Source organism: Rhineura floridana, chromosome 3, assembly GCF_030035675.1.
Source record: "Rhineura floridana isolate rRhiFlo1 chromosome 3, rRhiFlo1.hap2, whole genome shotgun sequence".
Classification (NCBI taxonomy): domain Eukaryota; kingdom Metazoa; phylum Chordata; class Lepidosauria; order Squamata; family Rhineuridae; genus Rhineura; species Rhineura floridana.
Window position 1 is genome coordinate 217,383,395 of NC_084482.1, and position 136,548 is coordinate 217,519,942.

At 43.8% G+C, this 136,548-nt stretch overlaps 1 protein-coding gene and 1 pseudogene across 2 annotated transcripts; one reads left to right on the forward strand and one right to left on the reverse strand.

Annotated features, from left to right (window-relative positions):
* Positions 1 to 47,061: 47,061 nt before the first annotated feature.
* Positions 47,062 to 121,482, reverse strand: LOC133381560 (alpha-2-macroglobulin-like). 2 transcript variants are annotated; one of them, XM_061620812.1, is made up of 36 exons: positions 121,303 to 121,482; positions 117,069 to 117,252; positions 113,711 to 113,876; positions 112,774 to 112,826; positions 109,722 to 109,742; positions 105,137 to 105,305; positions 104,421 to 104,505; positions 102,546 to 102,693; positions 101,477 to 101,591; positions 99,776 to 99,885; positions 99,305 to 99,466; positions 96,870 to 97,121; positions 95,311 to 95,374; positions 93,292 to 93,434; positions 92,871 to 93,020; positions 90,998 to 91,171; positions 89,681 to 89,750; positions 88,013 to 88,169; positions 82,281 to 82,563; positions 81,091 to 81,217; positions 80,649 to 80,764; positions 78,194 to 78,245; positions 74,297 to 74,383; positions 72,210 to 72,386; positions 71,486 to 71,570; positions 70,513 to 70,669; positions 64,860 to 64,934; positions 59,994 to 60,159; positions 59,608 to 59,840; positions 57,926 to 58,144; positions 55,040 to 55,167; positions 51,211 to 51,301; positions 49,705 to 49,773; positions 48,207 to 48,309; positions 47,879 to 47,920; positions 47,062 to 47,475 (listed from the first exon to the last, which is right to left on the reverse strand). In XM_061620812.1, exons 1-36 carry the CDS (start codon positions 121,392 to 121,394, stop codon positions 47,462 to 47,464), a joined length of 4,539 nt encoding a protein of 1,512 aa, XP_061476796.1. In that variant the 5' UTR covers positions 121,395 to 121,482; the 3' UTR covers positions 47,062 to 47,461. The 2 variants fall into 2 exon arrangements, with proteins under 2 accessions (XP_061476796.1, XP_061476795.1); XM_061620811.1 differs by having other exon boundaries at positions 89,645 to 89,750.
* LOC133382507 (5S ribosomal RNA) lies at positions 52,237 to 52,355 on the forward strand (annotated as a pseudogene).
* Positions 121,483 to 136,548: the final 15,066 nt, after the last annotated feature.

The window sequence follows — 136,548 nt, forward strand, 5'->3', positions numbered from 1 at the left end:
CAGAGGGGAGGCTTGTTTTGTATCAGCACATGTCTACTCAGAAGTACTTCTCACTGAGTTCACTGGGGCTTACTCCCAATAAATTGGTGATAGGATTGCAGTAATCCTATCCCCTTATTTGAGAGTAAGCCCCATTAAACTCAATGAGACTTATTGTTGAGTAGACAGCATATAGGTTTGCACTGTAACTCTTCTATTTGGCCAACAGTCACAGCATCTTCTTTGAAGGCGCACTTCATGTTGCAATCACATTTGAAATATACAATGCACAATATGTACTACTGAAGATTTGCTGCTTTCCATAAGAGATGGTCAGGATTTTCTCCCTTTTCCTTTCTCTTCATTACAATGTCTTAGGTTGGGTTTCTGATTTCTCTTCTATTAGGTCTTTAAATCCCAACTTTTCCAGCGGTTCTTTGGACATAAGTTGCCTCTCCATTCTGCATTCTAAATATTCTTTTGATTCCTGTCTGCACAAAGCATTCTCAAACCTATTTTCCTTCAGACACTTCATGAATTTTTCTTTGAATGCTGTACATTCACCGAAATGATCCAAAGGGAAAGAGCCTTTGTCTGGTGGCCTCGGCTTGAAGCTTTTAGTCCCGAAGTTCATAGCCGTAGACATGGCGAAGATCCTCTCCCCTGGCAGCCGCTGTGCCTCTTAGCAAACCATGCATGTTACTCTACTAGAGTGCAATTCATGGGTGTTTCACTGGAGAATGGAGATTGGTGTGGTTTCTTCTCACTGTGATATAAACCATCATGTTTATAAAGGCTTCTTCTAGTCCTGAAGTTAGTTCCACACTCCATGCATTTAAATGGTTTCTCCCCTGTGTGGCTTGCTTGATGCTGATAAAGGTGTCCTTATACCCAATTGGTCTTTTGAAGGGTACAAGTTGTGTCATGCTTCCTTGTTTAAATCTAAAATTAATTACCAGCTACTACAGTTACTGGAGGGAAGGAAGCTATTGAAATGAAAGCAAAAATATACATTTTAGAAGATATCTGGATATTGAAAATGGAAATGGACTGCCTTCAAGTCAATTTTGACTTATGGTGACCCTACAAATATGATTTACATGGTAAGTGGTATTCAGAGGTGGTTTACCATTGCCTTCCTCTAAGGCTGAGAGGCAGTGACTGGCCCAAGGTCACCCAGTGAGCTTCATGGCTGTGTGGGGATTCGAATCCTGGTCTCCCGGGTTGTAGTCCAACACCTTAACCACTACAGCACACTGGCTCTCGCATCTGGATATTAAACAAGTCCAATAAATTCCAACTATTTTTATATAATTATTTATTGTACAAAACCTCGAAGAGTTTACAAAAAAAAATTAAAATTATCAATTAAAAAAGTTAAAAGAAAGTTTAACAATAGTAGGTCTGCTACCATGATAGACCCGCTAACCTTTTAATCTGTTCTGAGCATGCTCAGAGCTATTTCCTTGAAAGCCACACATAGAGACAGGTGAGAATTCAGCTGAAGTCAGATTTAGCACTGGATTTTCCAACAGTTCACACATTATTTTTGTGGAGCAATCATGTTTGCTCTGAACTTCAGCTGATTTCCTGTGACACTGGATTTTTATTTAAATAATAAATTGGATATAACAATATTGTTCTTGTATTGATTTTACTCACAGCACAGTACAATATTAACTTATGCAGGTTTCTCTCTCTCTCTCTCTCTCTCTCTCTCCCTCTCTCCCCCCTCCACTCAAATAATCCAAGCTCAAAACAGGGAAGGAGGAAGGAAGCCAATTCGGGGGGGGGAATCACCAACCTGCCTAGAAGTAAAGAATTTTAAGGGTTAATACTAGAGCTTGAATGGCAAGCCTACAAAATCTGCTTAACATGGGTGAGGCTCTTTAGGCCTGCCTTTTAATCTGTTGTATTAACCCTTTAAGTGTCCTTCCATCTTGTCCTTTCCCTAACTCACTCATCTTATTTGCGATCTCTCTCTCTCCCCCCCTCCCTCCCTCCCTCCCTCCCTCTCACTCTGTCTGTCTCTCTCACACACACTTAAATCAAACCGGATAAAAGCAGAAGAAAGCAGAAACAAAGAACTATGGAATGGAACAGCATTCCCATTCGATGGAATCCAAGAGGATCAAAACCAACAAACAGACCCCATCCCTAGCCAAGCTTCCACACACTCATAGAACATTCTTTGTAGCCAGCCAACTTTTGCTACCTGAGGCAGTGTGGTGTAATGGTTAGAGTGCTGGATTATGAACTGGCTGAGAGACCAGGGTTTGAATCCCCACTCAGCCATGAAGCTCACTGGGTGACCTTGGGCCAGCCACTGTCTCTCAGCCCAACCTACCTCACAAGATTCTTGTTTGGATAAAATGAAGAGGGGAGAACCATATACACCACGTACACTTGTCCTCCTATATATTTAATAAATAATAAATAAATAAATACCACTATTCCCCTCACAGATCTATAGTTCCAGAGTTCCCTGGGAGAGAGGGATTGATTGTTAAACCACCCTGGAAATAGTAGTTCTGTCTCCTAACAACTTTCAGCCCCCTTAACAAACTACAATTCCCAGGATTCTCTGATGGAATGAATGAATGCTAAAGTGATATAAGAGTGCTTTAAATGAATGCTGGAGATGTGGCCAAAGTCTTTAAGGTGCTACTGTTTTTGTTTCATTCAAATTGCATTGTGGTCTACTTCACAGGGTTGGTGTTGTTAGCAAAGACACTTGAATAACACAGATGGAATCCAGAGAGAAAAGTCCAGATAACACTTTATTGAACGAAATGCACAAAAATGTGTATAATTTGAGGAGAAAGGAGTAGAGACGTTTTGTTTCTGTACTTCAGGCCTTGTACACAGCAAGGTGATATTCAACCAAACAGAGAAAAACCTTCCTCAGAGCAATACAGTCAGAGCATGTGCTACCTAAGTGAAGATCACTCCATTCTGCCTGGTTGCTAAGCAACACATCCACCTTGAGTGTTTCTGGGTGGATAATGGAGGGAAATTGAATTGGGAGATGATCGAGGATACTGGGTACGATATTAATTAGTATACACATACTATCTCATCAGGAGTGCCGTTCCATACAATTAGGCCTTCAGTGAGGTGGCACCATTTTGTACTCCATGAACAAACTCCATAGACACAGATACTTTAAATACTTCCCTGCTGATGTGCCTTCTCTTTATTTTTTAGACTGTGCCTCGTTCCAGGTGCACTGAAAGCTGTCGCCCTGGATACGCCAAGGAGATTCAGGAAGAACAGCCGGTTTGCTGCTATGCTTGTGCTCCGTGTGCGGAAGGAACCATCTCCACTCAGGGAGGTGGGTGACTCTAAGGGAGAAGTCATTACCTTAAGACAGTGGTTCTCAAACTTTTGTGTTTCGCGGCAGACTGTGAAACATATAAATATTTTCTGGCACACTTTGTGTACAAAATTAAAAATATATTAATATATTTTAAACTATGAATACAAATAAACTATAGAGAACTATTACTTACCCTATACAAATGGGTTTCTTCTCATTTTTAAAATATACTTTCATAATATTTGAGGCACACCTAGCCACCTCTTAGGGTGCACCAGTGTGCTGGGCGCACCGTTTGAGAATCACTGCCTTAAGAACAGCCTGGCTGCTGGGTCAGGCCAAAGGACCCATCTAGTCCAGCATTCTGTTCTCATGGTGGCCAACCAGATGGCTATGAGAAGTAAGTAAACAAGACCTCAGCAGAATGGGTGGAATATTTTATTTATTTTATTATTTCTTCTTTGATTTATATCCCGCCCTTCCTCCCAGTAGGAGCCCAGGGTGGCATACAAAAGCACTAAAACACTTTAAAACACCATAAAAACAGACTTTAAAAAATAATTGAAATGTGGTGGAGGAGAGCTTTGCGCATACCACGGAGTGCAAAAAAGACATATAATTGGGTGTTAGTGGTTAGAGTGTTGGACTACAACCTGGGAGACCATGGTTTGAATCCCCACATGGCCATGAAGCTCACTGGATGATCTTGGGCCAGTCACTGCCTCTCAGCCTCAGAGGGAGGCAATGGTAACCCCCCTCTGAATACCGCTTACCATGAAAACCCTATTCAGAGAGCCAGTGTGGCTTAGTGGTTAGAGTATTGGACTAGGACCTGGGAGACCAGGGTTCGAATCTCCACACATCCCTGAAGCTCACTAGGTGAGCTGGCGCCAGTCACTGCCTCTCAGCCTCAGAGGGAGGCAATGGTAAACCCCCTCTGAATACCGCTTACCATGAAAACCCTATTCATAGGGTCGCCATAAGTCAGAATTGACTTGAAGGCAGTACATTTACATTTTAGAACAAATTAAACCAGAACTATCACTAGAAGCTACAATGATGAAAATGAGGTTATCATACTTTGGACACATACTAAAAAGACATGATTCACTAGAAAAACAGAAGGGAGTAGAAAAAGAGGAAGACCAAAAAAGATATGGATTGATTCCATAAAGGAAGCCACAGACCTGAACTTACAAGATCTGAACAGGGTGGTTCATGACAGACGCTATTGGAGGTTGCTGATTCATGAATAAATGAATGAACTGCCTTCAAGTCGATCCCGACTTATGGCGACCCTATGTATAGGGTTTTCATGGTAAGTAGTATTCAGAGGGGGGTTTCCATTGCCTTCCTCTGAGGCTGAGAGGCAGTGACTTGCCCAAGGTCACCCAGGGAGCTTCATGACTGTGTGGGGATTCAAACCCTGGTCTCCCAGGTCTAGTCCAGCACCTTAACCACTTCGACTTGAAGGCACATAACAACAAATCTGTATGTTTATAGTTGAAGGCTCTCTTCCAGATTTCCCCATCATCTGAAATTAGGGGGTGGTGATGGGACAGAGGCTGTTTTTGGTCAGGGCACCCCTGCCAACAGAGTTTTATGTCTGCCCTATGCACAGTCATTCAAGTATGTAAAGGGAATCTGGTTTTAAGGATGGCTTTATCCACTCGACTGAATGTTGATGCCGCTGTTCTGCATTTTGTTTTAATTCTGGTTTTGATACTGACATTTTATTGTTCCAGACTCTGTATTGCCCTGGTAAAATGTAAATGTACTGCCTTCAATTCGATTCCGACTTATGGCGACCCTAAGAATAGGGTTTTCATGAGGCTTAGAGGCAGTGACTGGCCCAAGGTCACCCAGTGAGCTTCATGGCTGTGTGGGGATTTGAACCCTGGTCTCCCAGGCTGTAGTCCAACACCTTAACCACTACGCCACACTGGCTCTCTCAGAGGCAGGCTTAAAAAAAGAAAAAGTTTTTTTTAAAAAAGCAAATCAATAAAATATTCATTCAGATATTTTTCTCTGAAGATTTTAAAGACAGTTTTGAACTTTATTGGCTTCTGTGTTTTTAACGTTTATCATCTAAATCTGAAACAAATGGCCTTGGGGAAGCAATCTTTGGGCTACAACAGCAGTGGGGAACCTCAGGCCTCTCTAGGTGGCTCTCAGGCCACACCCCTCACTGGTCCTGGTGGACATCCTCTTTGAGTGGTTTTGTGTGGCTGGGATGCGCCACTGAACTCTGATAACTCTTGCTTGTCTGGACGGAGGATTGAGAGGCAGACCCATCGCTGCAGAGGGGTAGGTGACCTCCCAAATTTTTCTGCTCCCCCAATTTTTTTTTTACAAAAATATAAATAATTAAATTTATTACAGAACACCCCCCTTTTTTGTTTCCTCCCTAAACTGGCCATGGCAGGCCTGCAGAGAGGGGTGTGTGAGTGTGTGTAGAAACTATCCTACTGTCCAAAGATAAAAAATGCAATTGTTCCTCCCACTTCTTCCTCCCACAGTACTGGCATGGGGTGATGGAAGGCTGCCCAGATGGGAATTTTCCCCACCCCTGGGCACAAAGGGGAGAACAGAAAGGGAGCTCAACATGCATTACCCACGATGCACCCTTTCCCTAGTTTGAACTATGGCTTCCATGCTCTGCTTCATACAAGATTGGGCCAGGCCTGTCTTTTTTTAGTATTAAATTTGTTTACAAATACAACCAATATTTTTGCAAATCTGTTTACAGATAGAACCAGTACAAATTAAATATGTATCATTTGGATGAATGGATGTCTTTTTAAGACAAGGTCTTCAATTCTGCATTTCTTTCCTGGACATTTTTTTTTCTTAATAATGTTATTTGTTATTTAGTTTGATTTCTGTAAATTGTGTTGCTTTCATTGATGTATTTTTATACTTGTGTTTATTTTTCTTTGTAAGCCGCCTTGAGGGCCTTTGGCCGAAAGATGGGGTATAAATAAATTTATAATAATAATAATAATTTAAGATGATACATTAACAAATCAGAAAAAAAGGCTAAGAAGAAAACATGCTGGAAAATATATATTAAAAAATACAAAAACTGAACAGGAGAGAAGAAGTAATAGATGATTATCGAAGTGTTCCTAATTATATTTGCAGTTTCACATTCTCATCTATTTTGTTACACCAATAAAATAATTATCCATTTGCGTCCCTCTCTCACTCTGACTATCCAGATCCAGGCCTGCCTTCAAGTCGATTATGACTTATCGCGACCCTATGAATAGGCTTTTCATGGTAAGCGGCATTCAGAGGTGGTTTTACCATTGCCTTCCTCTGAGGCTGAGAAGCAGTGACTGGCCCAAGGTCACATATTACTAGATGTCAAGTAAATCTGATTCAGTCTGGCTGGAGTGAGATACCACCTACAAAGAAGTTTATAAAGTACACTGATTATTTGTCATTGGACAGTTTTCCAAAGTCATTTCCAAATGGCAGGCATGTCTTTAAAGACATGTGCCTGTCTTCATTGTACATAGACAATCCTCTGTAATGTGCTGTGATCCTGTGGCAGATGTTAGGATAAATGCAACAGCGGATTTTGAGAATAATCAGTCCCACTCCTTCTCTCAGACATACTAGTTAATCAAATAACTAAACAGAGGCAATTTTCTTAGGTAAAAAGAACAAAAGAATATTTACTCACAACCTTCATGTTTCAGAAAACACAGGCTCTAGCTTAGACAGAAATAATCTATAGTCTCAGTCCATTTTCAGTCATTGGTGAGGATGCCCCTGGAAGGAGCATCTGCCTGCTCCCATTGCTAGAGGTTAATCTTAATAATGGTGGATATGCAGGAATCTACTAACCCCTTTTACAAAGGGAAGAGAAGCTAGGTAACCCCACCCTTTAGGAAGTTACATCATGGTAAACAGGTACATAGATATATTCCCCAAATATTAGTTAGAAAGGGGGCGACATGCAAGCTTGCTTATTCCAACAATGAGCAGGGGTTCCTTCATGGAAAGGCTGATGTGTAAATGTGACAAAGTTCAGGGTACAAATTTTGAAATGCACTTGTCATGCCTAAGACTGTGTTCGATTTAGACCTCTCCATGCAAATGAAGACCTCTACCAGTGAACCTTTCCCCCTCTCCATCCCTACTATACATTCTTATTTCCTGATGTCTCCCATATTCCCATATTTTCCAGAATGCATTAGCACACAGATAGATATTGATGTAACATTGTTGTTAGTGATATTAAAGCCACTCTCCTCCTTTCCAGATGCAGAACATTGCACCAAATGTCCGGATGATCAGCACCCAAACAAGGACCAAGATCATTGTGTCCCCAAAGTTATAACATTCCTCTCCTATGAAGAATATTTGGGGATCCTCCTGGCTTCCATTGCCCTGCTTTTGTCCTTAACTGCAGGCTTCACGTTAGGAATCTTCATTAAATTCCTAGAAACTCCAATAGTCAAAGCCAACAACCGGGACCTCTCCTACATCCTCCTCATCTCCCTCCTGCTCTCCTTTTTGTCCTCCTTTCTCTTCATTGGCCAACCAGGGAAAGTGACTTGCCTTCTCCGACAAATGGCCTTCAGCGTCATTTTCTCAGTTGCTGTCTCTTCTGTGTTGGCAAAAACCATCACTGTGGTGCTGGCCTTCCTGGCCACAAAGCCAGGGAACAAGGTGAAGAGATGGCTGAGGAAGAGTCTGGCCAACTCCATTGTCATTTCCTGTTCCAGTGTCCAAGTTGTCATCTGCATCATCTGGCTGGGGATCTCTCCTCCATTCCCAGACTCCGACATGCACTCCCAGTCTGGACAGATCATCCTCCAGTGCAACGAAGGGTCTATTGCCATGTTTTACTGTGCCCTTGGCTATTATTTTTATTTTTATTTATTTTTATTTATTAAATTTATATACCGCCCGACTAGCAATAGCTCTCTACATGGGCTTCCTTGCTGCGTTCTGCTTCATGGTGGCTTTTCTAGCCAGGAAGCTGCCTGGGACCTTCAATGAAGCCAAGCTGATCACCTTCAGCATGCTGGTCTTCTGCAGTGTTTGGGTCTCCTTTGTGCCCACCTACCTGAGCACGAAGGGGAAATACATGGTAGCCGTGCAGGTCTTCTCCATCTTGGCCTCCAGTGCTGGGCTTCTGGGCTGCATCTTCCTCCCCAAATGCTATATGATTGTACTCAGGCCTGAACTAAATACAAAGGAGAATCTAAAGGCAAAAACTAAAAATGTCATCTGACTTTTAAAATATTATTTAAAATGTTGCAAATTATGTCAGTCAGAACAGTAATAATACCCTCCAACTTATCTTGGAAAAGTAGCTCCTTAGATGCTGCTACTTACCAGATCTCTCTTCCCATCACATAAATTATAGTGTTAACAACATGCTTGCGCAATGTATTCAACTACATGTTCCCCCAACTGTTTCACCTCTTGTCTTATTAAAGGTTGATGAGGAAGTATGATCAGTGGGATCCAAGGCAGGCTTGTAGCTGGGAGGGATGGGGGCACCGCCCCCTCTAGACCTGTGCTTCGTCACCACCCCCAGATTTGGGTAAAAAAATTGTCTTCTTTTTCATTTGTAATATGTCAGAAAATGATAACCTTCATTTAAAGAACGATAGCTTGTTTTAAGAACAGCAGCAATTTAAGAGGAGGGCCCTCTGAAAAATTCAGTGAATATGGCAGGGTGAATGCACAAGCAAAAGCCTCAACTAGAAGAGCCCCCAAAGTCTGCTCATGGATTTTTCATGACCACAATCACCCTTTAATTGCTTAAGTGATCTTTGGGATAAAAACAGCCTTGAAACATGACATATGGAAAAACATGACCCTTGAGGAGTTAAATATTAGAACTTTGTATTATGGGCTACAGTTGGAGTCCACCTCTTGGACTTTCCTTTGCTCTGCTTTTCATTTTCATTTGTGTTCTCTACCCAGCCAACAATAAAGAAGGATATTTGTAAGAAGCAAGAGTTTGTTTATTCTGCAGTTATTATAATGAATAGTGCAGGACTGGGTGCTTATTGCTAAAGGGTGAAATAAAGTGATCTGAAAAAATGGTTACCTTTCACTCTTTTAAAGCACTCACTATCTTCACAATCATAGCGGCTATTTTTTTCCTTCTGATTGCTTGATGGCAAAGGATGAAAACATCCCCAAAGGAATAGAAATATTGCTGTGTACACTAGTTAGCTCGCTAGCTGTAGCTCAGACTTAATTTCTGATTTTCCCAATATGTGCAACTCAGCATGAGGCCTTTTCAGGGTTTGTGGACAGAAAAATCAATCCATTAACCAGTAAAAAAAAAATCCGATTGCTTTCCACAATTAGTTTCAAATTGCCTAGTTAGACCTTTATATAGCCAGTTAAAAAGCTTTCCCTTGATTGTTCAACAGAAAGGAAAATCTACATGTCAGGAACAATGTTGTTTTAACGTTTTGTTTTAATGTATTTTAAGGTCTTTTTATGATGTTTTAAAATGTTTTTAGTGTTTCTGTTTGCCACCCTGGGCTCCTGCTGGGAGGAAGGGCGGGATATAAAACAAATAATAAACAAACGAACAAACAGACAAACAAGAGGGACTCTCAAGGAGAATTTGGCAGACACACCCTAAAGTACTTATTTTCTCTCTGCCCTTCCTTAAACTTGTATGGACAAGTTTGCTTTTTGGGTGGAATTGAAAACTGAGATACCTAATGTAGAATCAAAGCCAAGCTCAGAAGCTCACTGCCATTACCAAAGTAGTTCAGTTCATGAACAATCAGAACACAGGGACAGACCACAGGTGAAAGGAATGTGGCTATAGGCAAAGGCAAGCTTTTAAGTCTGGTATTCCTGAGAATCTCTTTAAAAAGGGTGAGACAGTTCAACCGATTAAACTTCATTCATGTGAGTTAACACATTCTCTGGATGGAGGAGGAATCTGGGAGGTTATTGCCTTTCCCTTCCCCTGGCCTGGCCCTTACATTCTCTCCACCAGTACTGGGGAGATGGGCTGGTGCTATGTGCCTCTCCTCCTCCAATGCTGCACCTAGAAATGTGGCTACCCCACCTAACAAGGAAGGCTGGCTATAAGGCTGGTCCAGGGTATGATCAACACATCCTTGCAGGACAGCGGTCCTGGCTTTTTGAAAGAGGTAGTGATTTGACAACTCCTGAGAAGCACCCACTCTGAACCCATTAGTTTGTGGCTACTACTTCCTGGTTGCAAGGGGGTGATGGAGAGGGCTACCGCGGGACAGTTGCAAGCACTCTTGGATTAAACAATTATGTCAACTCAAAATTTCTAGTTGGGGTCAAGCATTGTTCCGAAGGACATTTTTAATTTTGGGACTTAATCATGATTTATCTCAGTGAACCAAAGTTTGAAAGTCTAAAGGATGCAATGAATCCTGGGAAAATAGCCCTTCTGTTAAGTCACAAGCTGTTTGTAACTGTCAGGAGTTGACAAGGTGACAACATCCTGACTCTCACAGGAAGAAGCCTAACGATCCTGAGTTTCCATATCATTAGAGGAAAGACATTTCTAACAAACAATGGGGCCATCTGGACAAGGGTCATGGTAGGGAGGGACTTCCTCAGCTTCGACAAGGAGACCCTCACCTGGACAGTGGCCAATGAGGTGGCCCAAGCTGTCAAGAGCCGTTGGGAGAAGGATGTTTTATTGATCCCACATTTTAAGCATTTAGTGGAGGTGGCCTTCGTGGAATGGCTGCATAAATACCTACACTAGGGGAAGGAGGCTTTACTGCGAAAAGGTGAGAGGAAAGATGGCTTGTGGTACAGCAGTTCTTTCATATTCTCACCCCCCATTGGTTCCAGGCTGAACTACCAATCTTCAGCTGGGGGGCAAGGCAGGGACATATGTAAGAAGGACATCAGAACAGCCATGCTGCTGGATCAGGCCAGTGGCGCATCTAGTTCAGAATCCTGTTCTATCAGTGGTCAACCAGACATCCTCACGGGAAGCCCACAAGCAGGATCTGAGCGCAAGAGCAACCCTCTCCCAATTAGTATTTCACAGCAACTGGTATTCAGATACTGCCTCTGCCCACAGAGGTAGAACATAGCAGGGAGGACCTTTGGCAACCCATGCAAAGGGTGGTGGAGCTTTGCCGACCCAGACTGGGGGCACTTTGGTGTCCCATAGGGGGAGCTTTGCTGACCTGTGGGAGGCATGGTGGAGCTTTGACAGCACATGGGATGGTGCTTTGGCATCCTGTGGGGGAAGCACAGGGTGAACTTTAAGGAGTAAAAGGGAGGGGCTTAGCAAGATCTATGGAGAAAGGGAGAGACTTAGCAATTGCAGGAGGTGAAAGAGCAATGTCTAAGGGGTTACCATGGTGGGATTTGGGGTTGGTGAGGGGTGAAGGGAGTTTGGTGGTGGTAAGCAGGGCTGGCCATTGAAGTAAGCAGGGGCAGCAACCCCTAGTGACACTTCATAAAAGATAAGATGTGGAAGCAACTGAAGGAGGGTCTGTCTAGGAGGTCAAAGATTACATTGGGGTTAGTTTAGATAGAAAAAGGTATAAGACATGAGGGGTTTGAAGGGGCTGGCAGTTCCTCTTGTGGAGGGTTCCATGAAGATTGAACAATGTGAATCCTCGACGATATACACCTAAAGACTTGGGTTCTTGATGGGACCTGGGAAAACTAGATTGAGATTGAGACTAGAGGAGGGAGTGGATTGCAAGACAAAAGTGAGAATGCTAAACAACCAGAGGTAATGGATGATGCAGGTTTCCTACCACAGGATGGATAGCATAGTTTTATGGAGCAAAGGTGACAGCCATGAGCCAATATGGACAGTAGTGCAAAACAGGGTGCAAGTTGTGTTCCAGGATCCTTCAGGGATGCAAACGACTGGTGATTAAGTAAGATATATTTGCCCCAAGGAAAGAGCATTGGTTTTGTTGCTAGACATCTGTTGTAAAAATTTAAAATAATATTTTAAATCAGATGCCATCTTAGTGTTTTATCATTACATGCTCCTTTGTATGTCTGGCCTGAGTTTAATAATGTAGCACTTGGGCAAGAAGATGCAGCACAGAAGCCCAGCGCTAGAGGCCACGATAGGCACAAAGCCTAAATATGCCATCAGGTTTTGGTACAAGGACTGGCTGCTCTATGACCCACAATTCCAGCATGACTTGTATCACTTTTGTACCTCTCACATTCTTTAACTGATCCTGGATTTCTTCCCCCCTACTCTGCTTTCACACACACTATTAATATTCATTAGAACTGTATTTTATTGTTCATGTGAAGAGACAAGTGTTAAAATAGTAGCTTGAAGAAGCAACATTCCCATCACAAGTATGCTGGTTTTATTGCTACTGTGCTCGACATCAATTGCACATATTATTTCATGAATCAGATGCTGTCTTTAGTTTTTGTTGTTAGATGTTCCTTTGTATTCAGATCAGGCCTGAATACAATAATGTAGCACTTGGGAACAAAGATGCAGCCCAAAAGCCCAGCACTGGAGGCCAAGATGGAGAAGACCTGCACGGCTACCATGTATTTCCCCTTCATGCTCAGGTAGGTGGGCACAAAGGAGACCCAAACACTGCAGAAGACCAGCATGCTGAAGGTGATCAGCTTGGCTTCATTGAAGGCCCCAGGCAGCTTCCTGGCTAGGAAAGCCACAGTGAAGCAGATGGCAGCCAGGAAGCCCATGTAGCCCAGGGTGCCATAAAACATGTCAACAGACCCTACATTGCATTGTAGGATGATCTCTCTAGGCTGAGAGTGCATGTCAGAGTCAGGGAATGGGGGAGAGATCCCCAACCAGAGAGTGGAAATGACAACTTGGACACTGGAACAGGAAATGACAATGGAGTTGGCCAAACTCTTCCCCAGCCATCTCCTCACCCTGTTCCCTGGCTTTGTGGCCAGGAAGGCCAGCACCACAGTGATGGTTTTAGCCAACACAGAAGAGACAGCAACTGAGAAGATGACACTGAAGGACATTTGTCAGAGAAGGCAGGTCACTTTCCTTGGCTGGCCAATGAACAGGAAGGAAGACAAAAAGGAGAGCAGGAGGGAGACGAGGAGGATGTAGGAGAGGTCCCGGTTGTTGGCTTTGACAATTGGAGTTTCTAGGTATTTAATGAAGATTCCTAACACAATGCCTGTGGTGAGGGACAAGAAGAGGGCAAAGGAAACAAGGATGATCCCCAAAGATTCTTCATAAGCCAGAAATGTGATAATCCTGGGGACACATTGATTTTGTTCCTTGTTTGGGTGCTGATCATCCGGACATTTGGTGCAATGTTCTGCATCTGAGAATGAGGAGGGCGGCTTCAGTATCACTTACAACAATCTTACATGAATAACTATCTGTGTCCCAATACATTTGGGGAAATAATGGGCATAGGGGTAGATATTAGGAAACAAGAACGTATAGTAGGGATGGAGAGAGGCAAAGGTCCATTCGTAGAGGCCATGATTTGATTGCAGAGGCCAAAATACAACACAGTCTTAGACATGCTTAAGCCCCTTTCAAACTTTGCACCCATGACTTTGCACCATAAGGTTTTCCTGCCAAGGAAGCCTTACACGTCTGCCACAAAATCACATCATGTTATAGGGGATTCAGTATATATAATGAAGACAGGCACGTGTCTTTAAAGACACTGCTGCCCCCTTTCAGTTATGAAGTGAAGCATGGAAGTCATAAATTAATGTTAAACTAAGAATACTTTGTTGGCAGTACTCTTTAAAATCTTAACAAAAATGTCTGAATCAATGTTTTATTTAAAATAGTTTGTTTTTTTAAGCCTTCTCAGTAAACGCACAAACTGGGATCATAAAACATCAGTCACAAATCATAATGAAAACAAAATGCAGAACACCTACATCAACATTCACCAGAGCAGGTAAAACCATCATTAATAACAGGTTCACTTTATGTGCTTGAATGGTTTTGCAAATAACAGGGCAGAGAATGACATCAGAGCTGCCTGCAGGTGAACATCGCTTGGGAGGGCATTGCATTAGCAGCGTAGCCAAAAACAGTCACCATCCCACCATCACTCACCTAATCTCAGATGGCAGGAGGGATCTGGAAAAGAGTCTTCAGTTATGAACATATAGGTAGGCTTAAATATTTCCTCCTTTCCCCAACAGTTGTTGAGCATATGTCCTGCTTGCAACATTCCTATAGGCATCAGGATGGGTACTGTGAGAACAGGATGTTGGACTAGATGGGCCTTTGCCTTCTTGAGAGTAAAGCAACAATGCACACTACAAATGACCTGAATCAAAGGGGGGCACTAGACAGGACGTCAAACTAGCCTTCCCTCTGCTGATTCCTCCTCTAAAGTGTTTTTTATTTTTGCAGGATTTAGTCCCCTCCTGCCCTCTCTTCCTGTCATTGTTCTCAATTAGTAATGGCTTCCTGAGAGCCAGTGTGGCGTAGTGGTTAGAGTGTTGGACTATGACCTGGGAGACCAGGGTTCGAATCCCCACACAGCCATGAAGCTCACTGGGTGACCTTGGGCCACTCACTGCCTCTCAGCCTCAGAGGAAGGCAATGGTAAGAACATAAGAAGAGCCTGCTGGATCAGGCCAGTGGCCCATCTAGTCCAGCATCCTGTTCTCACAGTGGCCAACCAGGTGGCTGAGGGAAGCCCACAAGCAGGACCTAAGTGCAAGAACACTCTCCCCTCCTGAGGCTTCCGGCAACTGGTTTTCAGAAACATACTGCCTCTGATTAGGGTGGTAAAACCACCTCCGAATACTGTTTACCATGAAACCCCTATTCATAGGGTCGCCATAAGTCGGGATCGACTTGAAGGCAGTCCATATCCATTTCAATGGCTTCCTGAGTGGCAGCTGAATAGCTGCTTCAGCATGTATGACTTTACTACTTTGTGATAATAAACCTTAAGTTTAATTGTTCTTTCAATTACCAGGCTTAACAGACCAGTTATTTCTGCACTCCACTCACCCAGCAGGGCTCTTCCTTTCCTCTGACCTCACCCACCTTCCTGAGTGGAGATGGTCCCTTCCGCACACGGAGCACAAGCATTGCAGCAAACTGGCTCCCCTTCCTTAGCCATCTTGATGTCTCTGGGGCGACAGCTTTCAGTACACCTTGAACGAGGCAAGGTCTAAAAACAAAGAGAAGGAGCATCACAGGGAAAGTATTATGAGAATATATTCAGTGGACTTCATTTATGGAGTTTGGAAAAGACCCTACAAGATCCCTAAGTCCCAGTGACCCCACACCTTTAGCGTGGTGGCACCTACCCTGTGGAATTCCCTCCCTTTGAATATTAGGCAGGCGCCATCTCTGCTATCTTTTCGGCGCCTTTTGAAGACTTTCCTCTTTCAACAAGCCTTTTAGGTTGAGACCTATCCCAGTCTGCATCTCTGTTAGAATTGCTTAATACGTTTTCTAATAATGTTTTTAATCCTTTTAAAAAGTTTTTTTTAAATGTTTTTAACACTTTTTTTTAAAATGTATTTTAAGATCTGTTTTTATGATGTTTTAAAGTGTTTTTAGCGCTTTGTTTGCCGCCCTGGGCTCCTGCTGGGAGGAAGAGTGGGATACAAATTAAATAATAAACAAACAAACAAACAAACAAGTAAATAAATAAATAAATAAAGTGACCTCAGGCTTTGTTTCAGAGCAGCACATCTGATGTGGAACGGCATGGCAAGGACACCTCTTTGGTGTGTTTGCATCCTTGCTTCATTCCTATCCCACCTTTCTAGACATAAGGATGTACTCTGCCTTGAATTCTTATGTCTAGAAAGGTGGGATAGGAAGCAAGGAAGCAAACACACCAAAGAGGTGTCCTTGCCATGCCGTTCCACATCAGATGTGCTGCTCTGAAACAAAGCCTGAGGTCACTTTATTTATTTAAAATAAAGCTAAAAGGTACCAGGTAAAAGAGCAAAATCAACTGATTTTCTTTTTTTTTTCAATTAATTTTTATTCTAATTTTCAAAACCAAAATAATACGAAAAGGAAACAACACAAATCAATAACTAATACAATACAAAAAAAATACATATATATAAAAATATTGACTTCCGATTTGTCATAGTTCAGCTATAAATCTATAATATATAACAAACCTATCTCTTAATAGATTATAAAATCGCCTTCCTCCAGCGGTTATCTTAGTTGGTTTCAAATCTCATTAACATCATATCATTTTAATCTTCCACAAAAAGTCAAAGAGAAGTTTCCAATCCTTGAGATATATATCAATCAATTTTTTTTCTAAATAAACATGCCAATTAATCCAGCTCATCAAATCTACTAAATCCAGTAATTTCAAAAAACTATAATTCAACTATAAATCTATAATAGGTAACAGACCTATCTCTTAATAGATTATAAAATCACCTTCCTCCAACAGTTATCTTAGTTGGTTTCAAATCTCATTAACATCATATCATTTTAATCTTCCACAAAAAGTCAAAGAGGTTTCCAATCCTTGAGATATATGTCAATCAAATTTTTTTTCTAAATAAACATGCCAATTAATCCAACTCATCAAATCTACTAAGTCCAGTGATTTTAAATCGCTCTTCTGTCATTATCCATATTGGGTCCATCTTCCATCTTCCATCTTTACGCACCCAAAAATCTTGCTGTCATAGTCATATAATAAAAGTCTGATAGGAATTTCCTCCATCATAGATATTTTCTTGCCATCAAATCCAAACGTATCACTGAAGCATTGTTGCAAAGCCGCATCTCTGTTCCTCTTTTCCACGTGATACGCTAGTACATCTCTTGAAGGTTTTTCCATTGCCACAAGACAGGGATTAATTCTGTTAACTTTCTCCATTTCAAGTTCCATCAGATCCTTCCAGTCCAAGAATTTTTTTGAACCGATAATATCTTTATCTCCAATCTCTTCAATTCCTTCAGGGACAGCGCTGAATTCCAAACTGTAATATTTGTCTCCAGGATCCATCACAGCCAGGAAATCCAAATCTTTTTTCATGTCCATAATTAAGCCAATCTCCATAGTTTGAACCTTGCCTTTAATTTCTCTTTCATCTTTTTTTTGTTTTCCAGATCTATCTTTATTCTCCTTTCTCATAGAATCCTGAGTTTCTTTCAGCTCCTGTCTCATTTCATAAAATTCAATTCTCCACGCTTGTCTATTATTTCTCAGTTCTTGTTTTATTGAGTTAATCCCATTCATTATTTTCTGAAACATGTCTAGAGATAAAGTCCCTTCTTGTACATCCATAGTCTTCTTAATTGTCATTCTTAAAGCCAAAGGAACAAAACTCCTTCAATTTTCAATGTCCCAAACAAAGAGCAGCTTATTTCTTTAACCAGTTAGAAAGGAGTTAATTTTTCCAACAAACTAACGTCACACGCTAGACAGCCCTTATCTCTTATCTGCCTGAAAGTGTAAGAACAGCTTTAGTTCACAGCGTCGAAATAGCTAGTAGCAGAGAGAATGAGCAGATTCGTCAAACAAAAAAAGTAGATCAAAGAAAAATAGTCCCTACCATAGATCAAAAAGATTTCTTATCTCCTCCAATCAGAAATCTCTCGCCCGTTGTAATCTTTAGAATGCCATTTTCCATGTCAGCTTTTTGCAATAAAAAAAAGATAAGCTATTTATATTTTCTTCCCCCCTAGCTCCGCGAACAAAAAGAGGAAAGTCTTACCTCACCTAGGTTATCTCAATTGCTGTTACTTTGACAAATCTCTTTAGCTATATAGATAAGGAAATGATGAATGTAGACAGGAGGATGTTTGCCTGTTAATCCGTATAAAAAAAAAAAACGGGTCACTTATCCAGCTGAGCTAGCATAAAAATCCTCGCTCTGTCTGAGCTGCTGGAAGACAGACGATTCTGACGAATTCCAGACTCCAACAGTCAAAACCAAGCTATGTGGGAAATCTCACGTTTCTTCTTTAACCGGAAGAAATTATTCCCAGTCAGAAAAGAGCCTTCTGACTGAATTTAACCTGGATAAGTTTCATCCAAGACGGGAGCCCGTCTCAGAGGCTGCACAGGCGTAGGGATCTTCCTGGGAAGCCCAAAATCAACTGATTTTCAATCCTCAGACGACAGTAATAAGAAATAGCTCCAATAAAACAGCAACCATAAAACACACGTAGCAACAATGAGAGATGTCGCCTGAAGGCTCTAAAGAATGGCCCGTTTTTTTTTTTACTGAGTGCAGGTTTACAAGCTGCAAAACAGGGATGGGGACACTTCCAAATGTTGGACTCTGTGGAGAAGCCATTTTGTTTCTGAGGTAAAGGTTTATTTTTAAAGTGTATAATCGGGTTTACACATCATTGAAAATAAAAGGTTCACTCCTGGTAAGCATTTGTGCCTTTCTGCTGGGAGTTGTGCAGATGCAGCAGGGGGAGAGGGCCAGCAGGTGGCCTGAGTGACACTTTAGCTGCTGTTTACCTTGCATGAAGAGCTTTTGTCTTTATATACAGACAAAATAGATTAAAAATACTGGTAAACTTTCATTCGTCAGTTGGTGGACATTCTGTCTCGTTGTACTGGATTATAGTTATAGGCCAATGAAAGGGGAGAATTCCACCCAATTTGAATTGATTGGCTAATGGGGCCTCTTATAGAGAATAAAAAGCCGGGCTTTGGCCAAGGAGAGAGACAGAGCCTCCCTTTGTAGGTCTAGTGACTCAGCTATTACAAATTTAGTTGGGGGATGCCCTTTGGGGCAAGAATCTGTGGGGCTTGGTGGTGGAGATTTTGTGGTGGTTTGTGAAAGACACCACACTTTATGAAAGGCTGCAAGTGAAGGGTGACAATACTGTTGCCTCAACAGGGCCTTTCCTTGGCCTTGCAATGCCAGTAAACCTGAGGAGAAGGAGACAGGCAGAGTAAAGAGAGGCTGTTGGGCAGTTGAAGAAACCAGGAAGAGCTGGAAGCTGGATTCAGGAAGTGGACACTTAGGGGTTTACAAAGTGGCTTTGATAGGCTTGGGACAAGCCAAAGATTAAAATCACTGGTTAGAGCTGTGAAGATGTTTTTAGGAGAAGCTTGAGACTCGAGAGGCAGCCTTCAGGAAAGTACTACAGCCAAGAGCTAGCAGAATTGTTAAGAACCTGAGGGAAAAGGTTACTGGACCATGGTGAAGACTATAACCAACATCTTTGGAGAAGTCAGAGACACTCCAGAGGGAAGAGCTTGTGGAGCTTACTGAAGACTGCTAGTATAAGCACCTAAGTCGTAATTACTGGGGAGAAGTGGTATAGGCCAAGGGGTTCTCAAACTGTGGTCTGTGGACCACCAGCATTCCACAACCTTCATTCAGGTGGTCTTCAGCATGTCTGTACAAATACAATTTAAAATTACACAGCACCTAGCACAGCAGATTACAATCGCTTCCTCAGGCAGAAAAATTATTTAGTGGTCCACCAGGACCCTGAGCAATTTTCAAGTGGTCTGTGGGGAAAACAGGTTTGGGGACCACAGGTATAGAAAAAAATGTATTTAGGTTTGAAGAGGTGGAGGTACTGAAACTTGCATGAACCGTACACTGTATCTGTGATATCAATCAAAATTATAGTAACCAAATAGTGTAAAACATTCTTATTTGAAGCAAGTAAAAAAGTGCTAACTTCATATAGTACATTAAATTACCATCCAAACACACATCACCATCTCTTTACATGACTGACTGTTTTAAATTAAACAACATGATGTACTTTGTTTTTACTTTAATATTTGGATCTCTGTGCTGTTTTCTCCTATGCTTATCCACAACTTCGCGTTTGTAAACTGAGGTAGAAAATGGATGATGTTGAGATGCCTGGGGGGGGGCAGCAGTGATGAAGGGTTAGGAAACAGAAGGAATAGGGTCACAGCTATGGAGGAAACAAATGGGCAAGTCTCCCCTCCATAATAAATAACTAAATGGAGAAGGGATTCTCCACAGCCTCCAGCTCCCTGCAGCCAAGATGGCCAAGAGTCAGGAATTGTGGGAGTTGGAACCTAAGAACATCCCAAGAGCTGCAGGTTCCCCACCTGCTGCAAAAGAAGGGAGGAGATGAGCTTCTTTTGGGAGGCTATTCCGTACTTCAGACACCTCCGTGGAAAGGGCCTTCTCACCCCCATCTTGCTACGGTATTACTGGGCATCACGGACATGAGACTCAGGAAGGCCTGATGCCAAAGCTAAGAACATAAGAGCTCTGCTGGATCAGGCCAAAGGCCCATCTAGTCCAGCGTCCTGTTCTCACAGTGGCCAAACATGCAGCAAGGAGATGGGGAGCCTCACCCTGCGAGGGCCCCACTTATGGTGAGAGTTCGAGGGGGCCCAACACCTGAAACTGGCCCAGATCAGAAAATCGTCAGAACATAACAGATGTCACAGCAAGGGAACGATTATTTATCATTTCTTGGTTTATTAAATTAATGTCCCACTCTAACTCCCAGAAGGAGCCCAGATTGGCGAACTCAAACACATCTCAAAAACAAAAGACTTTAAACAATGCAAAAGATTTTCCTCTACCTTGTTGAACTGCAAGGGCCACACAATGACTTCCGGCTGAATGGCAAGCTGTGCATCGGCGGATACCCATCCCTCGAAGCTCCCGACTTTCACTCTGCCTCGAGATTTATTGGGAAACAGGACCCAGTTCACAATGTCAAAGATGGCTGGCAGCTCCCCATTCTCATCAAAATCCAGTTCACCCATGCATGAATTAGAAAGCTGGATCTCTTTTAAGAGACGGTGAAACTAGAATGATAGAGAAAGCACCAGCATTTAGAAAATCTGATGTTGAGGTTGCATGTGAGGACTTCTGGCTTGTGTGCAAACATCATAAGAGTTCTGTCCTCTTATACTCCCTAACTCAGCACCCCTCTTTACCTGGCCTTTGGGACTCTGCCTAAGCCACACCCCCTCACTAGGCCACACCCCTCCTCATGTGCTTGTGCATGCTCTTGAAGTATGATAATGTTTGCCTGGATGCAGTATGAAGAGATGTGAGCACATAAATCACAAGTGATATAGCCTCCTGTGCAAAGTTCAGCATCACACCTGTTGCTCCACCTGCTTCTGCCTCTAAACCGCATAGAGCTCTTTATATTCAATCGGTATATAAATTTTATTAAATCAAAGTAAATAGCCCTGCCCACTATGCAGACCGTGGAAGTTTAGCCATGAGGGAAAGTGGCCCTTGGTCTGGAAACAAGTTCCCTACCCTGGATTCCCATCTTCAATTATCCAATTGCATTAAGGCAGGGCTGCCTGTGTGGCATAGTGGTTAGAGTGTTGGACTACGACCTGGGAGACCAGGGTTCAAATCCCCACACAGCCATGATGCTCACTGGGTGACCTTGGGGCAGTCACTGCCTCTCAGCCTCAGAGGAGGACAATGGTAAAACCCCCTCTGAATACCTCTTATCATGAAAACCCTATTCATAGGGTCGCCATAAGGTGGAATCGACTTGAAGGCAGTGCATTTACATTTACCTGCAAATAGTCTGCATTGGGAGCCACTACAGGATAAGCCAACAGTGTCATACTAGAATTATCCCATGACTGGGCTGGAAGTGATGTGGTTTTGGTGTGTTGCAACTGTCACCACATAAGCTTCCTTGGACAAATGAGGGTGGTGCTTGGGGTGGAAGGGGTGCACCACAGCAGACCAGAGTTGTGTGTTCAGCAGAAGCTGAGCTGAGAGGAAAAAAGCATCAGAAAGAACCACTGAGAGCTCCCCTGCCCCAAGAAATGTATGTATAGATGTACTCTACCTACATTGAGGGGTTGGGGTGGAGGAGCCTGGGGAATAAGGCCCAGCAGAAACAGAGAGTGATGGAGGCCAATGTCACCTGTGACAGCTGGATCTCTGTGGGTTATGATGGATCAACCACTGGACCTCAAATCTCATTAAGTACTAGTTCCCCTCTATTCAGCACTGCATAGGCCTCATCTTGAGTAGTGTGTCCAATTCTGGACACCACTAAGAAGGATGCAGTCAAACTGGAACAAGCTCAGAGGAGGGCAATGAGGATGATCAGGAGACTGGAAACAAAGTCCTATGAGGAGAGAATGAAAGAACTGGGCATGTTTAGCCTGGAGAAGAGAAGACTGAGGGGAGATATGATAGCACTCTTCAAGCACTTGAAAAGTTGCCCCACAGAGGAGGGCCAGGATCTCTTCTCAATCATCCCAGAGTGCAGGACACGGAATAATGGGCTCAAGTTGCAGGAAGCCAGATTTCAACTGGACATCAGGAAAAACTGTTGGAGCAGTATGACAATGGAACCATTGACCTAGAGAGGTAGTGGGATCTCTAACACTTGAGGCCTTCAAGAGGCAGCTGAACAGCCACCTGTTGGGTATGCTTTAAGTTGGATTCCTGTGTTGATCACGGTGTTGGACTGGATGGCCTTATAGGCCCCTTCTGACTCTATTGTTCTATGTTTTTACATCACCACAGTAGCTTCTGGAGGAACATAGGAAGCTGCCTTGTATATCTATTTCTGTATTTTCTACATTCACGGGAAGCAGCTCTTCAGTGTTTTAGGCAGGGAGTGTATCTGAGCTGCACTGGGCGATGCCAGGAATTGAGTTTGCGGCCTTCTTAGTGCAAGGCAGATGCTCTACCATTGAGCTATGGCCTTTCTCAGCAAAAACATTGACACCACCAGGAGCCTCGCAAATTAGATTGACCTCAGAAATGGGCAAAAAAATGTACCTCTACTTTATTTGAGTCTGGATCCAGGATAAGGGTTAGGATATTTTGTATACATTCTTTCACAGCTAGGGATGGGCGAATCTATCGAGTTTGGTTTCTTTCCCTTTATCATTGCTCTGATCTTAAGTTCAGGTCTCCACATTTAAATTCATCCGCATTTTAGCGCTCATTTCTCCTTACATACCAATTTGTGCAAGCAATTTTGACTAACGCACATTTTTGCAAAGGAATTTTGTTTAATAGAAGGTATTTTATATGTGATATTTGGTGATGTATAAATTTATATGCACACTTTACCTAAGTATATGCATTTAATTATTTTTTTTTTGTCCACTTTACTTGGCTGGAGAAGTGCAGACAAGTGCAAATTTCGAAGGATGGCTGTGGTTTGGTTGGCATATTTTGGAAAGGGCACATTCCGTATGTTCGCCTTTAAGTGTGAACTGAATCAAATTTCAAAGCATTGTGCAAGAAGGAGGTAAAACACCAAAGGTGCAAACTTCAAAAAGAACCCCAGAGATGGGCAACAGATTGACAAGGAAGATGAAATACCTGCCATGGCTGTAGCCTTTGACGTCCCAACCCCTCTCCTCCACCCCACGCCAGGGTCCGCTTGGGCTTGGATGAATATGCAGCGCTTAAGGCCTGAGCCACAGCTTGGACACCGAAGTAAGTGCTGTACCTGTCTTGAGACAGGGCCCTCTCCAGCTCCACCTGGGGCAGCTGCTCCAGGTCCTCCTTCTCCGTGCATCTTGTCCAACCTCTCACGGGCAGCACAGCCTTCGAACATGAACAACTGTAGACTTCCGGGAAGGGTGACTTAGCCTGTGCCTGCTTTTGAGACGGGCTCCTGCCTCAAAAGAAGCTTATTCAGATATATCAGTCAGTTTTTTCTTTTTTTTTTGACTGATTAAACTTCTCCCGGGTAGGGAGAAACGAAGAGATTAACCTCAAAGCCTATTTTTGTTGGGACGACCAGATCTCATTAATTTATGGGACGAGGTCCAGCCGACGAAGGTGGGACGGATTTTTAACAGCAAGCTCTATCTGATAAAGCGAACGTTCACCTTATCTTCTAAGAGAGAACGCACTAACAGGCAAGCACCCTTCTTTCTATATTTTTCTTTTACTTGACTTAAATTGTTGCTGTTTAAAAGAGATTTGCCAGATTGATCAGTTTTTGACATCTCACTGGGGAGCCATAACTTCTCTCTGCTACGCACTAATTAATAGCTTATCTCTGTTTTTGTTGCAAAAAGCTGTCCTGGATTTGCATTCTAAAGATATACACAGAAGAGGGATTTCTATTCCAGATTTTTATTTTGAAAAATATTATACTGTTTTGAGACTACTCTCTTTTTGGTCTATTTTATTTTGACGAATCTGTTTCTTGACGATTGCCATTAATTGTTTCGACCCTGGGAACTGCATTTTGTTTACTTAACTATTGGAGAGATAAGGCTGTCTGCTCTGTTTATACTGTGATGTCACCAAGTTTGGAGTATTAACCCAATTGTTGCTGAAATAAGAAGTGGTTTTCCTATATTTTTCTTTTAAAATGGCAATTAAGAAAGTGGCTGAAAATCTGGAAATAACTATGTTTCAGAAAATAATGGATGAGATTGAGATAATGAAAATTGAATTGAGTAAAATGAAGCAGGAGATTAAAGATATAAGGGTCCCTGTGAGAGAGGTGACCCTGGAAGGGGTCCCTGTGAGAGAGGAGACCCCGGAGATTGGAACAGGGGTCCCTGTGAGAGAGGCGACCCTGGAGACTGGAATAGGGGTCCCTGTGAGAGAGGAGATCCCGGAGATTGGAACCAACGTGGAACAGGAACAAGATTTGGAGTCTATGGACTTTAGAAATAAAATCTATTGTTTGGAACTCAATGTTATCTCTGAAGAAATGAATGAAGATTCTAGAGATAAAGTTATCAATGGCATGGATAATCTTCTGGACTGGAATGATGTGATGGAGCCCAATATAGAGAAAATCTATGGAATTATCTGCAGCCATGTGACAATGGAAAAACTTTTAAGAGATGACCCAGTGTATTTTGAAAAAAAGAACAGAGATATGATTTTACAGCAGTATTTCAGCAACCTATTCAGAATGGATGGCAAGAAAATATTTGGGATAGAGGTAATCCCCATCAGACTCTTACTATATGACTATGGCTTTGACAGCAAGATTATTATGGAATACTGATAATGGAAGATTGGATATTGAAATTACTGGACTTAACAAGATTACTGAAGATGGAAGATGGAAAATGGAACTAATAGAGATAATAGAACAATGGCTACTGAAATTATTGAACCTAACAGATTCTGATGTGATGGATTAATTGAAATGTTTATTTTGACTATGGTTATGACAATAAGATTATCATAATTAGTAATGAGATGGATTAATCGATATGCTTATCTGGAAAAAAAAATTGATAGATATATTTCTTAAAGAATTGAAACCTCTCTTTGACTTTTTGTGGAAAGAATAAAGTAATGTTTATGAGATTTGATGATTAAGTAAGATAACTACTGGAGGAAAGTGATTTTATAATATGACTTAAGAGACAGGATTGTTATATATTATAGACTTATAACTGATTTGATCTTTGACAAATGGGAAGTCAATATTTTACTCTTTATTTTTTATTTTTGTTTTTTTTTTTTCTTTTTTTCTTTTTGTTTAACTATTTTTGATTTTGTTTTTTGTCTTTGAATGTTTTATGATTTTGTCTTGTATGTTTTATGAAAATCTGAATAAAAATTATTGGAAAAAAAAAAAAAAAAAAAAAGAACATGAACAACTGTATACTGTCTCCCAAAAATGTAAAGAAGCAAGCGAATATGGATCATAATAGTCGTGTTTTGTCCGCTTTGTGGTCTTTGTTACAAAGGACAAAGAGCCATGAATGGGCTGGAAATACCTAATGTGCAAAAACAAGATTAAGTTGATGTCCTGAAAATCTGTGGTGATCCAGACTTTTGCTCCGCTTTGTGTCTTTCCAAGAAGGCTTTGCACCATGAAGATCGCACCAAAATTGTTTTCAGAGTCTGCATAGAAAACAAATACAGTGACTTGCCTCCACATGGCAGGCGGTTCACTCAGTAACCACCTATGTTCTAGCGTGTCATGTAGCACTCTTTCGGAGAAGGCAACACAAATTCCATGGCTAATGATCAGAGGTGCGAAGGCATTCAAAAACCTCCCTCCGTGGTCATTGTCTGGAGCAAAGAGGCCGATCCACGTCCACCCAAAATACAAGAGCAACTTGACAATCCCCAGGTACTGGGTTTCTTCCTTCGGGACCATCCGGTGGACAAAAGGGAACTGGGTTTTATCACTAAGGACGTGAGATGCAAAGGCAAAGCTGACCTAGAAAGAAAAGGAATGATGTTTTGGGTTTCAGGAAAACGTAAGAAGAGCTGGATCTGGCCAAAGGCCCATCTAGGCCAGCAGCCCTGGCATCTCCAGGTGGGTTTTGGAGAGGTTGCTTTCTGAAACCCTGGAGAGCCACTGCCAGACAGTGTAGACAGTATTGAGCTAGATGTACCAATGATCTGACTCGGTATAAGGCAACTTCCTATGTCACTGACGTCCGTTTCCTTGGGAAACACCTTCCCCCCTCCCCGTGTTTTGACCCTGGATTGTTTCTAGACCTTGCCTTTCATGTTGCCCCGTGGACCTCTCCCAGATTTTGTTTCTGCCACTAACACTAGACAATAGTGAGTTAGAAGGACCATTGACCTGACTTGGGATAAGGGAGTTTCCTCCGTTTCTTTCTCCTAGTGCCAATCAATCATTTTTATCACAGTCCCAAGACCAGCCAACATATAATAATACAAACAAAGATTAAAAACAATTATATCATTTACTCAAGAACATTTCACTTTAAATAAATTATATCTTTGGTTTCTTAAACAGTTGGAGACTAAAACATATTATATTACAAACAGGATCGTTCATATGGCTTTGTAGCTGCACCTCTAGAAGCCAGTAAAAAAATAAAATAAAATGAAATAAAATAAATAGTTAAACATTTATGAGTTTTGGGACTATGTTAAAATGTGTCTGCATTAGAACTACTACGAGTTAAAAATTAATACAAAAATTAAAATTGTTAATATAAAATCCTAATCAGTATACTTATTCAGAGGGATTTTTTTGCATTTCTTTCCTATAATTTAAGGCAGCCAAACTGTACTTGGCAACTATTAATGTCATCTCCGCAGAGGTGTCACCAAGTAAATAATCCAACCAGAAGGATTCTGATCTGTGTATGAAGGGAGCTAAAAGGGGAGAAATTAGTTGGAGTCTCAATGGACGATAAAATAGACATCTCAATAAAACATGTGCATTCGTTTCAATTTCTCCTTCCCCGCACGGACACAATCGTTCCTCATACGGGATTTTATTAAATCGTCCTTCTAAAAGAGCTGATGGGAGAACATTGAGTCTGATCCAGGTAAAGGCCTTCCGATATTTGGGAATAATTAAGTCTGATATATATGACATAGGCGTCAGAAAACGTAGATTGCATCTTTGGTTTTTTATTAGCATTTGTTGATGTTGAACATCGATATCTTTTAATCTCTGTCTAATGTTAAGCCGTGCAGCCTCTAAACCCATTTCGTAGATTGCTTGAATAGAGTATCCTATATTTAGAACTTTATTTTGAATCCCATTTGCCCAGATGGATGTATTGTTGTCAATCAATATATGGGAGGTTAGACCTTCCGGTTCAAATATAAGGTTTAGCCAGGTGTTGATCCTATAGTGCCATACTCTAGATTCAATGGATTGCACCCCCAGCTCCAGTCGCAATACACAATTTGGGACACAAGAAGGAACGGCCATAATAGATCTTAAAAATAAGTTTTGGACTATTTCAAGCTCATTTAAATTTTCAGTAATGCTCACTTGGGACCCAAAAGTCAGTTGAGGAATTATTTTGATGTTAAAAATTTTCAATGCTGGGGGGAGGGATTGACCACCTTTTGAGTAAAAAAAGGTTGTCAGAGCTTTCGTTGTTCTTCTTACATTTAGCGCCGCCAATTTAATGTGCATTCTATGACTTCCTGATGTTTGGAAAATTATTCCCAAGTATTTAAAGGAGTTCACCTGTTCGATTTCTTGGCCATCTATATACCAACGATGTTTAGTTCTTTTTTTGGTGAAGGCCATTACTTTTGATTTTTGGTAATTAATTGTCAATAGTTGAGAGGAACAATAGGAAGCTGTTTGCGAGAGTAAACGTTTTAATCCTATTGGTGTCCTTGATAATAGTGCTATATCGTCTGCATACAGAAGGGCATTTCTCGGGATACCTGCTAGAATCGGTGAGTGAAGAGGGATAGAAGCTAATGTTGAAACAAGATCATTAATATATATATTAAACAATAAGGGGGCCAATATGCAGCCTTGTTTAACACCTTTATATGTTATTATAGGTTTTGTTAAATAACCCTTATTTTTGCATCTTACTTGGAAAGAAGTTTTGTTATAAAGACCTTGTATCAAAATTAGTAAACGCTTATCTATTCCTAAGTTGGTTAATTTTATCCACAGTCTAGATCTATCTATCGTATCGAAGGCATTTTTTAAATCTATAAATGCAGTGTATAAGGCACCACTGTTGTTACCTGCATATTTAGAGACTAAGTGATGCAGTATCAATGCCTCACCAATTACTGAACGTTGCAGTCGGAATCCTGCCTGTTCAGGAATTAAAATATCTTTTTGGTCCAACCACACAGTTAGCTTAGAATGGAGATGAGCTGCATAAAGTTTACTTATATTGTTTAGTAAACTTATTGGTCTATAGTTTGCCGGATTAGATTGTGGTCCTTTCTTATAAATTGGAATGACAATTGCCCCTCCCCAATCCTCAGGTATCCTCATTGTAGAGTCGATATAGGTAAAAAGGGTCGATAAAATAGGGGCCCACCATTTTGCATTTGTTTTAAAGACTTCAGATGGTATATTATTGGGGCCTGGGGCTTTATTTGATTTTGATCGAGAAATAAGTTCGAGTATTTCCTCGTTAGTTACTGGAGGCCAAGGAGGAACTTCGTTTAACCTGTATTGATTTACGAGTGCCATATCAGGATTGGATTGATAGATTTTTAGAAAATAATTCTCCCAGATGTTTGCTGGTATCAAGCAATTCGGTTGGACATATGGCTTAGGCCAATGGTGAGCAATTAATCACCAAAATATATTTGAATTTTTCAGTTTGGCTGCATGTAAGAGACGTTGCCAGATTTGGGAATTTTCTAGCCCTTTTTTCTTCCTTATTAATCTTTTATATTTTTTCTTAGTTTCACAGTACAATTGTAGATGCTCTAGAGATCTACTTGTCTTGTACGTTTGATAAATGACAATTAATTCTTTTCTTGTATCTTTACATTCATTATCAAACCAAGATTTAGATTTGTAGTTAAAAACTCTTAGATTTGTTTTTAAATTGTTTTGGATGGTCACATGGAGAGCATCCATCAATTTTTTAAGAGCTTGAAAAGGATCTATTTGATCATTAAGGGATAGAAATTGGGCTTTAGCAGACTGTATTTCTGAGGTGTTCAAGGTGGCTGTAATAGCCTCTTCTATTTTAGGCTTCCACCTAATCTTGGCCCGTCAGATATCTACTTCTTCATCTGGAAACGTTTGTTGGTTTAAATGTATCTGGTCATCTATACAATTAAATACCAAAGATAGGGGTGAATGATTGCTTTCTGGGCGGTTCATAATTTTGCAATTTTTAACCAACTGGAATAATTCTTCCGATACAAAGATTAAGTCAATCGATGACAAGCCTCTAACCGAAAAATATGTAAGTTCTCCCTCTAGATCCCCGCTTGTACGTCCATTTAGCAGGAGAAGGACAGTTTAATTTAATTGTTAAATTCATTAAACAAAGACCCACATAATTTATTCCTTTGTCCTTTGATTGTCTCATAGGAATGTTTTGGCTATTTGCTAATGTTGGGGTCAGTTGCTGATACTTTGAATAAAGGGCAGGGTCAGATTGGCCCATCCTAGCATTAAAATCTCCTGCTAAAATCAACATTTCAGGGTAAGTTGTTGTTAAATTTGTTAAATAAGATTCCAGTAAGGCAATATGTTTTCTGGCTGTCTTTTGATCTCTACATGGTGGAAGGTAAACATTTACCAGGATTAGAAAAAAACTTGCCAATTTTAGAATAACTATGGAGGCCAGTTCTTGTATCTTGCTCCATTCAATAATTTGAGCTTTCAGCGAAGTTGAAATTAAGATACAGGTCCCTCCGTTTGGGCGACCACCTCTTTTACTCGTAGTGGCTGTCGTAAAATTGGTTGTATATCCTGCTAAATTAATTTCTTCCACAGTCTATGTTTCTTGAAGTAGGATAATATCGTGTAGGGTCAGAAAATCTTTTATATATGGATCGTTTGCCTTACTGTTCCAACCTGCAATATTCCAAGAGACTATCTTCAGCTTATCTATAGGAGGGTTACTCCTCAGTCAGATAGCAGGTCGTAGGGGGCCGTTATTAATCAGATTTGTCTCCGGAATTAGACCTGTGTTTATAGGCAGTTCCTGTTGTTGTAATACGTTATTGGCATCATTTGAATTGCTCTTGGAAGGAAAAAGGTTTGCTGAAGGAAGGGAGACCTTTGAAGTCATATGATGCTTAATCCTTGTGTTCTGATTCAACATCTGATCATTGTTTTTCTCAGGGGAATCTAATCTATATTGGGGGTTTCGGTCATCTGATGCATTTAATAGAGGTTCTTGTTTTTCACGATTTCTTTTTCCTTCCAGGGTCAATATTAGCTTTTTAAGTCTGATGAGGATCTCACTTTGTGCCTTTGAATCCAATTCGCTATACGAGTCTAAGAGAAGCAGTTCTTCTGGCAAAAAATATTTATCTTTTATAGAGTTGTTGTTTGTTGTCGAATGTGCAGTAGATAATCTTTGACGTCGAATATCAGTTTTTTCCAAGATATCTTTCTGACCCTCCTGGGTCAAATTTTCAGTTGTTTTTAGATCTGGTTTATTGTGATTCTTTATACGCGGAAGAGCATGTAAATTAGGATTTGACATTGTCAAAAGATTTTGCGGTGGAATTTGATTTTCAAAAAATCTTGTAATCCATATTTCATACTCTGAAAAGCTTGATCTTTTCTCATAAATGGTCTTTGCTGTGCTAGGATCTTGAAAAGTTATTATGGCTCTTGCATTTACATAGTTATAAAATAAATATTCAATAGAAGTAACTTCATTAAGGCTGAGCATCCCTGGAAATATTCCTTCAGTTAGTTTCCAAAAATGCTGTCTTCTGAAACCCTGGAGAGCCACTGCCAGACAGTGTAGACAGTATTGAGCTAGATGTACCAATGATCTGACTCAGTATAAGGCAACTTCCTATGTCACTGACGTCCGTTTCCTTGGGAAACACCTCCCCCCCTCCCCATGTTTTGACCCTGGATTGTTTCTAGACCTTGCCTTTCATGTTGCCCTGTGAACCTCTCCCAGATTTTGTTTCTGCCACTAACACTAGACAATAGTGAGTTAGAAGGACCATTGATCTGACTTGGGATAAGGGAGTTTCCTCCGTTTCTTTCTCCTAGTGCAAGTCAAAGCAGAGGTGGGTGGCTGGAGAATGGACAGGAAGGGGCAGTGGCCTTTTTCAATTGACCATTGTCTTTCTCTAGCCTCACTTTTTGGGTGCCCCCTTTTTGACTTTCCTGGAAGGCAGGTCTGGGGAACCTCCATCCCTGCAGATAGTGCTGAACTACAACTCCTATCGACTCCAGAAAGCATGGCCAGTGGCCAGGGATGATCGTTATCATTCAGCAACGTCTGGCAGCCCAAAGGTTCCCCAGACCTGCTGAAGAGACTGCAAAAAGGGGGCTTGTAAGCAACTGGACTCCTCTCCCAATTCCTACCTGTGGAATCTTGTAGATGCCCGACATGGTTGACATCTGGTTGGAGATTTCAGGATCAGTTGTGTCAACGAGAACCAACAGGTTATTCCATCTTCCACAACTGTAGTTTGGAATGTTGTTTTCTCCACCAGCCAGCAGGTCTAGCATGGCATCAGAAGTCATTCTGCTACCAAAATAGGTCTTGTAGATGTTGTATCCCAAGGTGATGTTGGGTAAGAGCTTGGGATCCCCATTGACCTCCCAGATGGCAAACAAGAAAGACAGGATTTTCCAGTTGTCCTTTGATACCCAACTGCAAATAAATTATATATAACAAAACAGTGGTCTCAGGCTGCCGTTCTCCATTCAATGAAAACCACAAGTCACATTCTTCCCCTGATAAGAACATAAGAAAAGCCCTGAAGCTGGATCAGGGTAAAAGCCCATCTAGTCCAGCCTCCTGTTCTCACAGTGGCCAACCAGATGTCTCAATGGGAAGACCGCAAGCAGGACCTGAGTGCAACAGCAAATCTCCCTGTGTGTGATTCTGAGCAATTGGCACTCAGAGGAATACTGACTCTGAGAATGCAGGCAGAACATAGTCTGTCATAGCTTTTGGTAGCCTTTCCCCCTATGAATTGGTCTAATCCTCTTTGAAGGTCATCCAAGTTGCTGCCAGCATTGCCTCTAGTGGGAGCAAATTCCATAGTTTAAAGAGAAACCTACAAAATATTCCAGGGCAGCATAACTCTCACAAGAGCTGATCCCTAAATAATGGTCTCTGTGTTTGTATGGTGGGTCTTATTGCAAAGCGAATATCAGTTTGCCCCATTAGAGCAAATAAGGCTGTCGTTCTGTCTGTGGTCTTCGCTGTGTGAAAAATTAAATATATATATATCTCTGTGGATGCATACAGTAAATGCCCATGTGCTGAGACTGAGAATTCATCCTTTAAATAGGAAGGAGAATCCCCTTCAGTAAACAATCACTTGCAGGCTGACTAGTTTTGGACAGTCCCATTTTTACTGAAATGGGCAAAGGGAGCTGATTTCTAGCAAGTTATAGTTAGAGGAAGGCCATGGGAAACCCCCTCTGAATACAGCTTACCATGAACGCCCTATTGATAGACTCACCATAAGTCAGGATTGACTTGAAGGCAGTCCATTGCCATTTTGCATACCATTCTAGCTCAGCAGGGGTGGTGCCAGGCATGACTGGGCCCTTGGGCACCAGCCTGCCCGGGCCTATGGCACTCACCCGCACGCTACCTACCAGTTAGTCGAATGCCTCCTGTGATCACTTACCTCTTAATCCTGGTAAATGGGGGCTGGGAAAAGACATACAGATCATATAGGGTAGTGATTGGAGCAATGAGCCCGCCAATGAGGTGGTCTCCTGGCCTGTAATAATTCAGTGGATCTGTTTGCCCCAGCATATCCACTGGGCATTTTGCTTTCAGCATCCCACAAGCTCCATAGGGCATGATCAGCAGAAGTAGCAGCACCAATATCATTCTGGCTCCTTTGTGCCAGCAGTGACTGCAGCAGCACAACTGGAGTCCAGCAGCAGCTTCAGAAGCAAAGGCGGCAGCAGGAATCCTCACAGTGATGTGGCCCCTGCCTGCCCCAAATCTCTCAGGCCTGGCTCTCAGTGGCACTGGGGGTATTAATGTCCCAGTTCTTCTGTCAGGCTTGTTACAGAAAGTTGCCTCATGCTGTTTTCAGTTCTGATGTTTATGCGAGTGGTCTCAAAGGCTGTCTTTGGAGAAATCCCTGAAACAGAGAAATAAATCACCATGATTTTGATAATTATATAGGAAAAAGTTCACCTCCTCTGCTACTTCCTGGCTTGGGGGGCAGGCACAGAGATGGAGGAAAACATGTTTGCAAGAACTCACCAATGCGGCTGTCAGTCTGGGCACTGCTAGGCCTGAGTCACCATCAACTTCAGCAAAGTTCAGCTAACCAAGTGGAAAATGACAGGTGTAATGAATTGTGCTTGGTGTGGAGAAAGCAGATAGCGAAAAGTTCTTCTCTGTCTCTCCTACTACTAGAACTTGTGGATATCCTATGAAGCTGGATGTTGGAAGATTCAGGACAGACAAGAGAAAGTACTTCTTCATGCAGTTCATAGTTAAACTATGGAATTTGCTCCCAGGAGGCTGATATGACATGTGCTCTTGGGAACCTGAGTGTGTGAACTTGTCATCCCCATGTCCCATGAAACACATCTCCTTGAGAGGAGGGGGATCTTTTGCTAGGGATATGAACAAGTGCTTTGCCCTGAAATGTGCCTAAATGGTGTATCTATATTTTCCCCAAGAAATACAGGTCCAAACCAAAATAAAGCAAAGCTTTCTTTTATTGAGAGAAAGAGTAGAATAGCATTGCAGAATTACTTGGGTGCGTGGCAGCATTCACTAATATCCTAACCCATTCACAACTTTAAACTAAAGAAATCAAAGGACCCTATTACTATAAGAAGTAGGAATGATTACCTCTCCTAGGCCCTGAGTGGGCAACTGAATACAGCTGAAGCTATGTGAAAGAGCTCTGATCCAAAACCAGGAATGAATAGGGTTGCCAGGTCTCCGGTTTTCTGCCAGAGTCTCCAGCAAAAGGGGGCCGTCTCCAGCCTCCGGCCATAGTTCCTTTAAAAAGGCTGATCTCCGGCTTTTGAGCGTGCCGCTCAGCCACGCATGCGTGATTGACACACGCATGCGTGAAGGCTGTGGCTGGCCGCCTTCCCGCCCCACCCTTTGTAATTGAGGGAGGGACTGCAGAGAGAGAGGAGGAGGAGTTGAGTTACCGCCGCGGCCCCCCTGTGCAGCAGAGCCTGGACGCTCCCGCCAGCCACAGAAGTGAGGGTGGTGAGTGGAGGCCGTAGCCGCGTGGCGCCGATCGGTGGGAGCGGCCGGACTCGGTGGGAGTCTGCTGTATTTAGTGAGCGGCCTGCCAGCCTCAGCCAGTTCCCCTGCTCCGGAAAGGACGGCCGGCTGCTTCACTAAATATAGCAGACTCAAGCTTCACTAAATACAGCAGACTCAAGACAAATCTCTCTCTCTCCCCCCCCTCTCCCTCTGTGCGACGGCCTACAAATGACCCGGCCTCAAACTGGCTCCTTCCACCAGCGCCGCGGCCTTCTTCCCCCAACCGGATTCAGAACGACCGCACGCACAGACTCCTCAGCCCCATCGCAGCCGCTCCCGCCCATCGGCACCACGCTGCTCCTTTCCGGAGTAGGGGAACCGGCTGAAGCTGGCAGGCTGCTCACTAAATACAGCAGACTCAAGCTTCACTAAATATAGCAGACTCAAGACAAATCTCTCTCTCCCTCTCTCTCTTCCTCTGCGCGACAGCCTACAAACGACCCGGCCTCAAACCACCGGCTCCTTCCACCAGCGGCCTTCTTCCCGCAACCGGATTCGGAACGACCGCACACACAGACTCCTCAGCCCCATCGCGGCCACTCCTGCCCATCGGCGCCACGCTGCTCCTTTCCGGAGCAGGGGAACCGGCTGAGGCTGGCAGGCCGCTCACTAAATACAGGAGACTCAAGCTTCACTAAGTATAGCAGACTCAAGACAAATCTCTCTCCCTCCCCTCTCTCTCCCTCTGCACGACGGCCTACAAACGACCCGGCCTCAAACCGGTACCTTCCACCAGCAGCCTTCTTCCCGCAACCGGATTCAGAACGACCGCACGCACAGACTCCTCAGCCCCATCGCAGCCGCTCCCACCCATCGGCACCACGCTGCTCCTTTCCGGAGCAGGGGAACCGGCTGAGGCTAGCAACCGCTGCCGAGAGGGCACCCATGCGGCATGGCAGCCTCAGAGCCAGTTCCCCTGCTGTGATAAATGAAGGTAAAAATGAATTGGACATTGTACTGATTTTAACTTAATAAAGATTAACATTTTTTAAAAAATGGATGCTCATTCCCAGGTTCATAAAACATGGGTTTATGAAGTCTCAAATGACTGTTCAAACTGACCTACTGCAACATCTATTCCTGGGTTCAGAATTCTAAGTTTTAAAAAGCTACACTGTAAATTCACAATATTACTATGAAATGACAAGGTGAAGCAAGTGGTGACCAGAGAGGGTGCCTTCTTAGTTGTGACACCCTCTTTATAGATCTTCCTCTCCAGATAAGTTTGCTTGGTAGCCAATATTACATTTTCTTATTTTCCCAGGCCTTTTAATGTATAATGTTGTATTTTCTTAATATGATGATGACTGGTTCTTGTACTTTACTTTGTTTTTGTAATGCACTCATCTCCATTCTTAAAATTTGTTCAACCTTGGCAGGCAGAAATTCCATTTGGTAACAGCAAGCTTTTAAACCTTGCTGGGTTTCACAAAGCAAAAATCAAAATGGAAAGGTAGAGTCAAGTAGCTTAACCAAATTTAAGAAATGTAGATATTAGATAATGGCTCCCTGTAAGCCTTTCCCATATTAAAATTCTTCGTAATATTTTAACCAGCAGGTTCCTTGCTGTTTGCTAAAACTGCTCATTAGGCCACAGCTGCTTTGAGAAGCTTTTACATTTAAGGCCCTGTCAACTAGAAGAGTGTTCATCAGTGCACAGATAAGCCTGGCCACAGTAGGGGATGACAGTTTTTTTCATGCCCCTCGAAATCTCTTAATTCCTGTCATTTTTTCTCCCCTCCTACAAAATCTCATTCTTGCAGGGGAAAAGACTTCATGCTGTAACTTGCTTAGCAAGTTCAGTTAATATCCATGACACTAAGAGAGTATTTGGATTAAAGGACTACAGCATACAGACGTTAGCAGAATTTTCCCACAGACTTAGGCTTTTAAATACCCCTTCCATCTCAGTATCTGTCCAAATTGATTAGGCTGTGGATTGAATCGTGGTGTAGAATGAATGAATTTTTTTTGTAGTCTGTGGATCTTAATGCAAGATTCGGAGCTTACACTTCTGGATCTAATGATCTTCTGAAATGCAGATTACAAGTGAGAACACCCACCTGCCTGCTAAACAGCTAAAGGGATTATTGGAGACACCAATATGGGGAGCAGTAACATGGGTGCAGCAGTGTGCAGTCCTGGTGTTGTAACTCTGCTGCATTATTTGTTTGTAGTAACTTAATGCTACTGTAAAATTGGCACATTGATGCCTTTTGTGTAGGCATCTGCCACTCAACAATAGCAATGAGCAACCTATTAATATAGTTGTCCCCTCCCAAGGCTGGAACTGATCTGGAATGTAGTGGGGGCACTTTCTAAGGTGGAGGCCTACTGGACTATAGTGCTTTCATGGGAGTCTCTTATGGGCTAGCAGATTAAAGCATGCATGTAGCAGCAGACATGGTCTGAATTGTGCCTTTTATTTGGGATAGTTGGTGCCATAAAACAGCTCTCTCATCCCTACAAACGTTACTTTTAGATAGTGCAGGCAAGAAGGCGTTGTTATGTGCCTTCAAGTCGATTACGACTTTTGGCGACCCTATGAATCAGCAACCTCCAAGAGCATCTGTCATGAACCACCCTGTTCAGATCTTGTAAGTTCAGGTCTGTGGCTTCCTTTACGGAATCAATCCGTCTCTTGTTTGGTCTTCCTCTTTTTCTACTCCCTTCTGTTTTTCCCAGCATTGTTGTCTTTTCTAGTGAATCACGTCTTCTCATGATGTGCCCAAAGTATGATAACCTCAGTTTCATCATTGTAGCTTCTAGTGATAGTTCTGGTTTAATTTGTTTAACATGGCTGCAACCATATCTACTCAGAAGTAAGTCCTATTGAGTTCTATGGGGCTTAGTTCCTTAATAAGCATGTTTACAGTTGCTGCCTTCAGGGGCATCCATCTGTGCTCCCATCTAACATCTCTGCAACACTAAGCTCCTTTCTTCCAATAATGGCCTGGCCTGAGGGCACGTAAACCCTTCTTGCCAGAAGCAAGTAAGCTAGATTAAATGTTCCCTAAAGGTGTTGAACTGTGACCTGGGAGACCAGGGTTTGAATCCCCACACAGCCATGAAGCTCACTGGGTGACCTTGGGCCAGTCACTACCTCTCAGACTCAGAGGAAGGCAATAGTAAACCACCTCTGTCTGAATACTGCTTACCATGAAGACCCTATCTGGGATCAACTTGAAGGCAGTCCATTTCCATTTTGCATCACCCTAAGCTTGTGAGAAAGAATGACCTTGTCACTTCAGATGGACCTAGGAACACCCTATTTTAGGTAAGATTTCTATTTTAATCTCTGATCAGATAATTTTTTTTTGAATGGTATGCTCCAAGCAACTGCGGTTGATACAATGTATCATGTTTAATGATGTCACCAGGGCCTGCCCCGTGACATCACCAGGGCCCACCCCATGATGTCACCAGGGCCCACCCCGTGACATCACTAGGGCCCGCCCTGTGATGTCACCAGGGCCTGCCCCCATTTTCTCAGGTTTTTGGATGGCTCCGACCTGGCAACCCTAGGAAGGAATCTCTTGGTTTCAAGGTTTTGCACCGAGACCCAGAGTCTCTCCCCAGTTCTGTCCCTGCAGTCCTTTGATGCGTTCCTTGAGAGCGTTGAAACTCTTCAGGAGAGTCCCCCCCCTCCCGGAGCCTAGGAGAAGCTTGTGTTTTTAGTTGTCTGAGAAGAAAGGCTGGTAACTGGAGGCAGGGAGAGAGACTGGTTCTCTGCACCATGGTGTTTGGGATGCCTCCTGTAACATTGATGGGAAAACTGGATATTGGACTGCTGATGCCTTCAACCCCTCCATGTTAAGCTCAGGTTGGAATGTGTGTAAATAAATAAACCATATTTCATAAAGATACCGCAGTCTCTGCTAACCTTCTTCCTAAAGGAAACCAAACCCTGGATGAGTGCAGGGACCCCTGAGATCTCACCACTCAGAGATTGGGGAGGCTCACAACATTATTAATTAAATTTATATCCCACCCTTCTTCCCGAAGAAGCCCAGGGTGGTAATGGTAATCCTTGTGCTGACAGGATCAACCTAGAAATACCTCTCTCAGGGGTGAAAGGCCAATTGTGGCATTCTTCCTTATCTAAGTCTAACATTAATTACCAACTAGTACAGTTACAGGAGCTTGGGAAGCTATCCAAATCAAAGCTAAAGATACATTTTACAAGATATCTGGATGCATTAAAGCAGCCCAATAAATTCCAACTGTTTTATTTTATTACATCTTATTTTAACAAAATGTATGTACTGCATAACTGTAGAAAAGTTCTAAGCAGTTTACAAAAAACAATTGGAAGTATCAATAAAAACAGCTAAAAGCAAGTCGCTGAAACATTTTTAAAACAATTAAAACAGCAACAGACTAAAAAGAGATTAAAACACATCAACATCTAGGTGTTTGGCTAGGCTCACCTAAACAGAACAGTTGTAAGCAGGCCCTGAAAAGAATACAGTGAAGGCACCAGCCTGATGTCAACATAGATGTTGAGCTGTTTTAATCTCTTTAGTCAGTGGTTGTTTTAGTTGTTTTAAATATGTTTTAATTATTTGTTTTTTACTGTTTTATTGATATTTTTAATGGGCTTTTTGTGTGAACTGTTTAGAGGTCTTTACATTCAAGCTATAAATAAATTTTGTGAAATAAATAAATAAAATTAATAAGGCAGGGAGTTCCAAAGAACAGGTGATGCCACTCTACAAGAATGATTTCTTACAAGTGCAGGATGAGTATTATGTGGCACCTGTAACAGTGCCTCTTCTACAGAGTGAAGTGCTAGAGTGGGCACATTTGGGGTAAAGTGGTCCCACAAGTAAATTGGTCCCAAGCTGTTAAAGGCTTTGATATACCAATAACAACACCTGGAAATTGGCCCAGTGACAAATTGGCAACCAGTGCAGATCTCTAAGCAGTGGAAATATGTGATAAGATACATGGTTGTACACCCTGCGTTAATATCAACAACATTGTAGACAAGGGACATGGCAAAACACCTGGTGTGTGTTTGGGAAAACGAGATATAGTTGATTTTATAGCTTGTCGCTTTCTCATTATCTCTGTAAAAACACTCCTTCCTGTAAAAACACTCCTTCCTGGCTAAGTAAATGGTTATGTTGCTTAATGATTTTAGGGCCACTTAATTTCAGGAGTTTTACTTTCCTGGCTTTGTGCTTTATAATGGGATGGTAGGTGAGTATCTCATGGCTTAGTGATCTCTTCATCTTGAACAGAAGAGTCTCCTAACCACTCTCCGCATCCTTAACAAACAACATGTCCCAGGATTCTTTGGGGGAAGCCATGACTGGTAAAGTAGTATAAGCATGCTTTAAATGTATAGTGGATGGGATCTATTCTCATTCTCTGTGTAAGAATTTCGATTTTACAGAGCTCAGCTGAGGAAGATTATTAATATGAATTATCTCTATGAGGTCCAGTATCTCACAATCGAGAATAGTTTGTCCTAGCATGCTGCATGCAAATAAACGTTTTAGCTGCACAAGTCCAACAGATCTTTGAACACATAATGACTATATTTGCACCCAAAACATTTCAGTAAAATGGACTAATTCATAATAAGAAGACTTTATTTAGCTATAGGAGAGATGGGGCTGCAGGGCTCCACTGAATGGCCAGAGAAAAAATTGTGGCTGAAAACGTCACATCAGAACACATGTTGTTTTATTTATTTATTTAATTTATTAGTTGCCCATCTGGCTGGTTGTCCAGCCACTCTGGGCGACGTACACAATAAAAACATGTCAATACATTAAAACATTAAAAGTCTCAAACAATAATAATAAAACCTAACCCACCCCAAAAGCCTGCGTGAAGAGCCAGGTCTTCAAGGCCTGGCGGAAGCTCATCATAGAGGGGGCATGGCAGAGATCATTTCGGAGGGAATTCCACAGAGTGGGGGCCACAACTGAAAAAGCCCTCTCCCTAGTCCTCACCAGTCTAGCTGTTTTAACTGGTGGGATAGAGAGAAGGCCTTTTGAGGCTGATCTTGTTGTTCATCAGGTATATTAACACTTATTTAGTGGGAATGAGGCGATGAAAAAGTGACACATGCATTCACTATAACCATCAATGACTACTTTCTTCCGTGAATTTATTTGTTTATTTGATTCCATTATGAATGACTGCCATAAAATACCTTGAAGTGACCTCACAGTAAAACAAAATCAACAATAAAACAATTTTAAAATTTCCAAATTAAAAATAATTCCATATCTACAATTTCAGATCCAATACAGATACAGACTGGGAGAAAGACCGCCAGTTAAAAGGCTCGTTGAAAAAGGAAGGTTTTCAATAGAATCCCAAAGGACACTAAAGGTGGTGCCTGTCTGATATGTAACAGGAGGGAGTTCCAAAGGGTACGCCCAATTCGTATGCAATCCTGATGATGGTATCTGCATGAAGTCCTAACTTGCAGAGCGCAGTGATTGATAGAGAATATAAGGGGTGATACCATCTTTTAGGTGTCCTATTCCTAAGCTTTGATCCAAAAGCAAGACCTTGGCTTGGTAGCTAATTGGCAGCCAGTGCAATTCTTTCAGCCGTGATGTAACATATATTGGGGAAAGTGTGCATGAAAATGAATTCATGAGTGAAAATAACATACAAAAAGGTATGAAATGATCAGAAATGGCTGGCAAAAATATGTACCTTTGTCAAAAGAGCCTACAAAAATGTGTTTATTCGGAGAAATTCACACTAAAATGGTGGAGAATTTTCATGAGGATTTTTTAAAAAATTCACAATTGCTACAGAAATGCGGAGAACTGAATTTAATACTGGAAAAATGAGAAACTGAGAGAACCAAAATTGACAGATCTTTCCGTCCCTAATATTGAGCAGAAGATATTGTATTCATTTTAATGGAAAATGTCAGGACACCACACTTTTTTGGGTTCCTGTGTCAGTAATTCTTTGCCAAGTATATGTGTGATCTGCATTTTGGAATTTTTGCATGTTAATTTACAGTTATTTAGACAGCTTATTGGCATACAGTTGGTCTATAGTATTCTTATGGTGAAGTGTCTCCGGTAACCCATTAAGGGTTAATGTAAAATAGTTGAGCAAATTCAACTGAGATATGGCATGTATTGAGTGGCTGGAGGAGGAGTTTCCACAGCTGTGTTACATCTGCAGGCTCACCCTCCTACAACAACTTGGCTGATTAGATATTTAAAATACAGTAACATCCCTAGGAGATGTTATGTTGGTAAAATTGTCAATATTTTTTATAATTGATTGACAGAAGGAAATGATATGTATTATATCTTTTTCTTTATATATAAAATTATTTCACCAATTATTGTTAAAATTTCTATAGAATTAGTCTAACTTAATTTATAATTATTTTCATGCAGAACAATTGAGTTAATGAACAGCCCACGTATCAGTTCATATCTTAGAATATAATACACAAAAGTAAGTGGGTTTATGGCATTTGTTTTAACAGTTGTAGAACATTCTTTACTCGGAGACATCCATCATTAGTAGTTAACGTTCTTAATTACATTTTTTGCCCTTTGTAATGTATACTCATGAAAGCCACTGACAAAGACTAATTGTCGAAACGCGTTTGGCTATGTTATACATTTTGCATTTTATTACATATGGGCATTGATTTATGCGTATTGGCCACTGTTTACAAGTTGCCCTTTATTTCCACATTGATATTGTCTTGAGTATATCATATATTTTGTATTTCATTGTGTATGGGCACTGACTTTTTTTCTGTTGGACACTTCTATTATTATATGAAAATACTGATAGGGATTTTATATTGATTGTATACATATATATTAAATTTTTGATATCATTTTATAATTATGTATTCTATGTCTGTACCTTAACTGAGAGTGAATACTTCAGCATTTGGGTGCTTGCTTGCTCGCTTGGGTTGCTGCCTGTTGAGACAGCTGAGATCCCTGGTAAATTCTGCATGGACAGGGACCCCTGCCTGACACTGAGTCTGGAGAGAGGCTGCACTCAATCTTGCACCCTCTTGCATTAGCTCTTGGCTGGATAGGGGGCATAAAAGCTCAGCAGCCCTTGGGCAACTGGTCTGCTGCCAGCAGGGTCACACTGAAGGGGTGATACCAATGGGGAATGTCCCTTGGGCAGACCCCTAGGGAGTCTTGAGGGCTCTACCCCCTTCTATTTCCCCCCTCCAATTGAGAGGAAGTTAGTAGTAGGGAGGGTGTATGTGTGGTTCCTGTGAAGGGTGAGAGCCTGTGCAGTGAACTGTATGATAGGAAAAAGTTGCCAGATGCCTTTAAAGTGAGAGTCTGCAACTGGCAGAAGGCTGGTCCTCCCTGAGTCTGAGATGGGTGGGGGATGTGTGCCTCAATGAGAAAGACATCGGCTGGGTCTTGTGAAGTTTTTGAAATACTGTTCCCAGCTATCACAGAGGCATACTGGGGTTACTGGTTCTGGTAGGTTTTGTTGGTGGGTATTTGGGAGGAATCTTGAGGAGGAACATGGGTGATCAATTTCAGTGATCATGGGCAGAGAGATGTAGACCAATGGGGAGATGATAAGTTAGCATGGAAGATGAGGGCAAGGCTATCTATGCCTAGTTCCTTTCTCCTATTCCTCCCATTAATGGTGGGTTGTTGCTGATCTGCTGTGCCCACTGGCCTGTGCCTGCTGCTGTTTAATGTGCATGTGTTACTTATGTGCCTTCAAGTTGATTATGACTTTAATGCCAGATTGGTACACAATAAGACCACACTTGTTCATGATTTGATTGTGGATGAGTGTGCTGATCTGATATGACCTGGGTGGGTGATCTGGGAGGAGTTGTTCGAACCCAGCTTTGCACACCTGGATACTAGGTGCAACATCATCTCAGGCTGCAGGGAAGGGTGCTATGATCTGCAGAACTTCCATCTCTGTCACCAGTAAATCTCTCAACCTTGGAGCTGTCTGTGAGGGCCTGCACCTGAATGCCGATGATAATGTAGTCTCTGCACATTCAGAGAAAGATCTTCTAACTATCCTAAATGTCTTTGCAGAAGCATATGGAAAGCTTGGGCTCTCACTTAATATATAAAAAAACAAAGTGCTTCATCAACAGGTGCAAATTAGTCCCTCTGTAGCACCATCAATCCAGCTTAATGGTGTGACGCTGGAGAACATTGACCACTTCCCCTATCTTGGCAGCCAGCTCTCTGTAAAAGCTGACATCAATGCTGAAATTCAACACCATCTGAGCTCTGCAAGTGCCACATTCTCCCGAATGAAGTGTAGAGTGTTTGAGGATCGGGATATTCGCAGGGAGATCAAAATGCTTATTTACAAAGCCATTGTACTATCGACCTTACTGTATGCCTGTGAAACATGGACCATTTATAAATGCCACTCCCAACATCTTGAAAGATTCCACAAACGCTGCCTCCAGAAAATTCTGCAAATTATTTGGGAAGACAGACAGACTAATGTTAGTGTTCTGGAAGAAGCAAAGACTACCAGTGTTGAAACAATGATCCTTCAACATCAACTTTGCTGGACTGGCCATGTTGTTTGAATGCCTGATCACCATCTTCCAAAGCAGCTACTTTACTCCCAACTTAAGGATGGAAAATGGAATATCAGTGGACAGCAAGAGAGGTTTAAAGATGTTCTTAAAGCAAAACTAAAAAAATGTAACATGAACATCAAGAACTGGGAAGTCTTGGCCCATGAACGTCCCAAATAGAGGTTGGCTATTATCAAAGGTGCTGTGTACTTCGAAGAAGCACGAATACAGGGCAAAAAGGGACAAATGAGCTAAGCAGAAGGCATGTCAAACAAATCCTCATCGCAACCACCTTCCATCTGAAAACTTTTGTCCTCACTGTGGGAGGCTGTGTGGATCCAGAATTGGCCTCCACAGCCACTTACAGACCCATTGCTAAAGACCTTATCTTGGAAGACAATCTTACTCAGCCACGAGTGATCGCCAATGAATGAATGAATGACTATCCACCCTGCTGCCCAGCAGCTTGTCTGACTGAGCTGGCAGAGGCCATCTCAGCTGTGGTATTGGAGGAGCCCAATAATCTTGGGTGATTTCAATATTCATGCTGAGGTTGCCTCTAGTGTTCTGGATCGGAACTTCACAGCCTCCATGACAACCATGGGGTTGTTTCAAATTGTCATTGTTCCCACACACAGGGCAGGGCACACCCTTGATTTGGTTTTTTGCTCCAGATAGAGGAAGGGGTGGTCTTCAAATAGGGTTGTGGTAGATGTCATTCTGTTTTCATGGTCAGATCACTTCCTGGTGAAGTTTCGTCTTATAGCTCCAATCCTAAAACAGGAGAAAAAAGAGGGGGGGGGACCCCAAGATGATGAAGAAAGGAATTCTTGAAATGAAAATCCAAATAAGTTTTATTAAAAAGAAAGCCCAACGCGTTTCGGCCACTCAGTGACTTGGCCTTCGTCAGGGGATGAGCAGGTCTAAAAAGTATATCTTCAACAATTATGTCTGCATAAATGTGCATGGAGTTTCTGCACTAATTCTGTGCAACTGAATAATGACCATGGAGCAGTATAAACTGGGAAGTTCAGTTGCACAGAATTAGTTACCGAGCTAAGTTCAAGGTGCTGGTTGTGGTGTACAAAGCCCTATACAGCTTGGGACCAGAATACCTGAAAGACACACCATCTTATTCCTTATATACCCAGTCAAACACTGCGCTCTGCAGGTGAGGGCCTCCTGCAGAAACTATCTTATCAGGAGGTCAATTCCACACAACACAGGAAGTGGACCTCTAGTGTTGTGGCACCTCCCCTTTGGAATTCCCTCCCCTTAAATATTAGGCAGGAGCCATCGCTGTTGTTTTTCAGCACCTGTTGAAGACATTCCTATTTCAACAAGCCTTTTAAGTAGAGCCCTTATCCCAGTCTGCATCTGTATTGGAATTGTTTTTAGATTTTTAAAAAGATCTTTAACATTTATTTTTAAAGATTTTTAAAAGATGTTTTATAGATGTTTTTAATGTTTTTGTTTGCCGCCCTGGGCTCCTTCTGGGAGGAAAGGGTGGGATATTAATGTAATAATAGTAATTAATAATCAATAATCAATAATCAATAATATATTGTTATATAAATAGGTTAATATATACATTCTGTATTAGAGGTAATGTGGTAGGCAGAGTGAGAGGGAGTGGGTGACTGGAATGCTGATTGGTTGATAGAATGGCGGTTGGTGTGTTTAAGAGAACACAAGTGTTTTTTTTTTACAGTAGGGGAAAAACAGCAGGTAGAGGAGGTATTCAGGATGCACCTGCCACCATCTTCACCTGGAGTAAGGATGGGGGAGAAACTGGATTCAGTTCACATATAAATCCAAATCTATCAAATCCGCACATTCCAAACCAATATGAGAACTGAAACTCAGCCACCTTTCGAAATTCACTCTTATCCAAATTTTGCAGTGCTGTTCTCTGGCTAACCAATGTTTACAAAAATGTAAATATTAGGGGGAAGCGTGCACGGAAATGAATATTTTCATGAAAGCGTCATGCAAAAATGGATCCTGTTACAAGAAATTGTTTGCAAAAATGTGCACATCAGTCAAAACTGAGTACAAAAAAATGTTTATTAGGAGAAGTTCACATTCAGACGCTGAAGAATTTTCATGAGGTTTTAAAAACAGTCATAAATTGCTGCCAAAGTGTGGAGAACTGAATTTAAGATGGGGGAAATGAGAAGCTTGAGAGAGCTTGAATTGACAGATCCTTCCATCCCTAATTTGAAGTTACTTTTTTCTCTCTCTCTGTCTGTCTGTGTATATGTATACACACAAATACACACTAGGGGCTGTGCCCCTGCTCTCTTAACTTGCCAACCCCACTTACCCCCACCAACCTACATTGCCACCTCCCCCTTCCCTTTGCAAACATCAAAGTCCTGCACCCCTCCCTTTGTTTCTGCCTGCCTGTGTCTCGATCCTCCTCCTTCAGTGGCTCAGCAGGTCTCCGAAGGCTGTTGTCATGCTGTAGTTTGCAGCAGCGCCACCTGTTGGCAGCCATGCAAACTGGAGCTGCGTGATGACTTAGAATTTTATGTATATAGGGAGATATACACACACAGACACCCCACTGTTCAGCAGCAACCCACATTCTAAAAGAGATGGGTTTTAGTTAAGTCCTACTTCTGTGCTGGACTTTGCCCGGAAGAAAAGATCAGACAAAACAGCTGGAAAAGAAATGGAGATATTCTTTTTCTTTATTTTATCCAGGAGAGGAAAATAGTAGCAGATGTACAGAAGGATCTCAAAATGAGCAAATGGTGAGTTCTTAGTGTGTGATTTTTTTTCTTTTTTTGCTTTTTTTACAGACTTCCCCCACCTGTTCATTCTCTTCTTCCACCACTTCTCAGCTTGTTATTCTGGCTATTACAAGAGCAGGCTGAGTCTGGGGGGCTTATCAAGCAGTGGAATAAGCAAGCAAAGTGGAGCAGATTTGTTCTTAGATTGTGTCTGGAGAGATACTTCTCTTCGGTCTTGTGTTGTTGTCATGGCTGTTGTGTCCACCCGTGGCAGCTGGTGAAAGGAAGGTGCCAGCAGGGTCTGCCAGGGGGAGATGGGCTTCATTCTTCATGCATCCCTCTATGAAGTTTCAGCTGTGGGGGAGGAAAGAGTATAAGATTCTCCTTCAGTCAAGCATTTGCCCACAGGGGGCCCAATAGGTTTGGGGGCCCAAGGCAGGAGATCCAGATGGTAGCCCCCATCCCCACCACCTAAGCTGGAGAAGGGGCAGTTTGCTGCCCCTTTCATGCTCTTCCCCACCAAATCTGTCAGCCCAGATGAGGCACCTTATGCTGCCCTCCCCTCCATTCGGCTGATGCAGCTGTCTGTTTCAGAGGCTGTAGTGCACGGCTGCAAACCACATCCTGCTTGTGCTCCTCCCAAAGGCATTTGCTTGGAAGTGGAAGGAAGCTGCATGCCAGCCTAGAGGGACTTCTGATTTCAAACCAATTCACATTTTGGGGATCTGGAGAGAGGCCATTTCCGTTCATACTCTACCTTTGCTGCAAGGGGCTCTGTACTCTGCACGAGCGTATTCATCTGGAAATACAAAGCAACAGGGAAAAACCATCAGGCCAGACTCTGCCTCCCCCAGCTCCCTGCTTCCATGCCAACTGCCCTCAGCCCTTGTTCTGCTGTAGACTTGTTTTTTAAGGGTTGGTTTTAGAACACTTGCAAGCACTACTTTTGTATGGTGGCTTTTACATATTTTTGGAAGCTCCTTTTGCAAGTTAACTAAGAAGTGGGAGGAGATGATGATGATAATGATAATAACAAAAATAAAAACAATAAAAGCTGAGCCTTTAGTGCCAGACCCCTTTCTTACTTGGTAAGTAGTAATCGTAGACTTCCCCCCAGGAAGGCTTCAGATGCTGGACACGGATGTCCTGCTCCACCGTGAAGAAGAGGCTCTGGGTCACATTGGTCACCTGTGGACAAGCAGGAGGGGATCATCATTTGAGATGTGACTCAGCAGCAAGTATGCACCATCGTCACACACCCAGCAAACCAAGACCTCGCTAGAGAGGCGCCACCGGGCAGACAGCTTCAAGTCTTGTGGGAAATTAAGCCCAGAGTGAGAGACTGTGTAGAACTCCTCCTTCTGCAATTGCCTTTACACGAAGGCGGTGATGTTGATGCTCTGGGCCTGCGTGCACACCATGCATTCAAAGTACATGACTTCCCCCCCCAAAGAATCCTGGTGGCTATGGCTTACCCCTCACAGAACTACCGTTCCCAGCACAAACTACAGTTCCTGGGATTCTTTAATGTGCTCCTATTTCCCTCAGAGAGCTACAATTCCCAGAGTTCTCTGGGAAGAGGGACTGACTGTTCAACCACTTGGGGAACTGTAGCTCTGTGAGGGGGATAGTGGTCTCCTAACAACTCTCAGCACCCTTCACAAACTACACTTCCAGGATTCTTTCGGGGAGAGTCATGACTGCTAAAAGTGGTGTAAGACTGTGTGATATACACGGTGTGGATGTGACGCTGGACTGACAAAGGAAGACAACAAAGGGGAGAAAAACTGGAACGCTTCCCTCCTAGAGGGATGATGAGGTGAAAAATAGGGGAAAAATTGAAATGGACTGCCTTCAAGTCAATCCTGACTTATGGTGACCCTATGAATAAGGTTTTAATGGTAAACGATATTCAGAGGGGGTTTACCACTGCCTCCCTATGAGGCTGAGAGGCAGTGACTGGCCCAAGGACACCCAGTGAGCTTCATGGCTGTGTGGGGATTCGAACCCTGGTCTCCCAGGTTGTAGTCCAACACTCTACTGCTATGCCACACTGACTGGGAGGTTAAAAACAGTATTTCTCTCTTGCACACAGCAAAGGGGGCGACAGAGACGGGAGAAGTGAAGTTCTGTCCTTGAGTTGTGCAGTGCCCATTCTGCCGGGGGGGGGGAGAGAGCAGAGCAGAAAGCTTGGACCGCCATTTTGTTTTAAAATTATATGTTGTTATCGCATTTACATCTTGCCTTTCCTCCAAGGAGCTCATACATGCTTCTTCCCCTCACCACTTTATCCTCACATCAACCCTATGAGGTAGGTTAGGCTCAGAGGCAGTGATTGGCTTGGCCAGTGAGCTTCATGGCCACAGAGGTCACAGTCCAATACTTTCACCACTATACCACATTGGCAGTGAGAGGGGACCATCCAGGACAGCTCAACTCATCACTGCCACATGAAGCACACTCCTGTTGCCCAGGCTCCAGTGAAATGCAGGAAGAGGATGGGCACTCTTCTCATCATGTCTATTTGCGTTCCTAAAGGAACGATTCTCTCACCCTCACTCCTCTGCCCTCCTCTTCACTCACCTGCTCCAAATACACCACGACACGACTCATGCTCACTTCTGTCCTCTTGACCTGATTTTGACTTTCCAGCTGGAGGGGACAAAATGGAGAGACAATTATGATTACTGCTATGACAACTACAATGACGATGATGACGATGGCTACTACTATTACCGCTACTTCAGTTTCTTACCCACCCTTCACCATAAAGTCACAGGACAAGTCGCAACAATGTAAAATGCAGTACAATAGGGCCCCGCTTTCCAGTGTTCCGCTTTCCGGTGTTCCGCTGATGCAGCGGCTTTCAGTTAGGGGAAATTCCCCATTTTAAAGCCGATTTTGCTGTTTTTCGGCATTTTTGCGACATTTTCGCACGACACGACCCATTATAGTCAATGGGTTCTGCTTTATGGCGATTTCTGCTTTACAGCGGGGGCCTGGTCCCTAACCCGCCATATAAGCGGGGCCTTACTGTATTTAAAAATTATAGGCTCAAGCATAGGGTGAGTCCTGTAAGCACAGGGTTGTATTCAACATAGCACTAAGTCCCTAGTGCCAACAGTGTAAGAATTTCTCCTTGCGCAATGGAATGTCTCCCCCCGTCCTCTCCTTGCGCAACCCCTAAATCTATTCGGGGTTTTCCCCCAATACTCTGGAGCAGATTTGGGGGTGGCATGAGGCGGGGGGAGGAAAGTCTGGTTGCACTAGTAATCTTTGCACTGGTGCAATTATTTTGTTGAATGCTGCCCATATATCTCAGGCTAGGGTAAAGAACCCACAGTATGCAATTAAAACTGCAAAATTAACATGCCAGATGCACCTCTGTGGGGAGGGAGTTCCACCACTTAGGGGGTGCCGCAAAGGATGCCCTCTCTTGGACCACCAACACCCCCAAACTTCTGAGGTTGGAGGAATGAACAAGAAGGCCCGGTGTGCTGAAATTAACACCTGAGAGGGTCTGTAGGGAAGGTACTGGTCTTTCAGATCTTTGGGGCCTAACTCATTTAGGGACTTAAACATGAATGTCAAGCCACCATCCCTGAAGTCTCCAGGGGTGTGAGCCTCCCAGAGATGTCAGATTGGCTGCTTTTGGAGACAGAATGACTAGACTAGGTGGGCATTATGGTAGTGGTCCAGCAAAGTCAGTTCTTATAAAAATGTAAGAAGCACCTGCTGGATGAGGCCAGTGCCCCATGAAAACCAGCATTCCTTTCCTACAGCGGCCAACCAGGTGCCCCAATGGGAAGCCCACAAACAGGGCCTGAGTGCAAAAACATTCTTGCTTCTGGCCTTTCCTCACGCCTCCCATGGCCAAAGAAGTGGGTTCTCATTCATTCATTCATTCATTCATTCATTCATTATACTTGTATACTGCCCTATAGCCGAAGCTCTCTGGGCTGTTTACAGTAACTAAAAACAAATGCAATTTAAAATACATCTTTTAAAAAACAATTTAAAACACAATTTAAAAATTTAAAACAATATAAAATTTGGGGTGAGAACATGACACACAAACAAGGCAGTTACCTTTTTAACGGATGATTTCACTGGGATGAATCCTGAGAGCATCTTAATGCTGACGATGGCCATGTTGGAGGCTGGGCGCTTGCCGATGTAGCTAGGAGATGAAAGAGCAAAAGGATGGAATTTCTCACACTGGGACTCTTAAGCCAGCCAGTGCTTGCCATCCCTGACGGGCCACCCCGTAACCATCCAATTTGGCTTCTAATACATATTCCCAAATTCAACTTAAGACAAAATGTTCATCCACTTGGTGCTTTGGCCAAGTCACTTTCTGCCAGGGAAACTTACTTAATGGGCTTATTGGTTGGATAAAAAAGGAACATTATTTTGCTTTGTGTTGATTTTATGTCAGCTGCCTTCTCAATTTTTATAGGAAGGCAGGGCAGAAACTCAGTGTTTATTATTATGGTTAGGGATGGGTGAAAATATCAATTTTCATCTCCCAATTTCGCATTTTCCAATCTTCAGTTCTGCCAATTTTCACATCAGTAAAAGAAAAAGAAACTCATGAAGATTCACCAGCATTTTAGTGTGAATTTGTCTTTCACATTTTTATCAACTATTTCCCCTAATGTACACAGTTTTGCAAAGCAATTTCCCCTACTATAATGTACTTTTGTATGTTATTTTCAGTAATATATGAGAGCCAGTGTGGTGTAGTGGTTAAGGTGTTGGACTACGACCTGGGAGACCAGGGTTCGAATCCCCACATAGCCACGAAGCTCCCTGGGTGACCTTGGGCCAGTCACTGCCTCTCAGCCTCATGAAAACCCTATTCACAGGGTCGCCATAAGTCAGAATCGACTTGAAGGCAGTACATTTACATTTTTTATGTGTATCACATTTCAAGCTACATTATACCTTCACCCTCCATTATTTAGACATATATTTAATTGTTTCATTTAAAAAGTAACATTATTCTGCATCGCCTGCTCTCTGGTATACTACCTCTACACATGGAGGTTCCACTCCTCTGCCAGCTAAGCAGCTGCCTTGCATTCACACTTTATGCATTTATATGCACGCTTTGCCTACAGCTATGCTACCCTAAACACGCTCAACCTCATCTGATCTTGGAAGCTAAGCAGGGTCAGGCCTGGTTACTACTTGGATGGGAGACTGCCTGGGAATACTGGGTGCTGTAGTCTTAGAGAAAGGCAATGGTAAACCACCTCTGAATACCTCTTACCATGAAAACCCTATGAATATATATTTAAAAAAAGATTCATAGGGTCGCCATAAGTCATAATCGACTTGAAGGCATACAACAACAACAAAATGCACACTGTTGTATCAATTTTTGTACACATTCGTGGCTGGAGAACTACACTGTAAAATCCAAAGAAGCAGATTTTTGAAGGATAGCCATGTTTCGATACTCGCATTGTTTCAAAAAGTGTGAATCAGAGAAAGTTTGCCTTTAAATGCAAACTGGATTAAATTTCTCCCCTATCCCTAATTATGGTTAATAAGAGTACTGCCATGTTGTTTCCCTACAAAGAATAGTGCGGGAAAGAAAACTGTATGCATTGTATCAGTTATATTTCTTTCATGTTATGCCTCCACTGAGCTCATCGTGTCTTCCAACGAGCCTATACCAATCCATTTATTTCTTATCAACAAATATTTATAAACCACCCTTCATTTCCTTGGAAATCAGGATGATATGGAACTTCCGGGAAGGGTGACTTAGCCTGTGCCTGCTTTTGAGACGGGCTCCTGCCTCAAAAGAAGCTTATTCAGATATATCAGTCAGTTTTTTCTTTTTTTTTTGACTGATTAAACTTCTCCCGGGTAGGGAGAAACGAAGAGATTAACCTCAAAGCCTATTTTTGTTGGGACGACCAGATCTCATTAATTTATGGGACGAGGTCCAGCCGACGAAGGTGGGACGGATTTTCAACAGCAAGCTCTATCTGTTAAAGCGAACGTTCATCTTATCTTCTAAGAGAGAACGCACTAACAGGCAAGCACCCTTCTTTCTATATTTTTCTTTTACTTGACTTAAATTGTTGCTGTTTAAAAGAGATTTGCCAGATTGATCGGTTTTTGACATCTCACTGGGGAGCCGTAACTTCTCTCTGCTACGCACTAATTAATAGCTTATCTCTGTTTTTGTTGCAAAAAGCTGTCCTGGATTTGCATTCTAAAGATATACACAGAAGAGGGATTTCTATTCCAGATTTTTATTTTGAAAAATATTATACTGTTTTGAGACTACTTTCTTTTTGGTCTATTTTATTTTGACGAATCTGTTTCTTGACGATTGCCATTAATTGTTTCGATCCTGGGAACTGCATTTTGTTTACTTAACTATTGGAGAGATAAGGCTGTCTGCTCTGTTTATACTGTGATGTCACCAAGTTTGGAGTATTAACCCAATTGTTGCTGAAATAAGAAGTGGTTTTCCTATATTTTTCTTTTAAAATGGCAATTAAGAAAGTGGCTGAGAATCTGGAAATAACTATGTTTCAGAAAATAATGGATGAGATTGAGATAATGAAAATTGAATTGAGTAAAATGAAGCAGGAGATTAAAGATATAAGGGTCCCTGTGAGAGAGGTGACCCTGGAAGGGGTCCCTGTGAGAGAGGAGACCCCGGAGATTGGAACAGGGGTCCCTGTGAGAGAGGAGACCCTGGAGACTGGAATAGGGGTCCCTGTGAGAGAGGAGATCCCGGAGATTGGAACAAACGTGGAACAGGAACAAGATTTGGAGTCTATGGACTTTAGAAATAAAATCTATTGTTTGGAACTCAATGTTATCTCTGAAGAAATTAATGAAGATTCTAGAGATAAAGTTATCAATGGCATGGACTATCTTCTGGACTGGAATGATGTGATGGAGCCCAATATAGAGAAAATCTATGGACTTAACTGCAGCCATGTGACAATGGAAAAACTTTTAAGAGATGACCCAGTGTATTTTGAAAAAAAGAACAGAGATATGATTTTACAGCAGTATTTCAGCAACCTATTCAGAATGGATGGCAAGAAAATATTTGGGATAGAGGTAATTCCCATCAGACTCTTACTATATGACTATGGCTTTGACAGCAAGATTATTATGGAATACTGATAATGGAAGATTGGATATTGAAATTACTGGACTTAACAAGACTACTGAAGATGGAAGATGGAAAATGGAATTACTAGAGATAATAGAACAATGGCTACTGAAATTACTGAACCTAACAGATTCTGAAGTGATGGATTAATTGAAATGTTTATTTTGACTATGGTTATGACAATAAGATTATCATAATTAGTAATGAGATGGATTAATCGATATGCTTATCTGGAAAAAAAAATTGATAGATATATTTCTTAAAGAATTGAAACCTCTCTTTGACTTTTTGTGGAAAGAATAAAGTAATGTTTATGAGATTTGATGATTAAGTAAGATAACTACTGGAGGAAAGTGATTTTATAATATGACTTAAGAGACAGGATTGTTATATATTATAGACTTATAACTGATTTGATCTTTGACAAATGGGAAGTCAATATTTTACTCTTTATTTTTTATTTTTGTTTTTGTTTTTTTTTTCTTTTTGTTTAACTATTTTTGATTTTGTTTTTTGTCTTTGAATGTTTTATGATTTTGTCTTGTATGTTTTATGAAAATCTGAATAAAAATTATTGAAAAAAAAAAAAAGGAAATCAGGATGATATACAATGAGTGTGACTACACTGGTCACACCAGAATACAGTACAATAACAACTTGATTACCAAAGACTATCGAGCCAAACAACAGCCTAACCAAGAGCCTGCAGGCCTGGATGTGCAGTGGCTCCATTTTCCTACTCGGAGGGGCCTGTGAAGAGATTACCTGACATTGATAGCAACGTCAAATGTTCTTTGGGCTTTGGGTCCGGTGCAAGCCTCGGGAACCGTGTGCACTTCCAGGGCAAAAGGCGCGTCCTCTTGGTGCAGAGGCTCATTGTATTTCAAGGTGGTCTGGAAGGGAAATATCACCCCAGTATGTGAGTTTTCTCTCTCTCTCTCTGGTGGTATCATTCACAACCCAGCAGCAGCTTGGACACAGACTTGGAGGGAGAGGGGCAACTGGAAACATCCTTATATAACCCAACCACAGGCACTGCCTATATCTCCAGTGGAAACAGCCTTACACCAAGTCAAGCTATTGGTCCACCTAGCTCAACCTTATCTGCATGGACTGGCAGAGATTCTCCATGTTTAGAGACTGGGACATTCACAGCCCTACCTGGAGATGCTGGGAATTGAATCTAGACCCTGTTGCATGAAGAAAAAAACACTGGTCCCATCCAGACTGTGTTTTTATTGTGGGATATGTGCAGCAACATGTCATAGATGCATTCATCTAGGCTGGCATGCAGCTTCCTTCCACTTCCAAGCAAATGCCTTTGGGAGGAGCACAAGCAGGATGTGGTTTGCAGCCGTGCACTACAGCCTCTGAAACAGACAGCTGCATCAGCCGAATGGAGGGGAGGGCAGCATAAGGTGCCTCATCTGGGCTGACAGATTTGGTGGGGAAGAGCATGAAAGGGGCAGCAAACTGCCCCTTCTCCAGCTTATGTGGTGGGGATGGGGGCTACCATCTGGATCTCCTGCCTTGGGCCCCCAAACCTATTGGGCCCCCTGTGGGCAAATGCTTGACTGAAGGAGAATCTTATACTCTTTCCTCCCCCACAGCTGAAACTTCATAGAGGGATGCATGAAGAATGAAGCCCATCTCCCCCTGGCAGACCCTGCTGGCACCTTCCTTTCACCAGCTGCCACGGGTGGACACAACAGCCCTTAAATTCAGTTCTCCACACTTTGGCAGTAATTTATGACTGTTTTTAAAACCTCATGAAAATTCTTCAGTGTCTGAATGTGAACTTCTCCTAATAAACATTTTTTTGTACATCCCCACTTTAACTTCTCACATTCCATAGACCATGTTGCTGCCACCCCCAATTCCACCTCCCCTTTTTTCCAAATACAAGTGAGTTGTATTATGCTGCCATACCTTAAAAAAAAAGACTTTAAAAATAATAATATATAGTACAAACAAGAGGAAAATATATAAAATGCATACTTAGGGAGTTATAATAAATTCCAAAATAATACTCATCACTATCTTCACAGTTCAGATCAGTCATACAGCTTAGCCAATATTTAAATAATATAATAGTGTATAATATATAATACTGTAAAAAAGTAAACTTAGCAATCAAAAATAAATATAATATGAAAATAAAACAAAGGAAAATGAATCCATCCATTGTCACACTGTGTTGCTTCATGTGCAATGTTATCATTCTCTGAAGACTAATCACAACGAATAAATAAAAATAAAAAAGGGATCTCTTCTCACATGTGTCCATCTATTGAGATTTATTGCTAATATTTTTCACCGTACACTTTTGATGTTTAGGCTATGACTGACGTGTTCGTACAAAGCTGGCTTACAGAAGGGAAAAACGAACCATAGGAATGCCAGGAAGCGTGTGTTGTGGGAGTGGCACCACACTGCAAGGGTTTTCCCATTTTATTTATTGGTGCTGTGGTGCCATGCCACTACACTTAATTTTTTAAGCTATTTGTACATTCAGGCTGCGAGTTGCTGTGCAGAACCTTTAACCATTTACATACGCACAGAGAGAGGAACGCCAGTTTCATCAACAAAGAAGTGAACTTAATTGGGCACATTGCCAGGGCTTCCCACCAGGACTCTAGTGCAGCAAAAGCCAGGACCAAACTTTTTCTTTTTTTAAATGGGAACGTTTGATGTATGAAAAGCTGGCCCCTGTACCTATTGCTTGTTATTATGTGCCTTCAAGTCGATTACGACTTATGGCGACCCTATGAATCAGTGAACTCCAAGAGCATCTGTCATAAACCACCCTGTTCAGACCTTGTAAGGTCTGTGGCTTCCTTCATGGAATCAATCCATCTCTTGTTTGGCCTTCCTCTTTTTCTGCTCCCTTCTGTTTTCCCCAGCATTATTGCCTTTTCTAGTGAATCATGTCTTCTCATGATGTGTCCAAAGTATGATAACCTCAGTTTCATCATTTTAGCTTCTAGTGATAGTTCTGGTTTAATTTGTTATTTGCCTTTTTCGCAGTCCATGGTATCCACAAAGCTCTCCTCCAACACCACATTTCAAATAATTTGATTTTTCTCTTATCCACTATTTTCACTGTCCAACTTTCACATCCATACATAGAGATCGGGAATATCATGGTCTGAATGATCCTGACTTTAGTGTTCATTGATACATCTTTGCATTTGAGGACCTTTTCTAGTTCTCTCACAGCTACCCTCCCCACTCCTAGCCTTCTTCTGATTTCTTGACTATTGTCTCCATTTTGGTTAAGGACTGTGCCGAGGTATTGATAATCCTTGACAAGTTCAATGTCCTCATTGTCAGCTTTAAAGTTACATGAATCCTCTGTTGTCATTACTCTAGTCTTCTTGACACATTGCTAATGAAGCAGTGTGGCCACCACAAAACCGTGATGGGCTCAAGTTGCACTGCATGCGGGAACATAATCAAAAAGCACGCATTGCCATGAATGCAGAATGAAAAAGGATGTCTCACCTGCCCCTTTCCTCCCTCCCCCACTCCTCTCCTTGCCTTGCGCTCCTCCCTCTGTTTGCCCCCCCCACAGTAGGAACTGAGAGCAGCTACACATCTGTCAACAAAGCTCACCTTTTCCCTCCCAGGTGCCCATCCCGGGACACTCACCTGGATGTAGACACAGCCATCTCCTGTCGCCGCAGGGTCGTAGTCCCCTGGCACCTTGGGCAGAGCCTGGCACTGAAGCAGCAGCCGGTTGGCCCTGTTGACCTGGAACTTTCTCACAGAGTTCCCTCCGGAGCTCAGGGTCACTTCCGTGCCTGCGCTATTCTTGGAGTAGGTAGTGGCCCCGTACAGGGTGAGGGCCTGCAGGGCCACCACAGTGTCCTGCAAGAGAGACCAAGGGTAAGGGGAGATGGCCATGTGGCCTGCTTCACGAGAGGGCATTCCTCCAGTTGTAGGGCTGGCTCGTCCAAGGATAAAGAATCTAAGAAGGGAGAGCGAGACAGGCCTTGGCATTGCCTATCAAGAGTTGTCCACCTGGACAATAGATGGAATCCTCCCTGCTATAGTGAGATAAATTGTATTTCTGTTTAACCAATAGGACGGGATCCAATGCACTTGTTTTGTAAGCTCAAGGATCGACTCTTGTGCAGTGGACCCTCTCCCCCTCTCCTCCCCCTGCGCACACCACACACCCTCCCCAAATTTACTCTGGAGGGTTGGTGGGGCCCCCAAAACAGATTTAAAGTGGCACCTGAGAGGGAGGAGGGGGTAGTTCCATTGTACAATCATAAATACTTGCGCTGACAGAATGAGCTTGGTTAGTGCTCTATTGGGTGCAACCCATAGTAATTATTTTGAAATGTGCATTTATCTCTTGAAATCATTCTGAAAATCTGTGTCCCTCCCCCACTTTGGTTTTCAACAATGCATTTTTTTCTTTTTATGATTCATAAGTTAGCGGCCTTGGGGGAAGAGAGTGTCTCCTAGGGATGTGGACACCACATCATATAACCAAAATTTGCTCTTATGCTCTGGTAGCAAGCCTGAAAGTAATATCGGACAGGCGCCATCTCCGTTACCTTTTTGGCACCTACTGAAGACCTTTCTCTTTCAACAAGCCTTTTAAGTAGAGACCTTATCCCAGTCTGCGTCTGTGTTGGAATTGCTTTTAAAGATGTTTTTAAACCTTTTTTAAAAATGATTTTAAAGATGTTTTGTTTTAATATGTTCTTAATGGTTGTTTCGTTTTAATATATTTCAAAGTCTCTTCTTATGATGTGTTAAAAGTGTTTTTAGTGCTTTTGCTTGCCACCCCAGGCTCCTACTGGGAGAAAGGGGAGAATATAAATCTAATTAATTAATTATTTTTTTAAAAAGTGAAAACGTTTTAGTCAAAATTGCTTACAAATATGTGTTTATTGGGAGAAATTTGCACCAAGATGCTGGAGAAAATTCTCAAATTGCTGTAGAGATGTGGAGAATTCAATATTTGGAAAAATGAGAAATTGAGAGAAGAAAAATCGGCCCATCTTTCCATCCCTAATGAGTATGTGGGGGGGTGGGCGTGGGAGATATCAATGCTCATCACAAGTTTGTGGTGAGAATTTATAGAGTCCGCAAGGTTTGTATACTAAGCCAAGGAATTTAAACCTTAGTGACACTCCCACTGGCCCCTGACCTTTCAGATTCCCATGCCCCATCATTTCTCCATCTGTAGGTTTTGGACTTCACACCTACCCCAATAGGAGCCCTCAGTTCTAAAACTAACAGGACACTCTGGCTGTGTCCCGCCTCTCCCAGCATGCTCTGTTTCTGGGTACCAGGAAAGAAGAAAAGGACTTTACCTGAGTGGAAGCGAATCCCCCTGTGGGGTTCTGTTGCTTGCTGAGCCACTTGACGATGCGGGTGGCCGTCGCCAGATCTTTCTGAGATGGTGCCGGCCGTTTGCTCAAGTAAGCCAGGAGGACGTAGGCCGCCATCTCCACCTCTGCCGAAGGAGCACGGCGGCGCCAAGGTGTCAGCCGGTCAGTGTCTTCCTCTGGCTTTCCGGGCTGCTGCCAGTGTAGAGAATCATCCTCTTCAGAGACGGAGAGAGTTATGAGTGTTTGGCTCATATAATCCAGGCGCCACAAAAGGGGGTTGGACTAGATGGCCTTAAAGGTCCCAACTCTATTATTCTATGAACAAGGAACCAGACAGAGGGGACGAGGAGGAAGAGCTCATTTCTCACCTTCTTTCACAGCCACCTCTTCAAGCAAGTGCAGCATCTCTTGCCTCTTCTCCTCCTTCCCAGCCAGGGCAAAGGCGTAAGCCATCACGGCCCGGGTGTAAACGTGGAGGTCTTTCTTCTGAGACGCCGTCTCTAGACAGAACAGAGCGTTGCGCACCACAGAGTGCTGGGGAGAGAAGGAAGGAAGGAGAGGCTTATCCCAAGCCCCCGAGTCCATTTCCAAAGTCTTGGCAAGAGGACACAGGAGGTGGCTAGAATGGCAAGAGTCAGACCCATTGGCTGCAGGATGCAGGGCAGAGCCAAGAGGCAACATATCCTTCCTCAATGGTTGGGCGGGCAGGATGACAGAGAAAGGAAAGGGGGTTGGACTTGATAGCCTTATAGGCCCCTTCCAACTCTACTATTCTATGATTCTATGAAAGAGTGGGAAAGTGGCAGTGTGGAATTTATCCCTGGGAGAAGAAAAATGGAAATGGCCTGCCTTCAAGTCGATCCTGTTTTACCGCAACCCTACGAAGAGGGTTTTCATGGTAAGTGGTATTCAGAGGGGATTTACCATTTCCGTCCTCTGAGGCTGAGAGGCAGTGACTAGCCCAAGGTCACCCAGTCAGCTTCATGGCTGTGTGGGGATTCGAACCCTTGTCTCCCAGGTTGGAGTCTTAGGATAGGTAAAACTGACTGAGGGGGAGGAGGACGGGGAGGGGAAAGGAGGAGGGGGAAGGAGGGGATTGGAAGGAGAGGGGGGAGGGGAAGGGAGCGGTGAAAGAAGGGGGAGGGAAGGGGCAAGAGGGAGGGGAGGGCACATTTGATCATTTGCATGCTTTTTGACTTCAGTGGGATTTACTCCCATGCAATCATGGCTAGGATAGGTAACATTGACCATGAGGGAGGAGGAGAGGGAGGGGAGAGTAGAGGAAGGGGGAGGGGAGCAGAAGGAGGAGGGGGGTAGGAGGGGATAGGAAGGGGAGGGGGTAGGAGGGGGTAGGAAGGGGAGGGGAGGATTGAAGGAAGGGGGTGGGAAGGGGCAAAAGGGAGGTGATGGGAGGTAGGAGGAGGGGAGGGCAGGTTTGATCATTTGTATGCTTCTTGAGTTTACTCCCACGCAATCATGCTTGAAATTGAAATGGACTGCCTTCAAGTCGATCCCGACTTATGCGCGATCCTATGAATAGGGTTTTCATAGTAAATTATATTCAGAGTTGGTTTACCATTGCCTTCCTCTGTGGCTGAGAGGCAGAGACTGGCACAAGGTCACCCAGTGAGCTTCATGGCCGTGTGGAGATTTGAACCCTGGAAAGGGCATTTTTTTCTAGGTCTGTGTGGATCGGCAAGAGGGGCAACCATTTTGGATTTTGGGGTGATGGATGTTCATGGACACAAGTTTCTTGGCGTGGCTGGAAACAGGACTTGAGGGCAACAGGGACACTCTCCCTGTTTGTGATCCCCAGCAACTAGTATTCAGAGGCATATGGAAAATGGAAATGGACTGCCTTCAAGTCGATCCTGACTTATGGTGACCCTATGAATACGGCTTTCATGGTAAATGGTATTCAGCGGGGGTTTACCATTGCGGTCCTCTGAGGCTGGGAGGCAGTGACTGGCCCAAGGTCACCCAGTGAGCTTCATGGCTGTGTGGGGATTCGAACTCTGGTCTCCCAGGTGCTAGTCCAGCACTTTAACCACTACACCACACTGGCTCTCTGAGAGGCACATACTGCCTTCAACAGTGGAGGGAGAAGACAGCCATTGTGGCTATTTATAGCTTTATCCTCCATAAATTTGTCTAATTCTCTTTTAAAAGCATCCAAGTTGATGGCCATCACTGTCTCTTGTGGGAGGGAATTCCACAGTTTAAACTGTGTGCTGTGTGAAGAAGTACTTCCTTTTGTCTGTCCTGAATCTCCCAACATTCAGCTTCATTGGATGTCCCTGAATTCTAACGTTATGAGAGAGAAAAAACCTTTTCTCTATCCACTTTCTCCCCGCCAGGCATAATTTTATACACTTCTATCATGTCTCCTCTGACCCGCCTTTTCTCTAAACCGAAAAGCCCCAAATGCTGCAACCTTTCCTCTTATGGGAGTCGCTCCATCCCCTTGATCATTCTGGTTGCCCTTTTCTGAACCTTTTCCAACTCTTCAATATCCTTTTTGAGGTGAGGTGAACAGAACTGTACAGAGTGCACAAATGTGGCCACACTGTAGATTTATACAGCAACATTATGACATGGACAGTGTTATTTTCAGTACCTTTCCCAATGATCCCTAGCATGGAAGCTGGGTTGATATTTTAATTGAGCCCTTCAGCACAATCACGTTGTCTTTTTTGGTCAGTAGAACTGCCACTTCAGACCACATTACCGGTCATCCCAACAACAGTAACACTCCAAGGAAAGGCTGAAAAGGGCCCAGATACTCATTTTTATAATCAACATTTCTGCATTCCTCCTCAATTTCTGGAGTTCCACCACATATCTCTGAAAGCGACATGCCTATCCCCACTGTTCCCAGGAACAACCTTAACTAAATCACCAACATTCTCCATCTACTTGGAGGGCTCCGGAAGAAATTAAGCACCATGTAATTAACAACACAGAACACATGTAGGCCACTTGCTACTTCCACGGTAAACTATGGAATTCGCCCCCACAGGAGGCAGTGATGGCCACCAACTCTATTCGACCCATGTCCTTCCTGGCTCATAAAAACATCTGGAGTTGAACTGGCAAATTGGCTATGTGTGATAGTTAACTCATCACTCCAACAAGGCCATTTACCCGAATATCTGAAACAAGCAATTATAACACCTTTACTTAAAAAACCATCACTTAATGCCACTCTCTGTGATCGCTTCCGCCCTGTATCCAATCTGCCGTTCCTAAGCAAAGTCATCGAACGAGTTGTGGTGGCACAGCTACAAAGTTTCATAGACACCAATGCCCATTATGACACCTTTCAATCAGGCTTTAGACCAAATCATGGGACAGAAACAGCCTTAGTGGCGCTAGTCAATGATTTACGGCTTGAACTAGATAAAGGCAATGTGACCTTACTAGTCCTATTGGATTTATCGGCCGCATTCGATACTATTGACCACGACATCCTTTTGAATCGCCTTTCCGAGATGGGGCTACGAGGCACTGTAATACAATGGCTCTGCTCCTTCCTTGAAGGTAGATTCCAGAGAGTTGCTCTTGGGGATTTTCTTTCAGAGCCCTGGCCATTGTGATACGGTGTCCCACAGGGCTCTGTTCTCTCCCCAATGTTGTTCAATATATATGTAAAACCTTTAGGTCGCATTATTCGTAAATTTGGGATTTCTTACCATCAATATGCAGATGATATGCAACTCTGTTGCTCATTTCCACCAGACGCCAAAGGGGCTGTTCACCCTCTGAACCAATGCTTGGCAGCAGTGCAGAATTGGATGAACAGTAACAAATGAAAACTTAATCCAGATAAAACAGAGGTTCTTCTAATCGGACGAGACTCTCCTCAGGAAAATAAAAATCTTCCCACATTAGACGGGATCTTACTTCCCCTGAAGACGCAAGTCCGTAGTTTAGGCATTATTTTAGACTCAGCCCTGACCCTGGAACCTCAGGTTGCAGCAGTCTCACGAAGTGCTTTTGCACAATTAAAATTAGTTAGCCAACTCCGTCCTTTCTTGGGATTATCCGATTTACGGAAGGTAACGCAAGCCCTTGTAACATCACGACTGGATTATTGTAATTCCCTCTATGTCGGTCTTCCGGTTAGAACCCTCCGGCCGCTTAAGCTGGTGCAAAGAGCAGCGGCACGGATGCTAACAGGAGCTGGCCCTCGAGTGCACACTACACCACTCTTATATCATCTGCACTGGCTTCCTATTATGTTTCGTAATCAATTTAAGCTGTTGGTCCTAACTTTTAAAGCTTTACATAACTTGGCGCCACTTTACTTATCTAATCGCCTCCGTGAATACACATCCCATCGTCCACTGAGATCCATTGTTGAATGTACTTTGACTATTCCTTCAGTTTTTACCATCTGTCAATCGGGCACTAGGAATAGAGCTTTTTCAGTGGTGGCCCCTAGTATGTGGAATACCCTTCCACTGGAGATACGGCTTTCTAATTCCCTCTTAGATTTTCGTCGACATGTTAAAACCTTTTTATTTCACCAAGCTTTTAATATGTAAATGGTACTGTTTCATTTAATGTTAATTTTTAATTGATTTTTAATGGATATGTTAACTGATTTTATGAGTTTATTTATATTGTATGAGACTATACTGTTGTTCGCCGCTTTGAATTCAGTGAACGAAAGCGGGTTATAAATCGGCAAATAAATAAATAAATAAACTTGGAAGTCTTTAAAAGAGGATAAGGCTATCAGTGGCTACTAGCCATGATGGCTGTGCTCTGCCTCCATGGTCAAAGACAGTATGCTTCTGAATACCAGTTGCTGGAAACTGCAGGAGGGGAGAGTCCTGCTTGTGATCTACCCACAGGCGTCTGGTTGGCAACTGTGAGAACAGGGTGCTGGACTTATTCTAGATAAACAAGACTGGTTGCTTTGCTTGAGAAGGAAACTCTCCTTCCTTCCTTCCTTCCTTCCTTCCTTCCTTCCTTCCTTCCTTCCTTCGGGAAGACTTTTTCTACTTAACACAAGCATTTTTAATTAATAGCTGGAAGGGGAACTGAACCTAGGGTAAACAAATTCAAGGTGGCTCCTACATGGCTAATGCCCCCACTAGTTCCTTATTTGCTGGGCAATTTTCAGCTTCATGGGGGGGGGGTTTCTCAGCCATTATGGGGGGGCACCCTCTGCCCAACCTGAATGATTGTCCCGGACGGACTGCAGAAGGAAGAAGATGGATACTTACAGTGACAGGCAGAGGAACCTCCAGAAAAGCGATGGTGATGTACGCAGACAGAGTGATTTCATCGTCGACCCCGCCCTGTAGAAAAGCAGGTAGGTTGCTCTTCAGCTGCATGCAGGATGGGAAGGCCTTTTGCCATCTCCCTAGAGCTTCTCTTCTCTAAGCCTCACCTGATGGCATTATGCCTTTTTTTCATGGCTGTCCATAATGTTGGGTGCTCCTGTCCACTTTGGTCTCCTTCGCTGTGATTCCCATGTACATGGTCCCCCTCCTACCCCTGTTCAGTTCTGCACCACCACCCATTCACTGGAGCATCATGAGATCCTCCGGAGTAGAATTCCCTTTACTCTCTGTCTCACTCAATGCTGTGAGGCTCAGTGCCAGCCCAGCTCAGCCTACAGGCCACAGAAAGAGAATAACTGAAGAGGTTTTTTCGTTCCTTAAGGGGAAACATGCCAACAGTGGAGGCTGCTTGGCTCCATGTCAGTGGGGCAGTGGAATCCACTCCAGGTTTTCCCAGGAGCTGTCCAAGGTTCTGAAACAAACCCAGGGGGATTCCACTGCCTTGGGGCCACCAGCCTTCACTGCATGCAAATCGCCTCCCTTGTTGTTTTGAACGTATAGCAGAGATTGTGAGGCTTAAACTACAGTTCCCAGGATTCTTTAGGGGAAGCCATGTGCTTTCAATGTGTTATAAATGTATCGCACGGCTGCACAAAAGGAAAAAGAAACAGTTGAAACCAGGAGGGCTCCTGTCTTTGAGCAAAGTCCTATTAATGTTCTTAAAGAGGAACATACAAAAGCATCTTCTGAAAGTGCAGGCCCTTGCTTAAATGCTTCAGAGTTACTTGAAAACACACATGATGTGCCCACTTCCATGGAAAAAAATACTGATTTGAATGCTTCCCTTGGGTATTCTTTTCCTGAGGAACAATCTCTTGCTGGCAAACAGCCTTTGGATCAAAACAAGACTCAAAGTATAGAGCTTCTAGCTTCAGGAAGAGTCTATCCAGACATTGAATTTACTTTGAAAATTAATACAATTTGGCTTCCAAAACAGCAGCTGGTTTCTGATGCCATCTGCATGCAAATTGACAAGTTGCAAAGCCCTGATTCCAACAGGGAGTTGTTTTCTTCATTGTCACACTTTGTGTGTGCAAATTCAGACACTGATGCAGTCCTTGATAAGTTGAGTAACAAGGAACCCACAGCAATTGCTCTGCAAACAGGGTGTTCACTGGTGAAACTCTCTGACATGGTACAAATGGAAGCACAATTGTATTTGGAATGTTATATGCTGGTGCTACTGACTGTGCTTTGTTTTGCATCTGCAGCAAGAGAAATCCAAAAGAGGAAGATCCCACATGTATCAGAATTAAGCACAAAATTAGGGAAAGGGATCTCAGATTCAATTGCATTACACAGAAAAGATTTGGACACAAAAGCAGCAAAGGATCATGTAAGCAAATCCAAGTCTAAGAAATGGGAAGATGCGGGTAAGCCAATAGAGTCCAATGGTTACAGACATTGGATGAACCATGGTAAGAAACAGGGAAAGTGCATTCAGACAGTGGACAGACAAAGACATGAGGATAAGACTGACAGGGACACTAACAAAGATGCCTGCAGGACTAAATATTTTCTTTGGGCCTCACTGAAGGTACAAGTTCTTGTAGCCAAGCAGTGGAAGGACAAACCACCTGATGTGCTTTCTCCCTCCAGTCCTAGTTGTGCGCATGCATCCCAAATTCAGGACTTCAGTACCCAGGAGGTACAGTAATATGGTATTCTTCAATGGGCACAGCGTAAATGGTGCAATATGCATGTTTTGTTTTTTGTTTTTCTTTCCCAGGGTTGCAATTGTTCAGGTTTTTTTTTAAGAAATTTGCTCTGCTGGTCCAAGCAAGTGATTAAAGAAGAAAGAATATGAAGGAACAAGGGTAGTTTTAAGATTGAGGCATACAGGATGTAGGCAGGTTTTGAGATATGTAGAAAAACAGTGAACAGGTTCAAGAGTCAGTGACTATTTGTGGTAGGTAAGGAACGTCTGGGGCAAATTAATGGATTGACTTATGGGTGGGGGAGGGAAAAGAATAATTTCTGTGTTATTTTCTTAAAGCACCAGAACATGCCCACTATCCTGTTGATGATATGTGGAATCTTAGGAACACGTGCAGAGTGGAAAGCAGGTGTCCTGGAGAATACTGGCATCGAGCCCATCCCCACAAATGCTTGGATCTGTTATCAGGACCCAGAGGTGGAGATGGCCTGTCGATTTCCAGGGTTATTAAGTAATGCTTCCAGGAAAGAACAGTTGGAAAAAGATATCCTCCATCAGCTACCTGTCTCACAGAGTGCAGCTTGTGAGGAGTCACGATTAATTAAATGCACCAAAGGTCCCCAGAAGCAGCAAGTTCATTTTTGCCATGATTCTTCTGTTGACACCAAGATTTCTTGCACCTCACGATTTGGTGAAATGTCCCAAGGCAGCGACATGATACATGAAGAATTTTGCAACATTTTATGGATTTCTATAGTCACTTGGGGGGAGGGATCACCTCTGCTCTTCCAGATTTTTATGGCAAGTGCCAAGAAAAGAAGAACCACCGATGAACTGGCTCTTGTCCTGATTTCATCAAAAGGGAAGAATATCCCAGAACTATAACGCATTGGAAGAGGTTCAATGGCCTTATGGATGTGACCAAAATACATACTGTTGGTCCTCCAGACTGGATAATGCCAATCCAGGAAAAGTATTGCCATTATGGACAATATCATATTCCTTTTAAGTCAATAGGTTATGTTTCTATTATTGAGAAATATAGCACACCAGGGTCTTATAGGTTGGAAGTAGGTTTGTCATTTAAGAAAATCATAATATTGAATCCTCTTATTGAAAAGGTAAATGAATTAAGCCATTTGAGAAGCCCTCTTGTTGGATCTCATGTGATTAAATTGAACCACCCCCAGCAATTATTGATAAAACCAGGGACTGCACTTAAGGAAGTGGTAGTCTCACTTGAGAAATTAAATATTGCAAAGAAATTCCCTGTCTGTGCATCCTATTTAGAGATGAGCAATAGGGGATGGGATAATTGGGTTAAATTATGGGATGGAGTGAATGGGAAGAGAAATAAGCGGGATTTGTCAGGGTGGCTGGGAACTGGAGCTGTGTTTCTAGATGCTACCAATATTGAAATATTAGCCAACAAATTGCATTATACCACTGAAGAAATAAGTAAAATGACAGAACCTATCAACAGGGCGCTGGATAAGGCTACCAAAACTCCTAAAATTATAGCAAGCTTACTCCCAATGTGGGAACAGGGAATGGAAAAAAGATAATCATGACATGGTAAACACCATGCAGTCCTTACAACAGAATATTTCCTTGGCCATTACATGCACCCAAATGCAGAATTGGGCCCATACAGTGGCTTTGGAACTTATTCACATGACAGATAGTGGGTTCATACCCAGGGAAATTAGGTCCTTAATTCGACATCAGGTGTCCAAGGGGGAAAAACAATTGAAAGATTGGTCGAGCCTTGTCAATGCCACATATGACAGGCAAAATCATGCATTAAGATTGTTTATTGTAATGGTAGAAGCATCTGAAATTATTACTGTTTATCCTGCTATTCCATTGGGAATCACTGTAGATCAAGATTTAGTTCTTTATGCCCAGGAAGTGCACCAGTGGGCTATAATTAAACGTGCAAGATGGGTAACAATTAATGTGAAAGGATGTCAACACCATAAGAATCTAGGATTTATTTGTGAAGATGATAGTTTGGAATCCCATCACGATTGCTTTTCTCTCAAAATGATTAATGTATCTTATGGCTCTTTCATGCTAAGAAATGAATCAAGTTCATCTATTGTATATTCTGGACATGGGTGCGTGTGCCTTAGAACATTTTGTGATTATGTTGTTATTGATAAGTATTATATACAACCTATGCTAAGATATATCAACAGATGCTTTTGTGGTATTGAGGAAATAGTAGGATGTGATTTTTCATTTAAAGTCCCTGTATGGACCAGCCAGAGAATAGATCTGTTTCAACACCTCAAACCCATTGCATTAGGTTACGGCCTAGCTGATCTCCAGAAGTTACTTTCTCATCCTATGTTACAGAAACAATTAGAAGCAGTTAAACAAATGGGAGAGCAAGCTACATTCCAGATAACACATGATCGTCATGCAGTCACTAATATCGCAGCTAAGATTAAAAAGATAGGGGCACACAGATGGTGGGATTCTCTCTTTGGCTGGGGAGAAGGCGCCAAAGGAGGTTTAACCCTTATAATGCACCCCATTGTGGTGATTTTGATATTTCAAATAATTCTGGTCTTCGTCTTAATGGCCCTTGTAATATGGATCCGATCCCAAATGGCACAGATATACCAGAGGGAAGTAAGCATTAGAGCCAAGGGCAAGACTAAGAAGTCTAAGGTGTGAAAAGACATCTGAATAAGTATATACAGATGCTTTCCAACGGGGGGAGATTGTTACGAGGCAGGGCCATGGAGCCTGCTAAACTACAATTCCCACCCCACACCCCACACCTAATGGTATGGCTGGTTATGCTTTCCCACGAGGTTTTGTGTGAAGAGTAACAAGGGCAGAAATTAAGATACAAACTAAAGCTACGGCATAAATGTTCTGCATAATTGTTATCTTGTCCTTTGGTAAATTTCCCTCAACCACAGTGAATCCCATTGTTTGTTAAGAGCTTAGTTTTTCAGGGTCAGTTAGAGATACACACACACATACACAACATCACCAGACTTTCATACCCTCCTTGGCAGGAGGGGGAGAGAGGAAAAAAGTATTTTAAAACCAAGGCTTGAAGGTAGAAAGAGGAGGGAGGAGAGGAGGAAAGAAAAAAGGGGGGCTGGGGAACATCAGAGCTCCGACACACGTGTACGACGCTCTCAAGGAACGCATCAAGGACTGCAGGGACAGAACCGGGGGAGACTCTGGGTCTCGGTGCAAAACCTTGAGACCAAGAGATTCCTTCCTGGTTTTGGATGAGAGCTCTTCCACATAGCTTCAGCTGTATCCAACCACCCATTCCGGGCATAGGATAGGTAATATCTCCTACCTTTCACCTCTTATAGTAATAGGGTCCTTTGATTTCTTTAGTTTAAAGTTATGAATGGGTTAGGATATTAATGATTAATGCTGCCATGCACCCAAGTAATTCTGTAATGCTTTCCTACTCTTTCTCTAAATAAAATCAAGCTTTGCTTTATTTTGGTTTGGACCTGAATTTCTTGGGTTAAATATATACACCATTTAAGCACATTTCAGGGCAAAGCGCTTGTTTTTATCCCTAGCAAAAGATCCCCTCCTCTCAAGGAGGTGTGTTTCATGGGACATGAGGGTGGCAAATTCACACACTCAGGTTCCCAAGAGCACATGTCGTAACAGTATCCAACATGTATCCAACATGGCACTATCACAGTCCCATCAGCACAAGGATTACCACTAGTACCCCCCTTCCCCTGCGCACCCCCGTAAACCCTCTGGAGCAGATTTGAAGAAGGCATGGGGTGTGTGCAGGGGGAGGAGGAAAGTCCTGCTGCGCATGCGCTCACAATGCATTAGTTGAATACTGCATCATGTACAGGCTCTCCCCCCCCGTACCTTCAGGGCATTGTTCAGGAGGCTCCCAGTGCTAAGGAAGCAGCCATTCTCCTTCTGCCTGATAGCGAGGGAGGCCTCTGCGTCCTGGATTTGTTTTTCTTCCACAAAGATGTAGCGCTTGGCCTGGGCAAAGGACTTGAGCACAAACGCCGTCAGCCTGCAAGACAGCCCACAGCGGAGTCATTCCAATGTGTCTTAAGTATTGTCCAAACTGTACTCTGCTTTTGCCATCGCAGAGATGGGCAGGAAGCGTTTGCTGGGTACTGAACCGTCACCACGCCCCTTCCAACTAGGGGTGTTTGGAATTTCCAGTGAATACAGAAATGGGAGCAAAGATTGGTGATGTTCACTTATTTGTCCCATGTCCGGAATGGAAGTCAATCCAGTAAATATGACTGGTATTTGCTGTTGGCGCTTTCAGTCCACAAATTATATGTAATTGATCCCTTGCCCCCAATTTGCGTTGTTTCTTTTGCATTTAAATGAATGGGATGGAATAATGTATTAATGAATTACGTACATTGCAGCTGTTCCCAACCTTTGGGTCCCCAGAGATTGCTGGACTACAACTCCCAACAGCCTCGGCCAGCAAGGCCAATGGTAAGGGATGATGGGAACTTTAGCCCAGCAACCTCTGGGGATGCAAAGGTTGGGAAACGCCGGTACATTATGCATGGCATGGAATTTCGCCACAGTGGACAGCATGACAAATAGAGGAGTATTTGGCAGAAGACAAAACGGTAGCAGGACGGAAACGGCGCTGCATGTGACAAATGCACCGCTGGTGATCCTTTTCAGCCCCTTCCACTTGAGCTACTGCCCACACACATTCAAGCATAGCTCTTAGGCTCTTAGGAAGATGAGTCCTGTGGCCAGTAATATATCCTGGAACTTTTCAGGGGTTCCTGAACAATCTCACCACCCACCAACCAGGCCCTGCAGAGACATGTGTGCCTGGCTCTGTCCATCTCACCAGGTGTTTCCCGTCTCCTGGCTACGTTGCCCGAAGGTGCTGTAGGAGCCGTCAGAGTGCTTGTAGTTCAGCTGCCTCTGGTAGCCTGAAATGGAGAGAGGAGGTTATATTTCACCTGCCGGGCCAATCGTGCATCTTACCCAAGCTTCAGCAGAGGTGTCTGGTTTGGTCAAGGGCCGTAACTGGGTAATCTCCAAGTAGGACTAGGAAGGACTCTCAGAAACCCTGAGAGCCACTGTTGGTCAGTGTTGACAATTCTGAGCTCGATAGATCAACAGTCTGACTCAAGATAAGGCACTTCCCATGTTTCTCAGGGAAATGAGAGCATGCTATTTAATAAATGAAAGCTCTCACTAATATAAGCATTTATTTGCATAATTCGCCTAGCATGTGCAGCGTCGTTGTTGTGTTTGTTTTTTTACACATTACGTGGGTGGAGAACTGCATTGTAAAATTCAGAGAAGTGCACATTTGCAAGGATGGCTGCTTATTGGTTCTCGTTTCAGAAGTGCAGATTTGGTGGGTTCCCCTTAAAATGCAAACCGGAATCAAATCTCTCCAATATCCCTGCTGATTAATCTGCTCATTCAGCCCATTAAAGCTGGCCTGTATAAATAATTACAACTATTGTCAGTCAGAGGGAACCTACATTGTTAACCCACCCCACCCTCCAAGGAAAACAAGAAGATTAAGACTCCCCCCACAGGGCCTCAGAAGTTCTCACCAGCCACTAAATATCCAATGGCCCTGGATCTGATCTCATCGGTAAGCTGCCCGGTCTTATTCAGATAGTCCAAGATGTAGATATTGGGTGCAAAGAGGGCCATGTTCTGCTCCCCACAACCGTAGGGCATCTGAAGAAGTTGATGGAGGTTCTCTATAGCTGGGCCCAGGATGTCTCCTGGGATGTGGGAAAGGGAGGGGGGAGAGAGAGAGAGAGAGAGAGAGAGAGAGAGAGAGAGAGGCTTAGGGGATTGTTTTTTCCCCAAATACCAATTGCTGGAAACCGCAGGAGGGGAGAGTGCTCTTGCACTCGGGTCTTCCTGGCAGGCTTCCTATGGGCAACTGGCTGGCCACTGTGAGAACAGGATGCTGGACTCTATGGGCCATTGGCCTGATCCAGCGGGCTGTTCTTAGTTTAGAATTTGGGGAAAGGCTGTAGGCTGGGCAAGTGAAATGAGGAACCATTGTGTGGAGTGCTCCTGTTCAGGGTTCCAGCAAGCCAAGTCATGCCTTTTTCCTCCAGAACACTCTATTCCATTCTCTGTCCACCACTACTTTTACCATTTCTGCTCCCAAGATACTCAGGAAGCTTCCAGATGCCCTGTTTAATGGCCGTTATGGAAGGTAGGACAGGAAAGAGTGTGGCTTTGAGATTTTGGGACATTTTTTAAAAAAAACCTCTTTAAAAAATATTTACTTGATAGAGCTAAGCCCTAATGGACCAGCTTCCACTGACTTTAACTGGGGAGTAGGAGATATGAAAAATGGAACTAATGCAACAAACTAACGCACTAGGATTCAACAATGGCAATATATTGTGGTCACATTTCAGAGGTATCCTCTCAGTTCACAGTGTACAATACTCCCTCCCCTTCAATGTTAGACAGGCAACATCTCTGTTATCTTTTTGGCGCCTATTGAAGACCTTCCTCTTTCAAGAAGCCTTTTAAGTTGAGACCTTATCCCAGTCTGTGTCTGTGTCAATTCCTTTTTATTTATTTATTTATTTATTACATTTATATACGTCCCCATAGCCAAAGTTCTCCGGGAGGTTTCCAAAAATTAAAAACATGGAACATTAAAAACAAATATACAATTTTAAGACCATACAAAGTTTAAAACCATGAAGCACAGGTAAACAAGTTAAAAAGCGTTTTAAGATGTTTTTAAAATGTTTTTTAAAAAAACTCAAACTTTTTTCTTTTTTAAGATGTCTTCAAAGTTTTTTAAAAAGATGTTTTATAGCTTTTTTAAAAAACAGTGTTTTTAACCTTTTTTCTTTTTTAAGATGTCTTCAAAGCTTTTGAAAAATGTTTTTAAAGATGTTTTGTTTAAACGTATTTTAAACTCTGTTTTTCATAGAATAGTAGAGTTGGAAGGGGCCTATAAGGTCATCAAGTCCAACCCCCTGCTCAATGCAGGAATCCAAATCAAAGTATTCCTGACAGATGGCTGTCCAGTTGCCTCTTGAATGCCTCCAGTGTCGCAGAGCCCACTACCTCTCTAGGTAATTGGTTCCATTGCTGTATGGCTCTAACAGTTAGGATTTTTTTTCTGATGTCCAGTTGAAATCTGGCTTCCTGCAACTTGAGTTTTTATGATGTTTGATGTTTGATGAAGAGGTGGCTAGGTGTGCCGCGAATATTATGAAAGTATATTTTAAAAATGAGAAGAAACCCATTTGTATTAAAATATATTAAGACATTTTTAATTTTGTACACGAAGTGCACCAGAAATTTTTTATATGTTTTACAGTGCACCGCGAACCAAAAAAGTTTGAGAATCATTGTTTTAAAGTGTTTTTAGTGCTTTTGTTTGCTGCCCTGGGCTCCTGCTGGAAGAAAGGGTGGGATAAAAGTCTAATAATAAATAAACAAACAAATAAATAAAATATTAGCCACTCACTGTTAGGCTGCACAGGGGCTCTAATTCTGTGCTTCCTACACGTGCCTGCAAATTTGCCAGCAGTTGTATCAAAGCAACTGCTTTGGGGCCACTGAGCATGCCCAGACTTCTTCGGTCTGTTTGGGGGTTTAAAAGAGTAGCCACAGCTCTTGGCTCAGGTCTCCTCAGGGTTGCATTACTTACCCACCACGCAGAAGGAGGCCCTGGCTGAACCCTCCACAACATTTTCTGGCAGCTTTAAAGATACAGATGTCGACAACTGAGGCTTTTCTGCAGGGGAAACAGAGAGAGTTTTGATCGTGCCCATTGCCCTTCCGGATAGCCATCCCTTCCTGCTCCCCCGGGCTTTTATTCTCCTCAATTAGTCGGGGGCCTTTGTGAGCCTGTTTTTTCACCTTTGATCTTCCCTTGCCAGCTTGAGAGTTGTTGCCTACTCACCAGAGACCAGAGGAAAGGTCTGCAATACCCTTTGGCCTACAGAAGTTAGTCCAATAATCAACACCATAACTGCTCAGGCCTGAGCAAACTCTGTCCCTGCCTTAGGGGGTTACTGATTACTACCAGCCTCATGCCTGGCACTGCTCAGGAAATCTGAGAAACCAAAGAAGTCAGTGCGGTTTTGAAAGGTTTGGTCTGCCATCTTGATTCAAAATGGCACCCAGTCAGATCTAAAACCTTGATCTCCTACACGGGGGTTTCATTGCACTTGAATCTGTGCTTTGGTTCTGGCCCTTGCTTTTAGCACTTTTACCTACTTGAAAAAGGGCACTGCTGTCTTAAACTCATAGTAACTGTTGGAGGGAATAAATAAAACAGTTGTTCACATTACACTAGATGTGTGCATTTTGATGCTAACTTAGTCTCTTTAAGTATTTTTTATACTTTAGCAGAGCAACTTGCAAAATTCTGAAAGCTGAAAAAAAATGCCAGGGATTTCACAAATGAGCTGGAATGAAATTCATTTGTTTCTAGAGGGGCCGAGAATGGAACTGGAACTAATTCCTTTTTAAAATGAACTTTCCAAGCACTGTGGATTTCACAACCCAGGCGAGGCATTTGCAGAGTCCTGGTTGGCTTGGAGATGTAGATGTTCATGGACCGCTCTAGGAGGCCACCTCACATGCTCTAGAACGTAACCTTATCACTACTAAGTTCCTGTGCCAGGTGGAATCACAGCATTCTGACCTGTGACTGGGCCTGTCGTGTTGACCTGTACCTTTTCAGTGTTGGCTTCCTGTTTGTAGAATGCCCTCCCCAGTGAGATGTGCCTTTCTTTGATATTATTGACTTTTAGGAGGAATTTGAGAACAGTCCGCTTTACCCAAGCATTTTAATGGCTGAAGGGGACTATTCTTGGCAACTGGTTTTTTTAACTGAGCTGTAACTGTTTTTTAAAAATGTTTTCACAGTTTTCTGAATTTTTAAAAAACGTTTTGTAGTTTATTATTATTATTGTTAGTAGTAGTAGTAGTAGCAGCAGTAGTAGGCAATTGGACCCTTGGATGATAAGGGAGTCAAAGATGTACTAAAGAATGATAAGGAGGTTGCAGAGAAGCTAAATGAATTTTTTGCATCTGTCTTCACAGTGGAAGATATAGGGCAGATCCCTGAACCTGAGCTAACATTTGCAGGAAGGGATTCTGAGGAACTGAGACAAATAGTGGTAATGAGAGAGGAAGTTCTAGGCTTAATGGACAATATAAAAACTGACAAATCACCGGGCCCGGATGGCATCCACCCGAGAGTTCTCAAAGAACTCAAATGTGAAATTTCTGATCTGCTAACTAAAATATGTAACTTGTCCCTCGGGTCCTCCTCCATGCCCAAAGACTGGAAACTGGCAAATGTAATGGCAATCTTCTAAAAGGGATCCAGAGGGGATCCCGGAAATTACAGGCCAGTTAGCTTAACTTCTGTCCCTGGAAAACTGGTAGAAAGTATTATTAAAGCTAGATTAACTAAGCACATAGAAGAACAAGCCTTGCTGAAGCAGAGCCAGCATGGCTCTGCAAGGGTAAGTCCTGTCTCAGTAACCTATTAGAACTCTTTGAGAGTGTAAACAAGCATATAGATAGAGATGATCCAGTGGACATAGTTACTTAGACTTTCAAAAAGTGTTTGACAAGGTACCTCACCAAAGACTTCTGAGGAAGCTTAGCAGTCATGGAATAAGAGGAGAGGTCCTCTTGTGGATAAGGCATTGGTTAAGAAGCAGAAAGCAGAGAGTAGGAATAAACGGACAGTTCTCCCAATGTAGAAAGTGGAGTCCCTCAAGGATCGGTATTGGGACCTGTACTTTTCAACTAGTTCATTAACGATCTAGAATTAGGAGTGAGCAGTCAAGTGGCCACGTTTGCTGACGATACTAAATTGTTCAGGGTTGTTACAACAAAAAGGGATTGCAAAGAGCTCCAAAAAGACCTCTCCAAACTGAGTGAATGGGCGGAAAAATGGCAAATGCAATTGATAAACAAGTGTAAAATTATGCATATTGGAGCAAAAAACCTTAATTTCACATATACGCTCATGGGGTCTGAACTGGCGGTGACCGACCAGGAGAGAGACCTCGGGGTTGTAATGGACAGCACGATGAAAATGTCAACCCAGTGTGCGGCAGCTGTGAAAAAGGCAAATTCCATGCTAGCGATAATTTGGAAAGGTATTGAAAATAAAACAGCCAACATCATAATGCCATTGTATAAATCTATGGTGTGGCCGCATTTGGAATACTGTGTACAGTTCTGGTCGCCTCATCTCAAAAAGGATATTATAGAGTTGGAAAAGGTTCAGAAGAGGGCAACTAGAATGATCAAGGAGATGGATCAACTCCCTTGAGGAAAGGTTGCAGCATTTGGGGCTTTTTAGTTTAGAGAAAAGGCAGGTCAGAGGAGACATGATAGAAGTGTATAAAATTATGCATGACATAGAGAAAGTGGATAGAGAAAAGTTTTTCTCCCTCTCTCATAATACTAGAACTCGTGGACATTCAAAGAAGCTGAATATTGGTAGATTCAGGACAGACAAAAGGAAGTACTTCTTTACTCAGCGCATAGTTAAACTATGGAATTTGCTCCCACAAGATGCAGTAATGGCCACCAGCTTGGACGGCTTTAAAAGAAGATTAGACAAATTCATGGAGGACAGGGCTATCAATGGCTACTAGCCATGATGGCTGTGCTCTGCCACCCTAGTCAGAGGCAGCATGCTTCTGAAAACCGGAAGCCTCAGGAGGGGAGAGTGTTCTTGCACTCGGGTCCTGCTTGCGGGCTTCCCCCAGGCACCTGGTTGGCCACTGTGAGAACAGGATGCTGGACTAGATGGGCCACTGGCCTGATGCAGCAGGCTCTTCCTATGAAATAATAATAATAATGATAATAATAATGATAATGATGATGATGATGATATTATTATTATTATTGTTAACTATTATTATTATTATTATTATTATTATTTCTGAATGGGCCAGAATCTCCCACTGGTTTTGCTCCCAACGTGGGATGGAATTTGGGACCTCTCAAATCACAGCAAGGGCGGGGAACCTATGGCCATCCAGATGTGGTGGGACTCCACCTTCCCACATCTTTGACCATTGGCCATGCCAACTGGGGCCAATGGGATGTGCTTTAAATGAATGATGTCGATGCGAGTGAAGTTGCACAGAGAGGCTGCTGTGGAAGAAGTGGCCTTTGAGATCTGCTCTGCATGTATAGCCACAATGTGGCTCTTGAGCCCACATGCCTTTGGAGATATCATCACCAATCATTATAGATCAACAACAGTTGATGAAGTTGATCTATAATGATCAGAGATCATCTCTCCCAGACTGCAGAGCTTGGAAAAGTTACTTTTTTGAACTACAACTCCCATCAGCCCAATCCAGTGGCCATGCTGCCTGGGGCTGATGGGAGTTGTAGTTCAAAAAAGTAACTTTTCCAAGCTCTGTCCCAGAGCCACATCATCACAATACATCCAGAGCTGATCTCAAAGGCCACCTGTTCCACAGGGGCCTCTCTTATTAATAATTCAGCTTTATGCAGTTAAATGGAGTGAAAGGAAGAGGGGTCCCCAATGAGCACTTACCGGCTGCACAGAGCAGATTGCTGAAGACCACCTCCTTTGGAATCCCTTCAGGCTTTGTGATGAGGGAAGAAAAAGAGAAAAAAAGAGGGAGAGGTGAACATGAGAAACTCTGAATTTTGTTGTTATGTGCGACCCTATGAATCAGCGACCTCCAAGAGCATCTGTTATGAACCACCCTGTTCAGATCTTGTAAGTTCAGGTCTGTGGCTTCCTTTATGGAATCAATCCATCTCTTGTTTGGCCTTCCTCTTTTTCTACTCCCTGCTGTTTTTCCCAGCATTATTGTCTCTTCTAGTGAGTCATGTCTTCTCATTATGTGTCCAAAGTATGATAACCTCAGTTTCATCATTTTAGCTTCAAGTGATAGTTCTGTTTTAATTTGTTCTATGCTGAGAAGGAAATAAAAGTGTATTTGTGGGGGGTGGGATAGAAGCCCTATCTGCTCTACATATTGAAAGCAGTAGCATACCACTTTAAACAGTCATGGCTCCCCCCCAAGAATCTTGAGAACTGTAGTTTCTAAAACATGATGAGAGTTGTTGGGAGAACCCATTTTCCCCTCACAGATCTACAGTCCCCAAAGCACTTGAACAATCATTCCCTCTTCTTCCCAGGGAACTCTGGGAACTGTAGCTTTGTAAAGGGAATGGGGGGAGCTCCTCACAATTCTCTGCACCCTTGAATGACAGTTCCCAGAATACTTACTTTCAAGGAAGATACTGGAGCCTATTACAGCATGAAGTATTAGTTATTCAATTCGCATTTCAAGCCAAATCTATCAAATTCACACTTTCCAAAACAATACGAGAATCAAAACACAGCCATCCTTTGAAACTGGCGCTTCTCTGAATTTTGCGATGCAATTTGCCAACGAAACAAAAGTTTACAAAACTGCGTGTATTAGGAAAGAGTGTGCATATAAATGAATGAGTTAAATAACATGCAAAAACTGCATTACTTTAGGAGAAAATGATTGTAAAAATGTGTACATTAGTCCAAACTGCCCACAAAAATGTGTTTAGGAGAAATTTGCACTATCATAGAATCACTAAAATGTTGGAGACTTTTCATGACGATTCTTTTGCAAAATAAAAATGCAAATTGCGGCAGGAATGTGGAGAACTGAATTTAAGATTGGGAAAAAATGAGAAGCTGCGAGAACTGAAATTGACAGATCTTTCCATCCCTAGTAACGAATCTGTTTTCTTATTTTCTTCATTTTCCTCAGAGGCTGTGAAGAAACTGAGGTACAAAAGCAATGGCTTAATGAGAAAGTGAAGATGGGATTGATCACCCAGCAAGGCCGGCTCTATCGTTAGGCAGAGTGAGACAAAATCACCTCAAGCGGCCAATCTGGGAGACCATGAAAAGGCAGAAAATGGTTAGTTATTCACTTTATTACTGCAGTGTTTTTATTACCAGTTTCGGAAGCAGGTTTTGTGGATTTTCCAATTCAGGTGCCAAAATAAATTGACTGGATGTCTACGTTGCTTTTTCATGCCTACTGAAGGCCTTCCTTTTATAGCAGAGGTGTTCACCCCAGTCTGGAATTTTAGATGAATTATTTTTAGATTTTTAAAAAACTTGTAAAAACTATCTTGTTCTGGAGAGCTTTTGGTTGGGATGGACGGATCAGCCTGACACTGTTTAAAGATTTTTATCTTCTATTTTTATCTTTTAAATTATTTTATTCTCACTCTTTTATACGTGTATGCATAATGCATTTTATGTATTTTAATAGTATTTTATGCATTTTAACCTACATTTTAATTTGTGTTTTTATTGTGTATTTTGTTATATACGTGTGTGATTTTATTGTAGCTGCCCTGAGTGCCCTATTGTAGGGTAGAAGGGTGGGATAGAAATATTTTAAATAAATAAATAAATGTAATTGTTTATCACTTAGGTGTTTGCCACCCTGGAGTCCTTTGGGAGGGATGATGATGACGATGACGATGATGATGATGATGATGATTCAATAAGAATGCTGTGCACTGTGACTTGAAGTGGGAGCAGGGAGCCCTGTCCTCTGGACTCATTTACTTCAACGAAATCCAACATTAATGAATACACATACCAGTTTGATTATGCATACCCATTCAGGAATGCTCTCTGCATACTTCAAGAGCACATGGATTGGGGGATGGGGATGCTGCAAGGTCTGGCCCAGCCCTTATTGTCCCACTCCTTCTCCCCCTCCCTTTAAAGATTTATGTTAAACATGTCAAGGCTAAAAGAATCCTTTAACATGGCAAGACAGGACTTCATGCATCGAAAGGAGGTTGCCACAGCAGGTCGTCATGGTGCCAGTCCTTGATTGCATGATGGGGCTTTCCTGAAGGAGACTCACGTGGCAGGATTCAGGGATCTTTCTGGGATTGTTCTACTGAGTAAATATGTGCAGTTACAGACATGTAATCATCACTTAGCACCAAGATGAAAGCAGCCTTTGTACCTCGACTAAAAGCTGTTTGATCACAGTGTCCTTTTGTCCTTTGGTGAGTGTCTCCATGATTTCATTCCCACAGGGCTGGTTCAGGGCCTCAGCGCTTGTGGTGAAGTTCACTTCCCCTAGAACAAAAATGGCCACCTCATCATCTCATCTCATCCATCACTGTCTCTCCAAATCAGCTTACTTCAGCAGCTTACATCCAAGGGCATCTTCAAGCCCTGTCCTCTGGCATAAGTGGGCTGGGGGCGCTGAGAACCCGCAGAGGGTTGTAGGAAATACCCCAAGGAGTTACTCTGGGGGAGGCATCAGCCCTCCTTCTGTCCATATCCCCAATATATGGAGAACAAAGAGAATCTTCCTCCCACATGAGGATGGGGCAGCCTGGCTCCTCTTCTTCTCTATCCCTCCGGCCCCTTGACTCTGAGATGTTAGCATTGCTGCTTACCTAGAGATTTGGGAGTCACCATCCAGGAGACCGTCTTCCTTCCATTTGCACACACACAATGAGAGCTCTCCTCCTTCTCCACGGAGACAGCTACAAAGTCAGGGGAGGGAGCCAGAGATATATGAACCTGTCCACAGACACAAAGGCGTCACCAAGGAGGAAAAACAGTGCTGGTCTGGTGTGGAAAAGGATTCAGAGGAGGAGGAGAAGAAGTCAAGGCAAGATGTGGAACACCATCAGAGGGGCCAGGTAGGCCTACAGCAGGTGTGGGAGAAACTTTGGGCCCTCTCATCAGCTCCAGCAAGCATGGCCACAGCCAGGGATGATGGGATTTGTAGTTCAGCAACATCTGGAGGGTCAAAGGTTCCCCACACCTGACCTATAGCGTTACCGGGGCATGTGAATTCACAGTGGGGGGAGGGGAGGGTGGCAGGAAGGCAAGTGAGAGAAGGAAATAGCGCCTCTGTCACGTGGGGCTTTGCATATAGGCAGAAGGGAGAAATACTATTTTGTTTGCCTTTGAAAGAGAAACTACCTCATTCACACCTCTCAAACCAATGTGCAAACCACAACGCAGCTGTCCTTCAAAAGTTGCTCTACTCCAAATTCTGAGGTGCAGTTCTCCAACCGATGTGTACAAAATGCAGTTAGTTGTAGTGGTGCATTTGTTACCTGCCCTTCACCAGCAGGTCCCCACATGGGTTACCACAAAATTAAAATTCAGTATTTTGCAAATGCAAAACAGATCGCATTCACAGGGATAGGAGGGGCCTCAGAAACACACTTCTCAGGTGTCAAAGGCCAGGGTAAAGAGGTGCATATCATTATGGCAAAGTGTACAAAAAAATGGAGATGTCCATGAAAATAACATTTTAAAAAATGCATCGTATTCAGGGAAACAGCTTGCAAAAAGGTGTATATTAGGACTGCACACAAAAATGTGTTTATTATAAATTTACTCCAAAATGCTGATGAGGATTAAAAAATAAAAAAGCTGTTGCTTCAGAGAACCAATTTAAAACTGGAAAAATGAAAACTTTGAGAAAATAAGTGGAGAGATTCCTATTTTCCTAGATGTGTGTACCTGTTATGGTTCTATACATTCTGGGCCCAGGGGATCCAAATTCTATACCAAGGAAAGAGGGAAAGGAGATTTCAGGACCTGGGAGCCAAGGTTGGGCATTCCTCACCCTCATGCAGTGTGGCAGGTAAGAGAAGAGGGTGGCCCTCAGCGTGAATGCTTCGCCCCGCACCACGGAGTAGGGTAAGGTAATCTCGAGGAAGAAGGGCTGGAAGGCCCTCAGGGCGATCTTCGGGGCCAAGCCGATGCCCACATCCTGCGACAAGCAGAAGGCTCCCGTCTGCCATTCTGTGATGGTGTCCGGAATGGTCACAGGCAGAGTGGCCTGCGCTGGAACAATGCCAGACTTCTCAGAGCTGTACAAGAAGTCATTCCCATCTGATAAAGGGTCTCTGAAAGAGAGTAACAGCAATGAAAAGGGTAAGGAAGAATGCCACAGAAACCTTCTGCAATCAATATGCTGGGGCGTTCAATGTCTCACTTAGGGATGAGGGAGAAATTAGACTCTGTTCACACTATCGAATTCGTACTTCCCAGGAGAACACAAACACAGCCATCCTTCAAAATTTGCACTTACCCGAATGTTGAGATGCAGTACTTCAGCCAGAGTTTATAAAAATGTGCAGATTAGGGGAAAGTGTGCATAAAAATGAACATATGGGTGAAAGCAAGGTACAAGAATGCATTATATTGGGAGAAATTGCTTGCAAAAATTGGTTAAAACTGCATACATATATATATGTTTATTAGGAGAATTTCACACTAAAATGTTGAAGAATTTTCATGAAGATTTTAAACAAATCTCAAGAAAACATGGATTAAGGAGCAGGGTCTAATCAGTAGTGGCTTCTCCATTAACTCCCTGCCCAGCAAAGCTTAGTTGGATAGCTCTGCTTTAACCCTTAAAAAGCTGTTGAAAACTGTACTCCAGCAGGCAATGGTGTGGCAAGGTTGTTACTGAATTATATTATTAATAATAATGGCTTTTTGCCACTGGATATTCGGGTTTTCTTTACAATTAATTTTATAATCTTTTGCCGCGTTTTGTGTGATGTTGCAGGCACAAAAGAGGGGTCCTTTTCAGTGGTTGCCTTGTATAGATACTCCTTTCTTATGGGAAGTGCATTGAATTCCTTCCTTTTTTGCTTGTTAGCAGGCTTTATTTTTATTTCAACCTGTTTTTGGTTTAAAATGATGGTCATGATTTCAAATTGGTACTTCTCTCTGTGATAAAGATGTTTATTTGGATTGTTGAGCTGGATTAAAAGGTAAAGGTGTCCCCGCACTTATAGTGCGAGTCGTTTCCGCCTCTTAGGGTGACGTCTTGTGACGCTTACTAGGCAGCCCGTATATATGGGGTGGGATTGCCAGTTCCCTCCCTGGCCTTTCTTTACCCCCCAGCATATGCTGGGTACTCATTTTACCGACCACCGATGGATGGAAGGCTGAGTGGACCTCGACCCCTTTTACCGGAGATTCGACTTCCTTCTTCCGTTGGAATCGAACTCCAGCCGTGAGCAGAGCTTCAGCTGCGTTGCTGCCGCTTACCTCTCTGCACCACGTTTTAAGCTGCTGTTTTAATAATAACAATAATAAAGCTATTATTTATATTTTATTTTTATTTTATTTTTTTGTTTGTTTTTTTATTTTATTTTTTGTTTTTTACGATGTTGTCTATAGTCCGTCTTCAGAAAACTTTTGTTTTGAAAGGTCGCATAAATATCCTTAAATAAACAAAGTGAACTTACCCGGATGATTCTAAAGCCCCAATCAATTAATCCTAAAGTCAGTTACTACAAAAAAATTGTCTCAAAGCAACTTACAATTTTTTAAAAAAGCATACCATGCCAATTTTAAAATACAAATTGAAAATATATTAGATGATAAAAGAACCCTATTAACTAAAAGTGCTCACTCTGCAATGACATAAACAGGACACATCCTACCCCACCCAATTAAAAGATGAAAACCAAATAAGAGCAAAATGTGAATAGGAACGTCTTCACCTGGTGCCTAAAGACTGATAGCGATGGCACTGGACTAGACACATCTCTCTAGCAAGAGTATGACCACAGTCAAGGGGCTACCACAGAGAAGGCTCCGTCTTGCGTTGCCACCCATCACACCACAGATGATGAACACAGGGTCTGAGCAGGTTTGTGTGGTGAACACGATCCCTAAGGTTTTGGGGTCCTGAGCCACATAACGCTTCACAGGTCAAAACCAGCAAGCCTGGAAACAAACTGGCAGCCAACGCAGTCAGGCCAAGGCAAGTGTTATATGATCAAACTTTGTACTTCCAGTCAACAGTCTCGCCACTGAATTCTGCACCAGCTTCAGTTTCCAAACTGTCTTCAAAGGCAGCCCCGCCTATTACCCTTTGCAGTAATCACACTGTTTGTGTACGTTACAAACACATTTGCCTGAGAATACTCAGCCTGTGAATAAGCGTAAGCTATGGAATTCACTTCCACAAGATGCAGTGATGGCCACCAGCATGCATGGCTTGAAAGTGTCAGACAACTTCATGGGAGATCAAGCTATCTGTGACTACTAACCATGGTGAAGTTTTCCCTCCACTGTCAGAGATTGTAGGCCTCCAAATACCAGCTGTTGGGAATTGAAAAAACTCAGGCCCTTGTGGGCTTCCCATTGAGGCACCTGGTTGGCCGCTGTGAGAAGAGAAGGCTGGACTAGATGGTGGCCTGACCCACAGCAAAAAGAAAAAAAGGGGGGAACCCAGAATACTTGAAAAAATATGTTTATTATGACAAAAGCCCAATGTGTTTTGGCCACTCTGTGGTTTGGCCTTCGTCAGGGGCTGTAAACAAAATCATGAGAACACACCATATTATTGTAGAGGAATTTCATACAGCATATAGTGGGGAGCCACTATATTAAACGTCTGGGCAGCAGATACTGGAGGGGTGGTGGCAGGCCACGCCAAGTTAGGGGAACAAGGGATAGATACGTTATACCCATCCCTTGTTCCGGGCCTGTACACAACCAGAAGATAAGTGGGGGATGCAGGACTCCATCCAACCTTCGACTGCTGTTGTGTAATGCCAGGTCTGTAGTACAGAAGTCATCTCTCATCCACGATATGATCCTGGATGAGGTTGCAGACCTGGTATGTATTACGGAGACCTGGCCCACCCATGTAGCCGGTCATGCCCTTGACCTTGTGTTTGTCTCGGGAGGGGACGGTAGTGCTCTGAAAATGAGGGCTGTTTCCTCTAACCCCGTGTCATGGTCAGATCACTATCTGGTGAATATAGACCTCTCAATGCCACACACCCTCCTCAGGGGTCAAGGACCTATTAAGATGGTCCTCCCCAGATGCCTGATGGAATCCAAGGGATTCCTGAATGCTCTGGGGGATTTGGAGCTGACAGAAGGACACTCGGTTGAAACCCTGGTGATGGAGTGGAATAGGGAGATCACCAGGGCGGTAGACCGTGTGGCTCCGAAATGTCCTCTCCCCCTGAATAGAACTCAGACGGCACCCTGGTATACACCTCGGTTGCGGGGTCTGAGACAGGAGGTGAGACGACTAGAGCGCCGGTGGCAGAAATCTCGCACTGAAGACAATCGAACACGGTTTAGAGCAGCAATAGCTGCCTACCAGGTGGCCACAAAGGCGGCGAAGAGGGACTTCTTTGCTGCCTCTATTGCGTCAGCAGAGTGCTGTCCCAGGAAGTTGTTCCAAGTGGTCCGAAGCCTGGTCAGTCCAGTTGCTCAGGAACCCATGGAACACTCTAAAGCCTCCTGTGACATATTTGCTAAACACTTTGCCGATAAAATCGAGCGCCTGAAGTGCACAATTCCGCACGCCGTGGATACAGGAAGTGGGCCAGAGTCGGCCAGTTGCATTCCGGTCCGGTGGGATCAGTTTCAGCCTCTTCTCACTGAGGAAGTGGACAAGGTGTTCTCTACTGTGAAGCCAACCACTTGTCTGCTCGATCCTTGCCCCTCGTGGCTCATTGTGAGCTGCAAGGGGAGACTGGGCGAAGGGATCAAGGCAGTGGTAAATGCATCCTTGGAAGAGGGTGCAATGCCATCTGCCCTCAAGGAGGCAGTGATAAAGCCCATCTTGAAAAAGTCCTCCTTGGATCCCCAAGAGTTGAATAACTTTTGCCCAGTCTCTAACTTACCATTCTTGGGCAAGGTGATAGAGCGAGTGGTGGCCAAACAACTACAGACACATTTGGATGAAACAGATTATTTAGATCCATTCCAATCGGGCTTCAGGACTGGACATGGAACTGAAACAGTCTTGGTCGCCCTGGTGGATGATATGAGGAGGGCGTTGGATAGGGGAGAATATACCTTCCTCATCCTCCTGGATCTCTCAGCGGCTTTTGATACCGTTGACCACGGTATCTTGTTAAATCGCCTAGAGGGATTGGGAATAGGGGGCACTGTTTTACGGTGGTTCCATTCCTATCTCTCAGGCAGGTTCCAACGGGTAGCATAGGGGGATGAGGTTTCAGACCCTTGGCCTCTTACTTGCAGAGTGCCATAGGGTTCTATCCTTTCCCCCATGCTATTTAACATCTATGTGAAGCCGCTGGGAGCTATCATCAGGAGTTTGGGGCTGCAGTGTCACCAATGTGCGGATGATACTCAGCTCTATCTCTCATTTAAGTCCTCACCAGAGTTGGCTGTGAAGACCATGTCCAAGTGCCTGGAGTCTGTCAGTGGATGGATGGGCGAGAACAGGCTGAAGCTAAATCCCGACAAGACCGAGGTGTTGCTCGTGGGTGACAAGAGAAGGTTGGGAGACATCGACTTGGTATTCAATGGGGTGAGATTACCCCTGAAGGACCAGGTCCGCAGCCTTGGGGTCATTCTTGACTCCCAGCTGTCCATGGAGGCTCAGGTCTCGGCAGTGAGCCGGGCAGCTTGGTATCAATTACAAAATACAAAGGCTGCAACCCTACCTTCCTGTACATCTGCTCCCACAAGTGATACATGCCCTGGTCTCCTCTCGCTTAGACTATTGTAACGCGCTCTATGTGGGGTTACCCTTGAAAACGGTCTGGAAACTGCAGCTGGTACAGAATGCGGCAGCACGCTTGATTAAGCGTAGCTGTCATCAGGAATATATTACTCCGGTGTTGATAGACCTACACTGGCTACCAGTGGTTTACCGGGCCCAATTCAAGGTGTTGGTATTGACCTTTAAAACCCTATATGGTTTCGGCCTGGTTTATCTAAAGGACCGCCTCCAGTATCACCAATTAAGCCGCCTCACAGGATCAGCCACGCAGGATCTCCTCTCGGTCCCACCGGCCAAAACAGCTCAGCTGGTGAGGACCAGAGAGAGGGCCTTCTCGGTAGTGGCTCCCACCCTCTGGAATTCTCTCCCCTTTGATCTCCGACATGCCTCCTCCCTGATGAGTTTTCGCAGAGCTTTAAAGACCTGGCTATTCAGGCAGGCCTATAAGAACTTAGGGGTGGATTAGTTTTTACTGTATTAATTGATGTTTTTGATGTTAGCTAATTGATGAATGTATTAAATTGTGTATTGTATTTTTATGATGTTGTTGTAAGTCACCTAGAGAGTCTGTTAACTCGGACAGATAGGCGACTAACAAATAAAAATTTATTATTATTATTATTATTATATAAAACCATAATGTATCTGTGGAAAAATAATAATATTTACTCACATAAATGGGTCTAAAATATTTTAGACCTATTTAGACGGCCACGCTTTTCCTGTCTGATCCACAGCAGACAGAATGACTACAAGCCACAGGGCCTTGACTTCTTTCCGCAGGTCTTTGCCACAGAATTTGTGCCTGCCTCTCTCCAAGGCTTAAAGCCAACACTTACATCAGTTTAACCGCAATCCACAGCCACGTCTCGGGGAAGATACTCCTGACAGGCGGTGTTGCTTGAGCAGCAGCAGGGGCTATGTCACCAATTCTGTCACTCAACTCAGAAGCACCAGCATATGTTGTCAAGCGTGCCATGCCAACTGCTGGGGGTCCTGGGATGCCAGCACGTGGGAGGAGAAATATTATAAAGAACATTATTTCTTTATATTAAAATGTGTCCCACACCTTTCAAGCAAAAATGGCTAGAGTGTTGTGCTTGAACGCCATTCTCATTTCTAAACTGTGCAATGGCTAGCGCTTGTGCACAGGCTTATTTGTCACTGGACAGCTGCTGCTGAACAGCTTCCGTTCAGGGGTGTAGTTGTCCAGGGTCTCAGGGGGGCTTAGACCCCTTACCTTTTTGGAAGCAAGGGTCCCAGCAGAGTCCCTATGTCTCCAGAAACCTATGAGCCAATCAGCATGAAAGGGGTGTGTGTTAACCACTAACAAGAGTCTTCTCACTTGCTTCCTTCTCCTTTCCTGCTGACTGGAGCCAATCAGAGTGAAAGGAGGTGAGTCAGCCACTGAGAAGACTCTTTGCAATAGCTAACCCTCTCCTCTTTCATGCTTGTTGGCTCCTAGGGATGTCTCTTGTGGGAGAAGGCATTGATAAGGGTTTCATTCTCAACCCAGCAGCAAAAAAGAGGCAGGGGCATGGCTGGGATTCTCATGAAGGGAGCCTGCACTCCTGAATTTGACAGTGCACTACTACTTCTGCTGAAAAGTGCCATGAGGCATTCTTGGTGTTTGATCACTGTCACACGTGCTGCTCATAATTCAATTTCACAGTTAGATGAGCGTGCATGTGTGAAATCATCAGCACTATGCTACTTGCTTTCTGCTTAGTGACCTCCCCTCCGAAAGTGCTACACCCAGAGGCCAAATGTGGCCCTCCAGGCCTTTCTATATGGCCCTCAGGACTTTTCCCAGGCCACTCCCCTTCTCCCTAGGCCACACCCCTCACTAGCCCTGCTTGGGAACTCCTCACCCATACAGTCGATCTTCTTTCATGATTAATCTGGATCTCATCCCAAAGGAGTGACCTAAAGGGGCAGCTCCCCTTTGGTGTCATTCCCCTTGGGATCACCCCTGTTGGGGTTGGTTGAATGCCTTGTGGGATCACAGTGCTATTGCTTTCCCTTGGTGATTGTTCATTTATTGCTGCAAGGGTTCAGAATGAAGGTAAAGGCCAGTGGGATTGCTATGAGAGGGGGTGGGCAGCAGTTCCCAAAGCCACCTCTTCTCCTGCTCTCCTCACCAGCAAAGTTCTAGCATCAGCATCCTTTCAGGGTCTTCTCGTGGCCATGCTTGCAACCACAGTGGGACCATGGTGGCCAGCAACCTTTTCCTTTGTCCCCAACAAGATATCCTGGCTGCCACAGTTTCTTATTCTTAGTCACACTCACATCATATATTTAAAATGTATTTAAAGTACATCCTGGGAACAGTAGTTTATTAAGAGTGCTGGGAATTGTAGCCCTGTGTGGGGTAAAACCACAGTGCCCAGGATTCTTTGGGAGGAATCAATGTGCTTGAAATGTATGGTGTGGTTGTGACTGCTCACGTACTTTGGTCCAACATAGCTAACCTTGGCTGTTCACATCAGCGTCATAATTCAATTCACCTCTTGAGTAGTGTTGGCAAATTTCAGGCTTGTGAATCTTGGTGCTTGTAAAAACTTTCAAGCCAAAGTCCTGTTAAAAATGAGCACATGTGCCACTATGAAACATTTTAGCAACAGGGAAAACATGTCCATTTTGTACATCAAAATGAGGGATGGGGGAAGATTTTGGTTCATCCCCTCCCCCCCAAATCTGGAGCAAGCCTTCAAGAGATCATGCTCAGATTGAACATAGACATGTGGATCAGATCACATGTCTATGAACTTTTCTGAGCATGTCTCATTTCCATTTACTGGTTTGGAGGGGGGTTGTGCCAACGTGGCTGTGTACACACCATACCTTTAAGGTGCATGACTTCCCCCCAAAGAATCCTGGGAACTATAGTTTGTTAAGGGTGCTAGGAATTGTAGCTTGGTGAGGGGTAAACTACACTTCCCAGGATTCTTTTTTTTAGGGGGAATAAGTGCTTTAAATGTATGGTGTGAAGTCCAGACTTAGCTTCCCTCAATTTATGTTTACATTTACATTGTTTTCTTCCAACCTTAAAAGTTAGTAAAACCATAACAATTGTTAGGAGAAAGACCATGTCTTATCCCAGGGGTTCCACAGGCATATCATCATCATCTTTAGTCTGCCCATTAACCCAAGTTCCCAGGGAAGTATATAATCATAATAATACAGTAAAATACAACATAAAACATCAACAATAAAAGCATAAAACGTTCAAGTTCCCAAATCCAACAGCAGTAATGCTATTGAAAAGAAAATGGCAGCAATGCATCATTCACAGTGAACAGGAAACAGGCCAGCCAACTCCCCAAAGGCCAAGCAAAATGAGTGTGTCTTCATCAATGCAGAAAAGACATCAGCAAGAGAGACAACCTGAAGTGGTTCTACAATTGGGGCACCATAACCAAGAAGGCCCTGCTGTAAGTCACTGCTGAGAGTGCCAAGTCTGCAGATGAAACTGTCAGCAGGGCCACTCTACCAAATCTCAAGGCAGGGGTTGGCAAACAATGGGAGAGGCACTCATTCAAAAACCTGGTGTCCCAAAGCCATGTAGGGCTTTGTACATCAAACTCTGCCCCTTAAATTGGGGAAACCACCGCAGTTCTTTTAGAAATGGTGTGATATGCTTGCACCTAGCTCCACTACCCAATAACCTGGCTGCAACCTCCAGACCCAGCAGCAACCTCCAGATCCTCTTCAAGGGCAGCCCCATATAGAGCGCAATGCAGTAGTTTACATTTGGAAGTCACCAAAAGGTGTAGCAATCCATATCAACACTTCTCTGCCTGGCATTTCCCTTTGGTGCTCACCTTGAGAATTTCATAGGCATCACCTTCGCCATAAGAATAAGGCTCAGGGCTGTAGCGGATTCCATCCACAATGATCTTCTTCATCTCCACACAGGGATTAATGTTGTGTTCATCCAAATAGTAGTGGTTGTAGAAATAGCCTCTGAGATCCTTCACAGGGAGCAAGTCATAAACCTAGAAATGGAGTAGCCAGAATTCAGCATGCCCTAAAATGCTCTGGTACTGCTGACTACCCTCCAGTCCCTTATGCCCAGCACCTGTCCTCTTTAGTGACGGGGTGAAATCATCAGACTTCTCTGCTATTGCTTAGAGGCATCTGCAGAATCTGTTCCGGATGCCACCCAATCTGCTACTTATTTTTGGCAGAGAGAAACAGGCCCATCATGTAGTTAGAAAGTACTTAGCCTTCTATGTAGAACTTACAGTGCGATCCTAGGTATGTCTACTCAGATTTCAGTTGCATTGAGCTCATTGGGACTTACTCCCAGGTGTTTCACATATATTCACCTGGTTCACATATGGCACTAAACCATGGTTTGCTTAAGCTATAGTTTCCTTAACAAACCACAAGTTAACTGTGTGTCGTTCCACAGTTGACCAACCAAACCACGGCTTGTTTCTCCAAAGTTTGGTTTGTTTCCCAGTTCTTCCTGCTTTGTCCCTTTGCAGATTAGTGACCATCTGGGGTAGGGTGGTCAAACAAACTATGGGCAAGGAAGGGTATCAGGTTCACATGTAACACCACACCACAGTTAAAACAAACCAAGGTTATAAGTCAACAACAAGCCATGGCTCAGATTGTGCTGGATTGGCAGTGAACAAACAATAGTTAAGCTGCTGAGCAATGTTTTAATGATCAAACAAACCATGGCTTAATAAACAAACAAACCATGGTTTAGTGTTACATGTAAAACAGGTCATTATTGATGGGAGATCACTCTATTAGTTCATCTGAGACCAGTCACCATTTGGTGTTCATTCTCTGTCTGTCTGTCTGTCTGTCTGTCTGTCTGTCTGTCTGTCTGTCTGTCTGTCTGTCTCTGTCTCTGTCTCTCTGTCTCTCTCTCTCACACACACACACACGGTTATTATGTATCTGAAAAGTTTTAGTACTTGAATTTGCTTGTCTCTGTGTCTCAGGAACCTTTCCAGAGCTCTGCAGGTGGCTCAAAAGTGCAGGACTAGCCTTGCATGCAAAAGGTCCCAGGTTCAATCCTGCACCCTTGCTTGGAGAGCCACTGCCACTCAGGGTACACATTCCTGAACTAGATACACCAAAGCTCTGAATCAGTATGTTTCTGGTGTTAATATGGGTGTGTGTGGCTTGTGAAGGCTCCTATTACCTCCATCACTGGAGCAAAGAAATGCACTAGTTCTGAACCCAGTTTGCAACTGTTTTTAAAGGTCTCTGCATGATGAAGGGTAAACACACACACACATGTAGTAGGTAAAAAAATGGGAGTGCAAGACCCTCACCATCATGATACACATTTTTGTTTTTGTCGGGGAGAAAACGATTTCTTCCATTGAACAGAGTTCATTCTCTCCCCCCCGTGCCCCAATTTCTACATTAGAGCCAACATCTCCTGCATTTCCAAACTTTCTTTAAAGGAGCCAGCACTGCAAGACTTCCCCGCCTCATGGCTTAATAAACCAACCAACAAACCGTGGTTTAGTGTTACATGCAAACCAAGCCAGTGCATGGGAGAGGCGAGACAACGCAGCCACTCCATCAGATCAGGTCATCTGAGAACAGTTGCCATTTACCTGTTTATCTTCCTAGGAAAGGAAGTTTGGCACGGGGTTGGGAGGTCAGGAAATGGCTCTAAAAATGTTACACCCAAGGACAGCTACAAAGGCAGCTTGGACTCACAGTCTGAGGAGAAAGCTCAGCTTCAGGCTTCAAGAGAAAGACACTCTTATCCACAGCTCGGATGGCACAGAGGGAACCTTTGGCGGCTGCAACATGAAGCTGAGTTTGGCTGCCGGGGAGGCCTTCGGGTTCAGGGAACCACAATTTCACCTGGAAACATAATAAAGGGCCTTTGAAGAGTTCATCCCTGTGCACAAGAGCATAGAACAATCCCTCGTGGGGATTGGGTTTCTCAGTTTGAGTTTCTCAGCTCTGCAGCTTCCAACGAGCTGATATTTTACTGGTCCAGCAGGTAAAATGCTCATTTATTGGGTAACAAGTTGGCTGAACAAAGTGAGATCTTTGGCAAGGCACCAGAGAAGGAGCCAATGGCCTCTCGGCCATGCCTGCACTGGGTCTTAGAGAATCCCCGCAACCTCACCTTGTTTGCAAAGCAGTTCTCAACGGCGAAATCTGCCGAGTGGGCAACTAGTTCTCCGCTGGGCAAAATGGCGTACAGAAGTAGACGAGCCAATGGAGCGGTTTCCACATCCACAGAGAGGTCCAGAGTAAAGACCCCTTTAGCTGGTGAGTTAAGCCATTCACCAAGGGATGGGGGGAAGAGAGAGAGAGAGATTACAGGAATTAATTCCAAGGCAGCACCTTTGGCGGAGCTTGAAGTTGTGAAGGGAACCACTGAGAAAATACTGAGGAGACATTGAACCAGGACATATGAGAACAAGAAGTTAAAAAGATTCCACTATACTGCTTCCCCAACCTCTGTGGCCAGGGCTGGCACCAGAGGACAGCCAGGTCAGGCCCTGCCCAAGGGCCCCTGTGGACCTCCTTAGGGTGAGGGGGTAGCGCTCCCCTTCTGCGAACCTCAGCAGGGTCAACTCCCAACCCTGCCACAAATCACAGAAAGAGAGCTCCCAGCCCCGCCCAGACTGTGTGGGACCGTGGTGCCCACCCACTCCATCTACCTCTCCTCTCTTTCTGTGAGTGCCCTGCGTGCTGTGAATGCAGCTGCCATCAACCAAGATGGTGGCAAAGGCTTCTCTAAGGAGCCGATGCCCCTACTGCCATCTTGGTTGATGGTGGGCATGTGCATGCACATAGTGTAGTGCATATGCATGCCATCAACCAAGATGGTGGCAGGGGCACCAGCCCCTTAGAGAAGCCTCCACTGCCATTTTAGTTGATGGCAGCGGCCTGCTCTCGTAGCGCACAGGGCTTTCAGAAAGAGAGGAGAGGTAGGGGGAGCAGGCGAGTGCCACGGCCCACAAGATCTGCTGGGAGTGGAGGGGGCACCATTGGCCCTGTGAAGGCTGGCACCCAAGGGCCTAGATGTGCCTGGTGCAGGTCCTGCCTGTGCCTTCTCCTTTCCACCTAGGGCTGGACCAGAGGCGAAGCAGACTGGCAGCTTAATTTTATTCAACACAGATAACAATAGAATATCCAGGGGGTGCCAACCTTCTAGGACCAGAGGGAACATTTCAAATTTTGAGAGAGTGCTGGGGGGGGGTTGGAATTCCCTCCCCTCAAATATTAGACAGGCGCCATCTCTGTTATCTTTTCGTTGCCTACTGAAGACCTTCTTCTTTCAACAAGCCTATTCAGTAGAGACCTTATCCCAGGCTGCGTCTGTGTTGGAATTGCTTTTTAAGATGTTTTTTAACCTTTTCTTTTTTTCTTTTCTTTTTTTAAATGATGTTTTTAAAGCTTTTTTTAAAAAAATGTTTTTAACAATGTTTTGTTCTAATATATTTTAAAACCTGTTTTTATGATGTTTTAAAGTGTTTTCAGTGCTTTTGCTTGCTGCCCTGAGCTCCTACTGGGAAGAAGGGCAGGATATAAATCTAATCAACAAACAAATAAATAAAATAAAAATAATTTCTAGGCTGATCTCAGGTGAACCCAGTGGAGGATAAATGCATCCTGATTGCTAGGGAAAAGGGAAGGGCAGACTATGGAAATTTCCAAGGATTGGGGGGGAACACAGAAGCAGGAAGAGTGCACTAAAAGGAGGGCTTAGAAGGGGCACTTGCACATTTTGCTCTGTAACCTACTTTCTAGGAAGGCTACAGACTGACTTCTTTTAAAAAAGGAAAAGGAAAGGTAAACTCAGATTCTGGATTACTACTGGGTGCACCAGGAAAGGCCTTCATGGGCATGAGGTTGGTGAACCCCCCACTACACTGCACCTGAAGGGAGCTTGGAGGAGTGTAGGGCAGCCCTGCGTGGTCCCCAGAGGTCTCTCCTCTATCACTCCCTGCCACTCGCTCACCACCCTCCTGGGCACTTCCAATCTACCCACTCAAATGAATGCAACACAACAAACTGAACAGGGAACATGATGGGGTCCCACCCATCTCCGTTCATGGAAACGGCACGTGGTTAACAGGCGAGAACAGTAGAACGAATGAAAGGGGCAGGGGCGGGAAATTGGGGTGGCACTGACCTTTTCTGTGCTCCTTAGGAAGAACCTGGGTCCCCGATTGCATGATATTCCCCTTCGCCATCACCTGCATGGGAGGAGGGAGACTCCTGATCAGGACGGAGGAGGCGAATGTCTGGTTGCACCAAACTATTAGCAATTCTTATGCTTAGGGAGGCAGAGGCAGTGGTAGCTGGGTCTCTTTGGGACTCGTGAGGTGTAAGGCAATGGTAGGCAGAACCGGAACCAATGGCAGGTTGAACCTACCGGTTCGAGTTTCCCCACCTCCTCTATGCTGAGATCTACAAGGGGCAACCCTGAAGCTAAGGAAGTGAAATCTGAAAGCCAGCCCCCTCCCTGGGGGGGAGACAAGTAAGTCTTGTAAGAAGGCAGACAGGTAGGGGCTGGCTGAGGGCAGACTGAGGTCGATGGGGCAGTGCCCAATTTGCCCCAGGGGATCAGCCTCCACTGGCCATAGAAACGCCTTCTCTCTGATACTGCCAAGTGAATTGCAGGCATCCCTGATTCCAGCTTTGCAATTTGGAATCAAGTGCAGTTGAGCAGCTGGACGTGACATGGGATGGCCACCACCTCGAAAGACAGCTTCCATATGAAGTTTGTCTCATTTTATTGCTTTATCTTGCCTTGTGCCAGAACATCCGTGGCTGCTGTGCCAGAATACACTAGGCTAAAAGGAACGATCCAAATGAAAACCCACTTAATAGTTAAAAGATAAATCTAAGAAAAAACAGTAGCTGCTGTTCAGGTTGAAACAGCAATCACATCTCCTATCCCCCCCCCCAGGAACATTCAGAAATATTTATGTATTTATATATTTATATCCCGCCCTTCCTCCCATCTGAACCCTTCTCCTTATAAAGCAAGCTGTGATGGTCAGACAGGCCTCTTTTGGGCTGTGAACACATTAGACCCCTACAGCAAAACATCAAGAACATATCAGTAAAAACTGGTTTGTGGGGGGGGGGGAAGTCAAGGTCTAGAGGCCTGTCTGAACAATACTGTTTTTAAAAGACATCGGAAAGAAAGCAGGAATGACTCCTCTATGGCCAAGGAGTTCCACAGGACAGGGCCTGCTGGGCAAAAGGCTCACTCTCTGGTGAAGGCCAACTGAACCTCAGTGGTGTGACGTGGGGGAACCACCAAAAGTACCCATCAGAAAATCTCAGTGAACCCCCAGAACAAATATGGGGTGCCACTGAACTAACTTGTTCTGTCAGCGCAAGGATTATCACAAGAGAACTCCCTCCCCCTTTCCTCCTGCCACGTGCCACCTAAAACTCCAGATTACCCCAACCCTCCAGAGCAGATTTGGGTAGGGCTTGTGTGAGGTGAGGAGGGGTTGGAGTTCGTTTACACAAGCAGTAATCCTTCCATTGATGGATCGAGTTAGCTGATGGTGCACAGGGCTACCGCATTATCAATTTTGTCTCTGAGTCATCTGGCCTAGTCTCGTCTATGCCCAGTGACGCTGGTCTGATTTCTAAGATCCTTCTTCCCTGGACGTTCTCCCTCGTGGTTCGAACCCTTGCAGCTGAAGCAAAGGTCAGATCATTCAGGCTTACCACATAGTGAAAGACAATATCTGTCTCTTCACCTCCGTCTGTTCCACGACGCAGTCTCTTTTCATCTGGCTTCAGGACGTAATGCACTCGGACCTGCTGAATGTGACTGCAGGCTAACGTCCCAGGAGCAGGCTCAATGTGGAGGTAGCTTTGGCTCGGTGAATAAAAACGTGATGCAGAGTGATATGCAGCTTGGTGACGGGGAGTGAGCCAGTTCCACTGACTACACATTGGGTCCGATCTATAAATTGTCTTTTAAAAAAAAAGAAATATGAAAGAGAGGAAAACAACAGAGTCCCAGATGTTGGCCTACAACATCTTCTAAAATAATGTCTTTTGTTCATGTCACAGGGATGGAAAGATCTATCCATTTCAATTCTCTCAGCTCCTTATTTTTCTAATTTTAAACTCAGTTCTCTACATTCCTACAGCAATTTGCTATTTTTTAAAAAAATCGTCATGAAAATTTTCCAGCATTTTAGTGCAAATGTTTCCTAGTAAACACATTTTCGTTGGCGTTTTTTGATTAATGTACACATTTTTGCAAGCAATTTCTTCTCGTGTAATACATTTTCTATTTTTTTCACCAATATATTCATTTTTGTGAACACTTTCCCCTAATATATGGATTTTTATAAATATACTTTGGTTGACAAACTTCATTGTAAATCCGAATAAGTGTGAATTTTGAAGGACAGCTGAGTTTCAGTTCTCATATTGTTTCGGAAAGTGCAAATTTGAAAGATTCAGCTTCAAATGCGAACAGAATCAAACTTCTCACCCATCCGCACCATGTCCTCTCTTTATTCTCCTCTGGAAGCAGTTTATCAGGGTGAGTAGGAGAAGCACTGAGTGCTTCCAGACAGTAACTGTTTTCAGGTGGGATTCAATTACATTCAGGGCTGGCACCAGAGGGAGGCCAGGTTGGGCCGTAGCTGAGGGCACCTGGGCCCCAAGGCCCCCCTGAAGAGCTCCTCCTTAGAGTGGGTGGGTAGCGCTCCCTTCCACAATGTGCGGCAGCATTGCCTCCCGACTCTGCTGCAGGTCATGAGAGGGAGCTCCCAGCTTCCTCCTACCGCCATGTAGGCCCACAACATCTGCCTGCATGCCCCACCTACCTCTCCCTTGATGTAAATGATGGCTGCGCTGCAGGCGCAACCCTGCCATCAACCAAGATGGCAGCCGAGGTTTCCCTAAGGGGCTAATGCCCCTGCTGCCATCTTGGTTGATGGCAGCAAAGTGCACACGTAGCACACATGCATGCCATCAATCAAGATGGCAGCAGAGGCATCAACACCTTAGAGAAGCCTTGGACGCCATCTTGGTTGATGGCAGGCACGCGTGCACAGCGCAGGCAGCATTCACAAAGGGAAAGGTAGGTAAGTGCAGAATGCTTGCTTGCATGCATGTGTGTGCCGTGGCCTGGGCAGGCTGGTGCCCAAGGTCCCCGGCATGCCTGGCGCCAGCCCTGATTACATTGATTCATTAAATAGCCCACATCACCTAATCTCCTTGCAAACAGATAAGGATGAATGCTCAAGAACCAGGTTGTCTGGAAGCACCACTGCCTGAAGGCTAGAAAAGAGGGAGGTGGTGCGTAGGGGAACAATTGCCGTGGTCTCCTCTATTTTAGAGAATCATCAGTGCCTGTGTGATATCGACAGCCATTAAACCAACCTCGGGCTTCCTCTCAGACCTATTTGCATGTCTAGCAACCAACATGCTGCTCATAAAAGAAAGGGGAAAACACATGCTTAAGCTGCCTGGAAGATGAAAAAAGAGTCAAAAGCTAACACAGCCACCCTGTAGTGAGCAAGAGCACAGACAGTCCCATTCTTTGATGGCATTTTCTTAGTCCCAATTAGGGATGGGGGAGAAATTCAATTCAGTCTGCATTTTAAGCCGAATCTATCAAATTTGCCGTTTCCAAAACAGTCTAAGAACTGAAACTCAGCCGTCCTTCGAAGCTTGCACTTATCCCAATCTTGCAATGCAGTTTGTCAACCAATGTTTTCAAAAATGCATATATTAGGGGAAAGTGTGCATCAAAATGAATATATGAGTGAAACTAGCATGCTAAAATGCATTATATGATGCAAAAGTGTGTGCATTTGCCTACAAAACTGTGTGCATTAGGAGAAACCGGTGCTAAAATGTTGGAGAATTTTCGTAAGGATTTTATTTTTTTTTTAAATTGCAAATTGCTGCAGAATTGTGGAGAACCGATTGGAAAATTAAGCATATTTTGGACTGAGAAATAGAGATCCAGAAAAAGGTGATGGAGGAGAAAGCAGAAAGAAGGGCCAGCAGGCTAAGGGGGCGCAGAGACTCATAGTAATAATTTCCCAGTTCCACCTCCCATTGAACTCTTCTTCTGTGTGTGTGTGTGTGTTTACATTAAAGCCCCACTTAATTTCATTCTCTGAAACACTCACCTGGATCCTGATCGAGTCATCCGTGAAGTTAGCAGTGTCTATGGAAAACTGGACTCGTCCTTGGGCATCAGTTGTGTAGTTGGTCTTGGGTCCTGACGGCTCCGCATGAATCTCAACAGTTTTGTTGGCGATTGGCACATTGGCACCGTCCACGAGCTTTGCCTAGACATGCAGAACCCGACACAGACAGAGGGCCGGTTTTATTACCGATGGAGAGGGGGAGATGATCGTCTGCAGGGGTGCAATTCTGTGCACAGGTAGATGGAGGTGGGGAGAAGGACTGTGGGCATTGCAAAAGGCATCAGGATTTCAGATGGGGCATCCCAGAGGACCACAGCAGGCTGGACTCGGAGGGGCGTGAGCTGAATTCCAAACTAACCCCGGGCACTCCTGTTCCAGGGCAGGGAACGTTTCTAGAACAAATATTTGTGGTGTCATGGATGGTGGAGGGGACCTCTCAGCCAGCCTCACCTGCCCGAAAAAGGGGATCCCAGGCTTGTAGTAAGAGTCGACTCTTTCAAAGGTGACTGTGCTCAGAGTCTGAGTAATGGCGATGGAAGCCGAACCGGTCAATTCCACCTCTGCCAAAAACAAAAGAACAAAGGAACGGGGTGAGGAACCGTACAGATGGAAGGATGTGTCCATTTTGGTTCCCGCCATTTCCCATTTCCCCCCCAATCTTAAATTCAGTTCTCCACATTTCTCCAGCAATTTGTGATTTCTTTATTTAAAAAAAAATCCTCAAGAACGTTCTTCAGCATTTTAGTGCAAATTTGTCCTACCAAACACCCTTTGTATGCCGTTTTGACCAATGCACCCACTTTTGCAAGCAATCTCTCCTAAAGGCAATCTCGTTTCAGATGCTGTTTTCACTAATAAATTCATTCATATGCCCTCCTCGCCCTTACATGTGCATGTTTGCAAACACTGTTTGGCTGGAGAACTGCATTGCAAAACACAGTGCGAAATTTTGAAGGATGTCTGAGTTTTGGCTCTTGTGTTGTCGAGGAAAGCACCAATTGGACCATTTCGGCTTTCAGCGGGAACTGAACCTAACGTCTCCCCCACTCGTATAAGCTGGGTGGCATCTCATTCCTTTAGGAACACATGAAGCCGCCTTTTCCACAGTCAGACTTTCACCCCGTCTAGCTCAGTAATGTCCACACATGGAACCCGGGACCTTCCAGTGCAAAGCAGATCCTCAAGCCCTGACAGGCAGCCCTTCTTGCTCACCTGCCAGCGGAAAGCTCCTCGGCAGGCGGCCCTTGCGGCCTCTGCTGCTGGCCTCCAGTTCACTGGAAGGCCATCCTTCTCTTGCCAGACCAGATTACTTCTCCCTCTAGCCTAGCGTTATCTCCCACTCTGACTGTCAGCAGCCTTGTCCCACCCTCTGTGCAACCTGATCCTTTTTATGTAGGGGTGTGGGACCCAGCCTTGGGGGACTGGGTGCGGCCCTCCAGCTCTCGCTCTCCGGCCCTTAGGATTCTCTCTGCAGGCCACACCCTCTCATCCCAAGCCACACCCAGCGATGATCCTGCTTCACACCTTCCGGGGTTTTTCCCCTGGCTGGACTGTGAAAGTGCCCCTTGCCTACCTGGATGGAGGTGTGTGTGTGTGAGAGTGTGCGCACACACTCACACACATGTACCAACTTTTGACTTCCTGTGGAAAGATCATTGACACCTCTCTTTCTCCACCCACTTTTTGTCTCTGGCCCTGTCTGTCTCCGGCATGAGGCTCCCGGGAGGTTGCTCGGGAAGGAATGCGGCCCTTGGGCTGGAAAAAAGTTTCCCCACAGCCCTGCTTTAAGGGGAGAGGCAGGTGGGGTTGAACCCGGGTCATTCTGCATGCAGAGGCAGTGTGGTGGTTAGAGTGTCAGACTAAGACCTGGGAGAGGCCAGGGTTCGAATCCCCACTCAGCCAAGAAGCTCGCTGGGTGACCTTGGGCCAGTCACACTATCTCAGCCTAGCCTACCTCACAGGGTTGCTGTGAGATGAAATGCAGAGGGAGGAGAGCCACCGAAGCCACCTGGAGCTCCTTGGTGGAAAGGTGGAATAGACATGAAATAGTGAAACAGGGAATGTTCAGCCACAGGACTATGGTCTTTCAGTGGCTACGTTGCCTTCCCATTCTGTTCTGCGCACACAGCCCTGCCGTTGGAGGAAGCCTACCTGTGCCTTCCTCCTTAATCTTGCCTTCCACGTCAATGTTCATCGCGTATCCCATCCGCTTCAGCTGGAACACCTTCGTTTTCACCACTTGAGAGAAACAGCCCTTGCTGTCTGACTGCGCGGGAAGCCACAGAGTCACAGGTTAGCATTGAGAATTGTCTCTCTAGGAATTCCCTAGACATGGCTTCCTCCAGATGTTGGTGGACTCCAACTCCCATCGTCCCTGACCATTGGCCATGTCGGCTCCAGGGCCGATGGGAGTTGTCATCCAAAAACATCTGGAGGAGACCACGTGGGGGCCACCCCTGCTCAAAGGTTGAGTATGTTTAATAGATTCAACTGCTGGTCTCTACTTACAAGCTCACCTCTAGACTTGACTTAATCCTCAGCTCTTGATGCCTTCATCTTAATACTTTTTTACTCTGAGATTTTCCTTACTCAGTCTGTTCTCACTAGTCATAATAATCAACTAGTCCTCATGGCCTTCTGAATTATCAGTCCTTCCCCACATTCTCACCTTTTTCTTACAACATCTCTTACTGCGGCCACAGCCAACCTGGCACCCCCCCCCACAGATGCTTTGGACTACAACTCCCATCCCAATCAGCCCCAGCCAGCGTGGCTCTAACCCAAACTGTGGTTCCCAAACTGTGGTCGGCCAGCTTCATTCAGGCGGTCCGTGGTGGCATGTGTGCATTCAATATCCATCTTGCTATTTAATTCACCTTACGCTGTATTTCATATTGTGTGTTCTATGGAATGAAAATCTTAATACAATACTATTGAAAAGAAGCTGCGATTAAGAATCACACAGCATCTGGCGCAGCGCATTACACTTGCTACAACAGGTGGAAAAATTAATTAAGTGGTCCAAGCAAGAGCAGCAGCCATTTTCAAGGGCTCCGGGGGAGCGGGGGTAGTTTGGTAACCACTGCTCCAAACTCAAATCATTTTATGTGATGGACACAAAACCCTGTCCGGTCCTCCTCCTCTTCCTCTTGCACCTTCCTCGAATGTCCAGCTAGACTGCAAGTCTGTCTTGGACCAAAGTTGCATTCTTGGGACTCACCTCTCCACTGAACTCTTCGCAAACAGCGTCTGACTCTGGCCCGTAACATTGGCTTGTAGAATCGTAATAATGAGGTCTTCCAGAATCGGTGTACTTCCGACAAACACGCATCTTCACCAGGCCAGGGACAGCCTTCCCGTAAGTATACCTGGAGCCAGGAACAGCCATAGAGAGCTCTGATTAATAGGATAGATAGGGAAGAGACTTCTCTCTGTGTGTGTGTGTGTGTGTGTGTGTTTCCTGAAGATGTGTGTTGTCCAGAGTTTGGGAAGAAGATTGCATAAGAGCAGAGGACAATGCATCATACATAAGAACTTAAAAGGGGCCTGGTGGATCACACCAAAGGCCATCTAGTCCAGCATCCTGTTCTTGCTGTAGCCAAGCAGACGCCTATAGGACACCCACAAGCAGGACTGAGTGCAAGAGCACTCTCCTCTCCTGCGGTTTTCAGCAACTGGTATTCAGAACAGAGCTTGGAAAAGTTACTTCTCCCATCAGCCCCAGCCAGCATGGTCACTGGATTGGGCTGATGGGAGTTGTAGTTCCAAAAAGTAACATTTCCAAGCTCTGATTCAGAAACACACACTACCTCTGACTATGGAGGCAGAGCCCAGCCATCCCGGCTAGTAACCACTGATAGCCTTTTCCTCCATGAATTTGCCTAATCCTCTTTTAAAGCCATCCAGCTTGGTGGCCATCACTGCCTCTTGTGGGAGCGACTTCCAGGTTTTGCATATGTTAAGGGAAAGCGTGCATAAAAATGAACATGTGAGTGAAAATGACATGCAAAAATACAGAGCTTGGAAAAGTTCCTTTTTTTAACTACAACTCCCATCAGCCCCAGCCAGCATGGCCACTGGCTGGGGCTGATGGGAGCTGTAGTTCAAAAAAGGAACTTTTCCAAGCTCTGCCTGCAAAAATGCATTACATGAGGAGAAATTGTTTGCAAAAAGTTTAGTTTAGAAAAAAAAAAGGCGAGGAAGAGGCGACATGAGAGAAGCGTACAAAATGATGACAGAAGTGTGTAAAAGTAGGCCTGGCATGAAGTATGTGGATAAGGAAAAAGTTTTCTCCCTCTCTCCTAACCCTAGAACTTGTGGACGTCAAACGAAGCTGAATGTTGGAAGATTCAGGACAGACAGAAGAAAGCACTTCTTCACACAGCACAGAGTTAAACTATGGAACTCACTCCTACAAGAGGCAGCGATGGCCACAAACTTGGATGGCTTTAAAAGAGGGTTAGACAAATGCATGGAGGAAAAGGCTCTCCGTGGCTGCTAGCCATGATGGCTGCGCACTGCCTCCATGGTCAGCGGCAGTATGCTTCTCAAAACCAGTTGCCAGAAGCCGCAGGAGGGGGGAGTGCTCTTTGCGCTCAGCTCTTGCTTTCAATCTTCCTACAGGCATATAGTTGGCCACTGTGCGAACAGGATTCAGAAAAAGATGGGCCACTGGCCTGATCCAGCAGGCTATTATGTCCTTATGTGTACACTAGTCAAAACTGTCAACCAAAATGTTTTGTACTAAAATGATGGAGAATTTTCAGCAGGAGCTTTTTTATTTTAAAAAAAAGATATTTACAAATTGCTGCAGAAATGTGGAGAAGTGAGTTTAAGCTTGGAAAAATTAGATGCTGAGACTGGAAATGGTCAGATCTTTCCATCTCTAGTGTGTACACAGCTTTAAGGCAGCTCCTCAAAATGTAGGTTAATGCTGCTACCATGCCCCACAGCCAGAGGTTGGTGGGAAAGGGGGCAGGAAGGAGGAGAAAGTCTAAGTAGGGGAGGTCAGCTGGCATTCCCAGTGCCCTCAACGCTCTCTGTTCTCTGGTCCCACATTTCAAGGAGGGAAACCCAGGCCTGTGGTCTCACTTACATGCCACAGACAGTCACTTTGAATTCCTCAGCCAGAATCGTTATGATCTCGGGCGCCTTCACCAAAACCTCGAATTTGGGCAACACTGCAGAAAGGGAAGGAATGCCGAGAGAAAGGAAAGTCATTTTTGCTGAATCTGCAGGCACTAAGACCCTGAAACTTTAGCAACATACGTGTCAGACCATTAAAGCACATTCCTCCCCCTCCTCCGCTGCTCAAAGAATCCTGGGAACTGTAGTTTGTTAAGGGTGCTGGGAAGTTGTGAGTTGTGTGAGAGGGAAACCACAGTTCCTAAGATTCTTCTGGGGCTGGGGGGGAAGTCACATGCTTTAAATGTGCATTGGACACGCCTTCTGTGGATGGTGTGGATCTGCCCTTGTTAAGAATGGCAGCCCAGATCTACTAATTTACATTTAATTTAATTTGCAAGGACCCCAAAGTCCTTGGAGCCAGTCAACTGCTGTGCACACAAGCTATTCCCAAGGGGTACTTGGAAAAGTTGGATTAAAAGGCTCTGCTAGGGACCCTGTCCCCATGGCATTGCGGACACTCTGATGCTATTGATGGTGTTTATATCCCACCTTCCTTTCAATCACGTGCAAAATCCACAAGACAACAGCAAAGATAAATGCAATAGCAAATACATCCCAAAACAGCCCCTTCTGCTAATTCCCCAGCATGCATGCACACTGGGGCACCTCTCATTCCTTCCTCACCATATTCCTGCATTTCAAAGGGATGTTCCACTTTCTTCCCGGAGGCTTTTTGCACCATCACTTTATAGGTTCCCAGGGAGGGCTCCTTGGAGAGATGAAAGTCGAGCTGGACTATGCCCCCCACCAGCTCCACCTCAAGCCACTGCATCAAGCGGTTCCTCTTGGGGTCCTGGAAGCCACAGGATAACACAGGGTGTCACACAAGCCACTCAGTATAACCTGATGCTGCTATTGCCAGCCCCAAAGAGGGTAATGTTGAGTGCATATATATATATATATTGTAATATTATATTTTAGGTATTTTAAATGGTATTTTAGGTATTTTAAATTGTATTTTAATTTACTCTAATGTTTTGTGTTTTTATTGTGTGTAGTTTTACATGTATGTGTGTGATTTTATTGTAAACCACCTCTGAGTGCCCCATTGTAGGGTAGAAGAGCGGGATAGAAATATTTTAAAGAAAGAAATAAATTTCAGTGGCCAGCAGACTCTGTGGCTTCTGCAAAATCTTACAGGATCGACAGCACGGTCTAGGTGTCGGTACTGGGATAAGTGTTCAAACCCTCTAAATAGGGGGCTTCTCTAATCTTCACTAGGGATGGCAACAGGCAGAAGGTCTATTTAAGGAACCATGGAAACAAATTTGCACCCAAAGAGTAGGGTTGCCAGCCCTCCAGGTTTGGCCTGGAGTCTCTTGGAATCAGCCTCCAACTCTGGGAACCTCCTGAGGCCAGTCCTGGAGACTGGAGAAGCCACCATTGCTGGAACATAGGAAAGTACCTAATACCACATCAGAGCCTCAGAGCATCCAGCTCAGTATTGTCAACACTGATTGGCAGTGGCTCTCCAGGGTTTCAGGCAGGGAGTTTTTTTCCCAGCCCTACCTCGAGATGCCGGGGATTGAACCTGGGACCTTCTGCATGCAAAGCAGGTGCTCTAAGCACTGAGCTACAGACCCTTTCCCAGTGAATGCTAAATCAGGAGCATGTGCAAGCTGCTCTTGTCCAGTCCTTCTGCCTCCCTGAACTCTTTCATAAATAAATAAATCCCTAGCCGGTTGAGCCTTTAAGGAAAGGCCGATGCTGCTGGGGGTTGTTGATTGCTTCAGCGGCGGGTCAGGGGGGTGGAGAGAGAGGAAATCAGTCCCAGGAAAATGTTGCAAAATAGAGTCTGAGCAGGAAGGTGCGGGAGGTGCGAGGGGGAAGGAGGGATGAGTCAGTAAAGAGAGGGGGGAACCATAGGCACCAGTCCCAGGTAAAGGTGGCAAAATTAAATTAGGAGACTAGAAGAGGTGCTTAAAAGGGGGACAGAGAGAAGGAGCTGGGCATTCATTCAGGCGCCAGTATGGTGCGGAGGGGCCTTCTTTAAACAGACAAAGAATGACAAGACTGTGGTGGTGAATTACATTGCAGCGGCACAGTGAAGGAGACACGACATTTGCATGACTTTAACGATGTGAAACTATCTCTCATTTAAAGCCGAATCTTTCAAAATTTTCACTTTCCAAATCAATATGAGAACCAAAGCATAGGGTTGCTTTGAAACATGCACTCATCCAAATGTTGCGATGCCGCTCTCCGACTGAACAATGTTTTCAAAAATGCACCTATGAGAGGAAAGCGGGCGTACGAATGTACATATATCACTGAAAATAATAAACAAAGATGTGACTCCGTTTAGGAGAAATGGCTTGCAAAATGCGCACTTTAGTTGATTGCATTACAAAGATGCGATTGTTAGGGGAAAGACGCACTCTAACGCTGAAGAATTTTCATGAGGATTTTTTTTTAAAAAAGAAATTGCTGCAGGAATGTGGAGAACTGCATTTAAGATTGGGAAAATGGGAAACTAAGAGAGGGAAAATGGGAAACTAAGAGAGGGAAAATGGGAAACTAAGAGAACCCTATAAGAGAAAAATCAACTCCTTTGACATGTGGTGTTGAAGGAGAGCTTTGAGCATATCATGGACTGCAAAAAAGACAAATATTTGGGTGTTAGAACAAATTAAACCAGAACTATCACTAGAAGCTAAAATGATGAAACTGAAGTTATCATACTTTGGACGCATGATGAGAAGACATGATTCACTAAAAAAAGACAATACAGAAAAAGAGAAGGGAGTAGAAAAAGAGGAAGACCAAACAAGAGATCGATTGATTCCATCAAGGAAGCCACAGACCTGAACTTAAAAGATCTGAAGACGGTGGTTCATGACAGATGCTATTGGAGGTCGCTGATTCACAGGGTCACCATAAGTCGAAATCGACTTGAAGGCACATAACAACAAGAGAACCCCGAAACTGACAGACCTTTCCATCCCTAATGATGAATGGCATGAGGAAGATGCCTTCAAAACCTGGGTTCACACAGTTACGCAGAATGCACTTTATGCTGCCAACAGTTTTTAATTACATGTATGTTCAGTAGCTATATGGCGGGAGGCAGGGACTGGCTGGAGACGCAGGACCTGAAGGCCAGCAACAGTTTAGGAAGCCAAATGACTTATCCTAAGGGGCATTTTAATTATGTACTTTCAAGAAATCACAAATAATTTGTGTGGCTTTTCTCCTCTTTGATACCTTCTGAGGCCCAGCAGATTCTGTCCAGGACTCAATTTTTTTATTTCACCTCAACACACTCATTCAATGGGGATTTTGGGGGGGGGATAGAAATCCTTCTTTATTTTATTTATTTATTTTACATTCAGCACAAATGGTAAGCATTTGTTCTTCAAGGCCTTATTGACTTAAACTGAACTTGCTGGCAAGTCACTCTGCGTAGGACTGTTGTCAGAGTTAATGGTTAATTCCCCCCACTTTTTCCATTCTGTTTGTATTGTATCAAAATGCCTCTTTGCTCAAGATAATTGAAGGTCGGATGCACTGGAAGTCAAACCCAGGACGAAATAAAAATGTGGATGTCATTGACTGCTATGCAGCCACTGGTGGTTGTGGGGAACGTGATCCACTGCTGGTTGGACCACCAAGGCCAGATCCAGTTTGTTGTGGACCTTGGGCACAGGCTATCCCTGGGCCTCTTGCCCCCTTGCTGTCCTCCTGAAACCACACTCCTCTTCCCTCTTGGGACCCCCACCCCTCTAAAGTAAAACAAATCTTGACCCCCTGTTGTCAAAGAAAAACAATTTGGAAACCACCAGTGGTGTCGGGTTGCTGCCTGCAAGCCATCCCCATTACAGCCCCCTGAAGGGGTGACACAAAAGGGTCGTCATCCCTTTGGGTATGTCCTTTGGAGTGTGGTGAGGGTGAGGGCACTTCTGGTGATTGGCTGTTGTATGGCTTTACTTCTAGGTGAAAGACTGGAACAGCCAGGGAGGGGGAAGAAGGATATGAGTTATCCTGGCCTCAGAGGTGGAATGCTGGGGAGCTGTGTCTGTGGTGAGAGCCTGAATGCAGCTCAGCAGTGTATATCCAGCAGAGCTTGGAAAAGTTACGTTTTTGAACTACAACTCTCATCAGCCCCAGCCAGCATGGCCACTGGATTAGGCTGATGGAAGTTGTAGTTCAAAAAAGTAACTTTTCCAAGCTCTGATATCCAGTGTGGTTGGTGGATATTTGGTGATTTTGCTCTTCGATATGTTTTGATTGATTGGCTGGTGGTATTGTACTTCTGCATTAATATGTTATTTATTACCTGGGGGGGGGCTTTGGACCAAAACACAGTCTATCAATAAACCATAAAATTTCTGATTGGGCTGTCAAAGGAGCAACTCGATAGTTTGAGCACTGCATGGAAGCAGAGATGTCATTTGCCCCCAAAATGCAGTAGTAGTAGTTGATGAATTAAAATTTCATTAAAGGATTAAGCACCTGACGAGCCTCACAGAAACATTTAGCATTAGGGTTGCCAGGTTCATGGCCTGAGACTGATCCTGTATCTTTAGGAGAAGAGAAAGTCAGCCAAGTGCAGGTGTTCTTGCAACGCTGTAATGGGAAAAACCACAAGGTGGAATTCTCCCTTCCCCCTGCACAACCTTTAAAGATACAGAAGACCTCTTGGTTGCCAGGCCCAGCCTCCCACAGGTCTTCTGTATCTTTAAAAGTTGTGCAGGGGGAAGGGAGAATTCCACCTTGTGGTTTTTCCCATTACAGAGTTGCAAGAACACCTGCACGTGGCTGACTTTCTCTTCTCCTAAAGATACAGGATCAGTCTCAGGCCATGAACCTGGCAACCCCATTTGGAATATAAATTAAATACTAATCCTGATAATACAAATAATAATGAAAAGTAACACTGGTTAGGGCCTCCTTCATCTGAAAGCAACATGAATACTGCAGGAGATGTGAGTGGCCTCGTATGTTACAGCTATGAAATGAGATCTCTTTAATGCCATGAACACTAGCAAAGATGCTCTCAGTAGGCAACAACCACATTAACTATTGGTCAGGTGTGGAGAACCTTTGGCTCTCCAGATCTTGCTGAACTACAACTCCCATCAGCCCTACCTAGCAAACATGGGCAATGGCAAGGAGGATGGGAGTTGTTCAGCAACATCTGGAGGACCAGTGGTTCCCCACATCTGCTACAGGTTATTTGTCAAGATGTAAAGGAGAATTGGCTACTTACCTGGATGTAAATTACAGGAATCTGTGAAAGCAAAAAAATAAAAGAGGGGGGGAAATACCAGAGACAACAATGAATGAGAAACTACTTGAAGGCAAATCCTCCTCCCCCAACTGCCACCCCCACATACGAGTGATTTATTTTCCTTTATTCGTTTAAAAGCACTTCTAAACCTCATAACATTTCAAAAATCTCTCAGCGGGGTACACTATGTGCAATATGAAAACAATATCCATTAAAACAACAAATAGAAACTAAAACCAATACGACAACAACATAAAAGCAAATAAAACAGAGGTTTGCGGGATCCATAGACTGGTGCCAGAGGGCAGCCAGGTTGGGCCCTGGTTGAGGGCCCCTACAGCACAGAGGGGTCCCTGAAAAGCCCCTCCTTAGGGTGGGAGGATGGCACTGTTGTTCCATGATCTGCAGCAGGGTCAGAGAAGGAGCTCCCAGGCACCACCCCCAATACAGACAGTGTGGGCTTCAGTAAGCTTGTACACCCCCCCACCTGCCTCTCCTGTCAGTTTGAATGCTGTGTGCGTATGCCTGCCATCACCCAAGATGGTGGCAGGGGCTTCTCTAAGGAGCTGGCCCCCCTGCTGCCATCTGGGTTGATGGCACGCATGAGCGCTACGCGTGCACATCATTCACAAGAGGTAGGTGGCAGGCACAGGTGGGTTTATTAGTCCCGTGCCACCTGTATGGGGACGCATGAAAGGTTGTGCATAAAGACTATTTTTATACTCTGTTTTTTTAACTAAAGAAGACCCTGTTGCTTTTGCTAAGCTAGTCTGTGTGAGGGGAGGGGATGGGCTGGTTAATTCTCAATCTTATTTTGCCAATTATACTCTGCTAGAAATAGAACCAACAGATATTAAACAGCATTGGCAATAGAATAGAGCTCTGTGGCACCCAAGGGCACAAAAGCCAAGGGGCAAACATATAATCCTTGATGCTAATCTCTGAAAACGGGCTCATCGGTAGGAGCAGAACCATTGCAACAGTGCCACTGACTCACAGCTCATGGAGATGGCCCAGGGGGATACCATGGCCAATGGCAACAAAATATATTGAGAGATCAGGCAAGAGCAACACGTCACATTCCCCCTGACCCTCTCTGAAGACAGAGGCTGATTCTATCCAAGGCTGAGTCTGTCCCCAAAACGAGGCATGAATCCAGATGAAATGGGTCAAGATAGTCAGTTTCTTCCAAGAATGTTTGCACCTGGATTGCTAGCACTCTCTCAAGCGCCTTACCCCAGAAGGGGGTATTAGTGACTGGAGGGTCATTGTAAAGTACCTCAGGGTCCAGGGAAAGCTTCTTTAGGAGCGGCTGCATGACCACTTCATTCAAGGCAGCAGCAACCCCACCCTCTGTGCAAAGATAAGTTAACCACCCCCTGGACCTGCCCATCCATCCCCTCCCCCTTGGCTAGTTCAAACTAGCCACGATGGAGAGGGGTTGAGGGCACATACTGTGGGCCAAACTGCTGCAAGCACCTTATCTACATTGTTACAAAAGGAGTCAAGCCTGAATAGAGGCCAGACTGATAGGAGCTCTATATTCCCCAAGGTGCCAATAAGGAATAGAGACGAGACCAGAGTACCGCAAATGTTTGCCTTTATTGAGCCTTTGCAAAGGGAGGGCCACCCTTAAGTGACTCTCCAGAATTGCTGACATCCATCATATTTATAGGCTATAGGTACGTCACATACATATCATTAGAAATGCATAGCTAATCAGAAATACATCATTATTTGATTTCTCAGCATCTGTCTATTCTGGTCCACTTCTGTGTTCCCCCTCCAAACTTCCTTTATCCTTGACCTTTGGTCCAGTAAGCTGGGAACAACATTGTTAATTGCAAATGAAGCTGATAAGCGGAAAAACTCCCGTACTTTCTCATAAGGGAGGCAAGCATATGTTTCATTTAACATTATTTGATTTTATTCCACTATAACATTTTTAATTTTAACTCATTACAACAACATCCTCAGACTTCATCAGCTGAAGCCAATACCACAGGACTGGGCAAGATGTTGGGTCAGACACCTCACCTGGCTCTGCAGTAATGGTAACATTCAACTCAACATAAAGATGAGTGATTTTATCCCCGAAGGGCCTGACAAACTTTCCGCAGCAGGCTTCCACTGGTTCCAACATTCTGTTCCTGGAGATAGGTGTCTCCTCACCACATGGAAATGTTCTGCTGGCTGGCTACTTGAGGATGCCATGGGGACAGCAAATTAAGTCTTCTTTGCTGCCATGTCTTAGGCATGACTATGAGCTCATGTGCTTTTGATCCACTTCGCATTGAGTCTTATGCAATTTGTGCCCTAGCCTTCATGCAACCCATTTCATAGCTTGGAGCTTCCTAGAAAACCAGGGAGCCCTCCAGGCTCCATTGGGACTAACTCCCTGTGGAAGACTCCTTCTTTCCTATGGAAGATTTTTAGTTTAAAACTTTTAAAGAAAAGAAAACTAGCTTTTACTTTTTTATATATAGAACTGGAAAAAAAACTTTTAAAGTGCAAGTTACCCTATAGTTACACTCTAGCATTGATAAACTGGACTCATATTTTTGGTGAGTTTCAACTGATCTGAAAGCTGAAACTTTCAGCTCTGTCTTTTTTCACCTAAAAAAACCTCCTAACCTTTTTAACCTAGGAAAATTGAGCTTGTTTTTAACAGCTAAGCCTACCTGTTAAACTCTGATTCTCCCACTAGCTAGATCGGTATTGTGTGGAACTATATGTTACTGGGGTTTTATTTTTACTCCATCTCCAAAATTGGAATGTAGTCTAGTTTTCTTGTTTATTGTGGCCCCTCAAGACTTTCTGCTAGAGTAAAGCTGAAAGCAAGGTTTCTACAGGCTTTCCACCCCTAGAATTTAACTCCTGAGCTATATTACAGGATTTAACTCCTAGCACACAGTGCCCTAATTAGTGTGAACTGATGCTTTAATGATTAAATAATTAAATAAATGGGTGCTACCCTCTCATCACCTAGCTGCATAATTTGCCTAGACACTTTGGCATTGGGAAAACTCACCTGCTCATTGACGGGTCCGAAATCAGTGGTCAGAGAGACAACACGAAACTGAACTGAAAGAGGAAGAGGGAAAAAAAGTATGATCATGTGACTTTGCAGCTCTGTGTGCCCTGGGTGAGTTGCACAGCACATGTTTTGCACGCAGAAGGTCCCGTGGTCAACCCCTGCCATCCCTAGCACACACACACAGGAATATTCAAGGTAGCAGGTGAAAAAAGTGACCCATTTTTAGGTGCTTCCAGACAACTTGCTGATTGAGCATTCGTCCTGATTTGCCTGCAGGAAGATTGGCCCATATTGGCTATTTGTCTAATGAGCATTCCTTCCGATTTGTTTGCAGGGAGATAGCATGATTGTTGCATCAGAGCAAGATCTGTTATCCTCTGTGTTGCAGAGGCCCATCTGGGAAATCTTTGTGGGAAGCAGGTTTGCTTGTGCAAGACTTCCCAATCAGCTGTCATTGCACAACCTGAACTCGCTGGTACGTGACACAATCCCACTCAGAAATAACAGTAGTCTGGAAGTGCCCTTAGAGACCTCGTCCTGTTGCCTCTAACCACTCGGACTGACTCAGGACTTCTCACTGACATGAACACGGGAAGCCGCCTTGTGCTGAGTCCAGACCACTGGTCCATTATAGCTCAGTATTGCTGACACTGACTGGCAGAGGCTCTCCAGGTTTTCAAGCAAGGGACATTCTCAGCTCTACCCAGAACTGGGGGGAAATGAACTCGGGGCTTTCGTTATGCAAAGCAGATCGTCTGCCACTGAGCTAGAGTCCTTCCCTCAGAAACCACCCTCAGATCTAAGAGGGTCAACAAGGAAACCTCCAGCTCTAGGGAGGAACAAGCGGCAAATAAAAGGTGCCCTGCATTCTTTGAAAAGGTGGTTCAGGATTTTGCAATGGATTCTTTCTGCACCAAAGCTCCTCGCTTACCTTTATCTCCTGGCTTGTAGATGGGCCTGTCTGTCTGGACAAAGGTCAGGCTCTCATGGTTCACAACCAGCACCCTTTTCCGGCTCCAGAACTTCAGTGTCGCTCCCTTCACCTCCGCTGTGAGATAAACCTCTGAGGAGCCCGTAGAGCCATCCCATCTTGGAAGCTGGAAGGAGGGGAAAGAGGAGAATAGCAGACATGAGGTCTCTTCTGGTGGTGCGCAGCTTCTAATTGGTCACTGCTAACTATTCAAATGTGTTTGCCCCACTCACTGGCAGTCTATTAATGGCGGCCACAGTGTGTGTCTTTGGGAGGGGGGAGAGAGCAAGAATCCTGAAATCTTTGCTATGCTGTCAGTCAGAGTAGGCAGTACTGAGCGAGATGGTCTGATGTGATAAAAGGCAGTTTCTGATGTTCCCTGCACTCAAAAGACACCTTGCTATTGCTGAAAAAATGTGACCTCCCCATGCCCACAAACAGGCACATAGCCAAGGTGAAACCTGTAAATGGGTCATCCTACAATAAGCTCTGGTTTGCCCCACCTTTTAAATAAATAAATCAAATAAATCATACAAAATGGGACTTTTAAACGGAAGAACAAGATTCTCTTTAGAACAGGGTACATTCTGGCTTGACAAAGGAACACGTGGTGTTAGCTGGTGCCCTTCTTAAAACAACAGGAGCAGCAACAACTGGTCAGTAGATGAAACTCCTATGGCCGTCAATGGTCACTAGCCATGATGGTCATCTTCAACCTCCCCTGTTGGAGGCAAGATGCCTCTGAATACCAGTCGCTGGGAATCACACACGGGAAGAGTGCTTTTGCACTCAGGTGCTGCCCGCGGGCTTCCCATTGGGGCATCTGGCTGGCCACTCTAAGAACAGAATGTTGGACTAGATGGGCCACTGGCCTGATCCAGCAGCCAGACTCTTCTTATGTTATCATCTTATGAATACCAGTTGCTGGGAATTGCATGTAGGGAGAGCGCTCTTGCACTCAGGTCCTGCTTGCAGGCTTTGCACTAGGGCAACTGGTTCACCGCTGTGAGTTCAGGATGCTGGACTAGATGGGCCACTGGTGCTTATGTCCTTCACTCTATGCACCTGACCTGTCCATCCAGTCTAGGGATGGGCGAGAAATTAGATTCTGTGCACATCTCAAGCCAACTCTATCAAATCCACACTATCCAAAACAATAGAACTGAAACACAGCAATGCTTTGAAATTTGCACTTATCTGAATTTTGCAATACTCCAACCAAACAAGGTTTACAAAAATGCATATGCTGGGAGAAAGTATGTAGAAAATATAAATAAGAATACATGAGTGAAAATAACATGCAAAATGCATTATATGAGGAGAAATGGCTTGCAAAAATGTATGCATTAGTAAAAAAAAACTTCCTACAAAAATATGTTTATTAAGAGAAATTTGCAATAAAATGCTGGAGAATTTTCATGAGGATAAACAAAAACACTCAGATTGATGCAGAAATCCAGAGGACTGAATTTAAGATTGGAAAAATGTAAAAACCACAAGAACTGAAATTGACATCATGCTAGTCCTGTTTAAGTCATCTGGGGGAGGGGCTTGTGATGTCCCTGTATATATATGACTGTAAATATGGTAAGTGTGGGTTTATTAGAGTTTATATGGTAAGTGGACTGAGTGAGAGGGGGGAGTACATGGGCTGGAATGCTGGAGAATGTTGGATTATGATTGGCTGAGCGCTTGAGTGTCTGGAGGTATAAATGAGAGGATGACAGTTGAGAGTTGGTTGGTTGGTGAGTAGTAGTTCGATTGGTTATAGGTTTGGAGGGTGGATTGAATTAGGCTAGTAGTGAGGCAGGTTATTGGCAACTAGAAACAAAAGAGAAACACATATGATGAAACCACATGCTTGCTAAATATACCTTTAAGTAATCTTGTTATTTCCCTGTGTTTATAAATAAATATTTTTTTGGTTTACAAAAAGCCTGATCCTTGGCTGGGGCTTACACAGACCAGAGGGGTGGCAGGGTACATACCAAGATGGAGAAACAGTATCAAATGGTGGCAGCGGTGAAGAGATAGTGTAACATTATCAGGTATCCAGAGCAACCTAGGTCTGTATGCTTTATAGGCACAAAGATACAGGGGGGTTGTGGCCTGTGAGTGCACCCAGACACAAAGTAACAATAAGCCAGAAGGAGACTACGGCAAAGTCTCAAGGCAATATTGTGAAATAGGGAGTGTCTGGTGGTGCTGCCTAGCAGTAGGATCTTGCGAGATTTGTGCTAGAGCTGGTGAGAGAACCATTAAAATCCAGGACCCTGAGGTGGGATCCTAGCAGGTGGTGGCCTGAGGTGGGACCCAGAGGTAGGGACCTGACAGGGCTCCCTTTCACAGTTATGATTGGTGTGCACGTGGCTTAAAAGTAGGGAGGAGTCACTAATGGAAATTACTTCTTGAAGACCAGGTTCATCATAACCAGGTGAGAGGTTCTGAGCATTAGAAATAAGTGCTCCTACCCAACTGAGATTTCTGAAGCTAACAACTGATGGATACGTGGCATCCACACCACACATTTAAAGCACTGTTATCCTGCTTTAACAATCATGGAGAATCCTGGGATCTGTAGCTTACTAATGGTACTGGGAGCTGTAGCTCCGTGAGGTCAGCACCCTTAACAAACTACAGTACCCAGGATTCACCATGACTGTTAAAGTAGGATAACAGTGCTTTAAATGTATGGTGTGTATGTGACCTTGGGCTTTTTTTTAAAAAAAAGAAAAAGATCATGACATGGATGTTGTAATATGGGATAAATGTTTCAGTGATTCATTATGGAGGAAGAGAGCTTGACACAGGAATGGACTTTTCATCAGCAGCCTTGCATCTCTCATAACATCTCATTCTGCCCAAATGTGATCTTTTTTCCCTTGACTAACCCATGAAAGAACTCTGTGTAATCTGAAACCTTGCACATTTATTTAAACATTTATATAGTGCCTTATAATAAAGTGGTGTACAAACACACACACCCCCAAAATACCATCACATTTCAAAATTCAGAATTTAAAAAGCAGGCCCTAGGTCAATGGCAGATAGGTTTAAAATGCAACAATACTGCGTTTTGAATTCTTGCAAACCTTAATCACGAAAGCTTTTAATTTTTTTTTAAAAAAATCTAATTGTTGCAAGCTGCACTGCTATCCCTTTGGGTGGAAAAGTAAAGTGAATACCAAGAAACTAGAACAGCGGCTAGTTTGCCAAGTCATTGAAAGTGCTGCAGCTGGTAATGTTGTTTCTCCTGGGCAAAATATCTGGTAACCTTGATTAGGAGTAGAAACCAAAACGGTAAGTGAGAAATCCTCACCTGGAATGGGACACACTTGAACTCATCCTTCTTCGACACCACTTCTCTGAACAGGCTTCTGTTCTCTGCTCCGTATTCCATGAGGACACTCAGAGTCACTGATTCATTCAGGTGGCTCAGCTGGATGCAGATCTTCTCAGAGGTCTCTGTGTGGATCAGGAAGGGCACCAGCACCAAGTATTGCCTGAAAGGAAGGGGAAAGGGATCCAGTCAGAGGCCCAGGGATGGAGGATTTTGGTTGCCCTTTGATTTTTGGCATGGTTCGTTACAGGAGGTTACTACCCTTGGAACTAGGGTTGCCAGGATCAGGGCCTGATCCTGATCCTGTATCCTTAGGAGAAGAGAAAGTCAGCTTTCTCCTAAAGATACAGGATCAGGATCAGGCCCTGAACCTGGTAACCCTAGTTGGAACCCATTGGTGGAGTTCTGCCCAAATGCTTTTCCTTCACTCTCCAACCCCAGAAAGAACTCTGTGTAAGCAGAAGCTATGCCTATTTATTAGTATGTTCTTTTCTTCTAAATTTTCTATTAACTTTTATGAGTAACAAAATATGCATCAATTGCAGTCTCCAAACACGCGTCCTGCTTGACATAAAAATAATATACAGTCATCAAATACCTAAATCACCCTCCCTTTTATTTTTTGCCGCAGAATATTGGATCTAATAAATACGGAAAATTCTTAAAGTAAATAAATAGTACATTCTTTTCAAAGAGGATAATACATAAATTCTTATCGGGGATGATAAGGTGATCAATGGCCACAAGCCACAATGGTTATGTTCTGCCACCACTGTTGGAAGTAGGGTGTCTCTAAATTCCACTTGCTGGGAACTGCAACTGAGGAGAGTGCTTTTGCACTCAGGTCCTGCTTGCAGGCTTCCACTGGGAGCTTTGGTTGGCTACCGTGAGAGTAGAATGCTGCACTAGAGGGCCTTTGGCCTGATCCAGTGGGGCTTTTTTAATGTTCTTTATATTGATCTTAGACAGTAAATCATCCCAGAGTTATTTGTGCCTTATTCTCCATCGCTATCAGCATGGCAGGTATTTCAGATTTAGAGAGAGGCTGCATATACACCATACATTTAAAGCACATTAAAAGAGTGCTCCTCCCCCCCAAAGAATGCTGGTAATTGTAGCTCTGTGATGGGTAAACTATAGTTCCCAGGATTCTTGGGGGTGAAAATGTGGTTTAAATATATGGTATGTGTATGCAACTAGAGAAACAGCAACGGAAAGTTATCAGTGGCTTCTTGTTGTTATATGCCTTCAAGTTGATTATGACTTATGAATCTTGTTTTGGATACATTCATGGGGTTTTCATGATAAGAGGTGTTCAGAGGTGGTTTACTATTGCCTTCCTCTAAGCCTACAGCACCCGGTATTCCCAGGCAGTCTCCCATCCAAGAACTAACCAGGCATGACTCTGTTAGCTTCCAAGATTGGGCGTGTTCAAGGTAGGATTGCCAAAGATCAGTGGCTAGAGGCATGAAATTTGTTTATTTATGCCCCCACCCACCACACCTTTGTGATGACAATTCGAAAGAGGTGTCTGTCCTTGTCACGTGGACACTGACACATACATTTGCGTCTACTTAAACAGGTGGGACAGGCTTTTACCATGCTCCAAAACCTGCCCCACCTGTTCAACCAGAAGCAACTGTGAGACAAAAGACAAAAATTAAAAAATGAATGGATGACACAAGCAGCCGGCAATGCCTCCCTCAAAAACATTTTCCTTCAAACATCTTCTAAAAACTACAGTCTTTTGCAGTTTTCCATTGTCAAGGTGGGCATCTTCGCCATTTTGGTACAACTGCAAGTGTTGTGGATTCTATCTGCCAATACATCAAATAATACCAGTTGAAATACCAGTTTCCATTCATTGAAAAATAAGATGAAGGACACAGGTACACATTTCCTGAATCCTGACATAGCAACGTTAAATCCCATAAACTGAAACTAGTTGCTTCCAGATCGCCTCTTTATTGAGCATTCAAAGTTTGCAGGTTATGTCACATTGGTTGTTTACTGAGTGTTCTAGTTTGTTTGCAGGAGGTGTATATGATGTTGTCTCAAGCAATTATCCCACACTTTCCAATACATTTCCCCATCACTTTTCTTATTGCAAAAAGTCAGTTTTGGGGCATGAAGCGATGCGTTGCACAAGACGTAACCAAATCCGCTTTATTTGGTCAACCTGAATTTTCCAGTCTGAGATTGAATCCCCAATTGCAAAACAGCAATGGCCGAGAAGGAGCCACTGACCAAAACCAGTATTTGTCAGTTGCAGCTAGATATGGAAGGATCTGTCACTCTTAAATCCAGAATTCTGCATTAAAAAAAAATGCTCATGAAAATTCTTCAGCATTTTCGTGGAAATTTATCCTAACAAACACATGGGTGGGATATGAACTGGGGCGTTGATTGCCTTAAAAGACCTGCATTGCACAAAGGTTGAGAAGAAACATTTTTAAAGATGTTTTGTTTTAATGTATTTTAAGGATTGTTTTTATGATGTTTTAAAGTTTTTAGTGCTTTTGTTTGCCGCCCTGGGCTCCTGCTGGGAGGAAGGGCAGGATATAAATAAATAAATAAATAAATAAATAAGATCCGAGTTTATTTTTCACCAAAGGGCTGCCGGCTTGTCTAAATTTCTTTGGGAGCTTCCATACGGGTGCTGGGGGTGGGATTGGTTCTTGCCGTGTGTCAAAATTTTTCTGCAGAGTCCACATGACATTGCTGCCATGAAATGCTGGCATCTTCCCCCCCTCCCATTTCATCCAGGTTTATCCTTTCCACAGAAAATTTGATAAATTAAAAACAAAAAAAACCCTACTCCCAATGACCTGGTTGTGATATTAATCCCCTGTCTGGAAGCACTCCTGGTCTCAGGCAGGGAAACCCACTCTGAATGTGCAATGAGCAAACGAAGGGCCTGCTGGATCAGAGCAAAAATCCATCTAGTCCAGCTTTCTGTCCCCTACAGTGCCCAGACACCTCTGGGGACCTCGCTCTCTGGTGGTGGTTCCATAGTAACTACTCTTCACAGAGGTAGGCTGCCTCTGATCTTGGAAGGAGAGCATAGGCATCATGACTTGTAGCTGCAGATAACCTGCTCCTCCATGCATCTGCCTAATCCCATGCACGTTTTATTTATTTATATTTATTCCTAAATGTATAATAATATAATAAATGTATATCCCGCTCCTCCTCCCAAAGGGTTGATGGCCATGACCACATCTCGCTGCTGTGGATTTTATGAGTTAAATGTCTGTTGTGTGCATTCACACAATGCCCCCCCTGATCTCCTTTTTGGAGGAAGGGCGGAACTTGCATTTAATAAACAAATGCATGCATACATACACCCTCCGAAAAGCTGTGTGGAGAGTTTTACACAGCTGCACTTGAGGGAAAAGAATGAGCTGGAGCCAGATGTAGGCTGTGTACACCAGAGCGTTGATGCACACGTGAGTTGCACAGATTTGATTTCCCCATGTGTGCTTTTACTCATGCTCATGCACACACGAGCACTTTCAATTCATAGAACAGTAGAGTTGGAAGGGGCCTATAAAGCTATCAAGTCCATTATATTAGGAGGAACTGATTGCAAAAAAAGTGTACATTAGTCAAAACTGCATACAAAAATGTATTATGAGGAGAAAATAGCAAGAAAATGCTGAATAATTTTCATGAGGATTTTTTTACAAAAAATTGCAAATTGCTTCAGAAATGTGGAGAACCAAATTTAGGATAAGAAAAATGAGAAACAGAGAGAACCGAAATTGACAGATCATTCCATCCTTACACCAATGTCATTAATGCCCATCATAAGGTTAAAGCCATGCAGAGACCTAAACCTGATGAAGGGGGTGGTCACCACAGAAAAAGAAAAAAGATTTCAGGCACAATAGAGGATGAATTTCTTGGGGTTATACCTAACGCTAGTCCTACTCAAGGGTAGACTTAAACGTACATTAGCCATGTGCATTGACTTCAATGGGTCTGCTCTGAGTAGGACCAACTTTGGTTATAACCCCAGGAAAATCCAAATTAAATGGGAGGAAAGTGTGAGCTGCTCCTCAGAGGAGGACAACTTTGTGTGGATGGTGAAAGAAATATGCACAGATGGGATGCCTCAAACCGACTTGAAACCACCATGTGTACACAGCCCTTGTGGGAAGGAAAGAAGACAAAGTGGAAGGGGAGAGAACCCCTCTAGCAAGCAGCTTACGGTTCTGTGGTGGATGTGGTGGTGTCCCCAGGAAGGAGGAAGAGCAACAGGAGAAAGACGCTGGGTCCCCCAAGCATCTGGCCCTTCCCCATAACTCTTGGAGGGCAGCTGGTGGACAAGCGAAGTGGAGGTGAAGGCTGGTTCTTTGCACCCTGCGCTCCTTCTGCCTTCACCACCAGCTGAACAGTCCCTTTATACTTTGCAAGGAAGAGGAATTCAAGGCTCTGAGGGGGTGTGTCTGCTGGGACTCAAAGCAATGGGGAGGAGAAGGGAACTGCAAGGAACTCTGAGTCACAAACAGCACATGGACTGTCCCCTGGCAAGCAAACAGGGAACAGACAAGAGGTCATTAACAGTGTGTGTTATGCAAGAGGCACAAGCCTATGTTTCAACCAGGAAAAAAAAGGCGTGGGGAAGCACCTTCAGACTTTGAGGTCAGTTTTCTGCATCTGAGCCAGGCATGATGTTGTCTGTTCCAAATGGATAGCCATAATCCAGCAGAATGTCAGGCACATGCTGCATACCCACTATGCATTCAAAGCACATGGCTTCTCCCCCCACCAAAAAAAAAAGAATCCTGGGAACTGTAGTTTGTGAGTGATGCTGGGAATTATAGCTCTGTGAGGAGGGAAAGCAACTGAAGGATTCTTTGGGGGAAGCCATGTGCCTTAAATGTATAGTGGGTACACAGCCACCCTCCATTTCAGGACTCAGCTATTTCTCCAAATATCTGATCCAGTGCATTTGAGGAAAACCTGCCTCACTCCAACTCAGCATCACCTCGAAATACCCCACAGGCCACTCCGGCACAGACAGTCCCCCCTATCTCAAGGGTTTTGCTGGCCTTTTCAAGCCATTCTGCGGGAACAGCTTGGGACCCCTCCAGACATCCCTTTGATGGGGCATTTATTTAATTAGACTATTTATGTTCTGCTTCATCTATAAAAAATCTCCCTAAGCAGTTTACAGAAAATTAAAATGGACAACTGAAACAACAAATGTTACAATCATACACAATGTTACATATACAAGTGTTAAGTTAATACAAATGACTAATAAATGTAAACCGCTATCAGTTCCTTCTCCTCCTGACACATCACTCCTCTCTCAGCCTCCTGGATGTCACTCTATGCACCCAGGGCCAACACATCATGCTCAAACTCCATGCTCACCCAGGGCCAAAATGCCATGCTCACTCCCAAGATCTCAGCCGTGAGAAGATTCCCTGAAACAGCTGACATCATCCTAGTCTTTCATTTCAGGTTTGTTTTTATGGACAGGACAGGCAGAGGGAGCTTGCCCAGTCCCAAGCTACTTCAGATTTAGTTTAGTGGGTTTCCCAGGGAGCCCCCAAGGATGGCAAATAAGACACACCTCCACTCACAGTTACTTCTCTGTCTGCTGCATCCCCACCCCTCCATTCCCTTCCTCCTCCTTTCCCACCCTCTCCATTTCCCTTGACACAAATGGATTTATGGTTTGTTGTTGTTATGTGCCTTCAAGTCGATTACAACTTATGGCGACCCTATGAATCAGCGACCTCCAACAGTATCTGCTATAAACCACCCTGTTCAGATCTTGTAAGTTCAGGTCTGTGGCTTCCTTTATGGAATCAATCCATCTCTTGTTTGGCCTTCCTCTTTTTCTACTCCCTTCCGTTTTCCCCAGCATTATTATCTTTTCTAGTGACTCATGTCTTCTCATTATGTGTCCAAAGTTATGAGAACCTCAGTTTCATTATTTTAACTTCTAATGATGGTTCTGGTTTATTGTGTGCATTGTATAACTCCAGACTCTCCTTTTGCATCTGTGCGCATCAGCCTCTGGGCTTCCTTTCGGCTTTGACCCAGCTGCATCATGAGTCACAGCGCTACTCGTACTTGTCCTTTGTCCTTCCCAGTAGCTCGGTGAGTGCCTTCTGACCTGGGGGTCTCATCTTCCAGCACTATCCAGCATTTTGGATACTCTGTTCATAGGGTTTTCATGGTAAGAGGTATTCGTTGGTGGTTTACCATTGCCTTCCTCTGAGTTTGGATGCATCTTAGTCTGGTGTCTCAGCTTTGACCTTTCTGGCTTGGGTACCCCTGATTGGAATCTAGTCTCTTGGTCTAGACTCCTGATGGCATTGCTCTCAGCTTCTTCAATACTCTCAAAACCCCTCACCACGTTAAAGTGTGCATCCTAGAGGGATTTATGGTAACACAGCTTTTCCTGACCTTTGGGTCCCCAGATGTTACTGGGCTACAATTCCCATCATTCCAGACAATTAGGCATGCTGGCTGGGGCTGATGGGAGTTGTAGTTCAGCAACATCTGGGGATCCAAATGTTGGGAAAGGCTGTTTAACATATCAGTTAGATGCACAGGCACAAGTTAACATTATACCTGAACCCATTCTTAACAAAATGAAAGTCATGCTCTGCCCTCATTTAACCCAAGGGGTTATAATGGGGGGTCCATTCCAACCAAGGGCATGAGCGAACTAGTAAGAAACCACAAGGACAAAGCCACATATGTGCCATGTGTAACAGTGCCAATGTCGCTAGAGCCCATCCTAGGGTTAAAAACATGTATAGGGTTAAAAACCTGATTAAGAGGGTGAACCCCATAGGAGGGGGGGAGGTTTCAGGCATGATAGGGGATGGATTTCTTGGGGTTGTATCCAGTACTAATCATCTCAGGGTAGACCTGTAGTGGTTAGAGTGTTGGATTGGGACCTGAAAGACCAAGGTTCAAATCCCCACTTGGCCATGAATCTCACTGGGTGACCTTGGACCATTCACTGCCCCTCAGGCTAACCTACCTCACAGGGCTGCTGTGAGGATAAAATCAGGAAGGGGACAGCCATGTTTGTACAACACCTTGAGCTTCTTGGAGGAATACTGGGGCATAAACAGAATGAATGAATGAATGAATGAATGAATGAATAAATAAATAAATAAATAAATAAATAAATAAATGTTAGTCACGTCCCTTAATTTCAGTGGGACTACTGTGAGTCCCATACCATGGACTGTGAAAATGCAAATAACTGGATGTTAGAACAAATTAAACCAGAACTGTCACTAGAAGCTAAAATGATGAAACTGAGGTTATCATACTTTAGACACATCATGAGAAGACATGATTCACTAGAAAAGACAATAATGCTGGGAAAGACAGAAAGGAGTAGAAAAAGAAGAAGGCCAAACAAGAGATGGATTGATTCCATAAAGGAAGCCACAGACCTGAACTTACAAGATCTGAACAGGGCGGTTCATGACAGATGCTCTTGGAGGTCACTAATTCACAGGGTCTCTGTGTTCACCGCCCAGAGAGCTATTGCTAGTCGGGCGGTATAAAAGTCTAATAAATAATAAAATAAAATAATAATAATAATAAGTTGTAATTGACTTGAAGGCACATAACAACAACAACAACTGTGAGTAGGACTAGCCTTGGAGACAACCCTTGATGTTTATGAAAGCATGAGAACGCTATCCACTCCACACCAAATATGGCTGGAATTGTGTTGGAATCCAATATACCCACCATCAGAGCTTGGAAAAGTTACTTTTTTGAACTACAACTCCCATCAGCCCCAGCCAACATGGTCACTGGACTGGGCTGATGGGAGTTGTAGTTCAAAAAAGTAACTTTTCCAAGCTCTGCCCACCATTCATGCTCAAAGATACTTGCCTGTAGCTTCAAGGAAAAGACTGAAGAGCAGCTGGGCAGGCTGATTGAACTGGATATTGTTGAAAAAGTAGATGAGCAACTCCCTGGGTGCATTCTTGAAGTAAGTGTGGGAGGAAAGGATAATCTCTCTGAGATTATGCCTGGATACCAAATGTCTGAACAAATAGATGAAAAGAGAACATTTCCCCATTCCTACAAGGGGATAAGACAGTTGCCAGACCCAGTTCACATACCCTATGGAAGGTACTGCTTTAAGGGAATTCCATCCAGCATATGTTGTGCTGGCGAAGTATTTCACATAAAAGTTCAACAAATATTTGAAGGACTCGAAGGAACTGTGGTGTATATTGATGACATAATGATGAAAATGGAAATGGACTGCCTCCAAGTCGATTCCGACTTATGGCGACCCTATGAATAGGATTTTCATGATAAGCAGTACTCAGAGGGGGTTTCACCATTGCTTTCCTCTGAGGCTGAGAGGCAGTGACTGGCCCAAGGTCACCCAGTGAGCTTCATGGCTGTCTGGGGATTCGAACCCTGGTCTCCCAGGTCGTAGTCCAACATCTTACCCACTACACCACACTGGCTCTCATACTGATACAGGGGGGAAAACACTGAAGAACACAACATGAGACTTGAAAAAGCACTAGAAGGAGCCAGAGCACCTGGGCTTAAATTACACAGACAAAAATGGAAGTTTTGGGTGCAAGAGGTAACTTAATAAGGGGGAAAGCTAACTGGCCAAGGTGTGCAAGCTTCCTACATCCTAAATCAGCCTTCTCCATGGCAAGAGTTGCAGCCCATAAGGCCATATGAAGAGCACTGTTGCCTCTAACAGTGGAGGTGGAACACAGCCATTATGAGCTCATGGCTAGTAGCCATTAATCCTCCATGAACTTGTCTAAAACTCTTTTGTGGCGAGTGCTGCACCATCAGGAATCACTGGAATACAATGCATCGATGGCAATATTCAACCCTCTATTTTATTTTCACCTTTGTATCTTTTTTTTCCTCATTGTGTTTATTATTTCTCATTTTTTATTATTTTTTTCTCATTGTGCTTATTATTGCATGTATTAGAGAAATAAGGCTTTCACTGGGTAGTAGTGTCTCAAGTATTTAAAATGCATTTTTACGTGCATGTATTTTTAGGTGATTAATGGCATCCTTATAGGGATCCAGAGCAAGCCTAGGTGAAGTTCTGTTTGTTGCTTTCATATGTAACTGCGATTAACAAAACAGAGGTTTTGATTGTTCTACTAAAAGGTTTCAGCTTCCGCCTTCATCAGCTGCTAAGATACAAATGCTGTTACCAAAGTGGCACTTAGAGAGGTTTGAGGATGGAATGTTCAGAGGGGCTTTGTTTGCAGAAGCTAAGTAGTTCTGGTACTCCAGGTTCAGGCCATGTGGTGCCAAAGTGTCCAGGGAGTATATCCCAAAGTTTATTTATTTATTATTTGATTTATAGCCTGCCCTTCCTCCCAGCAGGAGCCCAGGGCGTTCTCCCTCTCAGTCAATGCTGCTGGATCTGTTGGCATCTCTAAAGCTGTTAATAGAAAAAGTCCAACAAGATGTGGCCGTCGGTGTTGAAATGTTTTGCACCTAATTGCTCCCCTTTTTTTTTGGCCAAGATTGATGATTTGTGGTTTCTGAAGCATGTGATACTGTTTTATGTATGCTATTATATTATAACCCACTTTGGGATGCCTGATGGAAAGCGATTCATAAATGATATTCATCATCGTCATCTTTGGAAGTTGAGTCAGATCCTTGGTCATCTGGCTCAGTAGAGTTTACACAGACTGGCAGCAGCTCTTCAAGATTTCAGGAAGGAGTTCTCTCCCTCTCCTGCCTGGAGATGGCAGGGATTGAACCTGGGACATGCTGCTTGCAAAGCAGATTCTCCACCACTGAGCTACGGCCCTTCCACTTGACCACAGAGTTCACTTAAGAACTTCAGCCAGCCAGTGGAGGTGGTCTGAGAGGGCACAGCAAAGATGGATGCAGATCCAGAAAGAGAAAAGCAGGAGATTTGGGGGGGGGGGGAGAGAGAAAGAGACATTCAGAGGATAGAGTCACACTTCCCAGTACCGTCAGGGCTCAAGGTAGTTTATTCTGCAGGGGCGGAGAATACCAGTCAGTTACAAAAAATCCAGAGGATGCACAGTCAACACGGCCAGCACAGACACTTTAAAGACACTTTAAAGACACTTTCACAACTGCTGCAATTTAGGGGGGGAAACCACAAGAAGTCCCAAAGTCCAGTTGGTCTGGATTTGGCATCGTTGCAAGTGAGGGCCGTCAGGCACATGCCGCAACACTTGATGGCTTCATCTCCCTTTTCTGGTATTTGTCGGAAGGAAATATGTCTATTTTAGTTTGCTTGTGTTTTTAACTGCTTCAAACTGTGAAGATGAGAATTTGCAGGTTCTGTGGGGCTGAGAAGGGTGTATTTGAGATCAGTTCACCAGCTTTTGCCAACCTGGTGCCCTCCAGATGTTTCGGGCTACAACTCTACTGGGCTGATGGGAGTTGTTGTCCAAAATGCCTGGAGTGCACCAGGTTGGTAAAAGCTGATCTGGAGACACTTTCAGATTGCACAAATCATGACAAGTAGAAAAAACATTTCTGGGGCGTCTTCAGCTCCAAAACTGTGAGGCATGAATGCAGCTAAGAGACATTTCCAGAGGTATTTCTGAGGGACTCTAGGATGGGCTCCTGATAAGGAACAAACCTACTTTTGCGGATCTTGGCTTTTGCTCCAAATTATTCTGCCCTTGACGATAAGGTTTCTCAAATGCCCAAAAGGGAATTTCTGTATTTGCTCCCAATGGACACCTCTTGTTTAGGGCACCTGTGGCTGTCATGCTAGACCAGCTTTGGCTAAATATTTCTGCATTCATGTCTGCACTTGCACTATTTTAAATCAGTGCTTAATATAAAATTGCAGCACTAATCACGTATGCCCTGGACCACCAACAGGACCAATGGCTTTATTATTTATTTATTTATTTTATTAATTAAATTTATATACTGCCCCATAGCCGAAGCTCTCTGGGCGGTGCACAACAGACAAACAATCAATATATAATTAAAACCATATGTTAAACAACTTTAAAATAGATTCATTATATCATAAATCAAACATAATTAAACACAGAAGTAACTAAAAAACTCAGTACAAGATAATAAATATTAAAATTAAATTAGTTAAGATATTAGGATGTGAAGATGTTAAGGTGTTAAAATTACAATATTAAATATTAAAGGTATTAAAATATTAAAATATTAAAATGCCTGAGAGAAGAGGAAGGTTTTTACCTGGCACCGAAAAGATAATAATGTTGGTGCCAGGCGTACCTCATCAATGGCCAACATTTTCTCTCCCCCCGCCCTTGCTTTATTTACTGTTTCCAGCCTAATGAAGAGTTCTGGTGAACCGCAAAACCTTGCACACTGCTTGGGAACATTTTAGGTTGGCCTAGGACCGGTATTGCCTTAATATGGAGTTTGTTAGACTTGAATTAATTGCATTTCATCTAAATAAGCTCTTGAACACTTATACTGCAATTTGATCTGTGCCTACTCAGAATATTCAGGTAAGTCTCACTGCGTTTAACAGGGAAATGGGTACTGGATTATTGCTATTATCATCATTGTTTTTCGTTGCTTGCTACCCAAAGGTCTCCAAGTGACTTTTGACCCTGTTAAAATTGCAGCCTTCCAAAGTAATTTTAAAATACATATATTAGGCTTACATTATATTACTCGTCATTCCCCTCAGGGAAAATGGTAGTGTGAGAAATGCTATAAAAACAAAAATCCATAAAAACATTAGTGACAGATGCAAAGGGTTTAAACCGCTCTGACAGGATCAGCAAGTCGGCCCGGAGCTGCCTTTTTCTGGGGCGTCAAATCAGGTAAAAACGAAGAAGCTGCCAGGAAGAAATGTGTGTGAGAGAGAAAGAGGAGGGGTTTGGGGGGAGAGAGAAAAAGACAAAACCAGTAGAAGGGAAAGAAAATGAAAGATCAGGAGACAAGAACAAAAGTTAAACTGTAAAAAGTACGTGTTCACTCTGCCTTCATTTGGAGGATTTAAAACTGTAGATGAATAATTATCATCTGCTGTGGCAGTCAGCCAGGTTGGGCACTGGCCAAGAATCCCAGCAGCTGGAAGGGCCCCTCACTGGCCCAACCCGACTGCACCCTGTCAGGCCCCCAGATGCTCCCTCCCTGTAGATTTCATAAGCCTGTGGGCCAGAATGTTGCATTTTGGGTAACTTTAGATGGTTGTTGGGCATCATAGATGGGAACTGAGCTTGGCTTCCTTTCAAAGGGTTATGGCCCTGTCCATCAGTGAAGTCCTTCCAGGGGCTTGGGGAAGGGCAGTGAGCAATGCCGCTGACAAAAGCAAATGGCAGCCACCACTCCATGGCTGGGGAAAATGTTGGGAAGATATTACTGGCACTGTGCCAAGAGCCCCCCCAAAAGTCTGGTGGTGTCACGGCCCCGTCAGAGGACTCATCAGACGAGGATGACTCGGGAGTAACAGCAGCAGACCCAGAAGCAGCAGACCCAGAAGGAGAAATGGAGGAAACTCCTGAGAACCCAGCTCCTTCTCCCCCTCAGCTGCAGAGCACCCCAGACACAGCTGAAGCCCTTCAGCCAGACGCAGACAGTGAACAGGATACTCCCCCCTCACCTGCAGAACGTAGACAACAGAAGGTCAGGTCGAAGAGGGGCAGGCCTGTCCACTTCAGGCCAAAACGCGGATGGCTCACAGCTGCTGACGAACCTGCTCCTTAAAAGACAAACCTTGGCCTCAGCTTGTTGCTGACTACAACGTCAGGAGTGGCTTCATGTGTCTTCCGATCCCCTGAACCTTGACTTGGACTGATCTCTCGGCAAACTAGACCTGGACCTTCACTGATGTCTCTTCTGGATTTCTGGCTTGGCACAGAAGCTTTGAATGGCCTCTGCCCTTATTTTGCTTCCTCCTTGCTAGCCTGGCAGATTTATAGCCAAGCTGCCGGCTGAGGACTTACGGCCTGGCAATTACCAAGGAATCTCCAGCCCTGCCTGCAACCCCACCGACACTGCTGTCTCAGTGAAGAGCTGACACCAGCCTCCCATCTCCAGCAGGGAACATTGTCTGGCTCTACAAAAGTAGTCTCCACTGTAGTTGTGACAGAAGCACCATCTCCAAAACAAACACCGGATCAGTAAATTCAGCAGGAAACAGAATTTTTCAAGAGTTATTCTAGTCCTCTTATTCCATTTCCACCTTACTAGAGTCTGACTTAGCAAACCCTAGTATCTGCAAGTTGGTTCCTGACATTGTGGAAGTAGCCATGGGAAGTGTTTGCCCTTTGGTTGGAGTCAGTTCATGAACTTCAATAAGAACATAAGAAGAGCCTGCTGGATCAGGCAAGTGGCCCATCTAGTCCAGCATCCTGTTCTCACAGTTGCCAACCATGCATGACTTCAGGTGTAGGGTGGGCAGGCCAAACAGGGAGGCTATTTTGAGAATTTCAGTCCGGGAACATTTCCAGCCCTGCCTAGAGATGTCGGTGATTGAACCCGGGACAGTCTGCATGCAAAGCAGTCGCTCAAAGACTAAGCTATGGCTGTCTGCTTAAGTAGGAACCCAGGAAGCTGCCTTATACTGAGTCAGAACATTGGTCCATCTAGCTCAGTGTTGCCTGCACTGACTGGCAGCCGGTCTCAAAGGTTTCAAGACAGTGGGCAGTCCCAGCCCTACTCGGCGATGCCGTGGATTAAAACTGGGATCTTCCGCATGCAAAGGAGATCTCTACTATTGAGCTGTGTCCCTTCCCCAAAAGAGAAGCAAAGAGACGATCATGCTGCTGAGGTGATTCACTTCAGAGAGATGATCCCCCCTCCCTTCCTGCATTCAGTTTGTACAGGACATATGTTACTTAATAGCATTTTTTTTGGCCCGCGTTGAGAGATAATATCATGTTCCAGTTGTAGAAAAGGGGCACAACTCTTTTGAAATGACTCTAAGAAGAGATAACGATTTATTTTTGCTTGGGATTAAAATCTCTTGCCTGAGCCAAATAAAACTACAAAGTCCCCCTCCCAAAAAACCCCCTCTTCCTTGTGTCACCTGGGCACACATCAATGCCTTTTGACTATTAGCAGTACTAACTGCTAGCAATCCATTAACAAGCCTGTTGCAATAGCAAATACCTTGGCCAACATTGCTCAGCCCAAGGGAAGCCCCACATAAAGCGCTCTGAAGTAATCCAGTCCTGCAAATCATGACAATCGTTGCATACATTTCCGGTGCCTCATCGCATCTAAAAATGTGAAGCGTGGATATGACTAACACATCTTTGCAAACATACATTCTGGACTGACACAGTCCAGGAGTTCTTCTGAGGAACAGAAGAACATGTCTTCTACTGAATCCATCAAGCTGATTAATGTCAACACCAGGGATTCCCAAACCTCTGAGTTCATTGACCTCTTGATGAAGTTATAAAGTTGTAATCGACCAGCTTGACCAAAATTCTCATTTATTTAGAAATATTTATCACTTTCATCTAAAATACCACAAGGCAGGATACAGACTTAAATGTCAATAAAAACAATAAAAATATAAAGCATCAGACACATCAGTGGTTGGCAAAAAATCTCAGCTTTGAAAGTCATGTCTAAATAATACAGTTTTTAGGAAACATCTAAAAAGCAAGGAGGGATGGCTTCTGCCAAACCTGTGTTGACAAGGTGTTCCCCTTAAGGCTTGGTTCCTCCTGGTCAGTAGTATAGTGGCAAATTCAGAAGTGCAGTGTGTAGCATGCATATGTGCCATCAGCCAAGATGGCAGCAGAGGCTTCAGCCCCTTAAGGAAACCTCAGCCGCCATCTTGATTGATGGCAAATCTGAAAGCTGCAAAAAACAATGGGAAGGTAGGTAAAGTGGGGGGATAGCTGATCGCAGAAGGAGAGTGGAGGGCCCCCTGTAGCTCCAGGGGCCCTCGGGCCAGTGCCCCACCTGGCCACCCTTTAGAACCGGCCCTGTGCAAGATAATTAACTCCCATTAATGATAAGAGCAAGATTTTATAATTATTATTTTAATTAAAACAAGAGGCTTATCAGTACTTTGAAGAGGACCAGATATTTGTTTTCGTTCTGAGCCCAGGACTGGGTCTTTCATGATGCCCAGGGAGGAGGCAGGGAGGAGTAGAAGAGTAGTTGATAAGACAGACATCCTGGCATTGGTAATCCAGTTAGCAAGGTTATGTGTGGGGTTGTTGCACCCTTCCAGGCCCAGTTTCATTTTGAGTAGGGAGGTGGAACCTGTGTAGATGTGGTTGATCAAAGGGAGAAGGAAATTTGAGTTAAGCAAAGCTCTGCTTTGTGAATTTGTAAATATTACATACCATGATCTTTTAAGCCATGCTCAAACTAGATGGTTGACTCTCTTTCCAGCTATAGAAAGCGTTTTGCTAATGTTTGAAGGACTTAAATCCTACTTCCTGTCTCAAAAGAAATGTCCTAAAGTTATCAAGGACTTTTATACACTCAGGGTTTATGCACTCTCAAATTAGTCTATTCCAGAAAGGCATACTGAGGAGTGAGAAAGATCAGTGGTTGAAGTAGCCACTGTTCTAATCTGCAAGAGAGAAAGAATAGTTCTTTTTTGGGCCTTAAGGTAAACAAACTTTAGGGAACTCAGATGAATCTAAGGTATACACAGATGAGTTTAAGACAGAAGTAAACCTGTTCTATGAAAACTGTAGTAATTACTTGGACACATGGACTGCCTGCTTTCATAATATAACAGAACATTTTTCATGGATGACTCTGAGCACAGTTCCAAATTGGGAAGATATAGAGAAAACCTGTGAACTTCTGTCTGAGAGAACTAATATAGCAATTGATGATACTATTTTCATTAACCAGTATGTTGTTTTGAGAGGTCACTTAGAAATCAATCTTGAGAATGGAAACCAATTAACGGCACATAAAAAATGGATGAAGTTCTTCAACTTATGTGTTAGTTCAGAACAATCCAATGAATTCCTACAAATATTATTAGTGTTATTTTCAGAGCTTGGAAAAGTTACTTTTTAAAACTACAACTCCCATCAGCCCCAGCCAGCATGGCCACTGGATTGGGCTGATGGGGGTTGTAGTTCAAAAAAAGTAACTTTTCCAAGCTCTGCATTTGCTATCCCCAGTACGACTGCTAATGTTGAAAGGATTTGCACTTATGAATGCTCAATGGACAGAAGAACGAAATAGGTTGCAAGTACATACAGTGCGATCTATACTTCTTTTGCAGTACAACTTCGGTGACTTCAGTTGTTGTGACTTTTATATCATTAAAATGCCAGCAATACTACATGGTGTGTCATCCTCAACCATGCATGACTGATACAGCAAAAAATAAAAAGTTGATGAAGGACCTAGTCAAGAAGGTTAAACTAGAAAGACTTATAACTAGCTAAGCACGCTGTGTACATTACTGTGCCTAGCTGTTCTAACAGGAGTGTTCAGAAAATATAAAGTTTAATCAACAGAAAGTCAGTGTGGTTTGGGGACATATGTTGTGTTTATGTTCCAAAGCGCCAACATTTTTGTTTTAGCTGGATTTTTATACTGCTGCCTGGACTTATTTTGTTTGTTTCTAGTTTGTGTTTTTATTATGTTTTTATATTGATTGTGTATTTTTATTGTTTTTATTATATTTGTATGCTGCCATGAGCTCTGTTTTTAACAGCGGAAGGGCAGGATATAAATTCTCTTAATCAATCAATCAATATTCCATAGTGTTGGAAACTAGAGGCTGAAAAGGTAAGTTTTTTTAAAAAAAAGTTTTCTTACACCTTTCCCCAGTTTTTGGTGGTAATTACTAGGCACAAAAACAAAACAACTGGACAATCCAAATATTAATATGCAAATAATGTGCGTAACACACATAATTTGCATAATATGAAAATTAGCCTGCCTGGATTTGTGGGACTGGAATATGGAAACTCTACCTTATACCAAGTCAGACTATTAAGTCTATCCAGTTCAGAATTGTGTAGACAATACGGACTAGATGTGCCCATGTTGCAGCTCAATACACGGCAACCTCCTATGTTATTAAAAGCAGGGCAGAAAAAGAAGGGGGTGAGGAATCTGTGCATCAGATCTAAGGATCTCCCCAATGCTCTGGCCTCAGTGCCCTTTCTCCATTTCAAGGGAATGGATGAGTGCAAAGTTCATTAGGGTCAGGGGAGACCTGGAGATGGGAGGAAGATGCAAGGCCAGGAAGGGCAAGCTGGATTTGGAGTGCCCAAGAAGAGCCCTGCGGCTGGATCAAGCCAATGGCCCATCACAGGCCAGCGCTGTGGTCTTGCAGTGGCCAACCAGATGCCCCGAGCGGAAGCCCAGAAGCATGCCTTGAGCACAACTCTCCCCACCTGGAAGTCCGATGGGAGAGCCTGAGACTGCTTTTACGCTTTTTATTTTAATTTTTACGTTGTAAGTCCTTTCAGTACCACTCCGTGAAGTTCTGTTTGCTGCTTTCAAAACTCTCACTCTAATTGCACATTATATATTTTAATTTAATGTTTTTGTGTTTTTTATTGTGTACAATTTTATTATGTATGTGAGCGATTTTATTGTAAGCCACCCTGAGTGCCCTATTATAGGGTAGAAAGGCGGGATAGAAATATTTTAAATAAATAAATAAAGTCCCAGTGACTGGTATTCAGAAATACACTGGAGGGACAGCATAGCCATTGTGGCTAGCAGCCATGGATAGCCTTATCCTCTGTGAATTTGTCCAGTCCTCTTCTAAAGCCGTCCAAGTTGGTGGCCATCACTGCCTCCTGTGAGGGCAAGTTTAACTGTGCGCTGCGTGAAGGACTTTCTTTTGTCTACCCTGAATCTTCCAACATTAAGCTTCATTGTATGTCCCCGAGTTCTAATGTTAGGCAAGAGGGAGAAAAAACTTTTCGCCATCTGCTTCCTCTACACTGTGCATTATTTTACACACCTTTCATGTCTCCTCTTGCTCACCTTTTTGCCAAACTAAAAAGCCGCAAACATTGTAACCTTTCATCATTTCGGCTGTCCTTTTCTGAATCTTTTTGAGGTGAGATGACCAGAACTGATACTACATTTTCAGTCTCTTTCCTAATGATCCCCCGAGGAGGTAGAAGCTGTCAAGAACTGATTTCTAAAATGGCTTTGAGGCAAAGAATTCTGGGGGAAGACATCTTGTCGGAGGTGGGGCCTCTGAGAGGCATGACTTTGCAGTTCTCACGGCTCAAGCTAGTTAATTAGGCCCAAGCAAGAACACCTGCTTATCAGTGGAGACTGGTATTCAAGGCCACGGGCCTAGGAAGGTTGGAGAGAATGTGACCGTTAGGCACGAAAACTCCAAAAGTATTTCATCATCAGAAAGCCCCAACTGGCTAATTAATTCCTGGCTTTTGCCAGGCATTTCCCCATAAGAATAGGATCCAGACCTTAGGTCTTTGTTCCCCACTATTCCCTACGGTTGCTGATGCTACCTATTTGGGGTTCCATCTTCCATCCGTTATCTAGGCTATACATCTCTGGGGAGATATGGAACCATGAAGTTATTTTGCTGTTTATCTCTTTGTAAGTACAGACTGGGCTGGACAGTTTTGTTTTGTGACTGTAACTGTTTTACCTAGCCCTCAGGGGTGTGGATTTCAAGGAACCATGTTGCTGCTGCTGTAATTGTTCACTTACATTTTATGTAATAGAGCTACTTCTTATTTACCAGTGTGTGTTCATTGCAGGAGGGGATTTGGCTCTGAATCCAGTATCTTCGCCAATTAACAATGGACTACTGTATATCTGGATATTTTGCCTAAGGCTCCATGACAAGGAGTGTAGTTTGACTCTTGTCTGTTGGAATCCTTGGCAGGTCTATTTCTGGCACTTTGGATTTTCCCTTGGCCCAGAGTGGATGACCAGATTAAGGGGAGGTGGCAGTCTATCTACCTTACAGGGTTGTTGTTGGTTTACTCAGCCCTAGCAAGGGGAGGCACGGGTTTGTACCTTGACAGGATCAATTACCCTGGGTTTAGGAATTGAGTCCTGGGACTGAACCAGGAGGGGTTCATGACAGAAGCTACTGACGTATTTTGGCCTGACCCTGTCTTGCCTACCAACTGGTAGGGCCTCAAATCACCTGAGTTTTCTACTAGAGCAGTGTTCTTCAACCTTGGGCCCTCAGATGTTGATAGACTACAACTCCCATCATCCCTGACTATTGACCATGCTGTCTGGTAATGATGGGAGTTGTAGTCAAACACTGAAGAACAGTGTATTAGAGGGGAGAAGTGGAGCTTTGTTTCTGTCTCCTGAGGTCTCCCCCCACTGGCTATTTCTCGACTTGGAATCTCTGAAAGTGCAGCTTGGGCTGCAGTTGGCAGGTCCAATTTGCATCTTCAAAGCTTCCCCTTCTCCCATAAGGGCTGCTGCACAAGGGAACAGCCATGTCATAACAAGGAATAATCAAAATGGGTCTCACAGCTGGGCTGTTGCTATGTCCTTCCACCTTCCCTCT

Bases quoted from the DNA above. Each gene is read 5' to 3' on its own strand.
- LOC133381560 (XM_061620811.1), bottom strand. From the start codon at position 121,394: ATGGGGAAGGGCCAGATGCTTGGGGGACCCAGCGTCTTTCTCCTGTTG. The intron at 99,467-99,775 runs GTGAGGCTGGCT...CTGCATGTCTAG, and splicing joins GGATCCCCTTTTTCGGGCAG to GCAAAGCTCGTGGACGGTGC. The intron at 58,145-59,607 runs GTAAAGTCCTTT...TCTCTCTTGCAG, and splicing joins GGGGATTCGCTTCCACTCAG to GACACTGTGGTGGCCCTGCA.